The 121,896-nt window shown below is 32.5% G+C and overlaps 2 protein-coding genes across 5 annotated transcripts in view; one reads left to right on the forward strand and one right to left on the reverse strand.

Moving 5' to 3' along the window:
• Positions 1 to 18,685, forward strand: part of DIP-beta (Dpr-interacting protein beta) — a 57,063-nt gene extending 38,378 nt beyond the window's left edge. The window contains exons 8-17 of the mRNA XM_080151378.1: positions 108 to 186; positions 1,600 to 1,649; positions 5,945 to 6,024; positions 12,339 to 12,416; positions 13,559 to 13,622; positions 13,981 to 14,049; positions 14,487 to 14,533; positions 16,842 to 16,880; positions 17,134 to 17,217; positions 17,641 to 18,685. Of these exons, the coding sequence (XP_080007504.1) occupies positions 108 to 186; positions 1,600 to 1,649; positions 5,945 to 6,024; positions 12,339 to 12,416; positions 13,559 to 13,622; positions 13,981 to 14,049; positions 14,487 to 14,533; positions 16,842 to 16,880; positions 17,134 to 17,217; positions 17,641 to 17,733 (683 nt within the window). The 3' untranslated portion in view covers positions 17,734 to 18,685. The remainder of the gene's footprint in view (positions 1 to 107; positions 187 to 1,599; positions 1,650 to 5,944; positions 6,025 to 12,338; positions 12,417 to 13,558; positions 13,623 to 13,980; positions 14,050 to 14,486; positions 14,534 to 16,841; positions 16,881 to 17,133; positions 17,218 to 17,640) is intronic.
• Positions 18,686 to 23,556: 4,871 nt separating this feature from the next.
• Positions 23,557 to 117,875, reverse strand: LOC145312200 (substance-K receptor-like). 4 transcript variants are annotated; one of them, XM_080151404.1, is made up of 8 exons: positions 117,676 to 117,875; positions 61,562 to 61,629; positions 57,457 to 57,579; positions 47,245 to 47,372; positions 42,097 to 42,243; positions 37,019 to 37,749; positions 32,218 to 32,353; positions 23,557 to 27,482 (listed from the first exon to the last, which is right to left on the reverse strand). In XM_080151404.1, the coding sequence occupies exons 2-7, from the start codon at positions 61,604 to 61,606 to the stop codon at positions 32,241 to 32,243; spliced, it is 1,287 nt and encodes a 428-aa protein (XP_080007530.1). In that variant the 5' UTR covers positions 61,607 to 61,629; positions 117,676 to 117,875; the 3' UTR covers positions 23,557 to 27,482; positions 32,218 to 32,240. The 4 variants fall into 4 exon arrangements, with proteins under 4 accessions (XP_080007530.1, XP_080007534.1, XP_080007532.1 ...); XM_080151408.1 differs by lacking the exons at positions 47,245 to 47,372; positions 57,457 to 57,579; positions 61,562 to 61,629; positions 117,676 to 117,875 and adding an exon at positions 47,128 to 47,243; XM_080151406.1 differs by lacking the exons at positions 47,245 to 47,372; positions 57,457 to 57,579; positions 61,562 to 61,629; positions 117,676 to 117,875 and adding an exon at positions 46,894 to 47,009.
• Positions 117,876 to 121,896: the final 4,021 nt, after the last annotated feature.

Consider the following 121,896-nt stretch of genomic DNA (forward strand, 5'->3'; position numbering starts at 1 on the left):
GTACAATTAATTAGGACCAGTATTTTCCGAGATTTTCAGCTTCAGACAATAAAACCTTACTACTTTTTATTATAGGACTTCAAAATTGATTTATATTATATTTGAAGAGAAATCCGTGGAGGGTGAGGTGTTGGAGTTGACCAGTGTTACCAGGAGTGAGATGGGGGCTTACATGTGCATTGCCAGGTACACTTAATAACCGCTGGATTAGATCCGGATTATGTACTTATTATCCGTGGATAAGAGGTACGGATTTGTTTAAAATCCAGTGTAGTTGTATTACCCTAAGAGGTCATAAGTTTTAATCTCGATCCAAAACCGCGGCATAACTTAGTCTAAAGATGTTAAAAATTGTAGTTATTGCTGTTATGGAAGGCATGATATGGGTGCCAGATACGAAGTGCTTGAAAGTGTCATGTGTGATGTCATAAAAATACATCTATTAGCCATCTCTTTTTTTGTCCTTTACCACTTCTTCTCTCGTCCCTCCTTTTTAGACGTATTTTATGACGTCACATATGACACTTTCCAGAGCTTCCCAGGTACAATTATTACCCGGAGAGGTCATAGGTTCGAATCTCCGTTCTAAACCGCGGCATCTTTTTATCTTTCTTTATCTATATAAATGGCTTAGTGGATTTAGGCTATTTTTCTTTTTTTCCTCTAAGGGCTAGAGAGAATAAAAAAATCCTAAATATTTTGATAAACTTTTTATCTCAATTTTATCCACCATTACTAGAAAGAATTTTCATTCTATTTAGAATTATAAGATTTATAGAAAGGAAAACAAAACAAAATAATGATAGCAAGATTTATTTGTATTTTATCCATTGGCAAGGCCAGTAAATTTTCTATTTTTACGTACATACAAAAAAATAGGTTTTGTTCAAACTACAAAATATACTTACCAAAAAATACTTTATTACTATAGAATTGACATACAATTTTAAATATTGAACAGTATCGCCACTAATTATTGAAATTTAATTTAATCATAATTACTGAATTAATAGTTGCAGCTGGCTAAAATAACGTAGTCACATCCCCTCCAATGAACTGACCAATAAATGAAGTCCATATTAGCAAGCCAAAATTAACTACAAATTTTCCCCTGTCAATATATTCATGTATATTCTATACCCATTAATGAATCAGACGTATGTCAGGTACCACCGTTTATTTAGATGCATTGAAAACGCGTCATTTGTTCATTTTAACGAAGCAGCTTATAGTGCCTAATAAAAAATTACGTCATATATTACAAATAACCAATGTTTACTTGCCTGTCATTGGTAATTTGTATTGTATGGCGTAATTTTTTATCAGTCAGTATAAGCTGCTTCAAATCTAGATATTTAGACAAACCCCAAACTGTCCCAGTTTTGAGCAAGACGATTCCTGTGACGTCATATAAATAGGGAAGGGGGGAAAAAATCTCTTCCCTTTTCTCCCATCTCTTTTAAAGAAATTTTCTTCCCCCCTTCCCTTTTTCTTTCCCGAAACATATATGAAATAACTGGAATCGTCTTGCTCAAAACTGGGACAGTTTGGGGTTTGTCGATATTTAGAGCAGTTTGATAATAAATTATTTGTATTTAGGAATGGAATACCTCCGGCTGTCAGTAAGAATATTCAGCTAGATGTACATTGTAAGCAACATTTTATGTCAGGGATTTAAAGGGATAAGACAATGGCCGATAAATTGATATACATCCCCAATGATAACACACATTAATTAACCCTTCTGTAGATTACAATTAGTGGTTGAACCTTTTGGACACTCAACTTAATCAACCAATCAATCAAAATATAATAAAAGTCCCCAAAGTTGTTGAGTCTACAAATATACAAACGTTATTATAAAACTTTGGGGACTAATGTAATAAACACCCCAATGTCCCCTCCCTTTATGTAACTTCAATATGTAAAAAGCCTAGTTGAAAGAATAAGTAATTGAACTAAAAGATTTAAAACAAGGATGACAACATCCATATAAGCTCAATAAATCAGAAGGACATATATTGCATGAATCTACTTTTTATATTAGAGAAACATAAAATCTTTACTTTAAATATGTAGCATAACGTTTAATACATGCCTATTATATGTTATCAAAGGAATCGTCATTTTAAAATATAAACTAACAAGGATGACAACATCCATAAAAGCGAAGCTCTGAAACGGTAGGACAAACGGACATTAACACTTGTATAATGTCAGAACTGAATAATCAGAATGCGAACGTATAAGAGTCAAAGCAAAATTGTAAGTAAAAACTGCTTGATACAGGATAATGATTATGGACATACTTACATTTTTAGGACTTGATTATAGAGTTGCTTCGCTTATAATATTGTACTTTGTTGTCCCAGGAATCAGTATACCAAAAATCAGACCAATCGGATAATTAGGTCACATACAAATTTGTTGTTAAAAATGTAAAAAAAATTTACATGTTTAAAATGGACGTACGCACATTCTGGTAATGATTATAGAGTTGCTACGCTTTTTAACTCGTACCTAACTATTACAGGAATCACCATGCAAAATTTGAAATCGATAGGACATTTCTAACATGCCTAAATAAACGAAAAAAGCTATTTAAAAAAGTAAAAAAATCAACATGTTTAAAATGGACGTACGGACATTTTAGTAATGATTATAGAGTTGCTACGCTTTCTAAATCGTACCTAACTACTAAAGGAATCACCATGCAAAATTTGTAATCGATAGGACATGTCTAAATTAACGAAAAAAGCTATCCGTGACGGACGGACGGACGTACGGACGGACGGACGTACGGACGGACGGACCGACCATAATTATAGAAAAGCTTCGCTTTTAAAAAGGAAGAGATTTATAATGTAATTAAATAATCCAACGTATTTGCTCAATAATAATTCATGGCTACTTTAAAATACCTGTATCCAATAAATGGTATACATATAAAACCAATAACAATAAAGATAAAGACCCCCCCCCCCCCCAATAGTTTACTCAGACCCCATACTGTAACAATATTGAAGATATTCACATTTTTTAAAAGCAAAGCTTTTTATATAATTAGGGTATGTCCGTCCGTCCGTCACAGTTAGCTCTTTTCGTTAATTTAAATAGGTTAGAATTGTCCTATTGATTCCAAACTTTGCATGATGATTCCTGTAGTAGTTAGTTACAATTTAGAAAGCGTAGCAACTCTATAATCATTACCAGAATGTCCGTACGTCCATTTTAAACATGTTGATTTTTCTATTTTTTTAACAACAAATTTTTATGTGATCTAAATATCCGTTTGATCTGATTTTTGGTATATTGATTCCTGGGACAACAAAGAACAATTATTATAAGCAAAGCAACTCTTTAATCAAGTCCTAAGAATGTAAGTATGTCCATAAACATTATCCTGTATCAAGCAGTTTTTCAACAAATTTACTTACAATTTTGCTTCGACTATTATACTTTTATATTCTGATTATTAAGTTTAGACAAAATACAAGTGTTAATGTCTGTTTGTCCTACCGTTTTAGTGCTTCGCTTTTATGGATGTTGCCACCCTTGTTTAAAAGCAAAGCTTTTTCTGTAATAAGGGTATGTCCGCCCTTCTGTCCCTACGTAAAGGATGGCTACTTGTCGCTGGTTAAAGCTTGTTAGAATTGCCCTATCAGCTTTAAATACTGAATTTTTTTTAAATCTCAAATAATGTTAAACATTGAATGAGTTCTTATTCTTATGTGTTAAGTTTATTGTCTGATATCCTGTTTTATTTAGCTTAGCTTTTATGGATGTTGTCATCAAATTCAAAGGCGTCCAATTTTTTTCATTGGGGGGGGGGGGTAAATCTTTATATCATATAGGCAAGGACGATCAAGCTTTTTTATTTTTTTTTTTTTGGGGGGGGTTAAAAATTTAAACTTAAAATTTTTTTGAGGGGGGGGGGGGGAATCAATCCTATTCCTTCCCCCCTACCCCATTGGACGTCCTTGGTTGTCATCATTGTTTTAAGGAAATATAATATTTTTATTAATCTGTTCCTTAGAATCCAATCTATTTAGAATCAGTAATGAGAACCTTTTGTTCTATAGGCTTTCATCTGTTTATCATTATTACTAGTAGCGAGCTACTCTATAATTCACTTTGTCTGTTCGTCCGTAATGCTATGGAATAAATGATATTTTCTCGGCTGCTATTGAAGAAAGAAGGCTAAAATTGTCAGTGAAGCTTACCTGTATCAATGAGTATAACTTTATTTCTCCGTCAGTCTGTCGGTCATTATTTTTTCAGAAACGTTTCGTAATTTCTATGAATTATTGCATATTTATCAATTGATCATTTTCTATATAATTCATATTGTCTGTTTTTCCATCCATGAATTTTTGGTGCTTCGCTACTAATAGATGTTGTCATAACTTGAAAAAGTCGCCATATTGTGAAATGTTTATCCAATTATAGATATCCTGAAAAAATGAACTTGAATATATTCATAAAAAGATAATCTAAAAAATCACGAAACCTTGTAAGATTTATACGTGAAAATCTAGGAATCGAACTAGCACCCCAACCATTAAGCAAATTTCAACAAAACTTAATAAAAGTATGCAGAATACTAAGGTTTTCAGGTTTAACTTAAATAGGAGTTGAGAAAATCATGAAAACTTAAAAATGTAGGAATCGATCTAGCACCCTAATTAATTGACGAATCTTAACCCATTAGTGACGAACCGGCTTTTAATGCCCGGTTCCAGAAAATGCCGAAAAAAAACGGTTCTCAGTTTTAGGATTGCATCATTCTCAGTATGAATCCCCCCCTCTACTACCCTGGTTTTCATTTCCCCCTGGAGCTGGCAGTTTTGCTTACTTCCGTTTGCCGGTATAGCTCAACAAAATTTGAAAACCAAGAAAAACGAGGTGATTTTAAAATACCCCTCCTAACTTTTTTGTTTATAAAGTAAAGTTAGTAATTTTTTTCTTGAAATTTAAAGTTTATTGGCAACTACATTCAATTGTGAATTCGTTTTATTCAAATTATTATTTTTTATATGATTTTTTTATCGTTTAATTATGTTCTATATAAACCGGTTCGGCGTGAGTATTAATACCCGCTAGTTTTATTGCCCTGCTCGGCGCGAGTAAAGATACCCGTCCACATATAATATCAAAAGTTTTAAAACTTCTAGGAAATGGGCTTTTTTAACCGAAAAGGGCGGTGCCTATAGCCAAAATCTTAAATGTGATATAATTTGTTTTGTATGTTAGTTGTAGCTCTATCAATTACATGAGGTTATGTAGTTTTCAATTATGGATCGTATCGTAGTTTTAAAAAGTGTTCATCTCACTTTGGGCGTTCAAAAATTACATTTTTAACTTTTTGGGCCAAAAAACCGGGTATTTAGGTCGAAAACGGGCTTTAATGCCGGGGGAAAGCACCAAAAAACGCCAAAAACGGTTATTAATACCGAAAGGTTTCTTTATTCGCGCCGAACCGGGTTTTTTTGCAACTTTCCTGTGCACGCCACTAGAGCAAAACAAAAAAATTGGAATTCCGTTTTTACCATTATAAAGCTTCCCTGAGATTTTCAGCTCGATCGGTCCATAAAAGTGGCGATCGGCACTAATGGGTTAATGAAACTTAGTGAAAATAGGAACAATGTTAACATATTTAATATTTCAGACTCCTATCTTTTATAGGAGCCGAGAAAATCACGTTTCCCCCATTTCGTGATTGACGGACGGACAGACGGACGGACGGATGGACGGACTGACGGACGGACATTTCGAATTAAAGAATAGCTTTGCTACTAAAAATTGATTTAAAGTAACATATTTATATTAGAACAGGGAATTTTAATGGCAATTAAATTAAACTCTTCCCCTCTAGAAAATTAGAAAATATCATATAGCTTTGAAAACATTGGGGGTGAGATTAATTTCTTGTTTGTTTGTTCAGTCCAGCCCCAGATATCCAGTGAGCAGCAGATAGTCGGAGCTCCGGCCATGACAGCAATCAATATCACCTGTATAGCTGAGGTAGGGATAGATAGATAGATAGATAGATAGATAGATAGATAGATAGATAGATAGATAGATAGATAGATAGATAGATAGATAGATAGATAGATAGATAGATAGATAGATAGATAGATAGATAGATAGATAGATAGATAGATAGATAGATAGATAGATAGATAGATAGATGGATGGATGGATGGATGGATGGATGGATGGATGGATGGATGGATGGATGGATGGATGGATGGATGGATGGATGGATGGATGGATGGATGGATGGATGGATGGATGGATGGATGGATGGATGGATGGATGGATGGATGGATGGATGGATGGATGGATGGATGGATGGATGGATGGATGGATGGATGGATGGATGGATGGATGGATGGATGGATGGATGGATGGATGGATGGATGGATGGATGGATGGATGGATGGATGGATGGATGGATGGATGGATGGATGGATGGATGGATGGATGGATGGATGGATGGATGGATGGATGGATGGATGGATGGATGGATGGATGGATGGATGGATGGATGGATGGATGGATGGATGGATAAATGGATGGATGGATGGATGGATGGATGGATGGATGGATGGATGGATGGATGGATGGATGGATGGATGGATGGATGGATGGATGGATGGATAGATAGATAGATAGATAGATAGATAGATAGATAGATAGATAGATAGATAGATAGATAGATAGATAGATAGATAGATAGATAGATAGATAGATAGATAGATAGATAGATAGATAGATAGATAGATAGATAGATAGATAGATAGATAGATAGATAGATAGATAGATAGATAGATAGATAGATAGATAGATAGATAGATAGATAGATAGATAGATAGATAGATAGATAGATAGATAGATAGATAGATAGATAGATAGATAGATAGATAGATAGATAGATAGATAGATAGATAGATAGATAGATAGATAGATAGATAGATAGATAGATAGATAGATAGATAGATAGATAGATAGATAGATAGATAGACAGACAGACAGACAGACAGACAGACAGACAGACAGGTAGATAAATAGATAGATAGATAGATAGATAGATAGATAGATAGATAGATAGATAGATAGATAGATAGATAGATAGATAGATAGATAGATAGATAGATAGATAGATAGATAGATAGATAGACAGACAGGTAGATAGATAGATAGATAGATAGACAGGTAGATAGATAGATAGATAGATAGATAGATAGACAATTAGGTAGATAGATAGATAAACATAATATATCAATAGATGTATGATTAATGTTGTACTCTTTCTAAAAATATTTAGTAGATGATCATATCTTGATATATTTTCTTAGAAAAATAAACATGTTCATTTACTTAGTACGTGACGTGCTATTCATAGATAAACAAGGATGATAACATCCATAAAAAGCGAAGCTCTGAAATGGTGGCAGACGAACATTAACTCTTGTAGAGTGTCAGCACGTACGACAGACCAACGTACTAAGTAATTTGCACACTGGATATTCTGTGCCTCACACAAAAAATCATTCTTTTATCAAACTAGCGGCTTCGCCCCTAGAGGCCTCTAGGGGCACTTGAGGAAGGGAGAGTTGAATCCCAAAATGCATTTTTTTTTAATTTAGATTTTAAAAAGTAAATGTTTATTTTTTGGTGGGGGGAGGGGTGTCGACCTCCCTCTTATCCCATATTTTATTTTAGTTTAAATTTTTTTTGGTGGGGGGAGAGTAATTTTTTCCTAAGGGCGATTTCTCTTGGGGGGGTGGTGATACAAACAAACAGACAGACAGACAGACAAACATCGTTCTACTTTGTATTATAGATAACAGCGGAGAAAGTTTAAATTCATCCATTTCGTTGCAAACTGTCAGATAGACTGAATATCTAACTGATGGACTGATGAACAGAGAAATTTCAGAGTTGCTTTGGTCCTAATTAATAAGAATTTAACAACACAAGGGTAAAGATCTTTCTCGCATTCATTCGAATCCGGTGGATAGGAACCGGTTCTCATCCATACGAAAAAACTATGTCTAGCATCGTATTATATCCAGCTTTCTACGAATATAAAAATGTACAATCATAAGATTAAAACCAGTTTTTTAGCCTGTGCCTTCGGCACTTCGGGGCACAAAAACTGATTTTAATCTTATAATTGTACATTCTATATCCGCGGAAAGCTGTTTATAATACGATGAAAGAAATAACTATTATAATTGATTAATCAATAGATATATTTTCATTTATTGAAGAAAAACTATACAATGCTTCTAATTTTCATGGTCAGTCCATCTGTCGGTCAGGCCGTTGACTAGCTAAGTAATTAAGATTCCTTGTAAGGAGGGGGATGAAATTTAATTTTCAGACTTCTACTTTTGATTTCAACTGCCCCTAGAAGCCTCTGGTGGTTCTTTAGATGTTTTTTTATTTCAAATATGTATGTAATTATTGTCTATGTTGCGTTCAAGTCTTTACGTAAAAAAATTCTCTCGATTTTTTGTGATTTCTCTTGGGAGGGTGGTGGTACCCTCCCCAAAAATAGTTATACACCTTCCAGGACCTATCATATGAGAAGCTATCCTGTTAAGGAGAACCCGATCGGTTTAGCGGTTAGTGAGATCTTTGGTTCAAACATACAAACACACAGATAGACATCCTGTTACTTTATTTTAATTTTTTCCTTTTTTCAATGGTTGTATATATAACTACGATTATAAAACATAAAATTTAAATTTCCGCTGTGGAGAACTTTTGTTTTTGAAACATCAATTCCGGAAATTTCCTATTTGTTGTATGTATGTATTTGAAAAAACATTCTGGATAATATTAAAAGAAAGGAGGGAGGGAGAGGATATTGGGATGTTTATTACACTAGTCCCACTTTTGGGACTTTTAATGTATTTTGATTGGTTGGTTCAATAATTAAAGTATTTAAACCACTAAAAGTAATCTACAGAAGGGGTATGTATCATCAGGGACGTCCAAGCTTTTTTATTTAGGGGGTGTAATTTGCTTTTTTTTTGGGGGGGGGGGGGGAAATTGGCGCAAATTTTTTTTACCCCCCCAAAAAAAAAATTTTACCCCGGGGGAAAAACTTGCTACCTGCACCCCCAAATTCGTTTAAGGGGGTAATCACCTCTTTGCCCCCCCCCCCTTTGACGTCCTTGTGTATCATCATTGGGGTTGTACAGTGGGTCGATTTTGGACATTTTTTTTCTGAGGCCAAAGTATGAGTATAATACACCTCTGGATGATTTAAAATTTATCCTAAGTCTTAAAACCGCTGACGACCAGACATTCAATTGTATAGCTATTTGTAAATGGAAGTCAATTTTTTTTTTAATCAGAACTATGGCTTCATGGTGCTCCCAGGAAAGGCATTGAGGAGTAGAATCAGGAACTTTTGATCGTTTAAAAAAATCTCGTTCCTAGCCTGAGAAAATCTAAAAAACCTCTACAAATTAGACAATTCTCAATAAACCTTAAAAAATGGTGTTTTTTTAGTAATTTCTTAGGCTAGGAAAAGTTCCTGATTCTACTCCTCAAGGCCTTTCCTGGGAGCACCATGAAGCCATAGTTGTGATTCAATAAATATTTTACTCTCATTGACAAATAGCTCTACAATTGTATGTCTGGTCGTTGGTAAAAGGTTGGTAAATAAAGGGTAAGGAAGCGAAATATGACTTTGACTGACTCATAGTCGGAAATTCATTATATAACTGGGGAAATGCACAAAAATATTTAGCCTTCTAGCACTAATATGAACTGAGAGAATAATTGGAGAGAACTTGAATGCCGTCTTTGCATATTTTTTATTAATAAAAGTGATCGCATTCTAAATATCGATTTTTTAAAATTCTTTTTTGGTCAGACATTTTATTTAAGTTAGTTTTATCTGTTGCACATCCACTCTTTGTCTAATTCCGATATGAACCCGCCCTACTGTTTATTACAATAGTCCCCAACATTTCTTATTTGCTATCTTATCAATTTCTGAGACTTTTAATTAATTTTGAGTGATTGTTTTATTAAGTTAAGTGACCAAACGTTTCAACTACAAATAGTAATCTACAGAAGGGATATATTTACTTATTTATGTATCATTATTAGGGTTGTACATCAATTTATCGGCCATTGTCTTATCACTTTAGATCCCTCCATTAAAAGTCTAGATCTGATTTTATACAGTACATCTTATATAAAATAATTTTTTTATAGTTCTGCAGATATTTTTGAAAAATTTTATTTACTAGAAGTACAAAACAAAATAATATAATTTATAATAATGATAAACAAAATTACCCCTTCTGTAAATCATAATTATTGTTAATAGTATGAACACGGCTAGTTTTAATATTATTTACCTAAGCCCTTAAATGTTTTAAGCCAAAGAACCAAAGACTTTTTTAATTTACAGTTCACTGTCCCTTTCCTCTCTGGACAAAAGCTAAGACGATATGTAATTGTTTTTTATTTTAAGAATAAAAAGATCAACATATTTTATATCAATTTCATATTTCGATTTAGTTATATAATATACAAATCTTAAAAATATTTCAAATCCACTGAAAATTTCAGCCCTCTCTTTTGAAAAGGAGTTGAGAAAATCACGAAAAATTTAAAATCTAGGAGGCAATCTAGCACCCCAAATAATATACAGATGGACAAAACAATTTTATAGATTAGATGGACATATGTCATACGAATCTTCACAAAAAATTTCAGCTGTCTATCTTGAATAGGAGGAGAAAATCACGTTTCCGCAATGTGTCTTTTATGGACAGACGGACAAACTTTGTGAATTATAGAGTAGCTTCGCTACTAAAAACGCAATAATAAATCAACTTTTGGTTAATCTCTATTTCTTAACATTTGTACACCTAATATTTGAATTTAAATTTAAATATAATTTACTAGCGGCTAGGCTACAGGGGTCTCTAAGGAAACTTGAAGGCAATAAGGGGTGGGGGAATTCGCCCCTTTATTTTACATTTTAGTTTTAAAAAGAATGTTGTAAATGGATCGAGATAAACTCCCTATAAATAATTAAAAACATTCCCTGGAGCTGTAAGAAGCTCAACTATAATAGAGTCGGTGCAGCGGTTAGCGAGATCCTTCGCTAAAGACATAAAATCTTACTGCGTTGTATATTAGGATTACCAAAATATTTTCTTATAAATATCGTTTGTTTTAAAAGCAATTCAATACAGAACATTTTAAATTAGATTTCTGTGTAGAGCGCAGAGCCTGGATCCAATTTCAATAATATATTTATTTTTAAAACATTACTAAACCAATTTATTGTAAAATTTATATATCTGATTTCACATGTATTCCAAAAATATTTACATCTAGAGGTTAGAATCCTTCATTTTTCTGTAATTGTGGATCTCATGGGTTTTAGAGAATAAGACAATGGACGTTAAATTGATATAAAATGATAATAGATTAAAATTATAGGTTAAACCAACCAAGTATTTGAGCCAAGATTTATAGTCAAATGTGCCCTACCTTTCTGCTACTTTTAAAATTAAAATAATATTGTTTTCAAAATATCTTGTACAAGGACGTCCAGGCTTTTTTATTTGGGGGGGGGATGAATTGATAAATAAAAAATCAAGGATGGCATTGGTAATCTTTATATCATAGACGCAAGGACGTCCAAGCTTTTTTATTTAGTGGGTGGGGGGGGGGGTAAAAATTTAAAATTAAAAATATCGGGAGTCTATTCATTTGGGGGTGGGTAATCACCCCTCTACCCTCCCCTCCCCCCCGCCACCCCATTGGACGTCCCATATCTTGAACTGTATAAATTTTATGCTCTCAATAAGAATAAGAGGGGTTTTATGATTTTTTCCCATAATTTTATTTTTGATTTGTTTTAATGACCACTGAATATCTTCTATTTAAATGTCCAAATTTTAATCCATGATTATTTTGATCTTTGCTTCTATTGAATGTTTCCATCCTTGATATTTGATAACTCATATAATATAGAGTGGGTTGATTTTGGAATGGAAATAAATGCTCTCAAAGAGATTTCTCAAGTTTTAGATACCTATCCCACCAAGTAAAAAAGTAATTTTCTCTAACTATGCACATGAACCACCAGAAAAAATTTTTAAGTCTCTAACTGTAACAGGAGCCGAGATAGAGGGGGGGGTAAATGTGACCCTCCCCCCCCCCTCCCCGATCTATTAGGGTGGGAATTTGGGCCCGATCTGTAAGGGTTAAGTGTCTATAGCAAACTTGAAATAAAAAAATCATTGAAAATAGATCAATCCTATAACATATATGTAATTATTATTTAGGCATCTCCCAAACCTATCAACTATTGGACATTTGGCACTGGAGAAATGATCGTTGAAAATGATAAATTTCACATGCAGGTAAGCTTCACATTATTCATCCCTATATGAAAGTACTAGCGGCTACGCCCCTAGAGGCCTCAAGGGACACATAAAATTCTTTCTTTTTGATCAATTTTGAATTCAGCTATTTACTAAAAGTATTTTTTTAGCCGATATATAGTGTTAGCTAACAGCAAAAATGTCCACAGGGCGGACTTTCTTTTATTTAATTTATTTTTGTCAATTTCTCTGGGAGGGTTATGTTACCCTTCCTCAAAATAGTTATAAACCTTCCCGGGACCTATGAGAAGCTACCCTGTTAAGGAGAACCCGATCGATTCAGCGGGTAGCGAGATCCTTCGGTACAAACAGACAAACATCCTGTTACTTTATTTAAAGAATTAGGATGTATTTGTGTGTGTGTCTGTCTGTAGTTGCCTAGAATTTCGCTAACCACCGAACCGATATGGTTCAACTTTGCAGTGAAGCTTCTTATTAAGTCTAGGGAAAGATAAAAATTATTTTGGAGTAAAGATCTTAGGGATAAGACAATGGATGATAGATTGATGTAAATCCTCAATGAGGATATACAAAGTTACAGCTTGAAATGGAAAGTTTAAACTGACCAAATAGATTTAATAAAAAGTACCCAAATATTTTAAGCCAACGAATGAGTGAACTTTGAATACATTTTTAATCTAAAGTTCAATGTCTTCTTCCCTACCTTTCATTTTCCCTCAACAATATATTTTTTTATCCTGTACCTCTCATATAACCATATTAAAAGTCAGTGAATCCTATTATTTAAAGTATCTAGCTTTTTTGTCTGAAGGTTAAGATCTCAATAACAACTTAATCGATTGGGTTCTCTATTTTAGTTAAGATTACATAGGTCATTTGGTTGTTTTCATCTGATATATTTTCAGATATAATTCTTGGTTTTGATATATTTTTCTAGCCTCTCTCTACCCCTTCGATTATATAGCCTCTAGATGCTTAAGGGTGTAGTCACTAGTAAGCTACAAGAATCACGTCTAGATTAGTTTAAAAAAAAAACGTAGGAAAATAATTTTACTTAAAGTATTTTATACGGTTTTGGGACTTTATGTTATATTGGCCCGGGCCTCCGGCATTTCGGACCAAAAAAACATAAGAAAAAGACTACTATGATATTTTTACAGGAAAAGATAGAGAGTCCCTACAGATTCAGGATCACGCTAACAATCAAGAATTTGGTGAAATCAGGTAAATTATAAATAAAGGTATTAAACATTGTACCTTATTGTCCTAGAAATCATTATCAAAAACCAAAATGAATATAATTATTATCTAAAATGATAAATTTTGTCAAAAAAGGGTTTAAAGATTTAGATAAACCTACGAACTCTAGATTGTACCTTACAGTCACAGTAATTATCATGTCAAATTTTAAATCGATATGACACTTCTAACATGCCGTTATTAACGATAAAGGCTATCTGTTACAAACGCATGGAACAACCCTAATTATAGAAAAACTTCGCTTTTAAATAAACAATTTTCTATTTTATTATTTTTTATGGGTCATTTCTAAATAGAAAATCATTAAAAAAAATTATCTTAGATTTTGGACAATTCCAATGTGTGTCTAAAAACTCGAATGGACAAGCAAATACTACAATTGAGGTTCATGGTAAGGATTCTGTAATCATTAAAACAATACTAGCGGGTTTTCCCCTAGAGGCCTCTAGGGGTACGAAAAATGTTTTTTTAATCTAAGTTAAGACCTTCTGTTTACCAAAAAAATATTATATTATTATTATTTTGGCGTTTTCCCGTGGGAGAGTGGTGGCAGCAATGTATAGAAGAACCACATCGGTTCAGTGGTTAGATTTTAATATAAGAATAGGAGGAATGGGGTGGGGGGGGGCAGAAGTCGACACTGCACTCTCAATTTATTACTAAAAAGAAAAATATTCTGGGGTTGGTTTCTCATAGGAAGGTGGAGGAACTCAAAACAACTTACCAAGTGAAGGGGTAAAAATTTACAAGGGGGGTTTCAGAGGTAATTTAGGAAAGATTACCTCCCCCTCACAACCATTTTCACAAGTAATTTTCATCTTATTTTAGAAATGCCAACAGTATCAACCTCCAGAAACTTAGCTCCGGAGCCCGAGGTAAAAAGCTTCAATTAAAGTTAGGCCAATGGATGTAGAATATACGTGGATTTTATTACATGGAAAATTTTTTCGTCAATTCAGCTTGCTAAGATGGAATTCATTTAATGGTCAGTCCGTTCAACAAGAAGGATAAAAGGGGATGGGGTAAAAAGGTCGAAGGGGAAAAGTTTTAATTTAGCCCGCTGTGTGTTTCACTTTATTATAGAAAATGAAAATCTGGAGCAAGATCCAAGTAATAATATATCCATTGTTATGTTACGTATTTTCTGATCGTTAGAATGGTTTTGAAAAGGTTGACATACTAGTCAACTGTTTAATTACCTTATAATTATGTTAATTTACATAATTTTCTTTTTTAGTAGCAAACCTACTCTATAATTCCATTTGTCCGTGATATCTCTGCTGCTTTTCTAGATAGACGGCTGATTTGTAAAGATTCCCTAAATCAATGAGCATCCAGTATATGATTTTCTTGGTCTGCCAGTCTGCCAGTCATACTTCAAAAGTATAGATATTGTATGTTCGCCATTTCTATAAATCTATTCTAGATTTATGACAACTGTAAATCTGCTCTTTAACAAACTGTGGTGTCCGTATCGGTACATTCAGACACAGTCAAGCAGACATATATACACACATCCTGTTACTACATATAGATAGATAGATAGACTAGGGAGTCATCTGATTCAGATCCATGAAGAAAAAAAATTCCAGTATGGCTTTAAAACCGATGGGTATCCGCTGGTTTTGAACCAGTTCTTAGCCATACTGAAAAATCATGTATAGCATCATATTACAGACATTTTTCTACGGATACAAAAATAAAACTCATAAAATTTATACCAGTTTTGTTAGACAGGGCCTTCGCCCCCTTGGGTCTAACAAAACTGGTTTTAATCTTAAATTTTTCATTTAAACATCCACGGAAAGGTGTTTATAAAATGGTGTGATATATAACTACTAGCGGACTCGCCCCTAGCCTCTAGGGGCTTTGCCCCAAGAGGTGATTTAAAAAAAATGTAGGTGAAATTCATAAAAGGACCAAGGAAATCTTCAGCAAATTCTTTTTTAAAAAATGGGGGGAGAATTTTTTGTTTTTGGGGGAGTTGGGGGTGTCCCACCCCCCAAGAAAATAGCTTAAAACCACCACAGGACCAATAGGTATATACCCTGAAGAGAAGAATCCGATCAGTTCAGTGGTTACCGAGATCTTAAGGGACAGACAGACAGACAGACGGACAGACATCAAGCTACTTTGTATTATAGATTATAAATTTTAATTTGTTCTTTACAGCTGGCTGTTTTACTTTCTATTCTATGGAAATTTGTTTGAGATGTACGAATTAAGAGATATAAGTTTTCCGGAATTTTAATGTAGGGAGGAGATTTGAAATCTGCATCAAATTTTAAGGATTTTTTATAAAATTCGTTTTTTGTATAATTCTTTATCTAAAAGCGGAAATACAAATTAAGTTAATTAATTTTGGCATCCGTGATTGGTGGATTTAAAAAATCAGCGCTCTGATTGGATGTCGTACATCATTCAACCAATTAGAGCGCAGGTAGTTTAAAATCCACCTATCCTATTGGTCAAAATTAATTAACTTAATATGTATTTCCGCTTTTAGATAAAGAATTATACAAAAAACGAATTTTATAAAAAATCCTTAAAATTTGATGCAGATTTCAAATCTCCTCCCTACATTAAAATTCCGGAAAACTTATATCTCTTAGTACGAATCTAGGTTCTACTCTATTATTGTTCTGTGTACCTGCTTGGCTTTCTAACTGCTCTTCTTATCACAAGATGTTAATCTATTTTTCTATGGTTACTTATTGTTCAGATCTATTATTCTTTGATTTTGGTTATATTCTTTACTTCTTTTTAATGGGATAAGAGGTACATATCATTATCATTATTTCTATAAAAACATAATTAATATTTTGATAATACGTAAATGTACGTTATATGAATTTTAATTAGAAATCTATGAATAAATTTTCTTTATAATTTTTTTTTGTTGAATTTCTTTAATTTATGTTTTGAATAAATTTGAAATTCTAGATGATCAATGTCTTAATTGAACCAATAGGAACACGGTAGAAACAATTCGACCAAATTATTGGTTAAAAAGAGTACAAATTTTGGTAATAAAAGAGTAGAATAAATCTTTGGCAAGAGAAAAAATCGTCTAAACATTTCGCCACTTGTTTTTAGGGATTGAATAAATCCGATCTTCGTCCGCTAGTAATTCCTTTTAAAGTTTGAATGTCTATCTATTGTATTAAATCTATTATTTTTTAGGTAACACAAAAGGATGACCCGTTGATTTTTGATTCTGAGGTATTTCATTCTTATTTATTGATACAGAGTAACTTTACAAGTCTGTATTTCTTCCAAACTGATTATTATTCGCTGGATAAGGACCGATTCTCAGCCATACTGAAAAATCATGTTTAGCTTCGTAAAAATCATAAAATCAGTTTGTTGGCCCGTGACTTCGGCCCCTCGTAGCTAAAAATACTGGCTTTAATCTAATAATTTTTCATTTTAATATCCGCGGAAAGCTGTGTATATTACGTTGCTATAAATTCAGGAAAGGGATTATGCAGATTCTCAAGTGCAGTCAACTCCAAGAAACACCAACCCAGTCAACGAATATATTGTTAAAAATCATCAGGTTATTATTAGTTATTGGCGGAAAACTTTGGGCACTGCTAGTTTATATTAACCCAATCAGGATTTAATGGTTTATATAAATTGTATTTATAAAAGGGGTTATAGATAACATTTTACCAATTGTCGCTATTGAAACAAGTTCTTTAGAAAATCTTTATGTCCTCGTAAATGATTATTTGAACAGATATCTATAAAATTATTATTTTTTTCAAACTAGCGGCTTCGTCCCTAGCCTTCTATATGCCCAAAGAGGTAATTTCAAAAAAAATAAGTACCTCTGGTGCTGCCACCACTAGACGGACAGACATCATTCTACTTTGCATTATAGAAAATCATTTTAAAAAATAATGAATTTCAAAACCGTACAATAAATACGTCATAAATACTTGTGAAACATTATCAATAAAAATTATTTTATTTTCAGAAATCATTCTTTGGAAGCGGGTCTTCACAGTTAAGAGCTTCATTATTATTAGCTTGGAGCTTTTTATTCCTTCAATTGTTTTATAATTACTAGATAGTTTTGTTATTATTATTGATTATTCATATTATTACTTGTTATATCTTGTAATACTAATAGGTAGTATGAACCCAATAAGGTTAATATTTTGTGTTTTAAATTAAAACAAAACTTATATAATGATATTAACATACTCATTTCATATTAAACAATGCATTTTTATAGTGAATCTACTCTACAAGTGTTTGTGTCTGTTTGTCTTTATGTTTGTTAGAGGTCTACCGATTTTTTTTACAAGAGTATATTTACTTCATTGGGTCAGCCTTTATTTTTCCATCCCTTCTAGTTTCCTACTCTCTCCATCCCCCTCCCTTATTTTCCCTCCCCTTCCCTTTAAGTTATCTTTTTTTCCATCCCCATCCTCTTCTCTTCAAGTTCATTTCTCTTTCCATCCCCTCCTCTTGCCTTCAAGTTTTCTTCTTTTCAACCCCCCTTCCCCTTTTGTTCAAGTTCCTTTCTCTTTTTCCCTTCACTTCTTTTCAACCCCCCTTCCACTTTTGTTCAAGTTCTTTTCTCATTTTCCCTCCACCACTCTTCAAATACCCTTCTCTTTCCCTCCACTCTGCTGCAAATCTCTGCTTCATCATTTTATATACGCCTTATTTCCCTCCACTTCCCTTTAAATACCCTTCTCTATCCGTCCCCTTCCCTTCCAAGTAAATTTACGTTTCTTTCTTCCCTCCACCTTTACTTACCCTTCACTCCAACATATAAACAATTCTTTATTCATTTCTCTTCTTTTTAACTTTCGGCCTTTCATTCATTTTAATCAAACTCACTTTAAATTTCAAACAGCGTCGCTACTAGTGGACGTTATTGTCTTTGTATTTATTCATTTAAAAATTGTGCCAAATAACTGTGCTAATGATTTATATCTATATAAAATTAATTAATTTTGCTGAAGTAATTTTTATTATGAAGAAAAATGACCTCCTAAATCTTTGTTTACTTTTTTTAACATATAATCAATCATACATATTAAAATATAAAACTGTCTTATTTGCTTTAGTTTAACTGCAAACAAAGTCTGATACTTAAATTGTTTTATGTGTTTGGAATTTTACCAAACCTAAAAAGTTAATGGGCCAAACTCTAACTTTAAAAAATGATTTTTGTCAATATTTACAAGTATATATTAATAATTATATCTTTCGATAGAAGATTTTTGTTGTTACTTTAGAAAATGACGTTATACTGACCTACATTGGTAATTAGGTCTTTGCATTAACCTGTACTTGGACATATGTATTGTATGATGTCATTTTTTATAGGAACTATAAAGAGCTTTCTTTCGTTAGTTGACAGCCAGTAAAAATTAAGTTACCATTTCCCGAATTTTCGAATTTGGCGTATTATTGGATGTTCAGAAGACACAAAGGCTGACAAAAAAAGTCGATCAAATGTCTGCTTTTTGGGGGCTGGCTGCTGGGTTTTGATTTTTTATGTATCATTTGTTGAATTTTTTTAGGAAAAATTCAAAAATTATTTTTAACCTAAGGAGTTCCCAGCTTTCTTTGTTGGAGGGGGGAAGTGTAAAAAGATGAGAAGTAGATAATTCAAGTTTGTGGCGGGATAAATTTTTTGGCTCCCTTTACTAGATAATTTTCTTAGAGGTTGATGTTAAAATTTTAAAGTTGTTTTGTAGGGTTAAAATTACCATTTTTTTTTCTTAAATTGTTTTTACATAAAAATTGATATTTTTTTCTGGAATTTATGTAATAAACTAATATCATAGGGCTTTTAAAATTAGAAAATATAAAAAATTTATTATACATAAGATAAAAGATATATTATCAAAGACCAAACAATTTTAAATTAACAAATAAATTCATATCATTAATGATATTATTGTCAAAAGATTTTGTACAATCATTATAACTTTTTGCAGGCTTAGAAATTAGAACTAAATCCTCCTTAAAAATGATTGATTTTACTTATTAAAAAAACCAGGGCTTGTCAGCCACGCGTGGACCTCAGGGAAAACAACCTTTTACAAGTTAAAAATAAGCTGGAAATCTAAACCTGGCCAAAATATGGCAATCCCTCTTTCCAAACAAAAAAAAATAAGCAATCCTAATGGGTCCAAATTTGAAGCTTAGTGGCGGCTGACGCATGGCTGCTGAGCCCTGAAAAAAAACCTTTAAAACGAATATGTCACATATCTGTTAAAATGTACATCCCCTTTTTATAATGATTTTTTGGTTATTTTATTGTGTTATTTATATTTGGTCCAAATAAATAGATGTTTCCAAATATTCTTACTTTCTTATACTAATGTATTTTGAAAGCAAAGCTACAATTATGGATGGTCAGTATGTCCATCCGTCGCGCCGGTAACGGATAGCTCCTCCCAGCGACAGTGGCTCAACACATAGCACATTCGCTTGTCGTCGTGGAGGTTGGTTTGAATCTCGGCTTAACACCGCGTCATTACCAAAGTAAGGACTCCTTCTACTGCTATGTTAGGTGCGCAATATCATTAGATAGTGTAGGGCAATGATTTGGCCCAAAGCAGGCGCAACTCATTCCCATGCAAAGTACGTGCAATCAAATAGTTACTTGTCTGAGGGGGGTTTGGACAGAAAATGAGATATTTGGCTCCCCTTAGTTTTCCTGGGTTGATAGACATGTCATTAGAGTGTCTTGGACATCAGCTTCGCCCGTATAAGGTAATATAGGAAGGTGATAACGGATAGCTCTGAGGTGGATTCTTTAAAAAAATTTGCCCCACTAATCGCTTAGTGGGGCAAAATTGAGTTCGTGAAAAATCGACCAAAATCACATTAAAAATCTACAAAAAATAAACAAAATCATAGAAGGGTTATGAACATAAGATTTTATTGAATTTTTGTAGATTTTTATGTGATTTGGGAGGATTTCTCACCAAAACAATGTTGCCCCACTAAGCGATTAGTGGGGCAAATTTTTTTAAGAATCCACCTCTGATGTTTCTTTGGAGCATGTTAAAATTGTCTTGTCGATTTTAAACTTTGCATTGGATTTCATGAAAAGTCAATCAAAAAGTCCGTGTGTCCATAGCGAAGCTTTTCTATAGTTAGGGTTGGTCCGTACGTCTGTCCGTATAATATGTATCTTATCTTTAATTTAGGCATGTTAAAATTTTCCTGTAGATTTAAGAATTTTTATTATAATTCATGTAATAGTTAGGTACTTTATAATCGTTCCCATTTAAACCTTGTTGACTTTTTACTTTTTTGAAAAAAATAAAATTCATGTAATATATTCATCCTGTTCATCTGATTTTTTGAAAATAATTACTTCTATGACAACAAAGTAAAATATTATAAGCGAAGCATCTATATTATCAAGTCCTTAAAAAGTCCTTAAATAGTATTGTGTATTTGACCAATTTTGCAACAAAAAAATAGATACACAATTTCTAATAAAATTAATATTCTACTGAACTGACACTCTACAAGCGTAATTCTAAGTTTGTTATACCGACTGACTTTAGAGCTCCGCTTTTATGGACGTTGTTATCCTTGTTCAACGATTATTTGTGATGTAGTTGTTTAATTACTATGCGTTTTTTCCTTATCGGGGAAGTTGAAACTGTACTAAACTTAAATTTAAAAATAAACGAAAAAATAGAAAGTCGTCTTACATCAGCATTCTGCCGAAACTAGGTGTGGTTTATAAATGGAAAAATGGATGTAGAATATATGTATGTATGTGGATATTATGACAGGTGGAAAATTGTCGTTAATTTAGCTCGCTAACATGGAACTCGTTTATTGGTCAGTTCGTTCATCCAGTATTAGGGGAGTAGATAGGGTAAACGGGGTAGAAGGGGAGAACCGTTTATTTTAGTCCCCTGCAAGTTTAACTTTATTAGGGAATATGAAAATTGTAAGCCGCTGCATTTGAGGCCACATATTGTGATGCTTTGTGGGTGAAATGGTTGCCAACAAACAATCTTCTTAAGAGGTTTACACAGCCCTTTACAAATCACAGTATATGCCCCTAATTCAGTATCTAGTCACATGTATAATATATGGAAAGATTACATATTTTGTCGGTGTCATTAACCCACATTGGCAGGCAGAATTTTTGTTGAGCTATTTTATGCTTTTATGTCATATATAATATCAACATACTATTAAAATGGACTTTAATTTACGTCATTATTACTTTATGGATAATTTAATATCGACATACAATTATTCTTCTGATATTACGGCAACCTATTTAAATTGATATAATAGATATAAAGCTTTTTATAGTGTAAGCTTAATTACGTTTAATTTGTGTTAATAACACGATGTACAATGGAAAATTTTTAAAATTACATGCTTTGTTGAAGTCAAACTGTCTAAAATAACAACAAAAATATAAACGAAATTTTTTTTATGTATGGCTTCGAAACCGACAAATATCCGGTAGATTATAACCAGTTCTCAGCCATACTGAAAAATCATGTATAGCATCGAATCTGAGACAATTTTCAACCAATATTGAAATAAATTTTTTTTTTAAATAAGAATTTATGCCCATACTAACGAAACTGCTTTTAATCTTTTAATTTATCATTTTGATATCCACGGATAGTTGTCAATAATATGATGCGATAAATAACTAAACTAAAATCTTCACGAAACCTTTCATATTCTAAATCCTATATTATAGTAAGGTTTTGTCTAAAGCTAAAGATTTCATAACTACTGAACAGATTGAGTTCTTCATTGAAACTTCACGTAGGTCACAGGATGGTTTAAGGCTATTCTATTTTCTTTATTTGGGTCTTGGGGTGGTTTTAGGTATTTCTGCCCACTTTAAATACAGAGCTTCTAGATTCTAGGAGCGCAACCACTACGTCTCCCTTTATTTGCGTAAGAAGGGAGATTGTTGTGTAGTTTGGATGCCTAATAATCAAGTGTATAATAATAGCCGATCCTTAATTTTAGGCCTCTCTGCGGAGAGCGTAATTTATTACAGTTAATTGATATTGGACACATGCCATAATCAAAACCGGCGAGGGTGAGGTAATAACAAAGATCTCTCATGAGACTGTGTGTCAGGTAGTAATATACCTGGAGCATGAGCTACTCCAGGAGTCTTAGGTCCATTAGAGTAAAACACTAGGGAGGGAAAGGGTTAAATAAATGTATCTCTCCATCGCACTTTCCTTGTGCCGTCTTTTAATTGGGTCATTGAAAATCAACCAATGGTGTGGTGTGTATTAACAAAGTAGCAGGAAAAAAATAGTAGCAGCTGAATAAGGTCATTGGAACCCGCGACCGTGGCTCAACACGTAGCGCATCCGCTCGTCGTCGGGAAGGTGATAGGTTCGAATCTCGGGCCGACACCGCGTCATAACTAAAGACGTTAAAAATTGTTCCTATTGCTGCTATGTCAGATGCGCGACATAAATAGTTAGAGTAGGGGGAATGCCTTGGCCCAAAACAGGCGCAACTCGTTACCATGCACAGTTGGGACTTCTCAGACAAAGGTCGTGCATCACAGAGAGTTGGTTGTCTGATGGATGTTACTTAGCCTGATATCCTTGGGTGTTTGGACAGAGAAGGGTGCGTTAGTCATCCTTAGTTCTCCTGGATTGCTGGACCAGGACCTGGACAGTACATCAAGTCGATAAGGTCCTGTACTGCAATCCCGCCCGTACGAGGAAATCTGGGAGGAAAAAAGGTCATTGGAAAAGGTAGGGAGGTAGTTATCTGTATATACATCCATTCTATTGATCTGTTTTAGGTCAAACTCAACAAACAGACACACATGCCGACCAATCCAAATTGTAGAAAAGCTTCACTTTAACAAGCATAAAAAAAACAAGAACAAACACGCTTTAAGAACACACAAATTTATTGAACACATACTGAAAAAGCTATTCCAATTAACATATATCATCATAATAGATAGATAAATAGCAGGTGGTAAGTTTTATATATAAAGCGGAGTTTTCTTCACTATAGAACTAGAACCTGGAATATATAAATATGTACACAACGACAGTTAGCAATTTTAAACCTTTTTTTTAAAGCATTAATTATAAATTTTATGTTTTACAAAGGTTAAATATTACTTGCTGTGTCTGTACATATTATGTCTACTTAGGGTTTGTACTAAACATCAGAGTTTTCAAGTTCACCACTTGAGTCCACAAATATTTAGAAAAAATATTTAAAGACATTTTGGAGAAAAAAAAACAATTTTATGATATAATAACTGATTTTATGAGAGTATAAAATGTTTTGTATAGCTAAACATAAAAATTTTACATTACATTGTATGCTACTATAAACATGGATGTTGTATAAAATTTTTATGTTCAGTTAGAATTTCATTACAAAAATTACTTTTTTACCTTGCAATTGTTAATTCTAAAATTTCTATTGAATTTTGCCAGAAGTTATAATTATGATTAAAAGTTAAAAGTTGAAATGTTTTTATATTGGTAGGTTTTTTTTGAAAAAAAATAACTAATAACTAATATTTATGCTGTTAAAAATTTGAATTTTATCCTTAATAAATGTCTATACAGTAATAGAGTATAAATTGTATGATATATTTATATCTAAAAAGATTTTTTACAATTTTGATACAAAAATGGGAAATAGGAGAAGTTTTTACACCGTTAAAAATCACCAATAATAAAAAATAATCAGTGATAATAAACTCATAGTTAAAAATTATTTCTTTTTGTCTTTAATAAAAACTACTTTATATTATCAATTGTGTAAAAAAAAGATGGGCTAACAAGTGTTTAACATTTATCCTTTCATCTATTTATAAAATTATTATGGAAATATTTAGAAATAAAAATTTTGAAAGACGACGACTTATATGTGTATGTATGCTGTTTAGAGTTAGACCTGAACAAACAAATAGAGGGACTAGAATATTTGTTCCAGCATGGCTTTCAATCCGATTCCTTTCCACTGGATTACAACCAGACCTATGCCATACTGAAAAATCATGTATCGTATCGAATTTTCAACGATTAATAAAATAAAAATCCTAAAATCAATCACTGATTTGTTGCCTGGGCCTTCGGCCTTCAGTAGTCCAACAAAACTGCTATTAATCCTACAATATTTTTTATTTACTTTCCGCGAAAAGTTGTCTTTATAACGATGCGATAAATAACTATTCTGGTAGAGTTACATGGTGTTTATTCAATGAAACTTTTAATTATTTTTCTTGATTTCAAAAAAATTGATTTTAAGAATCAGGACACTCCCAGACAAGTATCAAAATTTCAAAGCTACCAAATATTCTTATAAAACTAAATATTTTGTTCTTTAATGATAAAATTTATAAGATATTTACATTTTTTAGGATAAAAAACACTGAGTTAAATTGTGAAAACACCAGATCCCTCTATCAATATCATATTCAGTTTAGCATACGGAGCTGACAGAACTAAAAATAATTGGTTTATATCTTTCTTATTTTTTTTGTCCGTTTCATCAAAGATTAATAAAACAAAATTAATTAAGAAACTCTTTATAGTGCCTAAAACAAATGACGTCATACAATACAAATGACCTATAATAGGCAAATACCGGACTAAATTACCAATGTCAGGCCAGTATACACTTTAATTGACCAATAGCAGGCTCGTACACATTTTAATTAACCAATGTCACGTCAGAAAACATTTTAATTGACCAATGGTAGGCAAGTATACATTTTAATTGACCAATGACAGACCAGTATATATTTTTATTGACCAATGGCAGTCCAGTATATATTTTAATTGACCAATAGCAGGCCCGTACACATTTTAATCAACCAATGGTAGGCCAGTATGACTTCATTTTTTAAAGGCACTATAGAAAGAATCCAATTGCAATTGAAAACTACCAGCTTTAGAAATCTTAATCAGGTTCAGAATAGAATTACAGATTTTCAAAAAATCATATCGAATTAGGTATACAAAGATAGCCAAAAAAGATGGTGGCCAAATTGTTTTTATGCCAAGGTTTAATTTTTCGTTGATAAAATTTTAGAACAACACTTTTTTGTAATAAGTTAGTATGGTTTGCTTAAAAATTTGTTTAAAAATGTCTACAAATGAGTAATTAAAAGGTTGGATAGTTCGATTTTGCTGTTAGACTTTAGTCTATCGTTTGTTAAAGCTCGCAATCACTGATCATTTTTATGCCGTTTGCAACACATATTTTCTGTAGAAAACTTACAAAACGGTATAAATGAGTTGATGTAAATATGTATAATATTATATAGCTTTGTGATGTTATATAGGTTAATTTTTACATTAATTTTAATGATAATAATATTAATAATGCCGGAAATGATCATTTGTACTCTGGTAATACATATCTTCATTTAGCCACATAGGGGATCAGAAATTTTAGGGGCAAAATAGTTTTTTCTTTCTTTACTTTTACTACATGTACATTTAGTATACAATAAATAGAAAAGGTTAAATAATAAATATCCATTTATAGATTAAAATTAACTGTCTAATGCTTAAAAATACCAGTATTTTTTTTATTGTTTATGGGTGAAAAAATTAGTTAAATGCTTTGACATGGCAGTACATAAATAATATCTATTGAAATTTTACACAAGTTTGATAAAAAAAACGACTTACAAAAGGGCTTAAACGTTTACATATTTTGGCATTTTGATTTATTTCTTACTTCATATGCACCTCAGACTTATAAAAAGCATGCATTCTGACATGCATACACAAAAACATGTAAACTTCTTTTTTTTGATGGGTGATATTTTTAGGTTGAATTATCACGCAACCTCGTTATACTCTAAGCAGAATTGTCTGCTGACTCCCGGATTTTTAAAAATCACTTTTAAGAGATTTTTCTCTCTTTTATTTTATTGGAAATGTTTACTTGTCCTTATTTACATTAAGAATTAACCATATACAGATTATTTACATTGCTATTTTACACATTTGAGATCTGAGGTGGATTCTTAAAAAAACTTTTTGGCTAACTAAAATCAGTGAGGCTTGCTAAAAAAATTTGTGAAAAATCCTCCAAAATTTACAAAAATTAAACAAAATCTTATGTTGATAACCCTTTATGATTTCATTTAATTTTTGTAGATTTTTTATGCGATTTTGGAGGATTTTTCACAAAATTTTTTTAACGAGCCTCACTGATTTTAGTGAGCCAAAAGGATTTTTAAGATTCCAACTCTGAAAATATGTCACTCAGTTTTATTTATTTCTTAATATTTTTTTATGAAAAAAAAACTATTCTAAAATTTTTTCATTAAAAGATAGTAATGGGATATTACGAGTAAAAAGAACTGAGTTGTCTTTAGTAATTGAAAAACTTAATCCAGTATTTTTATATGTATAATATAGAAATTGTGTGTAATGAACATTTTTATCTATTTACATTCTTAGCTCTAGAAATTTACATAGAAATTCAATTTACATTTTGGTATATGGATAGAAAAAGATTATATGTACATTGTACACAGGATAACTTTATTGTATTATGTACATATGCGGGTTTTTTTGACTACAAATGTCCTTATTTGATTTAAAATTTGTTACAATTTTGTAATGTACCATTCTTTTTTCACAAAAATTTTAAAGCTGCCTTTAAATCAACGTTTCACATTTAATTTTTGAGTCATAATTCTTCTGATGTTAACTAGCTTTGTGTTTTTTTGGTAGATTTTCCCTTCAGATCTCTAGTTTTGACAGCTATGTGGATGTTTTGATTCTTGATAGTGAAGATGTTGGTTTTTAGTGGCACATGTAGGGGATCTCACTAAAATAAAAAAATTAATTAATGAAGTTTAATAGTCAAAATCTTATTAAAAATTAATTAGGCTAGATATTAATTATTTATTATCTAGGCTATTTCATAGAGTTTGGCAAAATATCATTAAAATCTAAATATTTTTGCAAAAAAAATTTAAGTAAACTTATACTTAGGTTAATAAGACTATAGGGGCAATCTGCTTAATAACATATTTAAGCATAAAATTACTTATATATTGATCTAGTGGACTTTGAGAATTAATGAGCATATAGATTCTTGTAGGTCTCAAAAATGTATACAAAAATATAAGAAGTTTGTTAGAAATCACATTACTAAGTTACAAAAGTGTCCAAAAAGGTTTTAACCAGACAGGATACTTCTATCATACGTTGTATACTTAAACCAATGTAAACCGTAAGATGAACATACGATACTTCAAACTAATAATGAAAATCGTTTTCTATACATATGCTACAATCTAGATGTGTCCTAACTGCCACAAATGTTTCATATTCGCCAACAGATGAAATAGCAAACAGAAACAGTTAGTTTTTGCTGTAGTAATAATCTATAGTTCTATTTATTTAATAAAGTGATAAAAAAAATAGCGGAAACGTTGGTGCATCAAAGATTTAATGCTTTTATAATAGATTTAGAAAGTCTAGATCCCCTGTTTTTTAATTGGACCAATAAGTGCACAGCGTCAGAGCAATTAGACCGTATTATTGGTTAATTAGTGTTCACATTTTGGAACGAAAGGACAGGTACTTATTCGTGAAATTCCTATAATTATCTCCTACAAATTACTTTTAAAGTTGGACGTATTATTATGCCTAATTGTCCATCTAGAGTATTAAATCTATTGCTTGCATGATAAAACATTGTATGCAAAAAACATTCTTTTTTTCCACATACACACATAAACATGTGTCAGTTTTCTTCTTTGTAATCTTTTAACATTTCATCAGAGTAAAAAGTAAAAGTAAATTGCAAGAATAACAAGGATGACAACATCCATAATAAAGCAATGGTCAGATAAACGAGCAGTAACAAATTTATTTAGAGTAACAAATGATTTTCAAAAATCTGTTTTATTAAATTAAAAATTGTATTATAGAGATACTTCGCTCATAACAGTGTATCAAAAATCGAATATATTATATATTTATATAACTTTTTGGTTATAGCCCCTTTTGTGACAGCGCCTCTTAAAGGGCGTTTCATCGTATTTTCACAGCGCTTTTGATAGGTTAGTTTGGATGATTGCCCAGCAGGATTAGGCAATTGACCCCACAGGGAGAAAAGCTACTGTGAAAATACGTCGAAACGCCCCTTAAGAGAGGTTGTCACGAAAGGGGCTATACCCCCTTTTTCTTTAGTGGTAAAATGAACGTAGGAACTTTCTTTTAGAATTGTTCAGCTTCTTATTGAAAACTTGAATCTATTGTGTATTATTACATTCTAAAATGTGTAAGAATCCATTTTTTTCATCTCAATCTATGTTAATTCCTGTGTTAATTACTTATGTCGAATATTTCCATGGGTTTACCACATTCATTAGCAAGAAATCAGGGATCTCAAGGGATAAGACATTAAACGATAAATTAATTATTAACATGATTACCCCTTCTACAGATTTGAATTATTGGTGAAAAAGTTTGAACACTCTTAGCTCGAAACGACTAGTTAAGATTTCAGAATTTTTTATGCCAACAAATGAAGTGAATAAAACTTTGGGTACCAGTATAATTTACAGACTAATATACCCTCCCTCCCTGCAAGAAATGAAGATTTTTCTCAGCATGCAAGGTCACGAGAGAGAAAAAGGGGTTATTTACAATATTTATTTTCTTATTTACTAAGTATATTTGCGATAACTTTTATTTAATAGGATCTTCCAATTTTTAACATTTACAAAACAGCCTGCTTTATTGCTTCAAGATCCATGTCAGATCTATAAAGGAAATAAATGAGCTTAAGTTTTCCAAGGAATAAATGTTTAAAACTCATAGTGCTCTAATAATCCATAATAAACTATCATTGGCCAGAACGATGAGACCCATTATTTTACTTTATTAAAAAAAAAATTTCTTTTCATGTTGCTATTTACATTTTATTGAAGTATTTAATTTCTAATCATAAAAAAAGAAAATTTAAATTTTTAATATTGTAAATTTAAGATAACTCTGTTTTAAAGAATTCGATTGTGGCGACACTTCCTTTTGTGTGTTCAAATATTAAGACTAAAATTTGAATCATATTAACCCTTTGGTGATGGTAAAGTAAAAAAAATATAATTGAAAAAATCTTTTTAAATCATTTAAATTATTAAATTGATAAATTAGAAAATTTATTTATTGAGAAATAGATAAATAGCCAATAGTGAGATAGTTATATCGAGCCAACTCTAGTACATATATATAACATTGTTTTTTACAAGATTCTTTTTATTTTGTAAGATTATAAATAAAATCGGAGAAGGAGTGGGCATGTAACTGTCATTTTCACAGGCACCCAAAGTTACAGAACAACGTTAACTTATTCGTTGGTCCAAAAAAACTTTGGGTACCTTTATTGAAACTTGATTTTTGGTGGAAAAACTTTTCGACTGATAATATTTAAGGGGTTATTTTGTTGGTCATTATTAGTTATGTACATCAATCTTTGTCTTATGGTCTTATAACTTAGTTTTTATGCTTTGCTACCGTTTGATATTATCATCCTTGTTTGTGTACATATATTGATGTAAACAGTGTATTTGTGTTAATTAACAGTGGTTAAGACATGTTTACATCTTAATTTGCCAACATGGACCAGGTTTTTCCTATGACATTGACAGAAAATAAATAGAGATAAAATTTCTTATTGTCAACCTTTGACTTAAAAATAGCCTTTGAATTAATGAAAAAATGAGTAAAGGTCAAGAAGGGAGTATTTTCTTCTTGTATGTTTTTTTCCAGCTTAATATACGAGAAAATACTTGGAATAGTCAGAAATTTCGCCAATAACCTTTTCCATTCTGGAAATTGTAGACCTTTTCATAATGTATAGTTGTAAATTTTGTTAAAAAAGAAATGTTTTTGCAGGGATAAATAATGTAAAAAAAAACTTTTTTTATGACGACGTTTCTTTAGTTAGGATAATTTAAGAAAAACACATTTTCAAGTTCCTTCTAGTACATTAGCATGCCAAAACCCAAAAGAAACTCTTTGACTGGCCATAAAAGTCCAATGGTTAGGGTAAAGCGTTGTTTGCCCCCTTTAAACCTTTGAACCCCCCCCCCCTCAAATAAAAAAAGCTTAGACGTCACTGGCAGAAATCTTCTGAAGAATTAACCCGTATACTCATTTTGTGTTTGTTTGTATTACTCTGAACAACAATTTTGCTTTCACACAAAGCGTCTGTTGAGCAATGAAAACCCCTCCCTCTTATGATTGAAAATAAAAGGGGGAGGGGGGGAGTTTTTGTTCCTATTTCTAGGTCCCTAACAATACAGGGCTACCTAGTACAAATACAACCTAACTTAACCCAGCTAAAGAAATAAACACAGAACTAATAACTACCTTTTTACATTATTTTTAATTTTTTATCTCAAATGTAGGGGGGGGGGGGGGGTATAAGTCCTCAAGGTATTTTGTGTGAAAACGTCCCAACAATAATGGTATTTAGAGGAAGCCAGCTCTCAAAATAACATACTTTGCTGTGCTTACACATAAATGTATTGTATTGTGTACACAATATTGTATGTTATACAATTTAGCCCTTTCAACCTACATAACATTATGTAATAAACAAGCAATACTTGGAAAGGTGGGGAGGGGGGGGGGGAACATTGGACTGTAAATTATATTGGTATCCAAAGTTTGTGGATTCAAAAAACCTTTTTCTACTTTTATGAACTCTTGATTTGATGGTTTTAACTGGCAGTGACTAAACGTTTCAACCAGTAATTTTAATCTTGAGAAATTGTTATCATCTAGGGATATGACCCTTTTTATAAAATTAAATTACAAAATATAATGGAAGCCTATTTTTTGCTTATCATAATTATTTTATTTAATAATCAAACAAAAAAGTAATCTAGTTTTTTTCCTACATGAAAACTGTTACTATTGTTATAAGCTTGATTAATCATAATCATATTTCCGATATCTCTATACTTGGCAAATACATTTTTTACAATAGATGGTCCGTCAGACGCAATAATCCGTCAAATTTAAAAATAAAATCTAGCTATCTTGATTATATTAATATAATTTTTCCCAAAGCTAGCTTTATCCTAATTAATATGGATGAAATGAAAAATAACTGCCGTTTCGCACTTTGTAACCAATAATATCGTTGAATAGTTCCTTCACTATTTCTTCAAATTGAGAGAATGATCATCTAATCTTTCTATATTTATTACTTGGGAAAAGGAAAAGCTATAAACTATTATCGTAGTAGACATATATAACAAAACTTTTTTTACACAGCATTTAATTTTCATTGCTAGTAGAGTAGTTACACTATAATTAGAATATTGCCTAATTTATGTACAATTTTGGTTTAGACTTACAAATAAATGTTCTCCTTATCAACTTATGGCATCCGACAAGAGTCATTGTTCGTTTGTCAATTATCTGATTGTAGAGCTTCGCTTTTATGGATGTTGTCATCCTAGTTAAAATAAAATTTCCCAATCTAATGTTAGCTTCTAATAAACTAAATTGTTTTTCTTTTTTAAACTTTTAATCATTACCTTTCAGTTGTGTGAAGAAGACTTCACATTTGATCCTCCTCCTTGGATTGTAGCGGAATATTCTGTGGTTGTAAAGGTTCCTGGGATCCGTCCGCCTCCAGGCTACTCTCTGGCAACATCTTATTCTTCTCATCATCTAAATATAATAAAATTAGTTCCTGGTATCCACCAACCTCCAGGCTACTCTCTGGCAACATCTTATTCTTCTCATCATCTAAATATTATAAAATTAGTTCCTGGTATCCACCAACCTCCAGGCTACTCTCTGGCAACATCTTATTCTTCTCATCATGTAAATATTATAAAATTAGTTCCTGGTATCCACCAACCTCCAGGCTACTCTCTGGCAACATCAGGATGGCTTTAGGCTATTTTATTTTTTAATTTTAGTATCTGAATGATTAAAGGATATTTTACTGCACCAACTCCAATAGATGCATTTTGGTGGAGCTTTTAGAGATCATGGGTCGATAATAAGCTATTTTTCTGTCTCCTTCCGAAAGCTCAATCCTCCAAAGAGAAAATTATCATAGAAAAAAGATTACTTTTAGTTTTGTTTTTAATCTAATTTTTTCTATTGGGTAATATTGTGTTTAAATGAAAATCAGATATTTGTTGGTTATCAAATGCTTTGTCATAGTCTAAAGTACATTAATTACAAATAATTTTAGTGAATTTTAATGTCTGTTTTCATAAGACTGTGCTATTAAAAAAATTCTTCAATTGCATGTTAAGCATATCAAATTATTTTATTTTATTTTTAATCTTGTTCTAAATTTAGCTTTGATTTTTAAAATAATTATTAACTTTTTTCTCAAATAAGAAAATTATTTTTACTTTTCAAAGATTTGTTTCCTTATATGCTGATATATTTTTATTAATATATAATTGAGCTTAATATCACTTTTCTGTGTATGGCAAATATGCATAAAAAATGTATAATATACTACATATTTTATACATTCACACACCAGGGAGGTAATGGGCAATGGACTGCATATAAATTTATTCCTAGACTTGAAAACTTTGGGGATTTCTCTTTTAGTTGGTAAAAAAATCAGTATCTAAACTATTCCACACAAAAATCAAATCTACAAAAGGGGTATTTTTGTTTATCATAATCTGGAGTTTACTTCGATTTATCACCAATTGTCTTATCCCTTAAGATCCCTGCTAAAGAGAAAGAAAAACTAGAAGTAAGTAATAACTATGATAATATTAAATAATATGTAGCAATATTAATATCTCAATATACATACATATATATTTATCTGAGTCTCACAGAAGCTCTGTCCAGAAATTGGGATCTTTTTTTGGAGAAAAAATAATATATATAACCAAAATAAATACTTATTTGTAATCGGAAAATATTAAACTAGATCTTGGTGGCAAAAAAAATCAACTTTAGATTGATAAAACCAAATAAATTTTGAATATTTTGAAATACAAATCTTAAACATAATATACAATTTCAATGCTTTATTTCGACGTAAAGCTATGAACTAAAAGTATTCGTGGCTGACATATTATCTATTTAACGTTATTCTTAAGACATAATCACATTGAAAAGTAATCTCCTGTCCTCTAAAAAAAAAAATGCTAGGCGCGCCTTAATTAATAGACGACATGGAAAATAGCGGGTATAAGGGAACTAACAAACAATTTCGCACACAACCCACTTCCTTCTTTTCGCCCTTTCTTAGCCACTTCACTTTAGTTACAAACACAACACAAGTTTTACGCCACAAAAATATCCAAATTTTCAACAATTTCTAATGAAATTATGGCCCCTGGAAAAAAAATGAAAGCTAATTTCACAGATCCGCATCTCTGGGTGTATGTGTTTCCAGAGAGAGTGAGGACAATGTACTGTTTATTGCACTAGTCCCCAAAGTTTTATAATAACGCTTTCTTATTCGTTAGAAAAACAACTTTGGGGACTTTGGTAAATTGGTTGGTTTATTTAGTTGAGTGTTTAAACTTATAAATTTACAGAAGGGATAATTTTGTGTATCATCATTGGATTGTTCAATAATCTATCGGCCATTGTCTTATCCCTTTATATCCCTGGTATGTGTGACAGTGCAACAGCGGAACAAATATCCATTTCTCTGATTAAATAAAGGAAATTGAGTGGGGGTAAAAATAGAAGAAGCCTGCAAATACCAACACCAGGGAGCCTACAGGAAAAGACAACAGCGGACAATCTTTATATACTTCCCCAAAGATGATAAACAAAACTACCCCCTTTTTAGTCTGAATTAGTTTTGACACTACTAGTTTTGAGCCAATTGATCAAATTTCATCTAAAGTACCCAAAGTTTTTTAGCCAACGACTACAAAACTTTGGGTACAACAGTGAAATTCACAGTCCAATGTTCCCTCCCTCCTTGGCGAACAGTAAAACAACAAAATTACATTTTCTGCAAATATAATTTCTAACAAGTTCTAATTAATATTTACTGCGCCCCTAGCCACGCAGACAAACATCCGACTACTTGATAGAAATAATGCCAGTGACCAATGATATGACAATACACAGACTAAAAAACCAATTGCAGGCCGGTATTCATTTTAATTGACCAATAGTAGGCCAGTACGACGTCATCTTTTACAGGCTTTATAAAAAGATTTAATTTTGATCCTTATTTTATGTTAGGTTAAGTGAAGAAATTAATAAAAGAGCCAGCCTAAATAGTTCCCCAAAGAGATTTAATTACAAAATATTAAAGATTTTAAGAAACTATTTAAGGGAATGTTTTTTTTTAAATTTAAACAATTTAAAAGGTGAAAAATAGGCTAATGTATTTTATTTTCAAAAGTTTTATCCTAAATGTTTTATGATGGAGGACACAGTAGAGTTTAAAGCATAAGAGATAGGAGAAAACACTTTTTATAAAAGCATACAACCACATCTTTTTATACAAAACTTTTCAATCTAAAGAGAGAGAAAATGTGTTTTATGGAGTCTTGCCAACCCCCTAACACCCCTCCATCAACACTTCCCATTAGATTACCCCCATATTTTCTTATTCCCTATTACAACATCCCTCCCCCCCCCCGCTTTTCTGTTGAAAGGAATATATCTGAATTTGTCTGCCTGCCATAAAATCCAGGGAGGAAGGGGACATTGGGCTGTTTGTTACACTAGTCCCCAAAGTCTTAAAATAATGTTGGCTTACCAACCTTGGGGACTTTTATTGAATTTTGGTTAGTTGGTTCATTTATTTGAGTGTCCAACTGTTTCAACCACTAATTGTAATCTACAGAAGGGGTTAATACTGTGTATCATCATTTGGGATGTACATCAATTTATCGGCCATTGTCTTATCCCTTTCAATCCCTGCATAAAATCTATTTCGCATCCTCCTAACCCACTTACAAGATGTTCTACTCCATGCAAAGTTTTGTGTGCAACCTTTTTCCTAGTAGCGAAGCCACTCTATATTCTATAAATATCGATCTGTCCATCCGTTTTGAGAAGATTCCACTGACCGATGTGCATCTATTTCACAAATATCTTTATCCGTCTAAAAAAACTCCGAGAAATATTTTATTTCTTGGGCTGATATCTAACTACTTTTTTTTCTTTTTCTGTGCTTAGCTATTTGTGGATTTTTTGTCATCCTTGTTTGTTTTTTCCTAGTTTAGCGATAAAAAGGTATGTTACGGCCACGGTAAATACATTAGATACAAAAAGGGCATTAACAATGATGACAACATCCATAAATAGCGAAGTCATGGAGGGACAAACGGACAAAGTGAGACATAGAGCATATGTTTAATAAATCATGAAAAATCAAGTATGATAGAAGGCTGATGTTATGTACTTGATGCTCATTGGTACAGGGAAGCTTCACTAAAAATATCAGCTGTCTATTTTAAACAGAAGCCGAGAAAATCAAATTTCCCCCATAAAAGTACGGACGGACGGAAAAACAAAGTGAATTATAAGCTTATATTTTGCTTATAAGTGATCACTTTTTATATCATAGGTATATATTGTGTATACATATAAAAACAAGGATGACAACATCCATAAAAGCGAAGCTCTGAAACGGTAGAACAAACGGACATTAACACTTGTATAATGTCAGAACTGAATAATCAGAATGCGCATGTATAAGAGTCAAAGCAAAATTGTAAATTGTAAAAGTAAATTTGTTGAAAAACTGCTTGATACAGGATAATGTTTATGGACATACTTACATTTTTAGGACTTCATTATAGAGTTGCTTCGCTTATAAAATTGTACTTTGTTGTCCCAGGAATCAGTATACCAAAAATCAGACCAATCGGATAATTAGGTCACATACAAATTTGTTGTTAAAAATGTAAAAAAATCAACATGTTAAACATGGACGTACGGACATTCTGGTAATGATTATAGAGTTGCTACGTTTTCTAACTCGTGTCTAACTATTACAGGAATCACCATGCAAAATTTGAAATCGATAGGACAATTCTAACATGCCCTAATTAACGAAAAAAGCTATTTAAAAAAGTAAAAAAATCAATATGTTAAAAATGGACGTACGGACATTCTGGTAATAATTAAAGAGTTGCTACGCTTTCTAAATCGTACCTAACTACTAAAGGAATCACCATGCAAAATTTGAAATCGATAGGACAATTCTACCATGTCTAAATTAACGAAAAAAGCTATCCGTTACGGACGTACGGACGGACCGACCCTAATTATAGAAAAGCTTCGCTTTTAAAAAATAATCTTTATTTCCCCAAAAGATTTTAAAATTATATAGAGCCTAAAATCATTTTTTTTACAAAAGAATAGTTTTACCTGAGTTAGCTTCAATATCTCTGGAGGACTTGGTTAGACAGCAGGGGCAGAGGCGAGAGAACAATATCCTGAGGCCGTGGCGCGCATCTGAACAGAAGGCGAAGTACAGGAAGGGGTGCACCATGGTGGGCGCATACACCGCCCACTTCATCACTGCCACGTAGGACTCGGCCAGGTTCAGGAACTCGGGGATGGGCAGCCATTCGCCATAGCTCCAGTTGCTCAGCACATAGTGCACGTTAAAGAGCTCGAACGGCGCGCGACTGGCCTCGAAGATGAGTATCAGGAACAGGGTGATGACCGAGAGCCAGAGGTCGGATGAGCGCAGCTTGCGGGTGCAACAGGCCGCGCTCTGGACGAGCAGCGCCCACCACGGGATAAAGAGCAGGACTACGGGCACCACAAAGGTCAGCACGAACGAGGAGAAGTAGAAGAACATGGACACGTTCTCGTAGTCGCCGCCGCGGTGCATGCACACCTCAGCGTCGTCGGGGCGCCAAGCGATGACGTTCTTGTACGGGTCGTCCTCCCAGGGCCGCAGCTCGGAGTAGAACACGGTCGGCACGGCGAAGGCCGCGGACAGCAGCCAGATCATCGGGATGTAGAGGGTGTGCGACCAGGGGCGCACCACGTCGTCGGAGAAGTTCCACTTGCAGTTCTCGGCGAAGAGATGGTATGCCAGGAACAATATTGTCAGCGGCAGGAAAAACAGGAAACAGTAGTAGAAATATCTGAAATTAAGATATTTTTTTAGAAAAGATAATTTGGGTTGGCACGGCTAAAAAAGCTAAATGTAGATATTAATATATGTATATGTTCAATGTTCATGTATTTATTATATTATACTACCGGTTGCGCTAATAGCATTTATGAACACCTTATTCTAAGGAATAGAAAAGTAGGAAAATAGCCTAAAACCAAGCTCAGATATGATAATTAAATAGCTTAAATCCATCAAGGAATCTAAAAGAAGCTTCCATAAAATGAAGAACTCAATCGAAACAGTAGTTATGAAAATCTTAAGCTACAGACAAAAAATACCTTTATACTTTATACAATAAGATTAAAGAGAAAAGATTACTTTTAGGCTTTCAAAATATAAATCAAATGTTTTAATATTCTATTTTGTACTAGATAATCATCATACAATGAAAAAATAAAAAAATTTGAATATTAATAATATTAATCTAAGATGCAGGAATATAAATTATTCCCGGGTTGATCCAGCTTTAAAGTGCAAAAAGGTGATAAATCCAATCCTTAGTCATCCTATTCACACTGTGCTAGGTTACAAACATAGTTTATAAACACCATACTTAGTCATCCTATTCACACTGTGCTAGGTTACAAACAAAGTTTATAAACACCATACTTAGTCATCCTATCCACACTGTGTTTGTTTACAAACAAAGTTTATAAACACCATACTTAGTCATCCTATTCACACTGTGCTAGGTTACAAACAAAGTTTATAAACACCATACTTAGTTATCCTGTTCACACTGTGCTAGGTTACAAACAAAGTTTATAAACACCATACTTAGTCATCCTATTCACACTGTGCTAGGTTACAAACAAAGTTTATAAACACCATCCTTAGTCTTACTCTTCACACTGTGCTAAGTTACAAACAAAGTTGAGGGTAAAAAAAGATAATGAATACCATCCTTAGTCTTAATCTTCACACTATGCTAGGTTTCAAACAAAGTTAAGTGTAACATAAAAACAAAGATAATGAAAACCATCCTTAGTCTTACTCTTCACACTATGCTAGGTTTCAAACAAAGTTGAGAGTAACATCAAAACAAGGGTGATTAATAACATCCATAGTCATCATATCCACACTGTGCTAGGTTTCAAACAAAGTTAAAAGTAGCATCAAAATAAATTTGATAAATACTATCCTTAGTCAACTTATCCACACTATGCTAGGTTTCAAACAAAGTTAAGAGTAACATCAAAACAAATATAATGAATACCATCCTAAGTTTTAATCTTCACTCTATGCTAGGTTACAAACAAAGTTGAGAGTAGCATCAAAACAAATTGGATAAATACTATCCCTAGTCATCCTATCCACACTGTGCTAGGTTTCAAACAAACTTGAGAGTACAATCAAAACAAATTTGATAATTACTATCCCTAGTCATCCTATCCACACTATGCTAGGTTTCAAACAAAGTTGAGAGTAGCATCAAAACAAATTGGATAAGTACTATCCCTAGTCATCCTATCCACACTGTGCTAGGTTTCAAACAATGATGGAATGATAGCTCAAATAATAGAGTCTATAGCTCAAGTGATAAAATGATGGCTCAAATGATGGAACGAAAGCTCAAATGATGGAGTGATAGCTTAAATAATGGAGCGATAACTCAAATGATAGAGTGATAACTCAAATGATAGAGTGATAACTCAAATGATAGAGTGATAACTCAAATGATAGAGTGATAACTCAAATGATAGAGTGATAACTCAAATGATAGAGTGATAACTCAAATGATGGAGTGATAGCTCAAATGATGGAGTGATAACTCAAATGATAGAGTGATAACTCAAATGATAGAGTGATAACTCAAATGATAGAGTGATAACTCAAATGATAGAGTGATAACTCAAATGATAGAGTGATAACTCAAATGATAGAGTGATAACTCAAATGATAGAGTGATAACTCAAATGATGGAGTGATAGCTCAAATGATGGAACAATAGCTCAAATGATGGAGCGATAGCCAAATGATGAAAAATAACTCAAATGATTGAGAGATAGTCTATCATTTTGTGCTGTTCATAATCTTAAAGTTCAGCCTCTTTAGTAATTGAGCAGAGTGTGCCTTTTCACTCCTCCTTCTCATTCAGGGTGAATTATTGATTTTAGGATTCATTGGGATTCAATGCATTTATACTCTTGTCTTACAGCCTAGATAAATTAAATTTCAGGATTCAATATTTAAAATGAAGTTTGAAGAAAAGTAGTTTGAGTAAATGTTCTGCAGGCTTTTTTGAATTTTATAGGAACAAATTTCCTAATATGATTAAAAAAAAATCTTAGACAACCACTCTAAGACCACATCAAAAACAAATCATCTATCTAAACCCAGATGGAATAAAAGATCTTTGCCTCTAAACTACAACTCTTTTATGATAGAAATAAGATGAATAAGGCTTAATGAAAAAAAACTATGTTGTTATGAATTAACATTTCAGTTCAGAGTACGTGCCGGCACTCTCGAAGAATATTATAGCTGGATTGTAAAGGTTAAAATCACATTATATATTAAACCTTAGCTGTCCTAATATTGTGATGTTACACTATGTGACTAAATATCTGTGGTACCAAGATCACATATATAGGTCAACCCTCCTGACAAAGAGAGGCTAATTTATTGGAGAGATGATATTAGCTGTAATATCACATATTTGGAACTCAAAACAGAAAAGTTTTATCCAATGTTTATTAATGAAAATATGAAAACAATGATGACAACATCCATAAAAAAAAGCTCTGAAAGGTAGGATAATTATATGACATAAAAAATCATTGTCAAAAAAATTATATATGAACGTATGGACATTCTGGTAACGATTGTAGAGTTGCTACACTTTCTAAATCATACCTAACTGTTATAGGAATCATCATGCAAAGTTTGAAATCGAAAGGACGATTCTAGCATGTCCAACGGACGGACGGACCCTTATAGAAAAGCTTAGCTTTTCAAAAATAGCTTGGTTTAAAAAAAAAGATTTAATAAACTTTGTCTGTCCTAATTTTATAAGATTTATGGACGTTATACTTATTCTGAGAGAGTCTAACATTATTTTGTTTGCAAAAGATTTAATACTTTCAAAATGAGGCCTCCATATATGTACAATAAGCTCAACAAGCTTAAAAGGACCCTAATATGTCTTATTTTTATCTCTGTACAATATTTTAAAACAGCGGCTACGCCCCTAAAGGAACCCGGTATTAGTGTCGGACTGATTATGGCGTAACAAAAAAAATTAGCCAATGAGAGGACATTATTGACCAATGGTAAAATTCATAGTGGCCTCTCATTGGCTAATTTTTTTTGTTACGTCATAATCAGTCCGACACTAATACCGGGTTCCTCCTAAAGCCTCTGGGGGCACTTAAGGTAAGTCAACCTTTCACTAAAAATTTTAGTTTTAAAAAGAAATGGGGCAAGCAAGAGTAAAGGTTACTACCTCAAAAATTGTTAAATACCTTTAGTGTAGACTCCTTTAAACAGACAGACAAATATACATCCTATTATTTTTTAAAAGAAATAGTTCAGCAATAGCAAACATCATATATACTTATTTGTTAGTTAATTTTAAATTCAACAATATGCAGGCAATATTAAAAAACTAAAAAGGAAAGAATAGTTATTTCTCGTATCGTATTATAAACGGCTTTCCGCGGATATAGAATGTACAATTATAAGATTAAAACTAGTTTTTTTTAGCCCCGAGGTGCCGGAGGCTGGAAGCTGGAAGCTGGTTTTAATCTTATGATTGTACATTTTTATATTCGTAGAAAGCTGGATATAATACGATGCTAGACATAGTTTTTTCGTATAGATGAGAACCGGTTCCTATCCACCGGATTCGAATGAATACGAGAAAATATTTTAAGTAAACAAAATAGAAGAATGTTCCTTTAAGCAATATGATCTTTATACATTTACCATTGGGTTTTACACTCTTTTTATTATTCTATACAAATTTTTACATTCTAGATATCATATAATTCTACAACATAAGCACTTTTGAACAGTTTTATAGCAAATATATATATTTTTTAAAACAATGATATAACAGTTTCTTGAAAAATGAAATAGAAATATCAATTATTTATCAAATTTCTTTTGAAAACTAAATTTTAAAAGAGCGAAAATATATTTCTTTTATTTAGAATTTTTTTTTGGGTTCAACATTTGCAGACTTTTGATACATTTGATTGGATTGCACAAACTAAAAGTGGACCAGTATAATTTACAGTCCAATGCCCGCCCTACCCCTTTCTTCCCCCCTCAAGGTTACTCTTTAAAAACACTCGTTTCGTGATAATTTTACCTGTAAGCAATACAGAACTCCTCTCCCAGATTCCATGTGAGATGTATAATCTCTGAGTCTAGGGTGAACGGGATACAGATGCCTGCCAGCAGGATGTCCCGCAGGGACAGGTTCAATAACAGGTAGTGCCCGGTGTTCCGACTTCTCCTACAAAACAAATTAAAATGTTATTAATCTGCAAGCTTAGCAACTTAAAGTTATATCTGGTTCAAAAATCTTATTTACATAAGTTGTCAAGGACGTTCAAGCCTTTTGCAAACCAAAAACATTTGATATAGGGAGGGAGAATTTTGAGGGAGGCTCCCTTTTATCAGGTTTTTCGGACGTTGTCTAACTTGTTTTAGCAACTACTGTTTATAAAAATATATTGAAATAAAAAAAGCTGTTGATAGTTATCTGTATTACACTTATCTTAAAGGGATAGTTGCATGAAGTGCATTTCAAGAATAAGATATAATTTTAAGTTACAAAAAATAAAAAATGCCCCACAAATTGAAATAGAACATTTAAGAGGAAATAATTTACAGTTCACTAAATTCAAGTTTAAATGCATTTCGTGCAACTACCCCTTTGATTAGAAACGAGAAGAGTTTAATATAAGAATTTATTAGAGGTCCTAAAAATCTTGTAATCTTTCAATCTTTGATAAATCCAGGGATTTTAAGGGATAAGACAATAGAAGTTAAATTGATGTACATCTTCAATTATGATAAAAAAAATTACCCTTTGTTAAAATCAATGGTTGACAAGTTTTTAAAACTGCTTGTTCAAACTAACCCATAAAGAAATAAGGGGTATAGTTCTTTCCACGACATCCCTCTATAAGGAGCGATTCTTCGTATTTTTAAAATGGCTTTTTATAGGTTATTTTAGGTTAGGTTAGGTTATATTGTGTTAGGTGATTGCCCCACAGGGTTAGGTAATTGGCCCCACAGGGTTAGAGCCCCCCGCAGGGGCTAGAAATAGGAAAAAAGCTACTGTGAAAAATACGAAGAATCGCTCCTTATGGAGGGATGTCGTGGAAAGGACTATACCCGAAATAAGAAGAGTAATCATAGTTTTTAAGCCAACAATTGATATTTCATATTTAAAAAACTTTGGGATACCAGTACTATCTTTAGTCCAATGTCCCCTCCCTCCCTGGATATAGCAACAAACAAGAAAGATAACTTAACAGATTAAATTAAATTTCATAATTGGAAACTTCAAAAGTTCAAAATAAGAATCCCTCTTTTATATTTCATTTTTTTAAGTTTACAATATAATGTAAAATCGAGGTATTTGTTTAAAGATTAAAGACTGGTAAATGAAATATAAGTTACTAGCGGCTTCGCCCCTAGCCTCTAGGGGCTTTGCCCCAAGAGGTTTGATCAATCCAATTTTCGTATTTTAGATTTAAAATAAAAAGAAAAAGAAAAAAAAATTTGGGGGGGGGGGAATTATTTTTTTTTTTTTTGGGGGGGGGGTAGTCGACCCCACTATTTTATTTTTAGTTTTAAAAAGAAAAATTTTTTTGGGGGGGGGGTGTATTTTTATTTTTGTCCCACCCCCCAAGAAAATAGTTATAAACCTTCCCGGGAACTATGAGAAGCTACCCTGTAAAGGAGAACCCTATCGGTTCAGCGGTTAGCGAGATCCTTCGCTACAAACAAACAAACAGACAGACATCGTTCTACTTTGTATTATAGATAGCCTATATATTTATATATGTCATTTTCATATAATTTGCAAGGTATCTTTAGGGATAAGACAATAATTTAGAGATAATTTACATTCTAATGTCCCCTCCTTCCCTGAATTTTTATCTGATTTCATAAGATTATCTGGATGCTACATAAATATCATCAAAGATTAAAAGTAGAAATTCTCGATATTAAGTTTTGTACTGCATAAGTTAAAAGACACAATGAATCAAGCCAATTAATATGATTGCTAGATAATTTTCTTAGATTCATATTGACTTTTCATGCGATTTCAATGCTAAAAACTTTGTAATGTTTGTTTTTGTTGTATTGAGTTGTTAAGTAAGATTATATTAGCCCATAATACATAGTACGTGCTGTACATATCTTATAAATAAACCTTTGTGGCAGATAAGCAGGCCTTGCCAGGGAGGAAGGGGACATTGTGAATCATACTAGTACCCCAAAGTTGCTTTCAAACATGCTATTATTTATTGGATCAAAAAACTTTGGGGACTTCTCAAAAATCTTGATTGTGCTTAACTCTGATAATTAAGCATTGGGAATGTTTATCAATTTCTCGGCCATTGTCTTATCCCTTAAGATCCCTGGTACATCACCCAAAGTAATGCAGTTACGAGTGTTATTTGATATCTAATATTTCCTTTGTGTTTACTTAGGAAATCTTTACTTTATTTCAAAACGAGTGGCTGCGCCCCTAGCATCTATGGGCTTTATATTCGACGGGATATGAAAGGGTAGAAAAATAGCCTAAAACCATACAAGACTTATTTAAAATAAATACCCCAAAACCATCTCAGCACCTATAAGAAGCTTCACTGTAAAGGAGAATATTATCGGTTCTGCGGTTAGCGAGATCCTTCGGTACAGACAAACAGACATCCTGTTACTTTATTATAAGGACTAGCGGCTTCGCCCCTAGCCTCTAGGGGCTTTGCCCCAAGAGGTTTAATCAACCTAATTTTTCATATTATAGATTTAAAAAAAAAAAGTTGAAATTTTTTTTTTTGGGGGGGGGTATTTTTCATTTTTTTGGGGGGGTTAGGGGTTTCCCACCCCCCAAGAAAATAGCTTAAAACCATCACAGGACCAGTAGGTATATTCCCTGAAGAGTAGAGCCCAATCGGTTCAGTGGTTACTGAGATCGTAAGCTTCAGACGGACAGACAGACGGACAGACGGACAGACAGACAGACAGACATCGTTCTACTTTGTATTATAGATATAAGGATTATGTAATTTTTAGTTTTTACAAAATAAGATTTAAACTAAATCAACATGTTTTTTATAAACTTAATAAAACTGAGTCAGCTATTTTTCAAAAGTTTATGTAAAAGGTATTTTTAAAATACAATAAATTTAGGTTTAAATGCCTGGGTCTATAAACAGCAGGTTTTTTTGTTCGTGGTTTGATATCCTTTTTAGAATTGTAGGGGAATACCTTGGCCCATAAACAGGTGTTATCGACCTCTATTTTACCCAGGGAGGGTGGGGACATTGGACTGTAAATTATATTGGTCCTTATTAAAGTCGTATAACCACGTTCTCTCATTCATTGGCTTTATAACATTGGGTAGTTTAATGAAATATTGATGAGAATCTTTCAGCTAATAATTTCAATCCACAGAAGGTTAATTTTGTTTCAAATCATTGGGAATTACATTTTTATTCCCAATGATGGTAATAGTTATTTCTTTCATCGTATTATAAACCGCTTTCCGAGGATATAGAATGTACAATTATAAGAATAAAACTAGTTTTTTTAGCCCCGAGGTGCCGAAGGCACGGGCTAATAAAACTGGTTTTAATCTTATGACTGTACATTTCTATATTCGTAGAAAGCTGAATATAATACGATGCTAGACATAGTTTTTTCCACCGGATTCGAATGAATACGAGAATATTATTTTCCCAGATTATATTACCTGGTGCAGAGAGATGATACAATAAAAAGCAAGTTTCCGAGTACAGCTACAACAATTGTGACTAAATACAGTGTGATCCACCTCCATTTGTTTATCATCATTGGGATATTATATTACCTGGTACAGAGTGAGGATACAATAAAAAGCAAGTTTCCGAGTACAGCTACAACAATTGTGACTACATACAATGTGATCCACCCCCATTTGTTTATCATCATTGGGATATTATATTACCTGGTGCAAAGTGAGGATACAATAAAAAGCAAGTTTCCGAGTACAGCTACAACAATTGTGACTACATACAGTGTGATCCACCCCCATTTGTTTATCATCATTGGAATATTATATTACCTGGTACAGAGTGAGGATACAATAAAAAGCAAGTTTCCGAGTACAGCTACAACAATTGTGACTACATACAATGTGATCCACCCCCATTTGTTTATCATCATTGGGATATTATATTACCTGGTGCACAGTGAGGATACAATAAAAAGCAAGTTCCCGAGTACAGCTACAACAATTGTGACTACATACAATGTGATCCACCTCCATTTGTTTATCATCATTGGGATATTATATTACCTGGTGCAAAGTGAGGATACAATAAAAAGCAAGTTTCCGAGTACAGCTACAACAATTGTGACTACATACAGTGTGATCCACCTCCATTTGTTTATCATCATTGGGATATTATATTACCTGGTGCAAAGTGAGGATACAATAAAAAGCAAGTTTCCGAGAACAGCTACAACAATTGTGACAACATACAATGTGATCCACCCCCATTTGTTTATCATCATTGGGATATTATATTACCTGGTACAGAGTGAGGATACAATAAAAAGCAAGTTTCCAAGAACAGCTACTACAATTGTGACTACATACAATGTGATCCACCCCCATTTGTTTATCATCATTGGGATATTATATTACCTGGTACAGAGTGAGGATACAATAAAAAGCAAGTTTCCGAGCACAGCAACAACAATTGTGACTACATACAATGTGATCCACCCCCATTTGTTTATCATCATTGGGATATTATATTACCTGGTGCAAAGTGAGGATACAATAAAAAGCAAGTTTCCGAGCACAGCAACAACAATTGTGACTACATACAGTGTGATCCACCCCCATTTGTTTATCATCATTGGGATATTATATTACCTGGTGCACAGTGAGGATACAATAAAAAGCAAGTTTCCGAGTACAGCTACAACAATTGTGACTACATACAATGTGATCCACCCCCATTTGTTTATCATCATAGGGATATTATATTACCTGGTGCACAGTGAGGATACAATAAAAAGCAAGTTTCCGAGTACAGCTACAACAATTGTGACTACATACAATGTGATCCACCCCCATTTGTTTATCATCATAGGGATATTATATTACCTGGTGCACAGTGAGGATACAATAAAAAGCAAGTTTCCGAGTACAGCTACAACAATTGTGACTACATACAGTGTGATCCACCCCCATTTGTTTATCATCATTGGGATATTATATTACCTGGTGCACAGTGAGGATACAATAAAAAGCAAGTTTCCGAGTACAGCTACAACAATTGTGACTACATACAATGTGATCCATCCCCATTTGTTTTCAGAATTGATCACATAGCCCTCGTCTGAGAATACCTGAAATTAAAATAGCTATAGAATAGTTTTAGACTGCTTTCCGCGGATATAAAAATGTACAATTATACTATTAAAACCACGGCATTAAGGCACGGGCTAACAAAACTTGTATCAATTTTATGATTTAAATTTAAATATTCATAAAAAAAATGTTTGTAATACGATGACATACATGATTTTTCAGTATGGCTTAGAACCAGTTCTAATCCAGTGGATAATCATCAGTTTCGAAGCTATACTGGAATATTTTTTTTTTTACAGAAATATCGTGGATTTCCCTCACATTACCTAGCGAGCTCAGGAAACCTCTTCCCCTTTTTATTGAATAAATTGAAAATAAGCCTGTAAGTCTTATATTTAGATTTTTTATATTAAAGAAAACCCCTAGAGTTTAATATAATGGTATAGTGTTAGATATCTAAACTATATATGTCTGAATTTATATTCTAAATTTATATCCTCCCCCCCCCCCCCCCCCCCACCAAATTATCATATGTTGCACACAGGGATCTAAAGGGATAAGACAATAGCCAATAAATTGATGTACAAAATTACCCCTTATGTAGATTACAATTATTGGTTGAAACGTTTTGACATTCAACTTGAATAAACAACCAATCAAAATAATAAAATAGTCCCCAAAGTTTTTAAGCGCACGAATAAGAAAACTTTATTGTAGAACTTTTGGGACTAGTATAATAGACAGTAGGGTGGGTTCATATCGGAATTAGACAAAGCGGGGATATGCAACAGATAAAATTAACCTTAAAAACATTTCTGACCGAAAAAGAATTTTAAAAAATTGAGTTTTAGAACACGACCACTTAAAAATATAATTCATTACTTATTAGTATGCAAAGACGACATTCAAAAAATTTTTTGAATCAGAACTATGGCTTCATGGTGCTCCCTGGAAAGGCCTTTAGGGGCTGAATCAGGAACTTTTGTCCGTTTCAAAATATCTCGTTCCTAGCCTTAGAAATCACTAAAAAACCAAAAAATTTTAAGGTTTATTGAGAATTGTCCAATTTGTAGAGGTTTTTTAGATTTTCTCAGGCTAGGAACGAGATTTTTTTAAACGGACAAAAGTTCCTGACTCACCTTCTCAAGGCATTTCCAGGAAGCCCCATGAAGCTATAGTTCTGATTTAATAAATTTTTTACTCCCATTTACAAAAAGCTATACAATAGAATGTCTGGTCGTCAGCGGTTTTAAGACTTAGGATAAATTTTCAATCATCCAGAGGTGTATTATATCTATATAAATTGAGTGCAGATCCCCGCTTTGGCCTCAGAAAAAAAATGTCCAAAATCGACCCACCCTAATAGACAGTCTATTATCCCCTCCCTCCCTGTGTTGCACATTAATTATTCTCTTTCAAGTTATAATTTGAAATAATTAATTTAGACTACTCGTATCTAAAGGTTCTAATTGACCAGATAATTATATTAGGAATTTCAATTTAACTAATGTTCAAATTTTTGTTTAAAAGTAAAGTTTAATAATATAAATTATTTATTTATTAGCGGCTGCGCCCCTTGTATTCCAAGGGTTAGAAAAAGCAGAAAAGCGGCCTAAAACCATCCCTGGACCTATGTGGAGCTTTCCTTAATTGGAGAACTATCTCAATTCATTAGTAATTGCAATCTTAAGCTTTTAAATAATACTAGTTGAATCGGCCCTAGCATCCAGGGGAGGGCACTGGAGGTCAGGAAAATAGCTTCAAACCACTTAACACATGTATAAAGATTCCCTGAAAAGTCAATCTATTGGACCACCATTTTCGACATCTTTAGCTACAGACAATATTACTTTATATAATTGGATGATATGTGTGTTTTATCGGCATCTCGAGGCTAAAAAACAAATTTTTTATATCAACGGAAAGCTGTTTATAATACGATGCGATGGATAACTATTGAAAACATGAGAAAAGTTGCTAGTCTCCGTCTGATAAGAAATGGGTTTGCCTAGCCAGCATAATCATATATTTATACAAACAAAAAGCAAATCAATAATCCGATGACAATCTAATTCATGGTATGATTCCGTGCAGTACTAATTCTTAAGTTCTTTTAAGTCTTACAAATTCTATTATATACAGAAGTAAGATTTTTTGTCTAAAGCTTTAGATTTCGATAACTACAGGACTGATATTTCCCGAACTGGTTTTAGTCTATTTTATTTCTAGATTTAGGTCTTGAGATGGTTTTAAGCTATTTTATACCCTCTTTGAATACAGTGCCCCAAGATGCTAGGGGTGCAGCAGCTATCATTTTGAAATGTACAAAAAAAAACAGTGATTTCCAAAAAACAAAAATAGTACTTTTTAAACTTGCATACATTCTCGGACTACTGGGTATCTGCCATCAATATTTCACATATCAAATATTACAAATTTGTATGTTTTGTCAGGGAGGGAGGTGACATTGGGCTGTGAATTTCACTAGTCCCTAAAGTTTCATAATAATGTTTTCTTATTCGTTGTCTTAACAACTTTGGGGAATTTTAATGAATTTTGATTGGTTGGATTATTAAGTTTAATGTTCAAACATTTCAACCACAAATTGTAATCTATAGAAGGGGTAATTGTGTATCATCATTGGGTATTAAATCAATTTATCGGCCATTGTCTTATCCCTTTAGTTTCCCGATGTTTTGTCCTGTTTCATCAGATTTTATATTTGAAAGAAAAACAAAAAGTGAAAAATATGGCAAAGTTTTGGAAAGTAAACACAAAGTTTCAAAAGAGACATTTTTAAAAGCGAAGCGTAGCTTTTCTCTAATTAGGGTCGGTCCGTCCGTACGTCCGTCCGTACGTCCGTCCGTCCGTAACGGATAGCTTTTTTCGTTAATTTAGGCATGTTAGAATTGTCCTATCGATTTCAAATTTTGCATGGTGATTCCTTAATAGTTAGGTACGATTATGAAAGCGTAGCAACTCTATAATCATTAACAATATGTCCGTACGTCCGTTTTAAACATGTTGATTTTTGTAACTTTTTTAACAACAAATTCTTATGTGATCAAATCATCCGATTGATCTGATTTTTGGTATATTGATTCCTGGGAGAACAAAGTATAATGTTATAAGCGAAGCAACTCTATAATCAAGTCCTAAAAATGTAGGTATGTCCATAAACATTATTATGTATAAAGCAGTTTTTCAACAAATTTACTTAGAATTTTGCTTCGAGTCTTATATATTTATATTCTGATTGTTTAATTCTGACAATATATAAGTGTTAATGTCCGTTTGTCCTACCGTTTCAGTGCTTCGCTTTTATGGATGTTGTCATCCTTGTTTAAGTTGAAACATTGTGGCTCGACATGACTGCAACTCTAGTATGATTACCAGAATGTCTGTATGTTCATTTAGAATTTTTTTAAAACTTTATTACAACAATTTTTATAAGATATTTATCTCTCATTTTTGATATAGAATTCCATAGGACTTTTAGGCTCAAGTCTTAAAATACAACTATGCTCTTATTAAGCATCCGGTATTCATCTAATTTTGGGTTAGCGGAATTTTCATTAGTCTTCCAGAAAATGTTGTATATTGAATTGCATTGCTAAAATTATCAATGTTTGTTTGTCCATCTGATTTGTTTGGCTTCACTTTTTTAGATGATGTCATCCTTGTTTTTGTTGTGTTTTTTTGAGTAGCAACAAAAGTTTTTTTTGTATGAAGAAATGTGTTTGTTTTGTTAAAGTGCTGAGTATTAAAAATTCAATATTCTCTCTCTATCTACATCACTATCAGGGTTCGGCAGCCATTGTCGTAACTCCCTTCTATATTGTTTGAAAATCTACATCTAAATACGCTTCTAACTCAATTATTTTGCTCGGCAGCCAAGCGAAAATTAATGGCTAGTAATGGCTGAACCGCAACTGACTCGCAGCCGAGTTGCTTTTTTTCTCATAAATTTTGGCGGCTGCCATGCTATGCTCTCTATGAAGATTTCCTTGAAAACAAATACAAATTCTCTGATTCTACAGAGAGTAATGTACTCTTCTAGTTATGAAGGTCTTGTTTAATGTTTTTCTTTTTAAAAGCGAAGCTTTTCTTTAATTAGGATCGGTCCGTACATAACGGATAGCTCTTTTCGTTGATTTAGGCATGTTAGAATTGTCCTATCGATTTCAAACTTTGAATGATGATTCCTATAGGAGTTAGGTACGAGTTAGAAAGCAAAGCAACTCTATAATCGTTACCAAAAAGTCCGTACGTCCATTTTAAAAATATTACTTTTTAACAACAAATTTTTATGTATTAAATTGGTCTGCTTGTTGGAATACTGATTCCTAGGACAACAAAGTACAAAGTTATCAGCGAAGCATCTCTATAATCAAGTCCTAAAAATGTAAGTATGTCCATAAAAAGTATTCTGTATTTAAGTAGTTTTTCAGCAAATTAACATATAAATTTGTTTCGAAATTATAATCTATAATTCTGATTATTCAGTTCTGACACTCTTCAAAGGTTAATGTTTGTTTGTCCTACCGTTTCAGAGCTTAGCTTTTATGGATGTTGTCATCCTTTTTCAAAAAACTTCAGTAGTGGTAATTCAAGAATAATTAAAATTAGATGATTATCCTATCCTAAAAATCCTAAAAAATTTCAGATTATAAAATTACATAAAGTTACAATCAGACCGAATCATTACAGGAATCTTAGTAAATAATCAAGATAGATAGAAAGTATACCATATATGTAAAACAGTTTTCACTAATATTTCTTATGTTGGCAAATGGATTTAGTTTTCTTCATTTAATTTATCAAGTTGACATGTGTTCACAGAGAGGGTGGGGGCATTGGTCTGTAAAAAAAACTAGTCTAGTTTTTAAATGACCTCTAAATACTTTTTTAGCCGGATACCGGATATCCGGTATCCGGATAGTTTCAATATCAAGTATCCAGCCGGATATCTAGCCAACGCTCGATATCCGGCAAACTACCGGATATCCGGCAGTAAAAAGCAGCCGAATATCCGGTATCCGGATAGTTTCAGTATCCTGTAACCGGCCGGATATCCGGCCAAACCGGATATCCGGCCCAACCCTAATACAAACCGCCTTGTTTCAAAGTTTCTATAAATATTAAGCTACAGAAGGGGAAATTTTGTTTATCATAATTGATGATGAACATCAATTTATCGTCCAATTTCTTATCCCGTAATAACCCTGAATTTGAAAGGTTGGATGGAAATCAATTATCATAAATGTCAGAGATAAAACATTGTTTCCAAAATTTAAATGTATTTCTCTCATTAGATTTTCTGTTTAATTAGTTTGATATTAATTAATATTCTTCAAGAATTTCTATTTTATTAAGCTAGATTTATAGTAGATAGAGGTATGTACGTAGATATTGCTGAAACAATAAAAAAAATGACGTCATACTGGCCAATTATTGGTCAATTCAAATGTATACTGGTCTGCCATTGGTAATTTAGTATGTGTATTGGCCTATCATTAGTTATTTGTATTGTATGGCGTCATTTTTTATAGGCACCTTAATGAGCTTCAATGTGGATATCAGTGTCTATTATCTATGTCTATTATTTTTGTATTCTTTGGACTAGTCTCTATTTTTCAGTGAAACTTCTTATAGGACCAGGGCTGATATGCATCCCCCTTCTTAGATGCTCTTAGAAGATAGGGGCGCAACTGCTGGTTTTTTAAAAAGGTGTACAAAATTATGTTTGATATAAAACATGCCTAAACGTAATAGTTTATGCATGTATTCATGCCTACTTTTCATTGATGTAAGAAAGTGAGAATAAGACCCCGGAAGATATAGCCCCAGTCAGCCGCAGTCAAACCGCTTAATTTTGTATAATCCGCAACCGAATCCGCCAATTATTTAAAAATAGATTACTAACCAAGTGCCTAAAAAAGCTTTTTTTATAATAAGGTTCCGTTCGTCCGTAAGGGACCTCTCTTATCATTAATGTAAGCATGTTATAATTGTCATATCAATTTTAAACTCAGCATGTTTATAACTGAGATAGTTAGGTACACTTTAGAAAACGTAACCTCTCTATATTCAAGTCAGAAAACGTATGTTAACATCAAATATCTTGTACTTAAGCTTATTAAATGACATAATTAAAATTTTTAGCTGGTATATGTTTGTCAATGTTAGTTATATCAAGCTGCCCTTTTGGGTCATGGAAAGAAAAAAAGTTGCGGGTTTCCTAGGATTTTCCCAGTAGCTTTTGAAAGGTTATTTTAGGTTATGTTAGGTTAAGTAAATGTTAATGATTGCCCTAAGAGGGTTAGAAAATATACCCCGCAGGAGCTAGAAATAGGAAAAAAGCTACTGTGTAAATGCGACGAAAACCGCAACTTCGTTTTCTTTCCATGATCCTTCCTTTTTTCAAATTAATTCGTCATATAAATGAGCGGATGCCGATCCTTAAGAATTTCTTAGCAAGTATATACAGAGGCCTCAAAAATAAATAAACAATCAGAAAAGAATTTTACTTTAGGCATTTTTCTCACTAATTTATTCATTTCATAACACAATTTTAAAATTAAATATCATGAAACTGTTTCATATTATGGCCTATTTATTGATCTAATGTGGATAAAAGTATAAATATTATTACAAAATAAAGACAGCTTTTTGCTTGACTTAAAATTTTGCAAATGTAAACAAATATTGAGGGAGAATGTTGTTTTGAATGGGAAGAGTCCAGGGATCTTAAGAGATAAGACAATAGCCGATAAATGAACGTAAAAACCCAATGTTGATACACAAATTAACCCTTCTGTAGATTAAAATTATTGGTTAAAAGAATTACTACCAATTTGTAACCAACCAATTAAGAACCCCAAGTTTTTAAAATATCAAATAATATAATGCGGTTGTAAAACTTTGGATACCAGTGTAATTATCAGTCCAATGTCCCCTCCCTCTCTGGGAGTTTTGAATCAATCTTAAACATACCTCTTTTTATAGTATATTGGCCACATAATAAATATATTAAACATAGAGTTAAAAATTATTCGAAATCTCATATTGAAATTATTAGCGGCTGCTATACAATAGAATCAAAATTCTCCATATTGGAAGTAAATTAGAAGGTGTTATAATATAGCCTAAACCCATCCCATGACTGGGAACTATTTGAATCTTCCCTAATCACTGGTTAACTACTGTAATCTGTAAGAAGTCTAAAGCTGGTCCAAATGGGCTTTACTCTTCAGCAAAATAAATGGCTTCGGGTGGTTTTAGACTATAAATCTGATCTCCCTTGCCCTCCCCTAGTAGCTGGGGGAATAGATCTTTAGTATAGATGTATATACAGACAACTACCTCCCTCTTATTTTCAAAGAACTCTTTCGTCTGCTTCTAAATTATTTTCTGCTACTTGGCTGTGGTAATATAAGCGATACCATTGGTTGATTTTTAATGACACAATGGAAAGGTTGCACCAGGTGGTTGGATGTGGAGATACAGTTATTTAACCCTTTCTCCCTCTAGTGTTTTACTCTAATGCTGGGGGCGAGATAAGTAGTTTCAACCTAAAGATTATAAATTTTATCTAATATTATACCTTTATACGCAGAGAAAAATTTATGAAAGTGTGAAAATATTGTATAAATAAGATGTCTGAAAAAAAATATTTTTTCCAGAAAATGAAAAAGATATTTTTATTTTTGATATACCTACTAAACAAGGAATAATATTTCTATATAGATGACAAAAAATGAACAATGTATTTAAAACAGACATTTTTAAAAGCGAAGCTTTTCTATAATTAGGGTCGGTTTGTCCGTCCGTCCGTCCGTCCTTCCGTAACGGATAGCTTTTTTCGTTCATTTAGGCATGTTAGAATTGTTCTATCGACTTCAAACTTTGCATGATGATTCCTTTAGGAGTTAGGTACGATTTAGAAAGCGTAGCAACTCTATAATCGTTACCATAATGTCCGTACGTCCATTTTAAACATGTTAATTTTTAACTTTATTAACAAAAAATTTTTGGGGATATAATAATCCGCTTGATCTGATTTTTGGAGAACTGATTCCTATTACAATAAGGTACAATAATATAAGCGAAGCATCTCTTTAATCAAGTCCTAAAATGTCAGTATATCCTTAAACAGAATTCGGTATTTAAGAAGTTTCGCAACAAATTTACGTATAAATTTGTCAAAACATATGTATTTATATTTTGTATATTCAGTTCTGACACTTCACAAGAGTTAATGTTCGTCTGTCATACCATTTCAGAGCTTCGCTTTTATGGATGTTGTCATCCTTGTTAGAGTTTAAATTAAATGTAAAATAGTTAAGCAAAAAAGCAATCAGTTCTTATCTGTGTTTAGGTATTTAATTCTTAAAATAAAGTAATAGGATCTCTGTTTATATGTCTGTACCGAAGGATCTTGCTAACCGCTAAACCGATATGGTTCTCCTTTACAGTGTAGCTTCTGGTAGGTCCTGGGAAGGTGCTAGGGCACCACCACACTCCCAGGAGAAATCACCAAAAATTTTAAAAAATATATAAAGCGCTGCAAAGCGGATAATTTTTGGTAAACATTTAATCTTATCATAGATTGAAAAGAAAACATTTTACGTGCTCCTAGAGGCCTCTAGTGGCAGCTGCTACTATAATAATATATTCATTTACAGACGGAGAGGCCCTAAGTATTAAGTAGCTACGCTGTTAAAATAACTAAAGTCGTGTCCACAATATGATCTTGACCCATATAAAGATATACATATATAACATAATATATTCTTGGACTATAATAAACAAGGATGACAACATCCATAAGTAGCACAAAAAAAGACTAACATACAAATAGTGTTTTAAAAAAGATGTTCAGTGGCCATAACGTTATAATAAATAGAAATGTTTATATAATTTTATAAAAGCAAATCTCCTGTATTATGACCAACAGACTAACGGACCAAGTAAGCTAGATAAAAAATATGCATATTCATCCAAGAGATCAGTCGGCTTAGTTGGGAGCTGAGAAACTAACAGACAGACGGAAATATCTAATTATAGAGTAGCTTCGCTACTAATAACGAAGTTGGCAAGGGTTAGAAAATCAGATAGACCTATACATATATATTAACATGAGGCCTAGAACAACTTGGGAAAATTCCTCAATCACGGACACGAATCTCATTCATTTCCGCCGGATACAAACCGGTTCTAAGACTTGATTAAATAGCATCTCACATAGGGTTTACTAAAGTTGTCTACGAGGACGTAAATAAAAATCAAAGGATTAGTTGTCAGCCTCATCTTTTGGCTTTTCTTACCTATAACCCTCTATTTTCTATTTTCGTATCTACGGACAACTGCCATATAAAAATTCATGTCATATCTGATAGTAACAACTTTTTAACAAGAAATAAAATCATAAAAAATAATCTTATTACCTATTTAGGTTGTTAGAAATACCTACGGATCAAAAGTTTAATCCTAGTGCAAAACATCATCAAAGAATGGGGAGTAAAAAGTAGAGTGTATATTTAGGTAGCTTAGTAGATAGGTAGCTATATAAATATATAACCCACTCTTTATATGAGTTCATATCTATTAAAAGTCGAAAATACCCTTCCTTATTTCAAACGTTTTTCTATAAAGGGAGTAGTTTTTTGTTTATTTATCTATCAATTTAGTTCAGGTTAGGTTACATTGGATACTTGTTAGCCCCATAGGGGTAAGGCCTAGGCATAGAAAGAAAGAAACAACCACCCCCCCCCCCCCCTCCACAATTTATTTTCAATTTATCTAAAAAAATAAGATGACAGGGTTCATGTCTCGATTGGTACATTTTGAGAAGAAAACTACCTAAAAATAGTTATTTCTCGTATAGTATTATAAACTGCTTTCCGCGGATATAGAATGTACAATTATAAGATTAAAACCAGTTTTTTAGCCCCGAGGTGCCGAAGGCTCCGGCTAAAAAAACTGGTTTTAATCTTATGATTGTACATTTCTATATTCGTAGAAAACTGGATATAATACGATGCTAGACATAGTTTTTTCGTATGGATGAGAACCGGTTCCTATCCACCGGATTCGAACGAATACGAGAAAAGAACTTACCATTTTAACACCAGTATCTGTGACTTTCTCAATGATGTCATTGGCCAGATCATCTAGAGGCTTCAAGCTCATGTCCAGGTTCATTGCTGGAGGTACTACAGAGGATACGTCATAGTCAGAATCCTACAATAATAGATTTGTAAACCTAGATGTCCAGGTTCATTGCTGAAGGTACTACGGAGGATACGTCATAGTCAGAATCCTAAAATAATAGATTTGTTACACTAGATGGTCAATTAGATAGAGCTATCCGTCCAAATAAAAAAAAATGCGGTTGTGATAGATTTAGACAGAATAATTCGGCAAACTAAATAAAAATAACCCTACCTAATCAATTAGATACAATAAACCCAGTGGCTGCTATTCAGCCAACTAATTCCATTTGAAATTGCTGAAATTTAGATACTTTGTTAGAGTAAAGTTGCAGTTAAACTTGTTTTTTTCGTGTAACTGACAGGGAAGTGGGTAAGAAGTGAAGAAAAAAGGTAAGGAGGTTTAGTGGAAATTTTCACTCAGAATTGTTTGTCAGAATCACATTCCCTTTTCCCTGAATAAACCCTTTAATTTTAAAAAGAAATTACAATGTAATATATTTAATACCATAGATTGTAAATCAGACACTAAAATCCGTCAAACAGGTATACATCTATACTTTATTCTTGCAGTACTTTATGGATATTTTCCCTTGTACTTTTTTACCCTACTGGGTGTCTGTCATAGGAAAATTATATCGTTTTTAAAATCCAGAATCGTATCTTTGAAGACATTTGTGTTTCCTAATCTTGTAAATCTGGATATTTGATATTTGTCAAAGTTACTAACAGCGAAGCTTGCTACATTTGGTGGCCAGTAGGTCGGTCAACCCTCATTCAATTCTTACGTTCATTTTAAGCAAACTAATTTTGTCATAATCAATTATTGTTTAATTAACTAGCTTTTTAAAAGTTTTAAAAGCTATTGATCCATCTCAATCCATCGCTACTTTATCAAACTAACATCTTTGTACAGGCCGGCCATGTACCTATATATTTCAAAAAATAATGTTTTTATTTTCAATCGTCTTAAAACTTTTTTGACTTTTTAAACATATTTACACTCGCGCTATATATCTATTAGTGTTTTTTAAAGTTAAATTCTTGTACGATTAAACATAATTTGGTCCAATTATCTGATTTTTTAGCTTTGATGTTTGTTTGTCATCCTTGTTATTATGCAATTAATGCACTGAGCAGTAAGCATTAACATAATTCTTAATTCTAGTTATAAAATCTACTTAAAATCATGAACAATGTATGTTTAGATTTATTTGCAAAAAAATGTGCTTAAAGTCCGATTATAATACAGTTTTATAATAGATACATAGAAAAGTAGATCGTAATGATGGGGTGGGGGAGGGTGGAGGAATTGGACTGTTATCTTATTCGTTGGCTTAAAAACTTTAGATACTTTTATTAAGTATAATTATTTTTTTAATATATAAATATATGAATTCAACAGGGATCTAAAGGCATAATTTATTTACATCCCAAATAATTATACACAAAATTACCCTTTTGTAGATTACAATTAGTAGTTGAAACTTTTGGACAATCAACTTAATGAACCAATCAATCAATGAAGTTCCCAAGGTTGTTAAGCCAACGATTAAGAAAACGTTATTATAAAACTTTGGGGACTAGTGTATTAAACAGCCCAATGTCCCCTCACTCCTTGGAATTCAAGAGCTGATTAATTATAAAGAAGAAGGGAAATTAAATGACATTTTATTTTACTTCTTTAAGAAGAATCCAATATTTTAGTAGACTACCTCCACTTTCCTATTTTTTCAATTTTCATTTTTCTAAAAATTATATTTGGTAACAGAATCATATTTTTAGGTAGGCACACATAAAAGCTCTCTATAAAATTCTGAATGTCTAAACTTTTATGGGAAACCTGATTTTCTATTGAAGATAGAAGTCAGATTTTATTGTATAAAGATTTCTTTGATCAATGTCGGTCCGTCGGTAATGCTATGAAGATTTATGTATTGTGAAATTTTTATTTTAACAGCTGTTTTGTTAGATTTTTTATTATTTTACTGACCAATAGGAATCTCTCTTTCTCAGCTGCTATCTAATTTATAGTACGGAAATTATTGTCCCTTGTTTTTTTTAAGCTTTACTACTTATGTATGTTGCTATCCTTGTTTAAACCTACTTTATCTATCATTACCAAATAAAATCTTCATCTTTTTAAAGCTTATTAAGGATTAAAGGGTTATTGGCACCTCTCTTTCAAAATAAGTAATGTTGACACTTTTTTCTTACATGTAAGGGTGCCCCCATTAACTTAGGTGGGTGTCACATATCATCCACAAAATGTTTGACATTTTCAAACCATCAGAAAAATGATTATTAATGCAAAAACTGCTTCTTCCCCTAGGACATACTGGTCCCCAAAGCTTTATAAAAACGCTGTCTTATTCGTTGGCTTAAAAAACTTATTAGACTTTCATTGAACTTTGATTTGTTGGTTCCAAACTATAAATGTATAAGCATTTATACTGCTAATTACTGATTTAAATCTAATGAAGGGGTAATTTTATTTAAAATTATATGGGAATACATCGATGCATTATCCCTTAAGATACCTGCCTTTGCTTCCTTTAATCATTTAACATCTTATTTAATTTATTGTCTAATTGCGAATATAAAAAACACTGGACAGACAATAAGCGGAAGTGATGGAACACCACTTTGATGTTGAGTACTTGAAGAAAAAAAGGTTTCAAGCATCAACTAATCTCCTGATGACAGACACCCAGTAGATCGAGAAAAGTACATTAAAAGTAAGTTTAAAAAGTACATTGGCAAATGAACACTACAATACTGCTTCTAAAACTCTAAGTGAATCTCTTTGTCTTTATTCATCCTATTGTATAAAGTAGTAAGGTTTTTTTGTCTGTTTCTTAGGATTTTGAAAGCTACTGGACCAATTAAGGTTATTATGTAAGGGAAGCTTCACATTTGTCCCCTGATGGTTTTAGGCTATTTTGTTTTTTAGATTAGAGTCCTAGGATAGTCTTTTCTTATTTCCTTCCCTATCTTACCCCTTTGTATACAAAGTTCCTAAATATTAGGGGAGCAGCCGCTAGTGTCTTTTTAACAAACAATATTAGTAAAACAAAATATGTGCTGTACAAAATCTGACCCAAGAATAACCCCATCTCAATTTTTTCACACTAAGTAAGCCTTTTTTTCACATACACACTTTTACACACACACGCCACACACACCACACACACAAAAAAAAGATGAATGGGTTAATTCTTATTCCCCTGATTTTTTATTGTAAAGTAACATCAAGTGTTTTTCAAGCCCCCATGTTTTTTTTAAAAGCGAAGCTTTTCTATAATTAGGGTCGGTCCGTCCGTACGTCCGTACGTCCGTCCGTCCGTCCGTCCGTACGTCCGTACGTCCGTAACGGATAGCTTTTTCCGTTAATTTAGGCATGTTAGAATTGTCCTATCGATTTCAAATTTTGCATGGTGATTCCTTTAGTAATTAGGTACGATTTAGAAAGCGTAGCAACTCTATAATCATTACCAAAATGTCCGTACGTCCATTTTAAACATGTTGATTTTTTTACTTTTTTAACAACAAATTTTTATGTGATCTAATCATCGGATTGATCTGATTTTTGGTATATTGATTCCTGGGACAACAAAGTATAATGTATTAAGCGAAGCAACTCTATAATCAAGTCCTAAAAATGTAAGTATGTCCAAAAAAAATTTCCTGTATCAAGCAGTTTTTCAACAAATTTACTTACAATTTTGCTTTGACTCTTATAAATTTATATTGTGATAATTAAGTTCTAACACTATACAAGTGTTAATGTCCGTTTGTCCTACCGTTTTAGTGCTTCGCTTTTATGGATGTTGTCATCCTTGTTATAAATAAAGCCAACAAAAAAATGATGTCCTTTAATATAAAAATAAATTTATTATTATAAAATTCTTATTCCAATTTTTTTATTGATAATTTATACGTCAATGTCGTTGAGGCAAATAATAAAAAATAAATAAAAAAAGTTTTGAATGAATTGGACAATTCTATTTTACCTTGTTGAAGATGGCATCATCCAGATCGTCCATTATTTTTTCCATTTTCTTACTAGTGTCAGGTCAACCTGAAATAAAAACAATAAATGTATTACGTTTAGATGTATAACCCAGAAGACTAAATGGATACAGTGTTTTCGTCTGCTAGCAAATTGCTTTCTGCTCTTTAGTAGTGACTTGGCTGTGTTTGGAGAACCAAAGACCCAATTAAAAGTCTGCGAAGGGTTCGCGTAGGAACTTATATTTATTTAACCTCTTCCCCCTCTATTGTTTTACTTTAATATAAAAATACACAATCAATATCTTGGAACAATACACGGGTCTAGCTAGTGTTAAAAGGAAATTAGCCTGGCTCAGAGCCGCACATATGCCTCAATTAAAAACAAAAATACAATTGTTTTGTTAAGGCTATTTTTAAGCTATTTTCTTTAAATCTAATTAATAAACCTTTTCGCCTTAATTAAAGAAAATCTTTTCTGTTAAGAGGACACAAAAATAAACAAGATGCAGTTGTTTTTGCAAACTTCGAAAACAAAATTGCAAATATAAATAATAAAATGCCCAAACCAATAACTTTGCTTTTTACAATGTTCGCAGATTTTCTAAAGATTTTGCAAATTTCAGCACATTTTTATTAATAAATGTATTATAAAAGATGCTAGAATAGTAGAAGAAAGGCATAAAATAGGATTGTATAAAGGGACAAGACAATGGATGATAAATTAATTTACAATATACATCCCCAATAATGATCAACATAATTACACTTCTGTATAATAAAATTATAGGCTGAAACATTTAGACACTGTTAGTTCGGAACCAACCAATTAGAATTCAATAAAAGTACCCAACGTTTTAGAGTTAACAAGTAAGAAAACGTGGACTTAAAACTGTTAGTCCTAGTGTAATTTATAGTCTGGTGTCCCCTACCTTTCTGGGTGCAATAAAACTAGTAAAAATAAAAGGATTTCGGCTCGGCTGCGGCTTCCACTGAAAATTAAGACGGCTGTTTGGAAAGACTGTCGGTTTCGTTGAAATTTTCGGTATCCCGACGCTTTGGCCAAAAATAAATGCGGTTGCAGAACCACTAACAGTTGTGCAAACTTCAACCAATTTAAAAAGTGTTATAAAATAAGAAAATATTACAGGTATTTTTTTAAAGAAGGAAGGGAAGGGAATTGGGCTTTAATTTATTGGTACTCAAAGTTTTATAAACACTTTATCACATTCGTTGGCTCAAAACTTTGAGTACTTTTATTGAATTTTAATTTGTTGGTTCCAAACTAGAAGTGCCCAAACTTTTCACCTAAAAATTCTAATCTACAGAAGGGGTATTTTGCTTTTCATTTGAGATGAATACTAATTAATCAACTTTTATAGTGGATATCCAATTACATTATTATCCCTTTAGATCCCTGTTTAAAATAGGTACTTAAGTTATGCACATTATATTTTATGATACATTTATGCATGTTTAATAAGTATTTAAAATTAGATTGACTATTCTTTTAAACAGCGTTAGTTTGTTTTACAATAATCATAAAAAAAAGCCGTTAGATAACAGTATTTAAATAGAAAGCGATAAAAGGATAATAAAATTATAGGCGTACAAACGAAGAAAAAATGCTACTTACAAAGACATAGAAAAGTAATCATAATAAAAAAAATAATAGTAGAAAAATTTAATCTATAATTAAAGGAAGACACAATCTTAGTTTTAAGCAACTTTTTTTTTAATTTGAACTATGCATGATGATTACTTTAATAGTTAGGTCCAATTTGGAAAACGTAGCAACTCTATAATCATTACCGTAAATTCCGTATGTCCTATAAATGATAAACTGACGATAATTAAAAGTGAACCTATTCTAAAATTAGGTTCTGTCCGCCCGTCATGAACAGTTAGCTCTTTTCGTTAATTTAAACTGGTTAGAATTGTCCTATCGATTTAAAACTTTGTATGATGATTCTTCTAACAATTAGGTATAATCTAGGAAGTGCAGCAACTTTATAATCGTTACAAGAAAGTCTGTATGTCCATTTAGAATATGCTGACAACAAATTTTTTTATGTTATAATTATCTTATTCATCTTATATTGGAATACTAATACCTATTATCACATGGTATAATTTTATAAGCGAGGTATCTCTATAATAAGTCCTAAAATACAAGTATGTCCTTAAACAGTATCCTATATTTAAGAAGTTTTGCAAAAATAATTACTTACAATTCTGTTTAGACATATGCATTAACATCTGCTTATTCAGTTCTGACACGCTTAATGTTCGTTTGTCCTACCGTTTCAGGGCTTCCTTTTTATGAATGTTGTCATCCTTGTTTCAATGAAATCCAACACCTCCCTAATTAATAGTTCTGTGTATGTCCTTGCACAATAATGGATGTAGAATATACGTGAATATTATGACAGGGGGAAAATTGTCGACAATGTAGCTTGATAATATGGAACTCGTTTAATGGTGAGTTTGTTCGTGCAGCAGGAGGGGAGGTAATGTAAAGGAGGGGAGAATCGTTATTTAAGCCTACTGCAAGTTTCACTTTATTAGAGAACATAAAAACTGGTGTAATATCCAAGTAATAATACATCCATTTGCTTAATAGAACACACATGTTAGATAAACTGAAAATAGTTGCCGAATGTGTACGCAGTTTCCTGAGTGTTTCCTCATCCTAGCTCAATATTTACTACTAGCTAAAAAAGCTTCAAACTTCAAAAAAAAATCAAAATTTAAAAAATTCAAATTTATAATGTATAATGTATAAATCGTTTATACATTCAAATTTTAATTTTTTTTAAGGGAAGTTTGAAGATTTGTAGCTAGTAGTAAATATTGAGCTAGGATGAGGAAACACCCAGGAAACTGCGTACACATTCGGCAACTATTTTCAGTTCATCACATGTTAAGATTGAAAGGGTGTAGTCGAGCTACAAATTTTGGGGAGGGATAAGAATTCAAAAATTAATGGATGACAACATACATAACACTGCATGATAGACTCGAAATAAAGTATTACCAAACTTTACCAATAAACTGTAAACAAATATGATAAATATACAAGCAAAATAACAAGTTAATGTTGAGATTCAATTCCTTCTCGTTCCTTCTTAAGCATAAAATGAATTTGAAAATTTTTAACATAAACTCTAATATCCTTATCAGGATGTTGATTTTATATGTCGTCTTTATGACAGGTGAAGATGTTATGAATATATTTCTTAAAATATGTATATAAAAAAATATTGTACGGTAATATCAAATCAAATTAAAAATAATTTGTTTTTTTTTGTTTTTTTTGTACCAGAATCATCCCTGCAATGAAAGAAGAAAAAAATTTGTTTTGTTTTACATAGCAGACTAAATGTATTATGATAACATACAACGTCTCTTTGTGAGTTCATATTTATAATATTGATTTTTATAAATGAATTAATGAAAAAATATTTGTTTGAAATTTGACTAAATGTCATATTGTATAATTTACTTAATTCTTAACAGTCGGGCCCCTTGCCGCATCTTTATCGGTCGGGGGTGAAGAGGGTGGTGTTCGACGCCCCCTCCCCTATTATCTGAGCCACTATTAGAGCTAGAGGTCTTAAAATTTCTGTGTATGTCCCGTGTTTGATAATAAATTTCCGACTATAAGTGAGTCAAAGTAAATTTTCGCTTTCTTCATCCTTTTATTTAACAACCTTTGTTTTTAGGTCCTTTTTTACTTAAATATTACTAACAGCTGCCTTTATTTTATTTTTTATTAATATTTTATTTTCTACTGAGAGCTACAATTGAATTTTCATCAGAGCATATTTAAATAAATTTGTATCTACAAATAACTTTCTTCTTTAATTATAGTTAAGTAGTTAAGTGCTGCTACTCTATAATTACAATCTTCTTTAAAAGGACTGTTAATGTTTATGATAATTCATATTAGATTTCAGCAATGTGAAGCTGCTTTGTTTAGGAGTGAGGGGGTGTTTGAGCTAATACTATTCAGAATCAAATCTTTAGTGGTGAAGCTACTCTATAATTCACTTTTTCTGTGTGTTAGTTAGTCCGTAACACTAAGGGGAAAATGTAATTTTCTTAGGTCTTATTGGAGACAGCTGAAATATTCAGTGAAGATTCTTTTGACATTTATTCTTTACAATGCCTTTTTGTCTGTCTGTTGGTCATGCTTCAAAAGACATATTACATATTCTCTCCTCTCATTTGTATTTGTTAAGAAAACTTAACATCTGCTATCACTTTGTGCATTTGACCATTACAAGATTTTTTGTGCTTTGCTACTAATGGTTGTTGTCATAAATGTTTTATTTTGACAATGATCAAAGTATAACCCAATAAATTTTAGCATGTTAGTTTGTTCTGAAATTTTTGCAAGGGGGTACTTTCATGAATAAAAATATATCACAAATTCAGTTTGTCAAAAATATTAATAAGAAGAATGTTCATAAAAAAATAATACTAAAATTTTTGTTCTGATCCCACAATATAAGTTTCAAGTTAGTGTGAAACTGCATTTTGATACTCCGTGCATCATTTTACCCACAAACCTGTCGCATAACTCTTTTTTAAATTTGAATCCCAAAAAAGCTTGGGTGTCTTTGATTTTTATCCTTATATAACAGTAACATGATGTCTATTTATCTATTTGTCTCAAAGGATCTCGCTAACTGCTAGACAGATATGGTTTTTCTTTACATTAAAGCTTTATATACATATGTCCTGGCCATGTTTATAACTATTTTGGGAAAGGGTACCTCCACAATATAAAAATTGCTCCTAACAAAAAATAACCCTCTAAAATTTTTGAAAAACTATGATCTTAAGTGTAGTTGCGACTCTCCACCCCCCCCCCCCTCCCTCCCCTTCCTATCCCCAAGTGTCCCTAGAGGATTTAAGGGTACGTAGCCGCTAGTCCTTATATGGAAATAACGGGATGTATGTATATCTGTCTCTAGCAAAGGAACTCGTTATCCGCTGAACAGATGTGGTCCTTGTTTTTTTTTTGTAAAACTTAGATTAAAAAATAGAGGGGATTAAATTCTAGTGCCCATAATGATTGCTGGGGGCGTAGCGTTTTTAGCATGGCAAGCATCGTTTTAGAATTAAAAAGAAAATAAATGTTTCAGTTAATAACAACCCAACAAATAATGTCTATAGCAATTTGATCAGCTGATTGGTTTTAATACTAGATGTTTTTTTAAGTAGCGCAGCTACTCTAAATCTAGGAAATAAATCTAATTTTGCTTAGAATTTACTTTTAGGTGTTTTAAACGTTGTAAATTGAAGATTTTATTTTGATAATTAACATTTTACAACAATACCCTCTATAAACTGTGAGGAAGTTTGATAAAATTACGTTTATTTTGCAAGCTTTTTTGAAAATAGTTCATTATTTTTATAATTCTGACAAAATAGATTTTCTGTTTAAGTAAATAACATGGCCACAAAAAGGTTTAAGCAGTTATTGAAATATTTTATTACCATTCTTGCTAATTAAATAGTCGTTAACTATGTTTAATTTGCATTTTTTTAAAAGACAAGAAAAATATTCTACTTAAATGCTACTTTTATGAAGTTATCTTAAACCTTTTCCAAAAGTTTGTTTTATAAAAATATTTTATTTTCCATTGATTTTATTGATTATATAGGTTAAAAATATCAAAAGTATTTTTTAAAGGCTATAGATTAATTTTGATTAATTCCGATTTTTAATTTTTTTAATTTTTTTCAAATCTGAAAGAATATGCCTGTCTTTTTAAAGAATAGATTATATAAAAAAAACTAAATTAAACATATTCAGGCTATCAAAAAGTTAAAAAAATTTTTTTTTACTATTAAATCGCTAATTTTTAAAATCATTAGATTTTAAGCTTATTTTGCATGGAAACACACTTTTTTCAGTCATTTCTTCTCAACAATGGATCTTAAATGATTATTACTGAAAACTTTTATGAAAATGTTATTAACCAAAACTCCAAATAAAGGAAATAATTGCCGTTTGCGAAAATGTGTGCAAAAAGTTGCCAATATCTCGTTAGAAGGGACTTAATGGATTTTAATTTTTACTGCTTACGACTTAGTGGACTATAAACTATTAGAAAAGTATCACTTCAAGGTGGAATTTTAAGGGTCAACTTTTTTTCTTTTAAAATTCGCAGTGATAAGTTGCGAGGCTCAATAATTTGCTAAAATTTTACAGGTAGATATAGATTTAATTGCCTGATTTTTCTTATATTTCATAAAAAAAAATTTAATTGCCTAGAAAATTAAATATTAGGAAAAACAGAAAACTAGATGTGAAATGGTTTTGGGAATCATCACAAGAAAATTAAGTTAAATCTACTTGTGTGACTTTTGATTGGTTGGTACATGAAGTTGAGTGTTCAAACGTTTCAACCACCATTTTTAATCTATAGAAGGGGTAATTGTGTGTCTAATCATTGGGGATACAATAACAAATGAAAGGCCAGCATAAATTTTAATCTTACCATTGGTCAATTACAACCATATTGGTCAATTATAGTGTATACTGGCCTCTCAATGGCTATTCTAACGTATGACGTCAAAATTGTGGAGGGACTTTAATCAACTTCATTATGTGCACTTTTTACTTTTTGAATTATCCTAAATACCTGTCCCTACCCCAAGAAAATGATTATATTGAATTAGACATGCACGCCCATTTCTTCTCTTACAACAAATGAAAGAACTGAGAATTTAATTTTTATCCCTGTGCAGGAAGCAGGACAATGTGTCTTAAAAATCAGCCATGTTACGTCATAAAAATGAGGGAGATTAGAGGAGAAGTGAGAAAGAAAACCCCTAAAAAAGAGATGGATAATCCCTCATTTTTATAACGTCACAGGGCTGATTTTTTGAGACACTTTGTCTAGATAAAAAAGTAACAAACAGTACGTTTGTCTGTCAGTGTAACTGTATGTGAAGGTCAAGATCTTCGTAACAGCTGGACCGATATGGACCCCCCGAAGAGAAATAGGCCATGGAAAAAAAATCAATTCTCGCTTATTTTCTAAAGCATAATAATGACACATATTTGTTCAATGAAAAAAAATCATTAATATTCTATTGATAACATGATAAATTATAAATGATCTAGCTAATGTAAGGATTAATTGAACATCATAACATTCATTTTTCTATCCCAAGGAAAAAAAATATATTCATTTCTAGAAGGCTTTGAAACCGATTATTATCCTTTGGATTAGAGCCGGTTCTCAGCTATACTGAAAAATCATATATTGCATTGTATTACAGACATCTTTCCAAGAATAATGAAATAAAAATCATAAAATTAATACCATTTTGTTGACTCGGGCCTTCGGCCCCTCGGCGCTAACAAAATCTTATAATTTTCCATTTAAATATCCGCGGAAATCTGTCTATAATACGATGTGATGAATAACTATTACTACCTAATATTTTGTCTTTATTTCATGAAATATTTTTCGTTATTATTAATATCTATAAATAGCGGTTGTGACTTTAGGGCTTCACGTAAGTAGAGAAATCAATCGGTTCAGTGGTTAATGATAGGATAATAAAATTGTTGATATTATGTAATTGATAATGTGCATTTGTGCTAATGTTTAAATTGTTTAGCATAGAATGTTCTCATCCTTCTTTAAGAAGATATTAATAATGTATTTTAGTTTAGTTTTTTATAAAAAGAACTTTAACTTGACAAGAAAGATCAACTTTTGAAAGACTAGTTTTTGTGTGCGTAGCACTTCTATAAATACTCTTATCCTCTACTGTTTACTCCATGCTGACAACATTACAATACAGCTTTGGCAGGGATCTAAAGGGATAAGACAATGGCAAATAAATTGATGTACATCCCCAATGATGATACACTCAATTATCCCTTCTGTAATTAGTGGTTGAGATGCTTGAACACTCAACATAATGAATCAACCAATCAAAATTTACTAGTGTCCTTAAAGTTGTTAAGCCAACGAATAAGAAAACGATAATACAAAACTTTGGGGACTAGTGTAATAGTGTCGCCTCTCTCTCTCTCTCTCTCTGCAACTTTACAGTGCAGTTTCACATCAGTCTTATTTTTCCTTTTCTTTTTTTCGAGGGATCTTAGGGGAAAAGAAATTATGCGATACATTAATGTATACAATAAAAATTTTGAAAAATAAAATTGCCTTTTCTGTAGATTTATGAAATTAATGGAAGAGTTTGGACACATCTGGTTTGTTCATACCAACCAAGTTTCCATTCCAACGAATGAGAAAAGTTTTTATTCAACTTTGGTACTAGTAAAATTTACAGTCCGATGTCCCCTCCCTCCATATTTTTTCTAACTTACTATGTTATATTTTTACATATTTGTGAGGTTTTTTATTTAATTATTTATTATTTGTTAAGCTATTCTTGCTACTTTTATCCTTGTTTAATTTAGTAATGGGTGGTGCAAAAACATTGTAAAATACATTTGTTTCTAATTCTTTTACTAACAGCAAAATCTGGTAATACATCACTTCCACATGAAGTCTTGTTTTTAGTAGCGAAGCTACTTTATTATTCTAAAGGTACGTAAGTATGTCTGTTCGACTGTATGAAATAGTTTTAGGGGAAACATGATTTTCTCAGCTTCTATTCAAGATAGAAAGGTAAAATTTTTGGTGAATATTCAATGCATCAACGAGCATCCAGTATATAGTTTACTTTTTGGGTTGGTCTGTCGGCCATACTACAATAGACAATCACTCAATATTTATAATCTATTTTGTGCTTTGATTCTTAATTTCATATATTTTACTCCAATCAATGTTTTTAAATATCTTGTAATGTTTGGCTATTGTGTCTTTTTGCTAATATGAAAGCCCTTGCAGTTCCAAAAATTTAGCGGAAACCATAGTGCCCCCCAAAATCTCTATTTACTTGTTTTTGTTATATTAGGTTAAGCTTTCTACAATTGAAATCTAATTATAGAATTATTCATTATTTTGGGAGGAGAAAATTCCCCCTAAAAAAATACAGAATTTGCATATTTCTTTGTTAGATTTTTATCTTGTTAAAATCTAATAATCTAATTGACTTTGAAAATCTTAAGGGATAAGACAATGGACCAGAAAGTGATGTACACCCCCAATTATAATAAGCAAAACTATCCCTTTTTAAAGCTAACAATTGAGAAAACGTATTTATAAAACTTTAAAATCATTTCGTTCAGTTCATCATAAATCCAACATTAAAAATGTTGTCATCCTTGTTTTAAATAGAAATTCATTTCGCATAATAAATTTTCGAATGAAGCATCTGTAAGATGAAAAAATTATATAAAACTTTAATTCAAATAATTGAAAGTGACAAGATGATAAAAATATGTATGTGTATTTGTGTGTGTGTGAGTGTGTGAGTGTGTGTGTATGTGTGCATTGACAAGTGCAAGTATTCTAATTATTAGAACAAGATCTAAAATATGACAATATTTGAATAATGGCATATGTAAAATAAAAGAGTGTAAATTCAGGAAGGGAGGGACATTGGGCTGTTTATTACACTAGTCCCCAAAGTTTTCTTATTTGTTGGCTTGACAACTTCGAGGACTGGTTGGTTTTTGATTGGTTGCATCAATAAGTTGAATGTCCAAACGTTTTAACCCCTAATTGTAATCTACAGAATTGATCAATTGTGTATCATCATTGGTGATGTACATCAATCCATGGGCCATTGTCTTATCCCTTTAGATCCCTGATTTATTAGGGGAGGGGAGGTAGGGCGTCCATTGGAAAATTGAAGAATTCTAACGTTTCCTTTCTCAAAATGTTATTACTAAATATGATAAGGGGAGGGTGGGTTTCAGTGCTCGACAGGCAGTTTGAGAGAAAGCACCATTTGAACTTTTAAGAAACAAATTCCAAAGGTTTATTCATCATTAAAAAATGTTTGTTTAGAATCCATATCAATGTACTATACATAAGACATATGTTGTAGTCTATGACAAAAATTCAAGTTCCCCCAATTATAATTTTATTCATATTTATCAGGGAGGGAGGGGACATTAAACGAAGACAATAGAATTTTAACAGAGTATACAACTTAAGAATTAAAAATTTTAAAATTAATATTTTAGCCATTTGTATGATGTCTAATAAGCTCTTAAAGATGCATTAATAAATATGCAGCAAAAATGGATTGAAGATAATTTTTTTGCTTCTATGAAGGCCGTACCAACAAAAGCGAAATAATTAAATAAATAGTTGTATACTCTGTTTAAATTTCGCGAATTGAAATAACGCGGCATTCATCTTTCAAAAACACATCTCTGACCCCCCACAGTTTGTAACTAGTTCTACTATTCGTTAGCTAAAATATGAAGGACTTGTTTATAAATCTTTATAAACACGTACTTTTAATTCATCTGGAATGGCGCGTTTTAACTTTTACACCTATAATTTTAATCTACAGAAGGAGAAATTGGCATTGTTTAAAAAATTATCGTCAATTGTCTTATCCTTTAAGATCCCTGTTTTTATAAACATGGATAATTGAGTCCAAAAGAAGCGCAGCCATAAAAAGTTTATCACATTTTAAATCATAGAACATTGTTAACCTATTGTATATACAGTAAAAATCAGAAAACTTGTTTAGGCAATCGATATATTTAAATTTTTTTTGGCAGCATTGTAAATATATCACTGAATTTAAAATGAGTTATTTTAAGCACACTATGTTTCTATTTAAAATCAGTCAATGAAAAAGTCAAACTGTTTTTTAAAACGGAAACTGTATTTCAGAAAATCTTTGCTACTACAAAAAAAAACTTACTAAAATAACTTGTTTAATTTTGCATATTAATCTCAATTAAGTAGATAAACTAAATATATAAATCTAATTTTTTTATCATTTTATTTTTATGGGGGGCTTTTTTAAAAAGTTCAGTGTTTTAACTCCTTTAAGAAACAAAATAGGTTTGCCTACTGTTTTTTTAACAACCCCCCCCCCCCCCCGCCCTATGATTATTTGTAAAAAAAACTGTTTCAAATCAAAATATAAATATTTGAAACAAAAAGTAACATATTACATTACAAATTTAAAGATAAAGCAACATGAGACCCCACTCAAAATGTTTCAAGTGTTCTAGAATTGTCTCAGAGGTCAGTAAGAGGATATTGGGAGGTGTCCCTCTTATTGCATCTGGACCACAATCCAATTTTTAAAGAGGGAAAAGTATTTTGATGATTATTATAGGTTTGGTTAGGTTAAATAAAGGTTAGACAAGCCTCACAGGGATAGTACCCTGTAGAGTTATGGCCCCCCACGTGATGTTGCACCAGATTTTCATGTAATCGTATAAAGTTATGCTCGCAGCTGGCTAAAGTATCTATCCACAACCTTTACACAATACCCTCCCCTCCTACTGGATTAACGAACTGACCAATAAAGGTCCAAATTATCAAGCGAAATTTACGACAAATTTTCCCATGTCAATAATAATATATCCACGAATATCCTATGTACATACATTAGTCTATAAGCAGCAATTAATTAACACATCATAAAAGACGGATGGACATAGTGAAATAAAGAGAATAATCACTTTGGCTGGTGAAATAATCACAAAAAATTACACTTTTATTACATGGGAGTTGAGAAAATAAGTTTTGAGATGCTTATTGATCTTGGGATTTGTGATCAGAAATAAGGAAAGACATACAGACATTTGGAATTATAAAAAGCTTTTCTACCTAAAAGAAAAAGAAAAGTAGGGTAAAGAGTAGTTTTATTTTGAGTGAGCATGCTAGCAGGGATTTTAAGGGATAAGACAAAACAAAATCAAAACAAAAGATACATTGATGTACATTACCATTGAGGATTAACAATATTTCACCTGCAGATTGAAAAAAATAGAACCAGCCAATCAAGATAAAATTAAAGTACCCAAACTTTTATGCCACCAAATGAGATGTTTGTGAAACTTTGGGTACCAGTATAATTTACAGTCCAATGTTCCATCCCTCCCTGACAAGTAGGTCTCTTTTATTCTTCTTATAAGAATGTAATTAGCAGAAAGTTTTTCCACTTGACATATTGCTAAACTTCAAGACTATCAGTCAATCTATCTATCTGAGGTAGTTTTATCAGGGCATGGGCTCCGCAATCAAACCTTGACTTAAAATCCCCAGTTAGAACAACTTGGAGGGGGGATCTTCTAAGAGAACTACAAGATGAGGAAATTTCATCATTCAGAGATGCTTCTATTCTTGCCAAATCCAAAGAAGATTGAAGAACCATTGAACGTGGCCTATGACGAACCCCAATCTGTCCTACTTTGAGAAAGGCGATTCCAGTGACGTCATATACGTTTCGGGATAGAAAAAAGGAAGGGGGGAAGAAAATCTCTTCAAAAGAGATAGGAGAAAAGGAAAGAGATTTTCTTCCCCCCTTCCCTAAACGTATATGACGTCACTGGAATCGTCTTTCTAAAGTAGGACAGATTGGGGTTCGTCTGGCCTATGCTCTACAAGTAAAGGAGATATTTGGCTTTTATGATGAGAGCATAAGCCTTCTTTAGTCGCCATTTTGTAACTAAATAGATGCGGTCACGTAATTTGGACACTTGAAAGCTGATTGCAAGAAAAATAAGAAATTAGCCGTCAATCATATTGCAGTCGTAGCTGCCGAAAAGTCAACAATTAGGAATTTCGCATTTAACCATTATTAAACATACTTCAATTAACCCCAGCTGTGGCGGCAGCCGAGCCCTGTTTTTTATATAACAATTTTTAATTAAATTAATTACATTCAGAAACTAACTTTAAACATTTAGGAAAATTATACAACTCAGGGTTTCAATATTTCTGAGCTGGATCTTTAAATCATTTTAGTGGTGAGCCAGATCGGAGTGCGCTAAATTTCCGCCAATCACAGCGCGGCATTTCATAAAATGCTGTGCTCTCATTGGTGGAAAGTTGGCTCGCCCCGATCTGGCTCACCACTAAAATGATTTAAATATCCAGCTCTGTATTTTTTGTATTTTTCTATTATTCTGTAACTAGCAGATATATTACAGGATAAGGCAATGCACGATAAATTTATTCAATCTCCAATGATTATAAACAAAACCAACCAAATCAAGTACCCAAAATATTAAGGTCAACGAATCAGCCTTATAGTCTTTGAGTACAAGTATTAGTAAAAGTTCATCTTGTCCTGGTAACTCGCACAAATGGTACTTAATCCTTCTATGTCAGAAAAAGGGAGTGGGGACAAAACACCTAATTTAAAAATACCTAATTTAAAAATGTCTCATTTTATAAATGTCTAATGTGACAAAACACCTAATTTATAAATACCTAATTTAAAAATGTCTAATTTAAAAATACCTAATTTTAAAAATGCCTAATGTGACAAAACACCTAACTTTAAAAATGCCTAATTTTATAAACACCTAACTATAAATACCTAAATTTAAAGATACCTAATTTTAAAATACCTAATCTAAAAAAACCTAATTTTAAGTATATCTTAAAACTGTTGTTAAATATATCAAACCGGCGGCTACGCCCCCTAGAGGCCTCTAGGGGCGATTGCAGTGCGGAGGGGAATTCAATATTCAATTAAGTCTTTGTGGGGAGGGGGGGATTGAGGGTTCATGACCCCCCCCCCCCTCCAGAATTTCAACGGTTGAAGGACAAGGAAACAAATGAATTTTAATTTTTTTGGTTTCTTCCCTAACCTAAGAAGCCGTAGCATCCCTTTTTTTTCTTGGGGGGTGATAGTTAATCATCTCCCATTTTTGTTCTAGTTTGATAAAGAAAGATTGAAGAAATATTAAAAAACGGAGGGGGGGGGATTTTTTCAAAGGGTGATTTCTCATCGGAAGGTGTTGGTAAACTCCCCAAAACCTTCCCATGACATACGGGAAGCTTTATTGTAAAAAATGCAGGGACATCCAAGCTTTTTTTTGGGGGGGGTGGTAAAATTTTTTTTAAGGGGGGGGGGTAATTCATTTTTGGGGGGGGTAAAATGGCGCGCGAAGCGTGCCGCAAATTTTTTTTTACCCCCCCCCCCAAATTTTTACCCCGGGGGTAAAATTAGCTTGGGGAAGGTAATTACCCCCCCCTGAAATCTGTTGGCAGGGGTAAATTTTGTTAACCCCCCCCCAAAAAAATTTACCCCCGGGGTAAAATTTTTGGGGGGGGTAATTAATTTTATCAAGTATTTAGTATTAAAAATGAGCGCGAAGCGCACAAACATTTTTTTTGTTAGAGATTTTTTATTTTGGAGGGGGGGGGTATTAACCCCCCCCCCAAAATTAATTGTGTGGGGTAAATACCCCCTCCTTGGTTGGGGTAAATTTTAAATGGGGGGGGGGTAATCCCCACTTTACCCCCCCCCCCATTGGACGTCTATGTAAAAATGAACCATATTGGTTTATCGACGAACATAGTAATAGTGTCTGACTGATTATGACGTAACAAAAAAAATTAGCCAATGAGAGGCCGTTATTGACCAATGGTAAAATTTATAATGGCCTTTCATTGGCTAATTTTTTTTGTTACGTCATAAACAGTCAGACACTATTACTGTGTTTTTTATCGACTAGCAAGATCGTTTAGCAATAACAATCAGCCAATTGGATTAATGTTATCAAAATTTTAGGTATTTTAGTGAAAATATTTGATATTTTAGAATTAGGCATTTCTAAATTAGGCGTTTAGATAGTTTAAAATTAGGTATTTTTAAATTAGGCATTTTTAAAATTAGACATTTTTAAAATTAGGTATTTTTAGTTAGGCATTTTTAGTTAGGCGTTTTTAAATTAGGCATTTATAAATTAGGTGTTTTTAAATTAGGTGTTTTTAACGTAGGTGTTTTTAACATTAGGTATTTTTAAACTTAGGTGTTTTTAGTTAAGCATTTTTAGTTAGGCATTTTTAAATTAGGTGTTTTGCCCCACTCCAGAAAAAGTGTGTTTATTTTTAATAGCGAAGCTTTTCTATAATTAGGTTCGATCCGTCCGTCCGCAACGGTTAGCTTTTTTCGTTAATTTAGGCATGTTAGAATTGTCCTATCGATTTCAAACCTTGCATGGTGATTCCTGTAGTAGTAAGGTACGATTTAGAAATCGTAGCAACTCTATAATCATTACTAGAAAGTCCGTATGTCCATTTTAAACATGTTGATATTTTACTTTTTAACAAAAAAAAATTATGTGATCTAATTGATCTGATTTTTGGTATACTGATTCCTGGGACTACAAAGTACAATATTATAAGCGAAGCAACTCGTAAGTATGTGCATAAACATTATCCTGTATAAAGCAGTTTTTCAACAAATTTACATACAATTTTGCTTCGACTCTTATACATTTACATTCTGTTCATTCAGTTATGACACTAAAAAAGTGTAAATGTCCGTTTGTCCTACCGTTTCAGAGCTTCGCTTTTATGGATGTTGTCACCCTTGTTTCCTGATATAAATACCTATTTGTTTAAGCAAGGGTAAATCGGTCAATGTCAATATACTTATTTGTATATACTCTATCAAGGATGACAGCATTAACAAAAAAAATTTTATAAAAGACCTTAAATCCAGGGATCTAAAGCATAGACGTCCAAGGGGGGGGGGGTAATGGGGCGATTACCCCCCCCCCCCATTTAAAATTTACCCCTACTCTGGGAGTGCCGTAGGTACCCCCAACCATTTAAATAAAAATCTCTAATAAAAAAAAAATTTGCGCGCTTCGCGCGCATTTTTAATACTATATATTTAATAAAATTTAAATTACCCCCCCCCAAAAATTTTACCCCGGGGGTAAATTTTTTGGGGGGGTAAACTAAATTTACCCCTGCCAACAGATTTAAGGGGGGGTAATAACCCCCCCCCCCCCAAGCAAATTTTACCCAGGGGTAAAAATTTTGGGGGTGTAAAAAAAAATTTGTGGCGCGCTTCGCGCGCATTTTACCCCCCCCCCCCCAAAAAAAAAAAACGAATTACCCCCCCCTTCAAAAATTTTTACCCCCCCCAAAATAAAAAGCTTGGACGCCCCTGATCTAAAGGGATAAGACAATAGCCTATAAATTGTTGTACATTGTACATTGAGTTGTAGAATAGCTACTTTATAATAATTGTGATAAAGAATATGAAATTCAAACACAAATCTTATCGAATGGTTAGTAATCCCATAATAAAGGTACAATTTTGCTAAATTTCAAAACGACCAGACAATTCTTTCAAGCCGAAAACTGCAAATAAAACTAACTGCCCCTGAAGTAACGTACAGACCCTGGTTATAGAGGAACTACGCTGCAAAATAGAAAAAAAATAAGTGGTGTTAATTCAGAGTCCGATTTTGTACGGAATTTATTTTGTACTTTTTTTACACAAGTTTTACAAAAAAAATTAAGGTCTATTTATCAGGGATCTAAAGGGATAATACATCCCCAATGATGATAAACAAATTATCCATTCTATAGATAACAATTAGTGGTTGAAAGGTTTGGACAGACAAATTAATTCACCAAACAATCAAATTCGAGTCCCCAAAGTTGTTAAGCCAACGAATAAGAAAATAAAATTTGGGAATAGTGTAATAAAAAGCCTAATGTCCCCTCCCTCCCTGTCTATTTATAAATTGTACGAAACAAAGATATTAATAAAACTAAATATAAATTAAAGTTCAGTATTATAGTCGTCAATAGCCCTTGTACTTATAACACTTGTGTACATTATCGGTCTACAGGATGTCTGTCATCGTAACACAAATATTTTAACTGTGTATTATTATGTTTGAGTAAATATTGTTTCCATATTTGTTGTTAGCAAACAAGGGCGGGGCTAATCATTACTTTAACGGAAGTATTTTTTGTAGAATAGGTAAATATTTTTTCTCGTATTCATTCGAATCCGGTGGATATGAACCGGTTCTCATCCATACGAAAAAAAACTATGTCTAGCATCGTATTATATCCAGCTTTCTACGAATATAAAAATGTACAATCAAAAGATTAAAACCAGTTTTTTTATCCGGTGCCTTCGGCTCCACGGGGCTAAAAAAACTAGTTTTAATCTTTTAATTGTACATTCTATATCCGCGGAAAGCCGTTTATAAATCGATGCGAGAAATAACTATTATCGCATCGTATTATGACCAGTTTTCAGCGGTAGATTAACAAAAAAAAATAGCTTAACTGAGTTTTATTGTTAGTTGAATATACAATACATATATGATTTTTCAGCGTGGCTCAGGACCGGTTTTAATCTAACAGAAATTAATTGGTTTCGAATCCGTACTGGAAAATTATCTTTATATGTATATCAAATCCATTTTTGTTTGTGAAGCTACGCTATAACCCACTTAGTCTTTTTATTCAAACTACCAAAGATGTAATAAATATATTCTGATGCAATATGATATTTTGTCAAGTTACCTATCAGTATTGAGCTTCTATTTTCTTTTCTTTCGGTTGGTTGATTTTTATTTCTTGTCATATGTGAATCCTAGCATCATTTGTTATTTTCATTTTATTTTATTACGGCTTGAAATGGTATTTGTGTAAAATTGCTTTGTTAGTGATGATCAATCTGGTGTTTTTAGGGTTTCACCAAATATAGTTGAATTTAGAATTGAATTTAAATTCTAAAGTCTATATTATTTTTATTCAAATATTCCAAGTTGAATATCATTCTTGACCTAGCTGATGTTTAAACGGTGTTTATGTGAAGATAATGTAAGGCAATTTACCTTAAATTCTTAGTAAACCAATGTCACCCCTATTCCTTTAAATCTTTTATTCATTTGAGTTAATTAAGAAACAGGTATCTATCTCATAACATAATACTAGGCTTGCTAAAATAGATTATAGCCCCCCCCCCCCACTCTCTCCATTTTTAATAATTGAGATGAAGAGTTGGGAATATAGTCACTCCACTTGTTGTTTAAATGAAGATTTGCCAACATTCATATATGATTATGTAAATGTATCTCAAGAGAGTTAAAGCAGAATATTTAGAGCTCGGCATCGGCCGCCGTTAAAAGCCGCAGCCGCATTTATGTTAAACAATCTGTTCATACAGATACTGCGGCTTAAGGCGGCTTCAACCGCGTCAGTTGTCAAAATTGCTAAACCCCTTTTATAAGCAACTTATGGTGCCGAATTAAAAAATGAAGTCATACAATAATAATAACCAATGATAGGCCAGTATACATTTATATTGACTAATGGTAAATTATATCCTGGCCTATCATTTGTAATTTGTATTGAATGACGTCATTTTTTATTAGGAACTATAAACTGTTTCCCCCTTTTATCAAAAATCTGAAGCCGAGTTTATAAATTAATATGCAGCTGCAGACTAGCTGCCCATTATTCAATTTCCCTAAGCAGCTGCCGAGCCCTGGAAAATATTACAGACTTGTTTAAACAAGATAGACACGAAAATTGAATATATATTTACTTTGCAGAAATAATTTTATTGCCCTGCTCTCATAAATTTATATTATTGCAAAATTACTTTGCTTTCCAGGAATCTAAAGGGATAAGACAAGGGCCGGTGAATTGATATACATACATCCCCAATTATGATACACAAAATTACGCTTTTTGTAGATTATAATTAGTGGTTGAAACGTTTGAACGCCCAACTTAATAAACCAACTAATCAAAATTAAATAAAACTCCCCTATGCCTTTAAGCCACAGAATAAGAAAACGTTATTATAAAACATTCGGGACTAGTGTAATATTAATGTTCCCTCCCTCCCTTGTTCTTTCTCTCGTATAGAAAATGAAAACTTTAGCTATTTGTTTCTTTTTATTATTTGTTTTTATGTAGAAAAATATACAAAAAGTTACAATATAGGAATAAGATTAGTTCTTATGAAAACTGGTGCCTTTTTAAAATGAAAAAGATTATAGAAAAGAAATAGAAAACATCTAGAATACTTATTTATCGCATCGTACTATTGACAGCTTACCATGGATGTGAAAAAAAAATTATAAGATTAGAACCAACTTTGTTAGCGCTGAGGAGCCGAAGCCACGGGCTAACAATGCTGGTTACAAGTATAATTTAGAGTACAATGTCCCCTCCCTCCCTGACAAGGAGCCAGGATATAAATGATTAGTGCCCATATTTAGTGGGCAGGGTTAACTAGGATTTGTCAAGAAAAGCCTCCCCCCCCCCCCCCCTCTTAAGTAGTGCAATCAAGTATCTTTAATATGTTATAGGAATTTCAAATATGTGGAAAAAATGTCATTCCATCAAAATTTGCGACTATTTAAATTGATTTTACCAGTTAAATTCAATCTCATTATAACATTAGAGATTAAGCAGAAGGTGAGGACACATTGGGCTGTTAATTACACCGGTACCCAAAGTTTTTAACCCAGTTATCATTTTCGTTGACTCAGATAGGCTTCTTTGGGGATGTATAAAAATAACTTGTATTTCCCGTTAGGATGAAATCTTTAAGAATTAGAAATATAGAAAAGAAAAGGCAAAAACATTTCTTTCTTGCAATGCATTAATGATTGACGACCCTGCCCTAATATCAAGAATTTCAATAATATCCCTTTACTCGTTACGGAGCATATTTTGCTCCCCCCTCCCCCTTAGATAAACATCTTTTTAAGGCCTATTTATTGGTTAAATTAATTATATAAGGATTAAGAAGGCAACTTTCGGCTTTCCGAAGAGTCTAAAAAGCTGAAATTATATTAATTAAAGGATAAGGGGGAGGGGTGTATACATGTGGTTCACAACGCTTTACAAGGGATTTTCCCCAAGAGATTCCCCTTCAGTTTCTATTATGCAGCTAATCCTGCACTTACCCACCCCCCCCCCCACCCCCCTTCCAATTCAACATACCTGCATTTTGTGTATTACAAACCTTCCCCTTTATCTTTACTTTCCTTTACCACCTCATAACCCCCCCCCCCCTCTATATGGATGCAAATTTCCCCCTTTCCTTTATCTATGCTTTATATCCTTTAGCTTACACATATATATAACCAGGGATTTAGGGATCGGACAACGGACAATAAATTCATCTTTCCTTTATTTGTTCTTCATAAGAATCAGACTTACATAATCAATGTTCAGATAATCAATGTTCGGAGGCTGTAAGATTTATTTCATCATCATTGATATCTCCCTCCCTGGCAAAATTGCAATGACATATTTGCCTCGATATTCCCATTTCCATTTATATCTAACTACCAGGGAAGGAGGGGAAATTGGGCTGTTAATAACACTAGTCCCCAAAGTCTTATAATAACGTTTTATTATAAGTTGGTTCACCAACCTTGAGAAATTTTATTGAATTTTAATTGGTTATTTAATTTGGTTGAGTGTCTAACATTTTAACCCCTAATTGTAATCTACAGAAGGGGTAATTTTGTGTAGCATCAATAGGGATGTACATCTATTTATCGGCCATTGTCTTATCCATTTTAGATCCCTGATTCATATCTAACTACACATCTAGATTTAATTTGGGGGTGGGGAGGTGTTATCTTTTATATTAAGAAGAGAAACTCCTCTATAGGATAGGTTTCTTTTTGTAGATTTATTATTATAATAGGAATAAAACGCATTAAGAAACATTCTTTTCTTGATAACATATAGATTTTAAAAAAGCACCAAAAGAAATTTTTCTGTCCAAACTGCGTCATACTTAAAGAAGTAAAAAATGTATTTGCTTCTGATATATTTGAAAAGCGACTTTAATAATTAGGAGAATGCCTTAAACTAAATCAGGCATGCACAGGACTTCCAGACAAAAGTTCTGCCATCAAAGGTTTGGTTGTCAGCATTAGTTGGGGTTGTTAGTGCCTTGAGAACTACTATAAAGTTCCCCAAAGGCATAAATCAGAGGTAATAATTCTTGATTCCAAGAACAACTTACCTAAGTAAAAAAAGAAACATTATTAATTTATTATACTTCAAAGAACGCTTATTTAACTCTTTTTTGCAAAAAAAATATTCTTTAAATAAGCAAAATCGAAAATCTGAAATTTTTTCTGTAAAATATACAATATTGATGAATACACATATTGATAGATTGATAGTCAGATAAACAATACATCACAAGCATATAGGGTTGAGCCGGATATCCGGCCATTTTCAATATCCGGCCGGATATCGGATATTTAAACTATCCGGATACCGGATATCCAGCTGATTTATAATGCCTGTTATCCGGATATCAGGCCGGATTTCCGGTAATTTGCCGGATATCGCACATTGGCCAGATTTCCGACCGGATACCGGATATACGGCACTAGAAATCAGGCGGATATCAGGTATTCTGCTAAAAAAGTATCCGGCCCAACCCTAGTCTTATACAAATACTTTTAACAAAATTAAACATAATCTTTTACATTTCCATAGTTGGAAAATGGAAAAGGTTGAAACTTGAATATTTCTGCAGGAATGGATGTAGAATATATGTGGCTGCACTAATTTAGGTTGCTAACATGGAACTCGTTTATTGTTCAATTCGTTCATCTAGTAGGAGGTGAGGGGATTTAAAAAAACCAGTGTGGGGGTGGGGCTCTATGCACACAATAACTTTGAGGAAAAGCACCTCTAAACTTCAGACAACTGCACTAAAAATTAAAGGAATTTTCTATGAATTTAATAATTTTCCTTTTAAGATAAAACTTCATAAAATTTCATATTTCTTTATAGAAATTCAAAATGTATCAAAATTTGTTGGAAACTCATGAAATTTTGATGACCTTAAACACTGAAATTAAATTAAATTTTATCATATTAAAATATATGTACAAAAAGAGAAAGAAAGAAAATCCGAAAAAGAATTTTCTGCCTATAACATAAATTTTGGTAGAGAAATATGTTCCAAAAAGTTGTTCTACTTTTTCTATTGTAATTTATTCTTTTCTGTATAAATGCATCTTTTAATAAAAGTTTTTTTTTCTGGATTGTATAAGCGCAACCATTATATATTAAGAATCAACGTCCGATTAGCCACTTAAAGATCTGTAAGCATATTAATAACTTTAACTTTTATTACAAATTTATGAAAATTAAAAAATTTATTAAACCAAAATATCCTGAATTAAATCATCTATCATTGAAAGCGAATCTTTTCTAAAAAAAAAGTTACTGGCTTAAAAATTTTGGATACTTTTACTGTATTTTGATTAGTTGGTTCAATAGTGGTGACTAAACTGTTCTACCAATAATTTTTATCTACCTATATGAGATTTTTCTTATACTATCAATTTTGAAGGTCAGTAGGTAATTCATAATACTATAATCAATTATCAAAATCATGTCTTATCTATTTTTCAAATCTTAACTTTTACTTTTACTCATGGAGGGGAGGGGGGAAGGGACATGGGGCTGTAAATTAAACTGGTACCAAAAGAATACTTATCCCATTGGTTGGTTTAAAAACTTTGGGTACTTTTTAAAATCTTGATGGATTGTTTCATTAACTATTAGTTTCCAAACATGACAACCAATAATTTCAATCAACAGAAAGAGTAATTTCTGTTATCTATTTATCGTCCATTGTCTTATCCCTTTAGACCACTGCTTATTCTTAAATATTAATGCATATTCGCTTAAATCTATTTGTTATCATTATGTAGCAGTGATTGGGATTTTTAATCTTATGAAATAATTAACTAACTAACTAACTTATTGATGTTAATTATTCAAAGAAATTGATAAGACAATGGACAATTAATCGTAGTAAATCCCCAATATTACCCTCTGTGTAAATTTAGATAATGAAAAGTTTGGACAGTACACTGCTAACTTGTACTAATCAATCAAGATTTACTAAAGTATTAATAATCAGGTCCTAAAAATATGTAAAAGTATGTCCTTAAACAGTATCCTGTGCTGGATCTTTAAATCATTTTAGTGGTGAGCCAGATCGGGGTGAGCCGGATTTTGGCCAATCACAGTGCGGCATTTCATAAAATGCTGTGCTCTCATTGGTGGAATGTTGGCTCACCCCGATCTGGCTCACCACTAAAATGATTTAAAGATCCAGCCCTGTTGTATTTGAGCAGTTTTGCAACAAATTTACTTAAAGTTTTGTTTACTCTTATATATTTATATTTCGCTTATTAAGTTCTGACACTCTGCAAGTGTTAATGTTCTTGTTAACTGGGTAATTATAAAAGTCAATTAATAAGAGAGCATTGTGTTCTTAACAGTAATGCTGCCGTTATTAATGGGGGAGATATTCAGGGAAAGAGGGGACATTGGATTATAAGAAACACTAGCACCCAATGATTTATAAACACACTTTTTATATGTTGAACTAAAAACTTTGATTACTTTTATTAATTCAAGGGTTGATTTCTAAACTTTTAATCGTTTTTTACAGTGTTGTACATCAATTCATTGTCCATTGTCTTATCCCTTAAAGTCCCTGAACAGGGGATATTAAATGTTCACCCATAAAATGTAAACAAAGTTTTAAATGCTTTTATTAGCTTTTAAATACAGTGGCTTGCACTTTTGCATGTTAGCTTTCCTCCCAAAGGGGTTTTCATTTTGTAACCCACTCTCTCCTCCCCCCCCCCCCCACCAAAAAAAAAAAGTTTTTGTAAAATTTTTATATAAGATGCCCCCTCTGCCTCCTCTCTTCCTGCAAAGTAGCTTTAAACCTGCCTAGAATCAATGCGAATCTATTCTGAAAATTCATTCTTAACTTTAACCCGAAACATTCTTGTGAAAATAAACTTTCGTTGCTTTAGAATATTTCCGAAAAATTCTTCAAAAATGGTTTAACTTTTCTTATGTACTTTATTCCAACGAGGAGATAAATGAGCCTAATTTGATATTATATCTTAACTTTGTTGAGATTGGGGGCCCAACTTTAAAAGCACTCTAGACAAACTTTGCATATTTATTTCATCAAGTCTTCATAAATCATTCACAATTTAGCTTGAGATATCAGGGCTCGGCAGACGTCCGTGTTTAAAAAAAAAACAGTGTGGATTATTTATTGCGGCTTAGGTGCGGTAGCGGATTAATACACAACTGTATAAAAATGACTTTTTGGCTATATATATTGTATAAGCAAAAAAGCTGAGATCTTAAGAGACAAGACAAGCCAAAAAATAAGATAACATGCATATAAAACTTTAGGTACCCGTGTAATATACAGTCCCATCCCCCTATATATCCATCAACGTTAAAAAAAAATGGCAGCTATGCATTATTGACTCGCTTGTTTCGCTTAAAATTGACTGCAAATTTACAAAATTTTGTGGGCGGCGGCTGCCGAGCTTTGCTTTTATCTGCAATACATTTTATATTACATCAAATTATACTTGTCTTCTATCATAATTGGAATAAAACAAGGATGACAACATCCATAAAAGCGAAGCTCTGAAACGGTAGGACAAACGAACTTGTTGAGTGTCAGAAGTGAATATAATCAGAATATATATGTATAAGAGTCGAAGCATAATTGAAAGTAAATTTGTTGAAAGACATTCTGGTAATGATTATAGAGTTGCTACGCTTTCTAAATCGTACCTAGCTACTACAGGAATCACCATGCAAAGTTTATAATCGATAAGACAATCCTAACATGCCTAAATCAACGAAAAAAAGATATCCGTTCAGGACGGACAGACCTACCCTAATTATACAGCATGACCCTCGAAAAAGTATTTTTAAGCATCTGCAGCCCTTATTTCTCAATAAATTATTAAAAAATGCATATGTCCTTGTTCTCCATAGTATTCCACGTAAGTAGATATAAAAATATTTTTTTTACCTCCATTAACACCGGAGATTTTTAGAGCTAAAGTTTTGAAAAAGTGACTGAGAAAAAGAATTTTTTTTTTGTTTCTCTTATTTTTTGGATGGTTATATTATGCTTTTCTGGCAACTGAATAATGAGACACAAAGAAAAACAAGTTAACTAAATATTTATTTTTTATTCCACCAAAAAATATAAATTTTTAATGGCAAAAAATACTACTGAATGAATTGATTATTTGCAAATTTTAGGTTATTTATTAACCCTTAAGGATTAATTATGACAGTTGCTCCGCCTACTTTTCTGACATCTCAATTATTTAATAGGGGGTAAATTAAGCTTTTTAGACTAAAAAATCATTATGTTTATTTTTATTTTCTTTATAACTTTTTTGTTATTAAAGTTAGGATTGTGAAACAAAAACAATTTTCCTGCTATATTCATAGAGATTTATTTGATTTTTTAATCTTAAACAATTTTGCCTAATAAGTAAGTTTTTCAAAATATCATTAAACTAAAAAGACTCAAAAAATATGTGTAAAAAAATGCTTTTTACTCAAAAACTAAATTTTTTATTTCATTTTAGTATAAAGTTTCTGCTAGTAACAAAAATAAAAGGATTTCTAGCTTAATTTTGCTAAAAAAAGTCGTTTCATGTTAAAAGTTACTTTTTCCTCAGTCACTTTTTCAAAACTTTAGCACTAAAAATCTCCGGTGTTAATGGAGGTAAAAAAAATATTTTTATATCTACTTACGTGGAATACTATAGAGAACAAGGACATATGCATTTTTTAATAATTCATTGAGAAATAAGGGCTGCAGATGCTTAAAAATACTTTTTCGAGGGTCATGCTGTAGATAAGCCTCGTTTTTAACAAGGATAGAATATTATCATCAATTGCGAAGCTTAAAGATGCAAAATAGCTTGTTATAAGAAATCAAAGCCAATTTTAACGATAGTTAAATTATACAGTTTCTAAACCCTATCTCATAGAGGAGCCAATCATGATTAACTAAATGTATCTAAATTCTTTAAGTCAAACAATGCGATTACATGTTTTAAAAACTTTAGGTACCAGTTTAATTTACAGTCAAATATGAAATACCTTCCTACCTAAACCATTTCTTTCAAAAAAAGTCTTGCAGTTGTACAGGTGTTGGTAATTATAGAGTAGCCTCAACACTTAAAACGTTGAAAAGGAAGTCCAAACGAACGTTTTTTCCCATAATAATGACTGATTTTTTCTCATCAATTTTCCAGCAGCTGCTTCTAAAGTAATTTTTCTTGTTTTATTTATATAATTATATCATATAAACAAAATTTTGAAATAGAAAAAATCAAGGATCAGTTATTTATCGCATAGAGACAGCTTTCCGCGGATATTAAAATGAAGGATTAAGATATAAACCAGTTTTGTTGGCCCCGAGTTGCTGAAGGACCGGGAAAACAAAACTGGTATTAATTTTACTGGAAATACTTTTAGCTTTTCTAAGATATTTTTCTTTTTTATGTATGTGGAGCCAGGGAGGGGACATTGGGATGTTTATTACACTAGTCCCCAAAGTCTTATAATATCTTTTTCTTATTTGAAATCTTAACAACCTTGGGGACTTTTCATGAATTGGATTGTTGGGTTCATTAAGTTGAGCGTCCAAACACTTCAACCACTAATTGTAATCTACCTAATAGGTATTTTTTTGTATCATCATTAGAGATGTAAATCAATTTATCAGCCATTGTCTTATACCTTTAGATTCCTGACGTGGAGCCTGTATAATGTAATTATCTAGTTACATATAAGAAGATAAACTCATTCTGAACGCTTATTCACATATTAGATATTCACATAAAGAAAATAACAAAAAGTTATTCCCTTTATATTAATCCTTTATTATAATAAAAGGTTTTTTTTGTCTAAAGCTAAATATCTCGGAAAATGCCAAAATTTGATACTCTTTTCTGGGGAGCTTTATAAATGTCTCAAGATGGTTTAATCTATTTTCCTTACTTCCCTCCCTCCGTCTCTTCTAGAAGCTAGAGGCGAAGCTATGTTTTTAACATAATATAAAGAAGTAAAGTGTTCTTTTTGAAGCTGAAGATCTCGGAAAATACTGGTTCATATTGGTAGCACTTTTCAATAATTATTAGAAATATCTACGGGGGGTTTTACGCTATTTTTCAAACATACCCCTATAGGCTAGAGGCAAAGCTGTGTTTCATAACAAAAAGGAGTTTGCTTTCTACATTTTTAGTTTTTACACCTGCAATTAAAGTTTTAAAGAAATCATCAGAAATAATTTAACAAAGATGAAATTAAGTCACCCCAATTTAATGCATGTAATTAAACAATAACAGCTAAAATATATATTTTCCATTTAAATCTCTCTAACCACTCAATAGATAAAGTTTTTCATTTAAGGAAAGCAGCACAAAGGTTTTAAAAGGGTTTTGGTCCATTTCATTTTTAAATTAAAGTCTATTTTTGAACCATTCGAATAAACGACGGATTGACAGGTAAGGTGAGTAAAGGGTTAGCTTCGCTACAAAACAACATAATATTTTGCCTATATAGGAATCAAATTTTACTACATTTTTAATCAACAACAAAAACGCAAAGAGAAACAAATTTACACTAAAATATATATTTAAAGTAAAAATGAAACCCACCATTACTAAACCATATTATGCGGTTTTATGGTTTTATTTCAATTTTCTTAATGATACTCTTTAGACCTTACACTTGTGAAAATAATCATTATTCATTTTTTTTTTTACAAATTTTCACAAAGTTTTTAAACTTAAGAGAAAAAGTCTAAAATGCAGGGATATGGCAATAGCCGATGTATTGCAGTACATCCCCAATGATGATACACAAATTACCCCTTTGAACACTCAACTTATTGAATCAACCAATAAAAATTCACTAAAATCCCCAAAGTTGTCAAGCCAACGAATACGAAAACGTTATATTTTAAAACTTTGGGGACTGGTGTAATAAACGGCTAACGTCATACAGTAGTAACGCATTAACGTATAAACAAGCCTTAGTAATAGAGTAGCTGCGCTACTTAAGATTTCTCATTCGTTAGATATCAATTATAATAATGCCTATAAATTGATGAATATTTGAATAGAGCACAATGAATTTATCAATAACAAGAATGACAACATCAAAAAGTAGCGAAGGACAGGACAAAGTAAGTTATAGGGCAGATGCTCAATGGTCATAAAAAAGAGAGAAAAAAGAAAGAGATAAAAGAAGATATATTAATTATTATAAATAATATTATATGTATGTGGCATGACCGATAGACTGACAGACCAAGAAAATTGTGAACTAGATGTTTTTTGCATATTCACACAAAAAAATCAAAGTCTATATTAAATAGCAGTCGAGAAAATCACATCATCCCATAGCGTTACAGACAGACGGACGGACTAACGGCGTGGAAAGTGATTTATGTGGTAGCTTCGCTACTTATAATGTGAAAGCGTATCCTTTGTAGGCATTATGAAATCCTTTATGAATTTATCTACATAAGGAAATTTATTGGATAAATAGATGGATAAATTAACATTAGATTGTTATGGAATAATACTCAGTTCAATATAAATTTTATAAATATAAAAACTTAGAAGAAAAAAAAACAAAAAAATGAGACATTTCATTTTAAAGGCAAATATTTTCTTAATTTGATTTTATTAAGGTGCTTTGACTTTCATTAACCTTTGATTTTTTTTTGTTTAACTATATTTTCATAATAATTTTGGTCTATTGAAACTATTTTAGTGTCTCAAAAAAACAGCCTTGTGACGTCATAAAAATGGGTGATTATCGATTTTTTTTTTTAGGATTTTCACTCCACTTCTCCTTAAATCTCCCTCATTTTTATTACGTCACATGGATGATTTTTGAGACACTTTGTCCAGCTACCTTTTTTAACTTGCAATTGCTGCGCTACTTGTAGACAATGATATCCTCAATTTTTTTGGCATATTTCCAAATATCTTTCACCCGGAAATAAATCAGGGAGGGAGGAAGGGACATTGGACTGATAATTACACTGGTAGTCATACCAAAATTTAGCTCGAAAACTTTAGGTTATTTTGATAATTTTTTGATTAATTAATTCCGAACCAGCAGTGTCAAAATTATAATTATTTTAATCTTCTTTGTCTACCATCATTGTGGATGGGCATCAATTTATCGTCAATTATCTTATCCCTTGTGATCACTGCAAATCAACACAATTGAAAAGGGTCAGCTGAATTTGAGTTTCCGATTGTGTACATAGCACCCTCATCCTATCTCAATATTCACTACTAGCTAAAAGAGCTTTAAACTTTAAAAAAAATTAAAATTTTGAATGTATAGTGTATAAATCGTTTATACATTATATCGCTTCTCTTTGACCGGAGTAGCTGAAAAATAGGATTTTCAATATTTGCGTTAACTGCTGTACAGCTTCGGAAATTGGGGAAGAAATAGGCAATCAATTTTCAGTTGATCCACTTGAAAAGGTAATAACTGTGGAACCGTGACGTTCTTTAGAAACCTGTAAACCAATCATTAGGGTTTATGAAGACATTTAAATTTTCGTAGCAAAACTTAGAAACGTAGAATGTAAATTATACTGGTACCCAAAGTTTAATAAACATCCTCTCTCAGTTTCCAAACTTTTCAAACATTGATTATAATCTACATACAGGGTTATTATGTTTATCATCATTTGAGATGTAAATTAATTTATCGTCCATTGTCTTATCCCTTAAGATCCCCAATAAGTATTGACTTAAAACATTTAAATACTGAATTAAGAGTCAGATACTAAAGGAATAATAAATAAATCTTCCAATTTTTGTTACATGCATTGCATACAGGGCTGAGGATTTATATGAACTCTATTGTCCTATATTATAGACTACCGGCTTCGCCCCTAGAGATTTAATTTTTTGGGGGGTTGGGGGTGTCCCACCCCCCAAGAAAATAGTTATAAACCTTCCCGGGACCTATGAGAAGCTACCCTGTGAAGGAGAACCCGATCGATCAGCGGTCAGCGAGATCCTTCGCTACAAACAAACAGACAAACAGACAGACATCGTTCTACTTTGTATTATAGATATTACGAATGCATATATTATTATATGGATCTCACACCAGAATTTCAAGTTCTATGATACAGTGTGGCGGGCTAAAATAACGATCTCCACTATCTCGCTCCTTTGCCTCGTCCCCTCTCTATCTACTGGTCGATAAACGGGTCGACCAATAAAAGCGAGGGGAAATTACAACCTGAATTTGACGACAAATTTTCTCCTGTTATGATATACACTTATAATCTACTTTTAATATAATATTGATCTTATAATATTTACAATAATTATAAGCTCATTAACAGAGGAAATTTATCCCCAGCCATTTAGAATTATACATAATAGTATCATATTACTGTTGCGTAATAATCAATAAATAACATATTAACCTAACAAATTAACTGAAATATACATAAGGCGGGTTTCGGCAGCCGCTTATCGCAGTTTTTTAATGAGCAGCAGCTGTAAAGGATGCTAATTTTGACAATCTGTAGCCGAAACAATGTAGAACAACAACGGTGAAGCTGTTGACGTCATGTAATACAATTGACCAATGATAGGCCAATACACAGACTAAATTACAATTGATAGGCCAGTATTCATATTAAATGACCAATGGTAGGGCAGTATGACGTCATTTTTTTAAAGGCACTATAAAAAGCTTCGATCGCGGTTCAAGTGACAGCTGCTATTATTTGCAACAGTTGTTATTAAACCGTAGCCTAAAACAAGCCGCGGTCGTGCCATACTTTTTTCAACGGTTCTCATAGATAAGCTGCACTTTTAAATAATCCGCAGCCGAGTCTGCCTTACAAAGATCGGCTGGCGAGCCTTGCCGAACTATGGTACGTATCTTATTAACCTATGACACGCAATGTCCACATGTAAATTAATTAAATCTAAACCATTATAACTGGATTATTGCTATGACAATATTTCATAAAACCACAAAATTCAGACCATGGTTAGCTGTCGTAGAGATATATCAGTTTTAGATTAATAAACTTAATAAAACAAGGATGACATCATCCATAAAAGAGAAGCTCTGCAACGGCAGGACAAACGAACGTTACCACTTGTGTGGCAGAACTGACGGACTGACCATAACTTTAGAAAAGCTTCGCGTTTAACAAGGGTAATAACATTCATACAGTCTTTATAATAAAGCAACAGGATGTTTGATTGTTTGTCTGTTTGTATCGAAGGATCTCGCTAACCGCTGAACCGATATAATTCTCCTTTACAGGGTAGCTTCTCATAGGTCCTAGGAAGGTTTGTAACTATTTTGGAGGAGGGTACCACCACCCTCACTAGAGAAATCGATAAAAAATATAAATATAAAATAAAACGCTGCCCTGTGGACATTTTTGCAATTAGCTAAAAACATAACTAACACCATTTAGAGGAGAAAAAAATATTTTTGGTAAATTGCTGATCGAAAAAAAAAGATAGAAAAGAATCAATTTTACGTGTCCCTAGAGGCCACTACAGGCGTAACCGCTAGACTAGGAAATAAAGAAAATAAATGTCTTTACATAATACAATCATACCAAGTTGTAAAGATTTTTGTCTGAAGCTAAAGATCTCGGTAATTGCTAACCCTTTAAAATACTTATGGTGGTTTTAGGCTATTTTCTTTTAGTCCCCTTTCGTTCCCTAGAGTCTAGGAGCGATTAAACAAGTAAATTTAGTAAATGGGGTATTCCTGTCCAGTTTTTTGTTTAGGAATATCATTCTCATTTAAACAAAAACTCATTTTTATGCTAGTAAAATGTGGTTTAATTTTGGTTTTTAAATTTCATTTATTTCCCTGGTATAATTTTTCTTTCTTTTAGTAATTAATAAAAATTCTAAAATCTTCCAAAAAAAATTAAAAATCTTCTAAAATCATACCAGGGATATAAATGAGATACCAGGGAAATAAATGAATATTTACATCCACTATTCAAGGGGTCGTTTATATGGGAATGAACAATTAAGAAATTTTGAATGGGTCATTTTCTAAATAAAATTTCAGATTTTTGTAGTTTAATCATTTGATATTCCTTAAACAATAAACCAACATATAAAAATTTTCAAATATCTAAAGAGTTGCTACGCATTTATTGATAAATATTTTATCAGTTGATTATTTGAGAATATGTGAATATCTTATTAGCTCTAATATTAAAATAATTTTAATCATGTAAAGTAACTTCACATCAGCGGGTAATAAACATTAAATATACATGCACATAAATTTATGTACAGGAAACCGTGGCTCGCCAGCCGCGACCGCGGATAACTGCAAATTTTATCTTATAAACTTCCGAAGTTACCAACTTGTAGCAGGGATCTAAAGGGATAAGACAATGGCCGATAAATTAATGTTCATTCCAATGATGATACACAAAAAAAACCTTCTGTAGATTACAATTATTGGTTGAGACGTTTGAACATTCAACTTAATAAAACCACTACTCTAGCCATTTGTAGTTAACAAATAAGAAAACGCTATTATAATCTTTGGGGACTATTGTAATAAACACCTTATTGTAACAATTTCAGAAAATTCAACCTTCAGCGTTGAAAAATCCGCAATTGCAAATGAACCGCTTAAAAAGTTTGCAATTGTTGGACCCCGCATAAAACATTAAACTTTACTACCAACAATATAACCCCATATCGGGTTAATAAAATAGAAAATACTAATATCAGCTAGTTGTAGGCAGGGATATAAAGGGATAAAACAATCCTCAAAGATAATACACAAAATTACCCCTTCTGTAGATTAAAATTAGTGGTTGAGACGTTTGGACACTCACTTAATGAACTAGCTAACCAAAATTCATTGAAGTCCCAAAAGTTGTTAAGTTAACGAAAAAGAAAACATTAGTATAAAACTTTGGGGACTAGAGTAATAACAGCCCATTGTATCCTCCCTTCATGAGTTGTAGGTATGGATACACAACTTTTAAAAAAGTTTTAAACTATGAAAATACAGGGTGGAAGGAGTCATTGTCAATAAATTGTATGGTAACCAAAGTTTTATCAAAAAGAGCTCTTATTTGTTGGCTTAAAAATTTTGGGTACTTTTATTAAATTTCGAGTGTCCAATCAATAATTTTGATAATCATCATGTGGGATGTAATTTCACATCAATTTATCGTCCATTGTCTTATCCCTTAAATCTCTGAAAGTTTTAAACTAAAGATGAGCTCCAAATGAATTTTCTATTCTAGCCCTAGTTTCCTAAAGTGTACAGCAGATAACCCAATTATTGCAGACCCTTTTTTCAGCTACTCCGGAAATTTGTGAAAACAAAGCGATTTATACATTATACATTCAAAATTTTAATGTTTAAAATTTTAATTTTTTTTTGGAAGTTTGAAGCTTTTTTAGCTAATAGCAAATTTCGAGATAGGACGCGGACGCTAGGTACACTTTCGGAAACTAAATTGGAGTTCATCAAACTAAAAATGTCATGTCATTTTTAATAAAAATATAATCTGACTTGATTTAAGACAAGGCTCTTTTAATGCAAAGTTTTAAAAATTAAAAATAAGGATCATCTTTAAAGATATCTTAGAAAATTACTGTTTATTTTAATTATTTTTATGAATGACATTTTATTACGTTATTCTATCTGTACCAAAGCTCTTATGGACACTTTTAAAACTAAATATGAAAAAATCTTTTAGGACTTTTTGATTTCTAATATAGGGATAATTTATAAATGAATGATTTCTTCTTAGTTATGCATTAAGCCCAAAATTTATTATTGAGTAGCTGCCCAAAGTACAATGACAATAAGCATATAAAAATTCTACATATGAATTTAGCAAGCTAATTTCAAAAAATTAATACTCTAATAGTTATTTTTCGCATCATATTATAGACAGCTTTCCGCGGATATTAAAAAGAAAAAATATAAGATTAAAGCAAGGTTTGTTAGGCCAAAGGAGCCAAAAATTCCAGGCTAACAAAACTGGTATCAATTTTATGAGTTTATTTCAATATTCGTGTCTATAATGCAATATATATTTAAGATTTTTCAGTATGGCTGAGAACCGGTTCTAATCAAGAGGATATTAATCGGTTTAGAAGCCATATTAGAAAAAATATTCTAAAAACATATGTATGAAAATATGATCAATATCTTAATGATTTTCTCCCATTATGAAAACATAAGCTTTCATCAAATATATATATTTAATGTAAATATTATCACAGAGAGATGGGACACACACTAGTCCCCAAAGTTTTATAATAACGTTTTATTATTCTTTGGCTTAACAACTTTGGGGATTTTTACTGAATTTTCATTGGTTGGTTTATTAAGTTGAGCGTTCAAACGTTTCAACATGTAAATTTAATCTAAAGAAGGGGTAATTTTGTGTGTCATAATTGGGTATGTACTGTACATCAATTTATCGGCCATTGTCTTATCCCTTTAGATCCCTGAAATATCATATACTGGGTATCTTTTGAAAAAAAGTACAGCAGCTAATTGCAGGGATTTCGATGGATAAGATGATGAACGATAAATTGATAAAATCATTGATTGAAATGTTTAGACACTGCTAGTATGAACCAACCAATCAAAATTTGATAAAAGCTTTTAAGCCAAAAAATGAGAGAATTTTTTTTTGTATCCTCTTTTAATGCTCACAATTTGTAACAACTTTTCTTGTAATCTTTCGAAACCGATTAATATCCGGTGGATTAGAACTGGTTCTCGTCCATACGCAAAAAACTATGTCTAGCATCGTATTATATCCAGTTTTCTACGAATATAAAAATGTACAATCAACTAGTTTTTTAGCCCGTGCCTCCGGCATCTAGGGGCTAAAAATACTGGCTTTAATCTTATAATTGTATATTTTATATCCGCGGAAAGCTGTTTATAATACGATGCGAGAAATAACTATCTTTTCTCTCTATATAATAATTTACTGTCGTATCAAAATGTTGTTAGATTGTTATTGCTTGGCTTGTTAGGAGACATATTTGGTTTCTTCACTGTAAAATTATATATTTTTATATCAAACAAAACTTTCTAAAAACAAAAATAACAAAAACATTTTATGTTTCAAGTGTTTTGCAATGTTTTAAACAAATTTAATTTTTATTGAATTCAAATTAAAAGACGAAGCAATTTTCCTACATAAATTATATTATATTTGATTTAAACGTTTTATTCCAGTCAAAACCAATACTTAAATTGACTTATCTTAGAAAAATACTATGTTAATGTAGTTACTATATGAATACTGGGATCTAAAGGGAAAAGACAATGGCCGATAAATAAATGTACATCCCCAATGATGATGCATAAAATTACCCCTTCTGTAGATTACAATTAGTGATTAAAACGATTGGACACTCAACAACCAATCAAAATTCAGTAAAAGTTCCTAAAGTTGTTAAGCCAAAGAATAAGAGAAAGTTATTATAAATCTTTGGGGACGTAATAAACAGCTTGATGCCTCCTCCCTCCCTGATATGAATAGAACATCCATATAGATTAAATATGAATATACATACATATATAATTACTTACGCAGTGGCGTCTAATAATGATATGATTCATATTTCCGTATATTTCGGGCAGGGTGGGGACATTGGACTGTAAATTACATTGGTAACCATAATTGATTAACCACGTTGGTTTAATAATGTTGAATACTTTCATAGAATTGTAATTAGTAACTACTGAAAGGTGTAATTAGTAACTACTGAAAGGGGCGATTTTTTTTATCATTAATGGTAATGTACATCAATTTTATCGTCCATTGTCTTATCCCTGTAGATCCCTGGTATATATATATAAAGAAAGGTTCCCTACTTCGTATGAACGGACGACGCCGCCGCGCCATTTATTAAAGAAATACATTGCATTTAGCGTATTATTGATCAAAAATATCGATCCCAGGTTTTCTGAGAGTTAAATTTCCCCCAGTGGAATTGGAATACGCAGGGATCTACAGGGATAAGACAATAGACGATAAATTATAATTACATCCCAAATGATAATAAACAAAATTAGCCCTTCTGTATATTAAAATTAATGATTGGGACGTTTTGGACTCTACAAGATTTGAACAAATCAATCAAAAGTCACTAAAAATACCCATACTTTGGATACTATTACAACTAAGAGCCTAATGTCCCCTCCTTCCCTGGGAATATTACTTATTATTCCCCCTTCCCTTTCTTTCTTAAACATCTAGAACCTACCTACTACACACATATATATATAACATTTATTCATAATACATACATAGAAAAAAATCCCCGAAAAAAAAAATAATTTAATTCTCATTGAATTTGTTTTAAAAATATCTGCGACAAGTTTTACGCTTGACAACATCTTTTTTAATGCTAAACTTGTTGGAATATTTTTTCTAGTTTTTTCAAGATTCATTTAAATTTTTGTTAAATACGCCCATTGTTAGAATAACATATAACAAGGATGACAAAATCCATACGTGACGAAGCATCAAAAGGAAAAAAAGGACAATTATGCTTATTAGTACATAGAATATTTACTAGAAATTTCAGCTGTTTATCTTAAATAGAAGCAGAAAAAATCACATTTCCTCATAGCATAGCGTTATAGACAGAAATTCGTATTTTAAGATGATCCGTCCTATATTATTTATTTTTTCGAATCATACACTTTGTAAAAATTTTACCTACAGCAATTTTGACCTATAAATTACTAGGGGGCACTGTATTCTAAGGAGTAAGGAAAGTAAAAAAACAAACTTAGATATAAAAATTAAATAGTCTAAAACCATCACAGGGTTAAAGGACATACGCATGAGTCCCAAACGTTGGAGTGGACAAACGCAGGAGTGTTAAAATATTAATTTAGTAAAGTATTTCTATACAGATTGGGTTAGGTTAAGATATGAATGTACAAATAAGCCCCCCGCAGAGTTTAGGCATGATAAAACCTATACGATGGTCTAAAATAGGTTAGGTTAGGTTAAGTGTCCACTCCTGCGTTTGTCCACTCCGACCTTTGGGAATCCTGTCCTAGGACCCATCACAGGACCTATGTGGAACTTACCTAAAATAAAGAATCAAATCAGTTAAGTAGTTATTGAGATATTAAGCTTCAGAAAAAAACTCTTACTACTTTATATATTAGGTTAGTTTATTTTACTTTAAATAAAATTCTGAATAAATCCCACTTAAAACTTGAAACATAGGAGAAGGGAAAGAAATTGAAAGTTTTGGATGTTATGTACTGTAAGACCACACAACAGCTAGAGGGGGGGAATAAAATGAAAATGGCTTAATACAATAAATATTCTATGTATTTAGATAATATTTTATAGTATAAAACAGGAAGGGAAGGGACATTTGGCTGTTTTTAATAGTAGTCCCCAAAGTTTTATAATAAAGATTTCTAATTATTGACTCTTCTTGAACTTTAATTTGTTGGTTCATTAAGTAGAGTGTCGAATCGTTTCAACCACTAATTGTAATCAACAGAAGGGGTAATTTTGAGTATCATCATTTTGGATGTACATCAATTTATCGCCAATTGTCTTATCCCCTAAGATCCTTGAGTATAAACTCTGTATAGTGATCAACAACAAGATAAGTCGATCAGGGGTTAATTCATAGTCTAATTTTGTACAGTAGACATATATTTTGTACATATTGTTTTTTTAAGATTCACAGGAGAAAATGTACTAAAAAATATATTTTTAAAACCAAATACCTATTCAACTTAACAATATATTTGAAGTTATTTGCCCAAGTACTTTTAAACTTGTGTACATTACCAGTCTTCTGGATATCTGAAATCTATAAGACACGGGCAGATTTATGCTTATATGAATCATTTTCTACTGTCAGTCCTACTTTTCTTATATTATTATACAACAATAGCATAGAAATATTATTGGGCTCGGCATCCGCCGCCGCATCAAAGCCAGACAAAAACTCATTTTCAACGAACCTAATAAGCCCAAAAAATCCGTTTCATACAGTTTAAAGATTCAAATTCAAAGGCAGCCGCCGAATTTTCGGATAGTTTTAAGTCTCAGCTAATTTTTCGATATTTTCTATGGATCCTCTTAAAGTGAAAGGCTGCCGAGCCTTGAATACTTTTGTATTTGAGACTTGAGGAAATAGGTATAATAAGATGTGTATAGGATGTGAGTAAATGTTTCTATTTATATATATTCTATATAGAATAATGGATGTAGAATATAAGTGGATATTATGGCAGGAAAAAAATTTAGGTTGTAATATCACCTCGCATTTATTGGTCGGGCCGTTTATCCGGTTGGAGGGGAGGTGATTGGTGAAAGAAGGGAGATGGGGGAAATCGTCGTCTTTAGCCCGCTACAGATTTCACTTTATTATAAAACATGAAAATCAGGTGTAAGATCCAAGTAACAATAAATCCATTTAAACAATACTCTTTTTCTATTATAAGTATATACTGTATAGTATGTTGGTAAATTGTGTCTGACAAGTAACACAATAATCTAAATTTGATTGATAAAGGTTTACACATTTATCAATTTATCCAACAAAAATCATAATAACATTTTTATAATACAAGTGGCTCTACCTCTAGAAAAAAATGAAAACCTGACTATTTGAATATTATAGACTAGTAGCTTTTCGTTTGTTTGATTGTTTCAGGTGATGTTAGGTAATATTGGGTACTTTGTAGCCCCGCAGTGGCTACAAAGAGAGAATAAATCACCACCCACCCCTTATTTTCAATCTTTTTCATTAATAAGTAAGAAGTAGGTTTCAGTTCTCGATATTCCCTTTAGGGAAAAGCACTAAAATATTTATTTTTGAGGGGTTCAAATAATCATCAACGAAAAAAGGAAGATTTAGTATTAATTAATTACCATACCTCTCCCTATTTTCCTCTTCATTAAGGTTACAGGAATAGGTCAAGAAAAGATAATTACATTTTAATTGACAATGTTAATTAAGATATCTAAAGGGATAAGACAATGAAAGACAAGAATACCATTTTATTGGTGGAAAAAATTGACCACCAATCCAATTAATGAGATAACTGTTTTATTAAACTTTGGGTACCAGTATAATTTAAAGTCAGGTGTCCCCTCACTTCCTACTTAATCATGGAAAGATAAATTTATTCATAATTAACCTCTCCTTGTATTCCTAGTATAATCACTTACATAGATACAGGGATATAAAGGGATAAGACAATGGCCGATAAATTTATGTACATCCCCAATGATGGTACACAAAATTACCCCTTCCATAGATTACAATTAGTGGTTGAATCGTTTGGACACTTAACTTAATAAACCAACCAATCTAAAGTCCCCACAGTTGTTAGGCTAACGAATAAGAAAACGTTATCATAAAACTTTGAGGACTAGTGCATTAAACAATCCATTGTCCCCTCCACCCCCTGACACAGACCATACTTGAATAAGTTATATTATAATTAATATTAATTAGAAAAGTTTTAGCTCCGCAAACAACGAGAAAATTGATTTATGCCAGGGATCTTAAGTGATAAGACAATTGACATAAAATTGAAAAACATCCCCAAAGATGATGATCAAAATTACCACTTATGAAAATTAGAACTATTGGCTGAAAAGTTTGGACACTCCTAGTTTAGAACCATCCAATGAAATGTACCCAAAGTTTATTAGCCATTGTAAAATTTTGGATACCAGTGTAATTTAACGTCCAATATCCCAGCTTATACCAACAATGAAATTAATTCGGGAAAAAATCACGAAACCTATACGTGTTTTTCAGCTGTCGTTGGGGGGCAACACAACGTAAAATTGACGACCTCTCCATTGGCCCCCCAAATATTATTTTAGATTTTTTTCGCTTGTTGGTTATACCTATTTCTGCCAATATCCCCATTCTACCTGATTTCAATATAACGTAAAATATGTTCGATATCATGGAAGGGAGGTTTTATACATATACTTTAATTATATACACATTTAATAAAACATTTGTTTTTGTTTGCTTTTCGTGCGTATTTTCCCTTTAAAAAAAAGTATAAAGTATATTCTTTAATTATGTGTTTACCGTCAGTCAGTGTGTTGAATTATAGCTTTCAAGCCTAACTTACCTAAATAAAATTATATTCCATTTTTAGTCACAAGTATACAAGTGCAAATTTCTATATTTTAGAAGTCTGAGCGTCCTTTTGAACACTGGAAATTTTAATATCATATCTACTAATATCTTAGAATATACTAGTGTTTACGCCCCTAGAGGCCTAGAGGGTATGGGGAGGGTTACACCCCTCCCCCCCCCCTACAAAAATAGTTATAAACCTTTCCTGGACCTATAAGGAACTTTTCTGTAGAGGAGAACCATATCGGTTCAGCAATTACCGAGATCCTTCGCTACAGACAAATACAGATACTTTTTTTATATAAGGGGATATGTAATATGTATAGATAAAACTTATAGATAAAAGATATCTTATAAAGGATAAGACAATGGGCGATAATTTGGAGTTCCCCACCAACAGGGACAAACCAGTCATCTCTATCAATTCCTATAAGTTTTGTAGACAACCAATGAGAGATTGTGTTTATAATCATTTGGTTACCAGTGTAATTTACAGTCAAATGTCCCCTCCCCTCTTCCCTGACGTTACGTGATTTACTTGCATTTTCTTGCCATTTCTTGGCAACCACAAAATATAGGAATCCAACATCTTGAAAATTTTGCCAAGCACAACCCAATCTGGCTAGTACTGCATCTTGTCCAGGGAGGGAGGGGAAATGGGACTGTAAATTATACTGGTACCCAAAGTTTTATAACCTTTTTCTCTCCTGTGTTTGCTCGATAACATTGGGAACCTTTGTTATTTTAATATTTCCAAAAATCTATGAATTTTAAAGGCTGCTAGCTGCCAAACAGCTGAACGTACAGATCATGTCCGCACACTGTTTTAAGCGGCATAAGAAGGCCTACAAATAATCTGGAATAGCCATAAATCAACAATGCATAATTATCTCGCAGTGCAGAGAAATGCGCGAAAAAGACCTATTTTACGCGTTTTTTTTCTTCAGTGAAGCTTTCCCTGTGCATAATTGGATCTTGGCTATTCCAGATTATTTGTAGGCCTTCTTATGTCACTCAAAATGGTGTGCGGGTATGATCTGTACGTTCAGCCGTTTGGCAGCTAGCAGCCTTTAAAATTCATAGATTTTTGGAAATATTGCTTACCAGCAATATTTTACCGTGAACTGCAGTAGATCCAAAATTTTAATATCTCTGTTTATCTTAATTGGGAACGTACATAAATAATTTCATCGTCCATTATCTTATCCCTTTAGAACCCTAATAATTTGGTAGATTTTTATCTGAATTCTAATATTTTTTATATAATATTTTTTCCAATGTTCTAAAGCCACGAATGCATATATGTATTATGTATGTACATAGGGTATTGCAGGACGCGGTCATTTTTTATGACACAAAAAAACTTGCAAGAAAGTGCGATTTTTTTGTAATTTTTCCGAAAATAATTAAGCATGGCACAGTCGCCTGCTCTTTTTTAGACAATCCGCAACCAAATACGCAGCTGTTATTTTGTCAAAAGCTGCCGTCATCTCAATGGTGGCTGCCCATCCCTCTCTTTGGCTTAAGAAGTGCATAAAAACTCAATATTCCATAAAATTTCAGATTCCACATTCAATATCTGAATAAAATAGAAAAAAATGCAAATGAAATCCGAGTTTTGGAACATCCAATTTTTTATTGTAAAATGGTACTTATATCAGAACAAGAGAAATTCAAATTTTTAAGTTTAAACTTTGTTAAACATTGAAAATATTCTTTAACAATGAAATAGAATAAATTGAATTTCAATCAAGATTGGTTTTTATGAAAACGTAGGTATGCTTTTTTGAAATGAAAAAAATATCATTGTTCTTTGTCTAAGTCATACAGTCTTTGGATAGTCCTTTCATCCCAAAAATTGATATCTTAATATGCTTTTTAGAGACCACAGTCTTTGAGGTCCTTGGGGCCTAATAAATTACAAGAAAGCATTTTTAAGAATCTAATTGTTGGAAATGGTAAAAACTTTTTTCAAGAATACATCCATTCAAATCTGAAGATATGGACTATATATATATTTGGTCAGTTTTACATTTTAGTATAGGCATTATATTCAACTAATCTCAATATATGGCCTCAGCCTTATTCTCCCCCCCCCCCCCCCCTCCCATAGTTCTGGACTTAAACATTAATTCTCATTAAACCTCCACTAACCCCCCTCCCCCCCCCATCCTCTCTCTGTCTCTTCAAATTTATCTCTCCTTAGTTCTATTTTTCTCTTCAGGGAATAGACTATAGACAATAAACTTTTTAAAGTCCCCAATGATGATTTATAAAATTACCAATAAGTACATAAAAACTTTTTCACTGCACTGCAAGTTAAAACCAACCGATCCAGATTCAATAAAAGTACCCAAAGTTTTAAAACTATGTGTACTAGTCTAATTTTAAGTCCAATTTCCCCTTCCTCCTTGGTATTTATAACTCTGTTAAGCTGGCGTAGCTCCGGCCTCTTTGCAAATTAAAGAATTAAAATTTGGAGTATCTATTCTAAAACACATAAAAAAAACAGGGAGAAATTCCAGGGATACAAAGTATCATTCACAAATATAAAATATGCAAACTTTAAGTGGTTAATTTACAGGGAGGTAGGGGATATTGGACTGTAAATTACATAGGATCTAAAGGGATAAGACAGTGGCCAATAAATTGGTGTACACACCAATGATGATACCCACAATTACCCCTACGTTGGATTACAATAAGTGGTTAAAACGTTTGGACACTGAACTGAAATTTTATGAAAGTCCCGTTTTAAATTCACTTTAGGGACTAGTGTAATAAACAGCCCAATGTCCCCTTCGTTCCAGGTAACTTAGTACCAACGTTTTATAACCACGTTATCTTATTCGTTAGCTCAAAAACTTTATTTATTTACATTGAATTTTGATTGGTTGGTAACAAACTAGCAGTGTCTCAACTTTTTAACCACTAATTTTTAACATTATTAAATATGCGGTATTGAAAATTAAATAAAATGTAGTCATTCAATTTTTCTAGTGGGCAGTGGTATAGAATTTTATTCAATATAAAGTGACCATCTCCTTTTATTCTTAAATGGTGGACAGAGCGATAAAGAGACTCTCAAACTGTCTATGGATTATCTTTTATAAATGTATTCACATATACATACATATTTAATATGTAGAGAGAGGATTTAGAACGGAGGGAGGGGACATTGGACTGAAAATTATAGATGTTTTTTTAGCTGACTTCAAACAAACAGTAAACAAACTTTTTAATTTACATACGAGGTAAATTTGTCTAACAGCATAGGAAATGTACGCCAATTTATCGACCATTGTCTTATCCCTTAAAATCCCTGAGATTTAGAATGAACAATTTGAACCATTTCCTCTCCTTATTTATATATTCACTTAATCCTTTTATTTCCCATATTAAAGTGTTCAATCATTTACACTAATCCTGTAATATAAAGTAGTTTTTTTTTCTTTGAAGCCTAAGATATCAAAAACTCCTTTACAGTAAAGTTTCATATAGGTCCTGGGAGGGTTTATAACTATTTTGGAGGAGGATATCATCACCCTCCAAAAAGAAATCGCCTCTAGAAAAAATGACCCCCTCCACATTTTTTTTTTAAAAATTCGTTAAAAAACTTAATTTGAATGTAAGGGGGAAGGGGGAATTCTCTCGCCACCTTAAGTGCCCCTAGAGGCCTCTAGGGGGGGGGGGCGTAATTACTAGTAGTTATTAAAAGTTGAAGTATGTTTAGTCATATTTTGTTTGTCCTTTGATATTAACTAGTAAGATATAATGGTCTCAATTTTGTTCTGCACTTTAACTACAAAGCTCTATTTTAAAATTAAGCTCCTTTTAGGTCCCAGAAAGGTTTTTAACTATTTTATGTGATGGTAATCGTCCCCATAAAAAAAAACTCCCTTCCCTTAAAAAGTGTATTTTTATTTAAAACGAAGTTAAAAGTATGGGCGTCTAAATATTTACTAACTCTCCAACCCCCAATCTATAAAGTGTTCCTAGAGACCTTTAGATTCATAGTACTATAAATACTGCTTTGTACTTTGTTAAATAAAACTCTTACAGAAGGTTAGAACACCAAGAATGCGAGTGTGCTCTGCAGCAGAGCTTCACCTCTGATAACAGACACCCTGTAGATCGAAAATGTATGCAAGTTTTAGAAGTACAATGGCTAATTGGATATATTATTACTTGGATCTTAGGCCAGATATTTAAGGTTCTCCGATAAAGTGAAACTTTTTTTACGTTCTCTAATTAAGTGAAACTTGCAGCGGGCTAAAATAACGATTCCCACCTTCCACCCCCTTTAACCAATCCCCTCCCCTTCTAATGGATGAACAAACTGACCAATAAACGAGTTCCATGTTAGCAAACTAATTTGACAACAATTTTTACCCTGTCATAATATCCAAATATACTATACATCTATTAATGGCAAATAAAATTTAAAAATAAATTTTTTGTACATCTCTGTAGAATACCCCCCATGTACATAATATATACTGTACAAAATAGGACCCTGAATTAACCCCCGTCTCAATTTCATTTACATAATTATATTTGCACTCTTTACTAATAATTAGCACATGACGGATTAGCATATCTAGAAAATCAGAATCCATGTAAAAACAATATTTAGGATTAGTCAATCCTCAGGGGTTATCTATATGTGTCAGGGATCTTAAGGGATAAGACAATAGAAGTTAAATGAATTATTGTTGGAAAAGTTTGGACATACCAATCATTAATCAATCTAGTCCTTCAAAGTATCTAAGCCAAAGAATAGAATAGGAAACTTTAAGGAGAACGTATAGTTTAACAGTCCAATATCCCCTCCTTCCCTGATCTGTTAATATAATATTATCCAGGGGTGGCCAGTCTAACCAACAATTCTACAAAAAAAAATCACGAAACCTTATTGAGCATATTTTGTTTTTGTCATGTAATTGAAGATTGGTGGGAAAGAAGGGGAGGAAAAGGGGAAGGGGGTTGTGGGGAAAATTTCCTTTAGAGTTGTTTGTCAGAATAGCATTCCCTTGTCCCTGATATTATCTATTATTTAATCTATATCAGCACACGTAGGGAGATATTTGAAGGGAATAAATTAAAACTTCAACGGATGACAAAATCCATAAAAGCGAAGTTTAACAAATAAGAAAGCTAGACAAACAATCATTTTCAAATATAGAGTATCAACGAATTAAAAGTTTGAACATGATAAAGCCAAAGATTATTATTAACATGATTATAGAGTTGCTAAGCTTTCTAATTTGTAACTTACTGTTACAAGAATCACAATACCAAATTTTAAATCAATAGGATAATTCTAACATGCCTGATTTAACGATAAGAGCTAACCGTTACAGACATACGGATGGATAGACCGACAATAAATATAAGCTTTACATTTAAAACTACTAATGGTATTTTTATTATTTTTACTTGTCATGGAAAACAAAAAAATACATTTACAGTATGGCTTCGAAACTGATAAATATCCGCTGGATTAGAACCGTTTTTTTAATTCTGAAAAATTATGTACCGTTTCGTATTGTAGACAAATTTCATGGATAATAAAAAATACCAGTTTTGTTGGTCCGGGCCATCGGTCCTTGGGTGTCCACAATACTGGAATTAATAATCTTAATAATTTTTCATCCTAATATCGGCGGAAAGCTGTCTATAATACGATGGAATAAATAACAATTCTTTCATTTGGTTTCTAATATATTTCTATATTCCCTTTGACATTAAGATGTTTTTAACCTTTCATTTTTTTGTTCGTTTATTTGAAAATTGACATTTATTTACTTCTGTCAATTTAACGGAGAGGGAAAGGGCATAAAAATAAATTAAAACCATTTTAAGACTTCAAATTAAAAATGAAATAATGGACGATAAATTGATTTGAGCCAACGAGTAGGAAACTCAGTTATAAAACTTTGGATAACAGTGTAATTCACAAGAGAGGGAGGGGACATTGGGCTGTTTATTACACAAGTTCCCAAAGTTTAATAATAGCGTTTTCTTTTTTGTTGGCTTAACAACTTAGGGACTTTCATTGAATTTTTATTGGTTGGTTCATTAAATTAAGTGTCCAATTGTTTCAAACATCAATTGTGATCTAAAAAAGGGGTAATTTTGTCAATCATTTTTAGGGATGTACGTCAATCTATCGGCCATTGTCTTATCCCTTTAGATCCCTGGTAATTCATAGTATAATGATAAAGTAAAAAATTCCATTAGCAAAAAAGGTATTTTCCCTTTGCTGTTTGTTTAGTCTGTAGCCTAGGAAGGGGGGGGGGGAGAATGGGTGATTCCTCCCCCCCCCCCTCCCAAAAAACAGACACCCTTAAAATTTTTAAAATTTTAAAAATACATTGTATCTGTCACCACCAAAAATATTATATTCCACCCGCACCCCCTAAAAAGAAAATGTTTGTTTGACGTCCTTGTCTGAAGCCTACATCTAGTTACAGCGCTGATGTATTAATGTTATTATTTGTGAATATACATTATCTGCTTCTTAATAAGTAATCAGGAAATAATACATTATGATAAAGCTTTTATATAGAGTAGGCAGACAGATATCTCAACAATATGTTCCTAGTAGGGTTGGGCCGGATAACCGGTCTGTCCGGTTATCCGGCCTTTTTCAATATCCGGCCGGATATCGGATATTAAAACTTTCCGGTTGCATGATATCCGGCTGATTTTTGAAGCCGGATATCCAGTTATCCGGCCAGATATCCGGTAAATTGCCGGATATCGAACGTTGGCCAGATATCCGGCCGGAACCGGTTATCCGGCATTAGCAATCAGCCGGATATCGGCCGAAAAAGTATCCGGCCCAACTCTAGTTCCTAGTACCAGCAAGGCTATTCTATAACTTACAAAGTTTGTCCTTACGTCCTTAATTCTATGGAGTAAATTGTGTCTACGCGGCTTCTATTAAAGATAGAGGAAGTAACTCATACATGGAGGGAGGGGACATTAGGCTTAATATTACACTAGTCCTCAAAGTTTTATACAAAATGTTTTCTTATTCGTTGTCTCAACAATTTTTGGGACTAATATTAAATTTTGATTGGTTGATTTATTAAGTTGATTATTTAAACGTAGCAACCATTAATTTCGACACATTACAAACTGTCCCAATTTTGTATAACTTTTGCGGAACATGTTCTAGTTACGTCATATTTTTCTTTCCCGAAAAAGAGAAGGGGGGAAGAAAATCTCTTCAAAAGAGATGGGGAAAACCCCCTTTTCTCCCATCTCTTTTTTCTTCCCCCCTTCCCTTTTTTTTCTTTCCCTCTTCCCTTTTTCGGGAAAGAAAAATATGACGCAAATGGAACTTGTTCCGCAAAAGTTATACAAAATTGGGACAGTTTGTAATGTGTCATTAATTTCAACCTGAAGAAGAGGTAAATTTGTGTATCATAATTGGGGATTAACATTAATTTATCGGGTAATGTCTTATCCCTTTAGATCCCTGAACTCAGCTGCTATTCAAGAAAGTATTCTGAAATTTATTGTGACAATTCCCCTAATTAATCAGCACAGCATCTTATCTGTATTTGTTGCTTTGGAAATGAATTAATTTTACTTGTTTTGAATTTTTTTCAAATATATTCTGATCATTTTTTATATCTCTTCTGATATTTTGATAAAATTGGGTAGACTCCCCTTCGTGGCAACGACTCTTAGGGGGCATTTCGTCGTATTTTCACAGTAACTTTTGCCCTAATCCAACTTAACCTAACCTAACCTAAAATAACATATCAAAAGGTAATGTGAAAAAACGACGAAACGCCCCTTAAGTGGCGTTGTCACGAAAGGGATTATACCCATAAAATTTGTTTCTCCTATGCTATACACATGGATGGTGTCATCTCTGTTTGATTATATTATTATCATACCAAGGCTTTCTTCTATTATACACATTAACATCAATATAATCAACAATAATGGATTTATTACCACTTGGATCTTACACCAGATTTTTCATATTCTATAATAAAGTGAACTCTGTAGCGGGCTAAAATAACGATTTTCCCCATCCCCTCGCCTACTACTGGATGAACGGCCCGACCAATAAATGCAAGGGGATATTGCAACCTAAATAAAGGACAATTTTTTTCCTGTCATAATATCCACGTATATTCTACATCCATATAATCAAGAATAGAATATGCAGCATGAAGATAATAACATACCTAAAATAAGAGATGATATAATTTTATTATTCAATGATATAATAAATCACGAATTATTTATAATTTTTATTAATGTACAGCGGGTGGTGAATGTCATATTAGTTTTATTAAAAACATTTTTAAAGATAGGGAAAAACTTCTAATTGCATATTTTGTTCAGTCGCAGCAGCTATTGGACTGCCAATTGTTTTATTCAGCAGCCGACGGATGCATAAGTAATGAGTGATTGCCAAGATCAATTAAGTACATATGCGTGGATTTAAAGGGATTGGACAGAGGCCGATATTTTGGTAAACATCCACGATGATGATACACAAAATTTCCCCTTCTGTAGGTCACAATTAGTGGTTGTTGAAACGTTTCGACACTTAACTTAATGAACTAACTTATCAAATTCAATGTAAGTTCCAAAAGTTGAAAAGCCAATAAATAAGAAATTATTGTAATACTTTGGGGACTATTGTAATAAACAGTTTATTGTCCCCTACCTCCCTGATATGTATTTATATGTTTTAAAGCAAAATCAGCATTTTATTTGGTCTAATTAAAAAACCAATCATTCTTTTTTAAATTTAAAATCTGCATAGAATTTAAATTATGGAATTGGGGCCAACAATTTCAGGGAGGGAGAGGACAAGAGGCCGTAAAAAATTTCATGTTCCCTAATTCGTAGACTAGAAAACTTTAAGGTACATTTCATTCTATATTGGGTAGTACAAGCGAGAACTGTACAAACTTTTTTGTACAAACAAATCTACATAAAGGGTTATTTTGTATATCATAATTGGGAGTGTAACCCAAATGTCTTATCCCTGGCAATTTTTGTAGAACCCTGCAGGTCACTGGCTGACTGGCTAACCATGGGTTGGAGAATAAATATAAAATATCTAGATCCCTAATTTGTACATTTGACCAATAAGAGCACAGTGACGAAACAATTCGGCCATATTGTTGTTTAAAACGTGTACACATTTTTTAATTTTCTTAATATAAATGCTAAAAATCGTGTATAGAATCTTATTACACACAGTTTTCCACGAATAATAAAATAAAACTCATAAAATTAATACAAATTTTGCTAGCCAAGGCCTTTGGCAGCTTGGGACTAACAAAAACCGGTTTTAATCTCATTATTTTTCATTTTAATATCCGCAGAAAAGTGTCTATAACACGATGCGATAAATTAAAATTCTAAATTGGACAAATTATTGTGTCAGACAGCCCATCTATGGTATTAGATCTATTGCTTGGAGGAAGAATTTGAATATCGAAAATAGATAAATTTAGACCGCGAAACATGTATGAATAATAAATTTATAATTATATTATATTTAATCCTTAAATAATATTTAATTGAAATTAGTCTTTAATTAATTTTTAAATATAATTTCAGAGATATTCAAATGTTTTTATTAGTAAAGCAATTCCTAGGGTCTATGTAATCTTATTAAACTAAAATGTTATTTAGCTTGTTATTGCTTCGCTGCTTTATATTAAGTATAATAATTGTCCTTGTTACATCCTATTGCATAAAGTAGTAAGCTTTTTTGTCTTTAGCGAAGAATCTCGCGTATCACTGAACCGATATGGTTCTCCTTCTTTTAGAATATTTCAAGGGAGGGTATTCCCAACATAAATTGCTCAAGAAAAAATTTCAACCCCCTCATATTTTTTTCCTTCAAGCCAAAAAATTAAAATTATATGGGTTGCGGGTCACTCCACTTTTTCACTCCACCTGAAGTGCCCCTAGAGACTTTTACGGGCGTAGCCGCTAGTATTGAATAAAATATAAAATCTCTTATGTACAATTACCAATGTGAGATTACCATGATTAGATTAGAATCAATGTTTAAACAAGGATGACAACATCCATATAAAGTAGTAAAGCACAGAAAAATCATGTATAAGAAATATGTACAAAGACTGGGATCTAAAGGGATAAGACAATGATGATACACAAAATTACCCCCTTTTGTTGATTGAAATTAGTGGTTGAAACTTTTGAACACTCAACCTAAAGAACTAACCAATCAAAATTCACCAAAGTCCCCAAAGTTGTTGAGCCAACGAATGAGAAAATGTTATTATAAAACTTTGGGGACTAGTATAATAAACATCCCATTGTCCCCAATCTCTCTCTCTCTCTCTCTCTGGTACAAGGATCAGGTGTTTAATAAGGAAGAGAAAAAGAAAAAAAGAGAGATAGGATAAAAATTAGAAAATAAAGATGACTTTTGTGGCATAGCCGACTGACTTGACGAACAAAGAAAGTTATATACTGTAAACACTTAAATTATCTTCTAATAAAAATTATTACTCTATCTTGGATACCCAGGCGTTGCAGACGTACTGACGGAGATACATTTTTGATTATATGTAGCTTCGCTACTAAAAAAAAAGGGTTTAAATCCCAGATAAATATTCAAATTGGAGTGTAAAACATCTGGGGGGGGGGGGGAATCATTTCGATTAAGGCTCGTCAACCGCAGTTTTTATTCTTCAACAAACCGGTACCGAGCCTTAATATATTAAACATCAGACGCTCTTTATTAGACATTCTTCTTTCATCTGCAGCCGAGCAAGCCGCCAATTAATAGCCGCAGCTGGGGCTGCTGATCATAAAAAAAAATTCGGCTATAGAGCCATAAATAGTTAACTCTTCTTTGAATATCGATTTTTCTTGAGCTTTCTTTTACTACCATTTTGTAGAGGAGATTTATGGTACTAAACCATTAGGGAAAGATTCAGGAATTTTCAGGGATAAGACAATGAACGATATACACAGTACATCCCTATTGATGTTAAACAAAATTATTCCTCTTATAGATTAAAATTAAAACTTTAAACATATAAATCGAGTTTTTATGAAGTAGTGGCGTGCAGAGGAATTTAACAGGGGGTTCCCTTAGATATTTGACACCAAAATCCAAAATCTAGGAGGTTGTATTAAAGACATTAAATGTGGTGTATTTTTAGTGTCAGAGGTGGATACTTAAAACATTGTCGACGTCTTGAAGTCTTGTAGTCTTCAAGTATTTTGGCAAAAAGTAATTCTTAAAAACTTTTTCTTGAAGAGCTACTCTTTGAAGACAAGTCTTCAAGTAGGTAGTTGAAGACGTCTTCGAAGTGTTATCAATTTACATCGAACAGTGTGTGTATGTTAGTCTGTAAAATAGGCACTTTCCTTCAGTAGGAGGTCATAGGGGGACAAAAAAGTATTTTTACAAAATTTTTTATTTAAATATTTATTTAATATTTCCACGGATAGTAAAATTAAATATCATAAGTTTATTATCAATTGCTATTTTCCGAGGGACCGAAGCTTTATTTTATTATTCATTGAAAATTGTTTGTTATACAATACAATATCCAATTATAAATGGTTTTATGCTATTTTCTACCCTTCAAATATAGAGTTCCTAAATGCTAGGTGCGAAATTGCTGTGATTTTCATTTTGAAAAAATGTAAAAAAAACTTAAGAAAAAAAGTTGTGAACTCTTATTTAATGACAGAATACTAGGTGGGAAAGCAGTAGGATTTTTTAACGGAAAATTACGCGAAACTACACAAAACTTGACGTGTCTTTAAACGTGTCTTGAAGTGTTTTTAAGAAGAGGTAAAAATCTAACCTCGACTCGTGGAAGACTGAGTCGTCGAACGTGTCTTCAAGTGTTTTTGATGTTTTTAAGTATCCACCTCAGGGGGATGGATGAACCCCCTTTGGTGTCAACCCAACCCCTGAAAAGTAAAAAAAGTGTCTCTGTTTTGGTAAAAAAAAAATTTTAGCGCCCCTCTTAGGTTTAAGGGGGTGTGACCCTGACACCAAAATGATTTACAATCCAAAGTCCCCTGTCTCTCTGAGAAGAAAGAATGAGCAATAATTGTCGGCTAGAAAAAGAATTACCAATTTAGAAAATAAAGAAACGTCTGACCGCATTAAAATTTCTAGTTTTGCTTAATGCAAAAAAGGTTTAGTGATAGATAGATAAACGAGTAATATTTTTTTCATTATTATTAGCCATTTTGTAGAGTACTCGCAAAAAGGAAAAGTTTTTTGTTTTTTTTTTTTTGGGGGGGGGGAGGAGTTTTTCCTAGAATAATATCTTTATCTTGGGAGGTGTGAAATAGTAATCCCTTTTTCCTGGAAAGCACGCGCATTGTCACATGAGAAGCGCTTGGCTTTTTAACCCATATTTTTTTAGGGTGTAAATACACAGGGACTAGAGTGATAGGTCAACACAAGATAAGAAAAATGCATTTATTGAAAATCAATTCTTTCAAGACGTAAGTTTTAAACTTCGTAATAGCGGATTTATGGGAAGCGGATTATATTTATGAACTATTGATCCATACCTGAATCCCTGCATATTGAAAGAAAGTAAAAGATACAATCTCATGATTTTTGGACAGCTTTATATTTAAACATTAATTTAAAGTAAATTCAAGCAAAGCATTGGGTGCAGGGAGGGAGGGAGGGAGGGGACAATGGGCTGTTTATTACACTAGTCCCATTATTTGTTGGCTTAACAAGTTAGGGGACTTTATTGAATTTTGATTGATTGGTTTATTGAGTTGAGTATCCAAACTCACTAATTTTTATCTACTGAAAGAGTAAATTTGTGTTTAATCATTGGGGATATAAATAAATTTATCGGCCATTGTCTTATTCCTTTTGACAATAGCCCCATAGTCCGAGAATGTACGCGAGTTTTAAAAGTATAACAGCAAAGCTTTATTTGTACATTTTATTGCATTAACCATTAAACAAGGATGGTAACATCCATAAAAGCGAAGTTCTGAAACGGTAGGACAAACGAACATTTGCTCTTGTAGAATGTCAGAACTGATTATAAATATACTCTTGTTAGCTTTGTTTTTAAAACATGATTACGCAATATTTTATCTGATATGGGTTTCTTTTTTTAAATAGATGTAGAATATACGTGGATATTATGACAGGGGAAAATTGTGGTCAATTTACCTTGCTGACATGGACCTCGTTTAATGGTCAGTTGGAGGGGAGGGGATGGGGAAAAGGGGCTGCAGTAGGAGGGGGAAATCGTTATTTTAGGCCTCTGCCAGTTTCACTTTATTAGAGAACATGAAAATCTGGCGTAAGATCCAAGTAATAATATTTCCATTACTTTTTAAAAGCTAAATTAAAGTCATGGTTTGTCAGGGATTTAAGGGACAGTACAATTGACGAAAATTTAACCTTATCCCAAATTTTTTATCTAAAATTCTGCCTTTAAAACTTTTAACATAGAGGAGATGGGGGGATTGTGAATTTAACACACATTGTCCACTCTCGCCCTGTGTTTTAGATAATAAATTACATGCAACTTTAAACCGGAAATTTTATATGTATAGTATATTATGTTTATTTTTAATTTTCTAATTGTTTTCGCACTTTTTTAAGCAAAACAATCTTTTTTTCAATATAAAACAAGAACAATACAGTTATAAGTAGCGCAGCATGCTTTTTTGATGGTGGTCTTAGGCTATTTTTCTGAACCCATAAATATATAAAAAGTTATAAAGCAGCCGAGAAGCAGTCAAACTGTCATTGTCATGCCTTTTATTTACAGGAATCTAATAATCTAAATTTTATATTTTTTACATGCTTGTATAGAGGGACAATGCCTTATAATAGAGTAGCTTCGCTCCTATCACTTAACATATAATAAAAAGAAACATTTAAATGTAATTTGAAACATTCTCACGTAGTTATTCTGATAATATATCTTTTAAATCAAACATAATATTATTATCAAGATGATAACTTTTGTTAATAAGACATGCTGTAATTACCAGGGAGGGAGGGGATATGGACTGTAAATTATACTGATACCCAAAGTTTACTTTGGGTACTTTTATTAAATATCGATTGGTTTGTTCATACTAGTGGTGTACAAAATTTTCTACCTATGAGTTCAGTCTAAAGAGTAGCTGCGCTACGAAATAGACAGTAAAAATAATATTTTTTCCGGTATGGCTTCGAAACCGATTAATATTTTCCGCTGGATTAGAACCGGTTCTCAGCCATTATGAAAAATCATGTATAGCATCAATTTTCAGACAATTTTCCATGAATATTAAAATTAAAATCATAACATTAATACCAGTTTTGTTAGCTTCGGCGCTAACAAAACTAATTTTAATCTTATAATTTTTCATTTGAAAATCCGCGGAAATATGTCTATAATACGATGCGATAAATAACTATTCCATACACATAAAAAGGGTAACTAAGGTTACATTTATGACTCTAAAGCAATTTAGTCGTAACAAACACAGGGATAAGACAGTGGACGATAAGTTGGTGTGCATCCCCAATAATGATAAACAAAGTTACGCCTCATGATTAAAATTTGGACATTGCAGGAACCAATGAAGAGTTTTAAAAAGTACCACAAGTTTTTAATAAGAAACTCTAATTATAAAATTTTGAGTACTATTATAATTTACAGTCAAGGACGTCCAAGTGGGGGAGGGGGTAAAGGGGTGATTAACCCCCCCCCCCCAAAAAAAAATAAAAAAGCTTGGACGCCCCTGTTTACAGTACACTGTCCCCTACCTCCCTGGATTTAAGGATAGGTGTTGATATTTTTTATGGGCAAATCAGGTTTTTAAAACGACCTTGTTTTTAAAGGCAGCCACACTAGCCACCAGTCAGTCATACCTTGGGGTTAATATTTATACAGTCATTCTCATATACTCAGGGGTATTAGGGGATAAGACAATGGACGACAACTTTTTTAACCAACAAATGCAGAGAGACTGGGGACAATAGGCTGCTATTTACATGGGTCCTCAAAGTTTTATAAAAAACGTTTTTTCATTCGCTGGCTTATCAACTTTGGTGACTTTTTTGTGAAATTTAATTTGTTGGTTAATTAAGTTGAGTGTTCAAAGGTGTCAACCACTAATTTTAATCTACAGAAGAGGTAATTTTGTGTATAATTATTGCGGAAACAGTGATATGACAATGGACAATAAATATTCCCGTCCCAAAAGTGCCTTTATTAGTAAGAAATTAATGTGAGGAAGAAAGTTTTGTAGATTAAGATAAAAGCCATTGTCCTCTACCTCCCTGAGTGTTTAAACTGCTAAAGGCATTTAGGTTCAATATTAAAAAAACACATAAGAACAAGAATGACAACATCCAGAAGTAGTAAAGCAAAAAAAATCTATCAGATATTTTGTAAAAGACATATAGTGTAGATTATTACTAATCTGAAAATTTAATGATAAAAATTCTATTCTATAATAATTACCAAAATTTGAATACTTTTACCAACAAAAATTCTAAAAAAATCAGACTACAAACTGTTTAGATATACCGCTGGATTCTAATAATACATAATTTTCATAAAAGTTTGTTTCAAAGCAGGTTTTAGGCTACATACGTAGATATTTTTTTTCAAAAAGAATTATTACGGTAAAAAAAACTATTGATCTATTTTAAGAATAAAACCGCTTATTTTATTATATTTTTAAATTGTCAACGTTTTGTTAAAAAGCATTTTTTAAAAAACAGTTAATAAACAAATTATTAATCAGAAACTTCAAAATGCCATTTAATTAAATTTAAATTAAAAATACCGTTTTCTATTATAATTAAATTAAAAACAACTGCACATTTATAGCATGTCCTTTTTCGTGTTATAATATCTTTCTAAATGTCAAAATGCATATTTATAGCATAAATATAAAAAAAATATGATATAAAATATTACCTTTACATAAAATTTACATCAAAACATCATGTAAAATCTATTTAAAATGATATGAAATGACATTTTGAAACAAAATTTTGCCGGAAACTCTCCAAGATATAATACATTAGAGTTAGAGAGAAAAGTTTTAGGAGGACGCGCTCAAATTTCTTTGTTTACATTGAGTTTAAAACAATATTTTCATTAATTTTCTCACCTTTTAGTGTATAACAATGTGTAGCAGCTTAGCTGTTAGGAATTTTGTAACATGCTGAAATATATATCACTTCACAATTTAATGGTTTAATCACTTATTTTTGGAAATATATTAGACTATGTCAGAATGTAGACATACGATACACACAACAACAGTATATAATAAAACTGAGAGGAGAGAGAGAGAGCTTCTCTTAGTAGCTGTTACCAGGGATCACAATGTCGTGTTTTTTACACGACTTTTGCCTAAAAGTCGTGTATTTCACTTTGGTTGCGTGTAAAAATTATTGAGTCGTGACACGACCTTTTTTTGGCCTAAAAGTCGTGTAATTTCCAAAAATGTCGTGTATTTCTCAAATTTTGAAATATGTCCCAAGAAAATCCTCTTTGAACCCAAATCTGAAAAATGAAGTGCACATTTTTTATTGTTTGGTGTTATATTTCACCATAGGGGGTATTTTAAACGTCATCCAGCAATTCCCTAAATTTATCTCTTTTGTGACTTATTAAATGGAACACATAGATCCAAATTTTTAAAAAATTCCTTCTATGAAATCACAGCAGATTTTTGGGCAAGAATCGATATTATAGCTTAATCTGAATGTTACTTATTTTGACTTAAAAATCGGGATGCGAGTAAAAATTTCCCCCTTTACCCCCTCCCTCTTTTTACTTTCCCCCTTCCCCCTTTTTTCTACCCCTCCCTTCCCCTTTTAAAAAGTCGTGTAAAGTCGTGTATTTTTGCTATGAAAGTAGGGTAAAAATTTTTTTTGACTTGAGATCCCTGGCTGTTACACTTACTTAGATGGTTCAATATACTGGAGGGAGGGGGGGGGGGAATAAGAAGCGGGGGGGTGGGGGACACGGGATATAGCCCTCAGAGGTAGGCTATTAAAGGGGGAATGTTAGTGGGAGGAGGCAGCTAAATTAGGAAACAGAGGGGATGGTGGGAATGACTTGGCTCTAAAGTGGAAAGCTTTTACCGGGTACATACATATTTATTATTTCTTCTAGGGGTGGGGAGAGGGGTGGTAAAGAAGGGTTGATAAGGAGAATGGGAAAGGGAATTTTAAATATTAAGGGACTCTGAGGTGTGGAGGGGGGGGGACAAGGGGTGACGCTTTCCCGGTGGAAGAGTAAGCGTAGCTTCACACAAACGCACAGACACACACACACACACGCACGCACATTTAGTAAAATCTACCGAAGGGAAATTTATTTATTATTATTATGTGTTGTTTTGTATTTTATGTTATGTTCCACTGAGCACCGTCAGTACGTCCGTCCGTCAATAAATATTATGTTATGTTGGTCATGCCTTGTTATTATCATATTGACAGATGGACAACCACAAATTTCCTGGTTGTGGCAGTGCCACGTCCCTACCATATAGCCTAGCAGGTCAATCCCCCCCCCCCACTGCACTGTATTATTTTCTTTTTAGAAAATTGCGGAATTTTGAGGATTTTTTTCTTTTCTTTCCCGCATTTTTAAGGAGATAAGGATAAAAAAAGAGAGATAGAAAAAAAGAGACCAAAATTTGAGATAAAATAGGGAGTGGCAATTTATCTCTAAGGATATGTATGTATATATAACTCTCAGAGGTCCTTCACAATTTAGAGGGAGTGGGTAGGTATATCTTCGAGGACGTAAAAAAAGAGGGATATTAATAAACGGGGTTGGGAGGAGGGGGGGGGGGGGATGTTTTGGCCGGGGATAGGTTATTACATTGGGCGTGATGGACTTTTGGGATCGTATTTGTTGGAAGATAAAGGTGGAGTGGTTGGGGGGATCTTGCTGGTTTCGCGGTAAAAAAAAAAGAAGGTTTCTCAGAGATCTAGGTTTTAAATAGAACAGGGGGGAAGGTTTGATCTAGTTAATATTATATGAATTTTAGGCGTAATAGCGGGGTAAGGGTTGGGGGGATGCTGCGACACAATTTACACATGAAAATTTGGTATTTCACCTCTCAAAAGAAAGATAAAATGATGGAGAGAGAGTGAGAGGTGTTAAGAGAGGAACGGAGAATACAAAAGAGGTTACTCTCTGAAAGGCAACTCTCGGAGCGGACTATATATATATGGATGTTCATGTGTACGAAAATTTGGGTTTTATGCTGGGGGATGGGGAGGGGAAGGGGCAGAATGAGATGCAAGAGGGGATCGATATTCTTTGTATTTTATAAAGAGAAAGAGAAATAGGAAAGAAGAAAGAGACAAAAAAAAGAAAGAAAGAAGGAAAAGTGAGATAAAGTTATGAGGAATTGAAGCTATAGCTTATATTATACTTGTAAAAAATGCACCATTCTATTTTTCTACACCTACTAAAAACAGATACACACACAGACCCACACACATGGAATTAAAGAAGACCTTTAATCACACAGACTTTGAAAGTTTTCACCCTCTTTCACCAAATTTAACAGATTTTCAGATTTTACAGGTTTTACTCCATTTTAAACATAAATATCTTTTTACAAGATTTGAAATGGTTGTTGCTACGGTTGAAATTGTTTTCTCTCCGGCAGACATATGAAAATTTACATTTTACAGAAATTGCACACATTTTTGCCAAGCAAATTTGGCTTACACACACACACATTCACACACACAGACAGAGTAACAGCGCAGGGCCCTGGCTCTCCAGGTTTTTCCCAGGGTTTCTGTTTCTGGTGTCCTTTGCCTGCTGCCTGCTAGACACACACTCTCAACCTGCCAGGGATATTTAATACAGAAAAAATAAAATTTATTCTTGAGATTAAGTAACAATAATTTTTATCTAAAAAGCATCGTATTATTAGCAGCTTTCTGCGGATTTAAATAAAAAATTATAAGATTTTTTAGCCCCGAAGACCCAACCTAACAAAACTGGTATTAATATCATATATCAAAAAAATATTGTAGGAAGAAACTGAGTAATTAATAGGAATGAAAAACATCTTTTTCTCGTTATTTACTTCATAAGATGTTAATGGTTTAGGCTAAACACAAACCGTTGTCTATCTTAGCTAATAATTCTTAAGATTTACTTGGGCAGTGTGGCTTATATCTGCTGCGGCTGGCTTAATATAAATTTGGTAGCTGCATCTTTCCCCCCCCCCCCCCCCCCAAGTCTCCATCGTTACCTATTGCAGCATTGTTTAAAATACTTGGATGAGTTGGGTCGAGGCTTTAAAGATATTTGTGATAGAGAGTTATGCTTTAAGTTGGCATAGTAAACCGAGCGGCTGATGGTAGCTGCGGCTGATATAATAAGTACAGAGATGGTTGTCGATCTGATGTTTTATAATAGTCATACCTGTCCATGAGTTCTCTCATCTCTATAATTCTCTTCTCTCTCCCTCTCTCTCTGTGAGTACAGTATAGTATAGTGGTGTTGAATAGAACTGGGTCAATGGAATCTTTAGACTGTTTCACTTTTCAGGGAGCATTGGAGAGCTCTAGTTGGTAGGTGCATATTAGACAGACCATATATAGTAGACCAATCTTTAGACTGTTTCACTTTCTAGGGAGGAGTGGGGAGCTCTAGTTGGTAGGTGCATATTAGACAGACCATATATAGTAGACCAATCTTTAGACTGTTTCACTTTCTAGGGAGGAGTGGGGAGCTCTAGTTGGTAGGTGCATATTAGACAGACCATGTAATATGCTGCACATTATCTGTCTAATATGCACCTACCAACTCTAGCTCCCCACTCCTCCCTAGAAAGTGAAACAGTCTAAAGATTGGTCTACTAAATATGGTAGGTGCATATTAGACAGACAATGTGCAGTAGACCAATCTTTAGACTATTTCTCTTTCTAGGGAGGAGTGGGGAGCTAGAGTTGGTAGGTGCATATTAGACAGACCATGTTTAGTAGACAAATCTTTAGACTGTTTCACTTTCTAGGAAGGAGTGGGGAGCTCTAGTTGGTAGGTGCATATTAGACAGACCATGTATAGTAGACTTATCTTTAGACTGTTTCACTTTCTAGGGAGGAGTGGGGAGCTCTAGATAGTAGATGCATATTAGACAGACCATGTTTAGTAGACAAATCTTTAGACTGTTCCACTTTCTAGGGAGGAGTGGGGAGCTCTAGTTGGTAGGTGCATATTAGACAGACCATATTTAGTAGACAAATCTTTAGACTGTTTCACTTTCTAGGGAGGAGTGGGGAGCTCTAGTTTGTAGGTGCATATTAGACAGACCATGTTCAGTAGACTAATCTTTAGAATGTTTCAC

Source organism: Acartia tonsa, chromosome 2, assembly GCF_053477335.1.
Source record: "Acartia tonsa isolate MP-2025a chromosome 2, ASM5347733v1, whole genome shotgun sequence".
Taxonomy (NCBI): Eukaryota; Metazoa; Arthropoda; class Copepoda; order Calanoida; family Acartiidae; genus Acartia; species Acartia tonsa.

What these genes read in the sequence shown, in the direction of transcription:
- LOC145312200 (XM_080151404.1), bottom strand. Translation starts at nt 61,606, where the DNA reads ATGGAAAAAATAATGGACGATCTGGATGATGCCATCTTCAACAAG. An exon ending in ATGATGCCATCTTCAACAAG is followed by an intron (nt 57,580 to 61,561) that starts GTAAAATAGAAT and finishes CTATTATTGTAG; the next exon opens with GATTCTGACTATGACGTATC. An exon ending in CAGATACTGGTGTTAAAATG is followed by an intron (nt 47,373 to 57,456) that starts GTAAGTTCTTTT and finishes TTTTAATTTCAG; the next exon opens with GTATTCTCAGACGAGGGCTA.